Source organism: Lethenteron reissneri, chromosome 38 (genome assembly GCF_015708825.2).
Source record: "Lethenteron reissneri isolate LAM-NWPU_2019-01 chromosome 38, ASM1570882v1, whole genome shotgun sequence".
In the NCBI taxonomy this organism is placed as follows: domain Eukaryota; kingdom Metazoa; phylum Chordata; class Hyperoartia; order Petromyzontiformes; family Petromyzontidae; genus Lethenteron; species Lethenteron reissneri.
Window position 1 is genome coordinate 12,020,302 of NC_083816.1, and position 144,179 is coordinate 12,164,480.

The window sequence follows — 144,179 nt, forward strand, 5'->3', positions numbered from 1 at the left end:
CTTGCTACCCAAGGCGATGCTGCCACAATGGTGTAACGGTCACCACGCTGGACAATCCAGCGGTCATCGGGTTCGATCTCCCGGTACGGCAGTTGCAACAATGACGCAAGGTTTCCTAAATCCACCGTCCTCTGTCCACCCAGCAGTCTCACGTCTTCCAAGACGTCTGGTCAGTGTGGAAGAGTAGACCAGCTATCTGAGAGGGGCTCTCTCGATATGAGCTCGTGGAGGGCTCTTCTGCCCAACAGTTGTATTGAGTGAGCTACGTCTTCCCCATTACAGCAACGCTCCACTATATCTATTGCCAAGTGTGTATGTGGGTCAAACTTCTCTCGCACCGTACGGACCCAACCGCGCTAATCGGAGGTGCGGGGAAGGACCACAAACGAAACGTAACAAGCAGTTGTAAAGAGATTAAGTCATGAATTTACGTCCTCAAATCGTGTGTTTTATTATTGTGTGAGCTGATTGTGCTGTTTTCGTTACAACTGTAATGACAGTAGAGTCAGCCTGCAGTAAGAGTGGACTTGTGGCCACGGGAGGTAATGACAGGGGAGTCAGCCTGCAGTAAGAGTGGACTGGTGGCCACGGGAGGTAATGACAGGGGAGTCAGCCTGCAGTAAGATTGGACTAGTGGCCACGGGAGGTAATGACAGGGGAGTCAGCCTGCAGTAAGAGTGGACTGGTGGCCACGGGAGGTAATGACAGGGGAGTCAGCCTGCAGTAAGATTGGACTAGTGGCCACGGGAGGTAATGACAGGGGAGTCAGCCTGCAGTAAGAGTGGACTGGTGGCCACGGGAGGTAATGACAGGGGAGTCAGCCTGCAGTGCGAATGGACTGGTGGCTACGGGAATAATCGAGAGGAGGAGCGTGGCCAGGCGACGGAAGAGGACGGTAGAGTTTGCCGGCAGAACGAGCGGTCTAGAACCAGCGAGAATGTTCGGGAATGGGGGTATGGCCTCGTGACGTATATGAGGAGCTGTTGCAGTGAGGTTTCCGCCTGTCCGAGTGAACGCGTCTTCCAATAAAGAAACCATCTCAAGATAAGTGTGTCAAGTCGTCGTTACACAACGATGCAGCCACTCCTTGAATGTAAATAACTCGAGGCTATAGAATTATGGGCAAAACCATTTCTACCAAGCACGAGTCCAATGTCAATGTTGTTAAAACAGCCGGTGGGCGGTGGAACCACACACACACACAGAGGCTCAGAGCGCAGATGTGGCTGCGGCAGATTTAAGTCAGAACCTGCCAAACAGGAATAGCAATAAATGTTCCAGCCGCATTAAAGCCTCTGAACGCATTCACGACTTGGCAACATTCGCCAGCACAGAACATTTCAACTAGCTGACATTCGTTGAAGAATTTGTGATGGCACGTGCCTTCATGCTCCGGAGCCCTTAATAGACAAATACCAAAAGCAACCCAGGTGACTGAAGATTCCTGCGTGGCAGATTCAGAACCACATAGAAAGTCTCGAGAACCGCGCACCCCGCCGCTTTGCTCAGCCGGCAGCACAGTTCTGGGTTCAACGCAGCCGAGGCAATCGGCAGGTCCAACGCTCGGTGGGGTAAAGCGTGGCCACTCCCACGTATTTCAAGACGTTTGGCCAGTCGTGGAAGAGTAGGCCAAAACGCACTCTCTAGCGGAGGCCCTTCCGCCAGCGGTGGCGTGAGCACAGCAGTTGCAGGGGCTGCGCCAGAGACGGATCATCAAGATATTCAAATCGTCAAATAGGGCCGAACATTAAATAAATAAATAAACATTACATTGTCGGGATCGTTGGGGATGGAGGAGGGGGTGTGGGGGCCCACCACCACCGCGCCACCACCACCACTACCACCACCACCACTACCACCACCACCACTACCACCACCACCACCGCGCCACTACCGCCACCGCGCCACCACCACCACCACCGCGCCACCACCACCACCACCGCGCCACTACCGCCACCACCACTACCACCGCGCCACTACCGCGCCACTACCGCCACCACCACCACCACCGCGCCACCACCACCACCACCGCGCCACCACCACCACCACCACCGCGCCACCACCACCGCGCCACCACCACCACCACCGCGCCACCACCACCGCGCCACCACCACCACCGCGCCACTGATTCTCTCGTGCTCTCAAGCAAGAGCCGCGCCTACACTCAGAGCCTTCTGGTAATAATAAAGACAAAGATCCCCCGTGTAGTCTTAACAGACTGTTGGGGCAAGTGCTGTTAGCGAGTAGCACCTATCAAGGCCGGAACGGCACACGGGGGGGGGGGGGCAGCAACACGCCCGACCGCCTTTGTATCCCTAGTGGCGAGGTTAACACATCGCACCAGGTACTCATTTGAGGCTGAGTCGACCTAGGGGTGTGGCCCAGGATCGGTTCAGATAATCGTCACTGGTGTTGACCGTGAGCGGGAATCGAACTCGGCTCGCTGGGTTCGTAGTGCTAACCGCTCCACTAATAAACCCTCACACACAGACAGACACACACACAGACACACTGTCTCTACACACACACGCTGCCTCTACACACTCACACTGCCCATAGACACACACTCCTATACACACACACACTGCCTATATACACACACACACTGCCTACACACACTCACACTGCCTACACACTCACACTGCCTACACACACACACTGCCTACACACACACTGCCTACACACACTGCCTATACACACTCACACTGACTACACACACACCCTGCCTACACACACACTGCCTATACACACTCACACTGTCTACACACACACACTGCCTACACACACACACTGCCTACACACACACACACACTGACACACTGACTTTACACACACACACACTGCCTACACACACACACACACTGCCTACACACACACACACACTGCCTACACACACACTGACACACTGACTATACACACACACACTGCCTATACAGATGCAAGTGAATGCTGCCGGTGTGAATGGGACCGCTATCTCTGGCGCGCCCTGCGGCATGGCTGACAGAGATAACGCCGAGACAAACATGGCACTGTCTGTTTGCCTGTTGCTGGCAGAGTAGGCGGCTGCACAAAGCACGGCTGACAGAGGCACGGCACACTGCTCATTGGCCGTGATGTGTGAGAGGTCCCAATCGCGGGGGTTGTTCTCGTGTCGGCAACGCGCCGGTGGCGCAAGGGCGGGCAGGGCACGCGCGTGTCCATCGGGGGCGGCTGCTCTGGGCAGCGGTGCGCTGCAGACACCGCCACGCTCCTGCGCTTCGCTGGGTTTCAAGTTCCACTTTGTTGTCGTTGTTGTTGTCTTTGCGTAAGTGCTGTTTATTTGAATAAAAGTTGGTTGGCAAATCGCTTTATATTTTGTAAAAAAAAATAGACTTTTTTAGAATGCGCAGAATTTTTTTAAAAATAATAATATGGTTTTACCCTTTTATCTGGCACCAAAACTGACACCTTTATGCAAGGGATCATATTTGCAATAACCACAACAATTGCAGTCAAAAGGCAAACTGTCCTTGGAATTGATTGGTCCACACCCGAGACGGCTTTTCTTAGAGCCTAGTCTCACATGGTGTTGGACCAGATGACGCCAAAAGACGCCTTTTCCCTTGTATAAAGGTGTCAGTTTTTGTGCCAGATTAAAGGGTAAAAGCATATTACTATATCTTGCTACTGGCAAAGGAGGTCTCATAATTGTAAAAATAAGTTGAGCGACAGCGTCGCCCCGACGCGGCCAGTGACTGCTCACGACTCCATCCCCGGGCTGCAGAGAGGCACCATTCTGTCTGTGTCTGCTGTCAAGGCAGAGTCGCTGAACTTTACAAACGGTGCTGTCGGGTTCTTACAGGTGTTGTCGGGCATGATGTCCGACGTTTCGCTTCACGAGCTTCGCCATGGTTCCCGAGAGCTCTATATAGCACGGCCCCTTCAGGCTTACCGAAGAAGCTCCCCAGCACGTGGTGCGAAACGTCGGACGTTGTTCCGAGTCGACTCAGTGGGATCGTTTCTTCGACTTGTTAGGCCACCGACACAGCTGCCTCGTGGCTCTCCGCGAAGCGGCGTCTCGTTGTCAGCAATCCCAGGGCCTTGAGGGCTCGAGTCGTCATCCGCGCGACCCGGATTTCAATTCGCAAATCTTGTGATTGCGCGCCGCTCCTCTCTCTTGGCACGCGGTGCCAGCCGTGGAGGCCACACGTCGTGACACGTGGGAGACAACATTCGTACACACGGCACTTTAAAAACAAAAGGGGTGGGTGCTCTCGTGGGCACAGAGACATTCGCTGTCCTGTCCACACGATCGCACCGTGATGCTCTTTGGAATGAGATGATGGCGGTCAGCAGAATCGGTGCCCCGGTTTAGGAGTTTCGGTTGTTCATGCCCAAATTGAAACTTGTCGACGAGTGCATTCACACATTTTGCTAAACAGTCCCGTTCCGAAAGATTAAATTGCAATGTCGCCGTAATGGGGTCTAAATGATGAAATAGTCAGTTTCTCCATATCCAGAGTAGCTCCAGCAAAGATCACATTTCGATGTGTTCTGTGTTCATTCATCGTTTACTCATCAGTTGCAGTCCGCTGTCAATCCACTGCTGGACGAAGGCCTCCCTAAGCTGTGTCAGTCATTGGCGTTGTTTGACCATACTTCACCACGCTGGGCCTGTGCAGGTTGGTGAAGGCGAGCTCAGGATTGTTTCGCCAGTGAAGTTATCAGTGGCCGGGAAAAGTAACTGAAGGCCCCCCGGGCTCAAAGCGCAGTGCGCCAACCACTGCACGACCTCTCCCCCTGGAGTCGTTCATCGGCTCCAAGAGACCATCCATGTGCACGCACGATGGACAGTTTGCTACCCTCCACATTCAACACAGCCCGATCCTAAGCAGGAAATCAAATGACAATCTTCCGTTGGGTTTGATAAGCACACATTGGAACACGTTCTCTCTCATTAGAATTTGCACTTCAAATTCATCGCTGCGAAAACTAAACTAAACGCTGATGTTATTTTAGCAGGTAAGGCCCACTGAGCTATATCGTTATGTTTGAGAAGCCACTTGGCCACAAATGATAACCCGACGAAGTAGCTTGTCATGCGATAATTCACAGCAACTCGAACCACGTGATGTCGCTTCGAAATGCAGAGGGAAAACCCGGAGGAGACGGAGAAAAATCCACGCGACCACGGGAAGAACATGCAAACAAATATACAGCAGAAGGCATCGTCAAGATCGGGGTCGAACCCACGACCTCCTGCATACCAGGCGAGGTAGTTAACATTTCGCTATCGTGGCGCCCGAAAGACACCTTACCATTCCCATCATTGGTCACCTCGGAGTTGAATTAAGATAATAATAATAATGATGCCAATACACAGCAGCCCTTGTATGGTCAAACTCGCAGCACTGGACTGTGCACACGCTCGCTTTACGTTGCGCCTGGGTCCCACTGACACCAGCGTCCCGCAATTAACCCCTTCCGTTACGTCAACGATTTGGGGGGGGGCGGGGGGTGGAAATAGGGGGACATGGACGGGAATAAAGCTGGTAAGGGTCGCGTGGTGGGTTGATGACCGCTCGGTATTCAGGTATGTGGACCGGTGGTGGGTGGTGGTGGTGTTGTTGTGGTGGTGGTGGCGCGTTCCTCTGCTCGGGGCGTCAGGGGGTGTGCGTGCAGGCGTGAGCGCATCCCGGCCGCGTGATTGGCCCCTCGGCGGAGGAGGAGACGCGCCACTTGACGCGAGGCCGTGCTCTGACAGCCGCCTGAATGGGGAAGTCACCAATCGGCTGCCCTGTTTGTGTCCCAACGATGCCCCCCTTTGAACGACGGGCGCCACCCTCGGCTGGAGGACGTGGCACCACGGGGGGCGCGGGATGGGATGCGGCTGCGATGGAGCGAGATGCCCCCTGTGAGCTCGTGGCGAACTCTTGCCGTGTCGGCTCAGCGCTGCACGGATGGTTTCAGCCAGGGTCGGCCGGCCGGCAACCCCAACAACACATTTTTTTTCGTTTTTAGTCAAATATAAAAAAATATATATTTCAAGAGCCTCGTGCGAGCTCGGGAGGCGAAAGTTGCTGACTCGCGGTTTTAATAATTTTGGCGAAGCTTCAAAAAAATATTTAAAATGTTTTAGAAATACGTTATATTTGTTGTTTATGCCTGCTTCTTTATACACGTTAAAAAATCGACTCACATATTTAATACAAATATTTAAAATATCCTCCATTATCGCCAACTTGTAAAATCATGTTCAAAAAGTTAAAGTATGAGGTTTGTTGCACATATGTAAATGACTTTTCGTTATACGTTTAATCACCGAGCACACATTCAACCAACAGCTATTAAACATGCAATTGTCTAACATATGTAAATCTGCCACATTTTAAAAAAAAGGTTGTCGATAAGAGGCAATCACTGACGCCGCGCGTGCAACAGATGTCCGCGTGAGAGTCACCGCTCATCACACCGCGAGGCGCTCCCTCTCTGTGCTTTGTAATTAGCAGAGCAAATTCATAACATCGATGGACATTGACTTCAACATCACACACACAACACACACCCACACATCACACACACACATCACACACACATCACATTCACACAACACACTGGGAAGCCGCGTTGGGCAGTGGTGTAACAATCACAAACAGCAACACTCACACTCGTCACCGACACTGCCCTATAGACTAACACGTATATCATAGGCGACGTTTCAGGCAATGGGCCTCCATTCTGATCGCTGCTGCTATGAAGAAGGTCCATGACTCGACATGTTTCCTATCTCCATATATATAAAAAGCAAAGTTGTGATTATGTGTGTCAAAGATGTTTAGCGAACTTCCCGACATACAACAAAATTGAAATTTGCCATGTGGGTACTTTCCAGAATGTACACCATGCAAAAATTGTAAAAAAATACGCTTGTTTTTTTTTTGGGGGGGGGGGGGGAGCTCAAAAATGCATAGATTTTTCGCACGGAAAGTGAGCTTGTGACGTCAAATCTGTCACGTGACCCGCGCACGTGGAAGCGTAACGCATTTCAGTGTCGTGGTTAGCGCGCTGCGCTACGAACCCGGCGACCCGAGTTCGATTCCCGCTCACGGCCACCACCGGTGACGATTATTTTAACCGCTCCTGGGCCTCCCCAAGGTCGACTCAGCCTCAAACGAGTAACTGCTGTTTTTTTGAAGGGCGGTGTTATGGATAATAGTGTCTAGGTGTGTTGTATGTGCTTGTGCACCGCAGCCAATGTAGTATCACGAGTGGAAGTGTGGACGGCTGAACGCGTGAACAGCAACACCCTGAATGTGCGGGTAGTTTGTGTGTCCATTGTCAATAATCATCATCATCATTCGAGCTGTCAGCGAAATCAAACGAGGCCCCCCCCCCAACGCGAATGGAAAGACACACTTTGGAATCTTTAAAATCAAAACCCTCCCGGCAAAACCACAAAAAGCAATTTGGTCTCGAAGCGACAGCCAGGAAGAGAAAACGCAACGTGCCGGACAGCCCGCGGGGTGACTGGTCAAGAGGAGCTGAAAACTCGAAAGCAAAGGAAACTAAATAAAACACCGTGATACTAACTTTAGAGCATGATTAGCATGCACAACGGGATGCAAGGTGAAACATGCACGAGACTTCAAATCGACTGTGTTACGGAAAAAAAAAGCATAGGTTTTGCTTTTTCTGAAAATGAAACAGGTGTTAAGATCAGTTTAACACTGTCGGCTTTCGCGACCAATATCCATAAGAGGTTTTTTTGTGTTAGATCGCGTAAATACATAAGTGTGTCGTTAAACCCGCCACCACCCGAGACAAATCTGGCTTTCGCCTGATGAAGCTAGTTGTAATTACTGGCGAAACGTCGTACTCAGATTGTAAATGTTGTGGCTTGGCTCTCCAACACACCGGTTAGTGCTGTACTAGTGACGAATTAGCACATTCTGCTTACGTGACAACCCTTACGAGTTGGCTGTGTCGGGTGGTGGCGGGTTTTACGACACATTTATGCGATCTCACCAATAAAACCCTCTATTATGTTGGAGGCGAGCTCCAGCACCCGAACAAGCCCAGACGTCGTGTGCGATGAGCCCCCCCCCCACTCTGTGTTTGGGGGAGGGCGGCGAGGAGCCGTGCGGTGGCAGGCGGCGAACTGCGCGTCGCCACCGTCACGAGCAAGGCCGACGGGCAATGAAACCCTCGTTCATCCTCTGAACTGTACATCACAATTCATGGGCCCCAAAAAACAATGAAATGCCTATGTATGTGGCTTCACCGAAAGACCCAAAGAATATGAATTCCTGTAGTCACGAAAGCTTTAAGTCAAGATTTCGAATCAGCATATTTATTTATCCTGGAGAAATCCGATTAACTATGAAGCGATTTTCACAGATGTCCAGTACACCACCACACACACTGGTCACATTCGCCAAGACAAAAACAAATACACTTCAGCATTCAGTTGCATCTTTTAAGGGTTTTTTTTATTGTTTATGTACTGTTTTCACAAACGATTCTTTCGATACAAAAACACCCCAAAACACCCATCTACACGTCCGAGGTGGTGGCGTCACAGTCTAAAGTTGTTTATTCACAACCGCACAACCCAGCAGAGCCTCACTTTCTTTCTCACGTGGTGATGCCACTGGGAGTTTCAGCTGCTATCGGTATTAGGGGGCTTTAACAAAAGCACTTTAAACCCATGACCGCGAGGTTTTTTCTGTTTGCTTACATTTCCAAATGTCAAGGACCAGTACACGAAGCGCTTCTCAACACCAAAAGGGTGGCGGTTTAAATGAGGGTCACCAACACAGGCAATCGCCGTTGAGTATTCTCCACAATGTGACCTTTTATAACTGGACAAACGTGCTCTCACGCGAATCTGTTAAGGTTGACAAAAGTGCTCGCATTGGAGAAATGTTTCCTTCAACTCAAAAGGAGACTCGGCAAACGCAGAGGCCTGTCAATGATTTGAACTTTTAAGATGTTTAACGCACACACAAATACATCTGGAGACACTTTCTGTCCACGATTTGGCAAGAGAATGGTGTTGGTGGCCAATACAGGTTCATATTCTCCTGAAGTACGGCAACAAGAACGTGGAAATACATTCAGTCGTAATACGTGCGTGAAAATATACCCAACCACGTTCTCTTCAATGTGCCACGAAGTTTTCAATTCTCAGTGGAAGAAATGTTACGTTGCGAAATATCGCCTTCCTTTCAAATGCCAACCTTTGCAGCTACAGTTGCGATGTAAAATTATTCCGAGTTTAAAGAAAATGTTGAAGGACATTTAATCCATGAAACTACATGTATGTAGCCGTGTTCAAGGCAGTTGTATACAGCGACGTTGTTTTTTAGATACAGGAACCTCAAAACATGATGGCCCGTTCAGATGCACCCCACCGATACGTCTGCTTTTAAGTGTGACAACACGTTTGAAAAACATCGGTGCGCATGTTTTCACTCCCTCGAAATGACAAGGCCGTGCTGTTGAACGAAGACTAAACACGTTTGAAAAAAAGTTTGGCTACAGTCAAAGAAGAGGAGAAACTCATTCCTGCTATTGCAATTGTTTACAAAAAGATAAAGTAGTTAATTTGGGAAAACGCCGTGCTTCCCAGCAACACCACACGTCCTAAAAGTCCACGAGTTCACACACAAGCCCAGCGACTTGCGTCCATAGACACGCTACTTACAGAGCGACACGGACCGTATATGTACAAGAGGGGAAATAAATAACGGCCAATGGGTTCACTGCAGTTCAACCGATCATAAATAGGGCATGTTGGCAAGGGGGTGGAGACGGAGGGGGGAGAGATGGCTAATGTTGGAGTGAAAAGTGATGTCATAACACTCGTGCGGCCGTCTGGAACGCTCTTTATTCCGGTATTAGGAAGAGACTGGCACTACGCACTTTTAAATTTAAAACTATTTTCTTTACAACTGCTTTTTGCGTTTAGTTTGTTGTCCTTCCCTCGCACCGCCGATTTGCACTGTCGGCTACGTACGGTGCGAAAGAAGTTCAACATACATTAGGTACATGGTGAATTTGTCAATGTTCCTGTGTAGTGATCGTGTGAACAGCATGCCGAAACGTTAACGGACCGCACTTTCCCAAGTTTGCTTATAGATCCCGGTAGCTTATTCTACAAAACAGGTTTGTCAAACTGCCAATCGCTTGTACTTAACAAAGCAGTAATCACACGGAACTCCACTCCCTCATGGGCCCACACTTTTGATGCAGGTTTTTGTTACGGGATGTTTTGGTAAGCAGCCTTTTGTATTATATTAAAACAAATGTGTTTAAACTACATTAATACTAGGGAATGACAACCAATATCTGCATTTCATTAGGACATGCATTCACCCAAAGAAATAAAAATAATGTACATGTTTTAACTGGGTCAGCCTTTGAGTCCATGTTCCAGAGCAGATTGGATACCACCAAAGGTCGCAACAGTTTAGTCCTAACGATTAAGAGTCAATTACTTGATAACCAACGCATTCTAAAAATGGTTATCACGTTATTCACTGTTGTTGTCCACGTAAACAAAAACACGGAATTATGCCACCTCGGGTGGCACCGACGAGTGATGCGCCTGGTCCCAGCTTGTTGATCGTCATCTCAGGTGAGCCCTGGCGGCAAGCGGCAGGCCACGCGGCGGCGGCGGGGGCCGCGCGTCCACTCGGGCCGAGTCCCCGGCTCCAGCGGCGACGCCGCGTCCGGTCGACAATCGCCGGCAGAGACGACGTCGCGGAAGGCCGCACCGCCGCCGCCGACAAATCGCACCGCGCCCGAGACTCGACGAGATCCCAGCCCAATAAGTCGGTGTGTAGTACTTCACCACTACGGCTAGGCCTGTGTAGATGGCTCGAGAGGAACGTCCAATGGCAGGAGGAACTCTGGGAACACCACGATGCAGGAGGTTACGACTAGCCTAGGGATAATCTTACGGATGGGATGATGCGGTTTGCAAGGGAACCATCGCCCAGGTACGATATTAATCCGTAGCTCCACGCGAAGTCACTAACTTTGGCAATGCTGTAGTTGCAAGTAGATTTTTGCGCGTTATCGATGGACAACACAGTGAAATGGACGCTTACGCTAGTTATAATTTGAACAGACCGAGTTTGCTAAGGTAGTATAAAGATACTATGAAAAAAAACCGGTTTTATTTTCCAGATGTAGAACAATGCAGAGACGAATGTGCGTCTGCATTTAAACGCCCTAATTTTATGATTCAGCACCGTATTTTACAATATGTACAAACGATACCAACATGCACGTCGACCAGTGGCTATTTTACAATGTACTAACGATTGCTGAAGGTTGTGAGCCGACATTCAAACAGTACCAACTAAAGCACAAAAACAAAATGAGCTACAGTATATCAGAAAATAAAGACCGAGTTAATTACCAAAATCGTTAAGCGATATAGTCCGTAAGATTAGAGCTAAGATACGTCTTAAGTGTATATAGAAAAAGAGCTAAACGGTTTTGTTTGAAATAGCTTAGTTAAATACTGTCTAAGGCATAGCGTTTGGAGTTTATCTAGAATAGTCAAAGCACAATGAAACACTACAAGAGAACGACGTGAAAGCAGCAATTGTATACAAAAACAAAAAAAGCCGTCTTGAGTCTTGCAATTGTGAACCGGAACTATGGCAGCAGTAAAGTCACAGAACCTGGCCAACTGTTTGATAACCTGCAGCATTAAATCGCATTTCCGCCGACAGTTGTTCAAGTTTTTTTCCGCAGCGGGGAAACTCGACTTGACGCGGCCCAGTCGGGATGTCTTCGTGAATGTCCCCCCCGCCCGCCCCCCCCCCCACCCCCAGGCGAGGGGGTTTCCACTCCCGAAGTCGCGCCAAAAGGTCGGCACGGACGCTGGCCACAGCCTTGAAAAATTGGAAGACGATAGTGCACGGACCAAAAACATGTAATGCAGAGGTCGGCACATTTAGCGTTAAATACTCCTCCATCTGCACGTTGATACAAGTGCCTGTACGCCCCCACAGAGTATCGTTACAATTGTTATTGTTGTTGTTATTTAAAACATGGGGCGTGTAAGCCCCTTTCACGAAACGAAAAACAGAAAGGACTTGGTGTCTGTATGATAATGCAAGCCCTGCTAATATCAAAGTCGATAACACAAGGCTATCGTTTTCTTTATTAACTGGCAAAGCACGCCAGTTCACTACGTTTGCCTTCATTTACCAACCCACCTGCACCACATGATGAAATGAATACCGGCGAAACGAGAGTCGTGAGCTGAACAAACCTTTAAACGAGACACGATGACGAAAAAAACTAAAAAGAAAATAACTCAAATCCTAAAAGGTAATAAGTCACGGGAATAACCGCTAACACTGTGTTACTACTACGGGTAGCTCAGGATGCCACGTGTCGAGCTCTTCTTCTCTGCGGGTTTCCAGTCTCTCTAGGGTCACACTTGCAGCAGCATCGCCTCTTCCTCGCTTTTCAAAAGCATCGCCCGAGTCCAGAAAGGGCCGTACGGGCAAGCGGGTCGCTCAGGCCCTGCCCCATCACGGCGGCGGCGGCGAGTGAAACGGTCCCAACGGTGCGGGGTGGGGGGGGGTAGTGGGGGTCGTGCGTCACGCCCCCAAACACTCGCGCAGAAATCGCTCGCAGAGCGTGCGGTGGCGCCGCGTGTGCCATTGACCAAGACGGCCGTTGCCGTGGCGCGGGCGCGGTGGCGGGCGCGGTGGCGGGCGCGGTGGCGGTCGCTCCGCGTGGGGGGGGGGGGGGGGGGTTTGGGATCGCCGAGGTTGCCCGGCTGGCGGAGGGAGATTTTTCCGGCCGACGTCTTGCTCGGGGGGTCCGTCCCCGCTCGGTTTGGTCTCGGATGGCTCTGGGATGGCTCTGGGATGGCGATGCACGGCAGGGCGGCTGGGGAGGCGGCGGGGGTTCTGTTGCTGCGAGCGGAACGGGAGTTGCCCCCCGCCCCCTTCTCAGTGGGCACCCCTCGCCTGCTGCACCCAGTCGGAGATGATGAGCCCCATGCTGGCGAACATGAAGAAGATGCCGGACACCAGGAATATGAAGGCCTGCGGGACGAGTCAAAAGCGGGGCTGTTAGGAACGTGCGCACACGCGCACGCACACACGCACCGCCGAACGGCGAGTTCAAACGCGGAGGGCGATGTGACCACGTGTCGGGTTGTCATCTGCGCGCGGTTCGCTCGGTCATCGGCTTCGCTTACAGATTTTCGGACGGCGAGAATGCAAACGGCAAAAGGTAACGCGGGTAAATAAAGCGGCTACTCCAAATGTGCGTGAAGTGAAAATGTGGCTTTACTGGGAGATAATTGGTGGGTTTTTTCCTGCTCACAACGTTAACATTTTGTCGTATTTTTGCACCGGTCTTTGCACTCAACGTTTTGGCCTCACATTCTACCCCAGGCCTCGCGTTAAAAAATACTTTTTGTCTCAATGCACTCTTCGCCAATGTCCAACTATTATTATTTACTACTGCTACTACTACGGCGGGTGAGGCGATGGTGGACTGGATCATGCAGCTACATCAGTGGCGAGCAACATACCACTGACCAGGGTGGTGAAGTATGGTCAAACATGACCAAACGGTGTGGGGAGGCCTTCATCCGATAATGCATTGATAATTGGCCCTACTCTTTTTTATTTGTTACTAATTTACAATTAACACTTATGGTAACTCTGCAACTATAGCTCATTTTCAAATAATGCACATTCTTATTATGGCCTCGGTATACAAATTATCTACTGATTGCAAACCAGGTCACGGTGGTCCGAGTGTTCACTTTACCGCAGAGGTAGCAGCACACCGGCGGTATGGAACATAAGTACTCTTTATCACACTGGGGACTCGCAATTACAGAACACTGCCGACTAATCAGTACCCGCTCTGCCAGCAACTTGCAATGTTTAATAAACCGGCGTTTGCAAACCGTTACCGAAGGGAGTTGCCACGTACATTGCATGCGTCAAAAGGATTTAAATGAATATGAGCGTGCGTGCTCTGCTTAAACGAGACACAATAAACAAGACAGCTTCATGTCATGACGGTGGAGCCATTGCGGTTGAATTCGTGAAGAAAACACTGTTAGTTTCTTTTTGGGTGCAAAACTTACTCCGATCTTCTGCTTGGACTTGAATGGGTATTTCTTGACTATCTTGATGTAAAAGGCGGACGGGAGGATGAAAATGAGCATTGTAGCAGCAGAGGCCCCTGTAAAGAGAAAAAAAATCCCAGAAAAGCCCAACCATCAGCACGAGTCACGGAGCGAGCACTCTAAAAAACTGCAGCCGTTACGCACACGAGCGGAAATTATAGCCAGGGTTCGGTAGACTCTTCCATCCATTTACCGCAAGGACATCCTTTCTTGTTACAAATTATATCCCAATTGCGCATTACCTGCATCAGGGCACAGACAATGGTGGCGACAACGCAATTCGGAACACTTACATCAGGGCCACTGTGATGATGACACCCACTGAGTGGCTTTCGTGCGACATCCCTACAATGGGTCTCTGTTACCAGCACGACGACAGTGGACTTCCCAACGAGACTGACGAGTGGTTCCCACCCTAATGTTACATTCGCAATTTTACATCTGCCGAGCTGTACTAGACCGGATAAATCTAGAAACAAGTTTCCACGCGTTTTTTTTTGGCAAATTCAGTGATGTTGAAAGAAACGAGAACGTATTTTCAATCTTGAGTAGGCAACTGGGGTTTGAACACAGACTCTCAGTGGTGCCAACTCAAAACTTTACGCATCATCATCATCGTCATCCTCGTCGTCGTCACCATCATCTCTCCCTTCACTGCCACGCCTGTGGGGGCACCACCGATGCTGCTGCTGTCACCTCTCTCCACTTCTGCCAATCCCTTTGCTGTCTTTGCCAGGCCTGGTATCCGCTTATCGGTCCACGTTCTCACATTTGTCACCCGATTGCCCTGGGGTCACACCCTCTCCTTTCCACCGCCGTTTCGTGTCGCGTGTCCAACCCATCACAGTCTCCCTTTCCTCCACCGTTGTCCATGGTGGCGGTCAACGTTCTCCCATCAATTTTACGACCTCCGCTAAGAACCGATTTGTGCGTCTGGCGACCCCACAAGCCATTAATCATTCAACCGTCTCCAACGGACGCCGTTCATTAAAAAAACCTAATCTGCGGCCAAGTATTTGTCCGAAATATCGGGCGAGTCTCAGGGTCAGCGGCACACGACTGTAGAGACACGGCGGCGGCGTGTGCAGCGGTAGGCGCTGCGCATGCGGATGGGCAAGACGGTCGCGTCGAAATGAAAACGGCGACTCACCGATGAAGCCGAATATGTCACGGATCGTCGGCACGAAGATGACCAGGATGTTGACGAACACGAGCAGGCACAGAGCGATGGCCATGTGGCGGATCCAGTTGAACTGCTTGTTCTTGAAGAGCAACTCCTCCACGGACGAGCGGATCTAGAGGGAGAGGCGATCACAAAGACGCGTTCCGTCACTCCACCGTCGTCGCTACTGCTGCTACTGCTGCCACCGCTCTCAAGAACTTTGCTCAATTCCTCCCCCCATGTGGCAGATTCGGGTCACTCGGGGCGACCTCCCCCCCCCCACTCGGGCAGACCCCCACTCGGGTCACTCGGGTTGACACCCACTCAGACCGCTTCCACTCATCTACGCCGTGCTCAACTGCGTTGCGTAAAGGGCTGCATGCCGGTTCAATCCGTGCAACGTAAAGTGAGCAAGCATACTGGAGGCTTGCAATTCCTGAGATTAAAGGAATACTCTTGTTTCAACATGAATATATACAGACACAACAACAAATACCAAGAACGATAATGGGTTAGTACTCATTTCTAAATCTGAAACGAAGCACGATTGTGAATGGTCCAAAAGGATACAACTGAAAAGAATTTGCTTTTTCTCCACTCACAGTGGCTCCAGGTGTTTCTGTAGATTCACATTTCGCTTAGAATCTGGAAGGACGTGGCTCAAATCGCTCGCAATGAGAATCCTTGTCGTGTGGGCGCCGTTCACGACGCACGCGTTGCCAACTCGCAACGCGATACATTTGTTTCACCAATGGAAGCAACTTTGCTACGAAACGGATATTTGGCGTAATTTTTTAAAACGAATTATACATTCGAAAGTTAATATGTTAGAAGTGCACACTCCTGTCAAAGGCTACGCGACGAAAACTTTAAAGTACGTACATCACAACTCAATTCTTTACCAGAGTATCCAGCTGCAAACAATTTAAATAGCTCGGGCGTGCCACATGATAACCTCAAATCGCCATTCTTGCCATCGCCGCATCCAGTGCTGCCAATTTATTAACGCAGAACTGCATTCGCCTCCCCAGAAGCTTTGTGCAGGTTCGAACGATCGCATCAGTACACGTTTCTGCTACTTTGTTCTCAAAATAGAACGCCCGCCGTCTGCGATAGCACAACAACAACGCTGCTGCTGCCGCTGCTGCTGCCTTTCTAGCGAGGTCATCTCGGTGGAGGATTCCCGACCGCTGCGCACGACCCCACGGGATTGCAAAATTGCCTGCGGGGCCAATTTGCAAGGAAATGACCTGACGTTAGTATGCGCTAACGGCACCGTTCGCTCTCTTTTCGTGGAAAGTTTCTTCAAGGAGTGAAACTGTATTATGTCTTTGTGCCAGTTTATTTATTTTAATGAATGCGTTAATCAAACTGGCAGCCAACGAACAGAACGCGTTCTGAGGGTTACGTCTGCCGAGAAGATGGAATGATGAAATCAAGTCGAGCACAAGGCCTTGGGCGGATTACTGCAGCCCAGGATCGTGAGAGAATGGCAAAGACTTTGGGGGGGTCCTCATCCAGCAGTGAATAGATCGTGGCAATGAAGATATTAAAAATGTGTTGACCCGTCCAACAAATGGGCGGGGGTGTTGCGCTGCGTTGAGTGTGCGTAATAAACTGTACAGCAACAACATAGACTACACGACACTTACCACTGGGACCACCGTGAAAACAAGATTCCAGATAGAGCAGCGTGCCATTTTACACAACCCATTTATTATTCATGCCAAGCGTCTTCCTGTGGCAACAGCCGCTTCGGGTTTGGCGAGTGCTGTAAATCCAACCGCACCTTGACCCAACGCCTACGTAATTACCTTGGGTATTTCTCGACCGGATCCATCTTTACCTTCAACGGTTTTTAGGTTTTTTTTTTCCACACGAATACTCTTTCAGATGACAACACCCTTCTGACGTTTAATGAAAGAGAAAAAAAAAACTTAAAACAAAATCGCCAATCTTCTGAAGATGAAAACGTGCCGCTTTATTTCACAAGCTCTTCCCTGCTGGTTGTTTACGAGAGGAGCAGGGCCGCGACCCCCCCCTCCACTCCTCCCCTTGACGTCAACTTCTCCGTGACCCATGCCGACAAACCAACAACCCCAACACGGCACAGCATGGCCGGGGGGGGGGGGGGGGGGGCGCAGGCCCAGGCGGTCGCGAAACAAACAACATCCGTTGTTCCAGCACTCTGCGAGTAAACAAACAGCTCGACTCGTGGCCTGCTCTTCATGCTGTCACGTGACACTCGCGTCCTCCTCTACTCCCAGACCATATGGGCACCACGGTGGCTAGGAGATGTTAACTACCTCGCCTGGTCTCCAGGAGGTCGTGGTGGGGGTTCGATCCTGACCCTAACGCCTGCTGCTGTGTATTTGCAGTTTGCGTGTCTCTCTCCCCGTGGTCGCGTAAATTTTGCTCCGGGTCCTCCGGTGTTTTTTCCACATTTAGAATGACACCACGAGTTTTACGAGTATTTGGCTGCTATAAATGTCCACACGACGACAAGCCGCTTTGTTGAGCTATTATTTGGGACAGCCAGGTCGCTTCTGAAAAAGAGCTACATAGCTCAGTGGGCCGTACCTGGTCAAATACTAAAGAGTTTAGTTTTAGTTTTGGCACCGCGTACTAAAGCGGCTAAGTCAAACGAGCGAGTGAGTGCGCTTCGCTCGACACCGCCCGCAGCACGGCGCCCCGGTGACCGCCGTCTGCTTTGTGTTACCAAAACGGGCGGCGCGGAACGGGCGCTGGCAAAAAAAAAAAAAAAAAAAAAAAAAAAAAAAATCGGTGAAACTTGAAAGCGAGGGGGTTTCACTCTCGCTTGGCGCAATCAGAAGAAGACCGGCGCAGCTGGTGGTGGTGGTGGTGGGGTATTTTTTTACCAAGACGAGGGCAGAAGGGGGGGGGGGGGCCTGGGCCGCCAGCCACTGCCACCATCGCGTCCCCCAGTTTGACAGAGGAGCGCGGGGTTTTAAAGTCACGCTTTGCCGAGACGCCAAGCGGCCAGTAACAAGCGGCGCACTGCCCAAGGTGTCGTTGTTTTGAAATCAAATCTGTGGAGTGGTCACCGGAAGCCGAGAGTGCTCATTAGGAATCCGGGCCGAATGCGGGATCAAGATTTAGCTCCAGTGACTGGCACGAGCGTTTATTTACCTTTCAACCGGTGTTAACGCAGACAATTGGAGAAATGTACACATTAAAAAACGCAGTGCAATGTGGTACGCAACTCATTTAAAGGGGTTTGCGTCAGCAGGTAACAAGACGGACAAACAACGCCTCGCACTTGCCTCGACACATTGCTGCAGCGGCAACCTTTTCCCAGCTCGAGAAAGACCCCGATGCATGAGAAAACCACCGAGCTCCAGCGCAACGCCGCTCGGTCAGCCGCCCGGCATTCGCAGGCGCGCTGTGCACCACGAGGGGCGTTCGAAGGTAACCGGTGTTCAAGGGGCGCGGACGAGGAGGCCGTAGCGAGAGACGGAGAGAGAGAGAGAAGGCAGGAGGAGCTGTGGCGAGGGAGAGGTGCCGGGCCTCACCGGGAAGAGCACGATGGGCACGGTGAGGGTGACGGCCACGAGCACGGCGAGGCGCACGAGCATGATGAGCAGGTTGTAGGGGTCGCTGTGCAGGAAGGTGTGCAGCAGCTCGGGCTCCACGTTCTCTGCATGACGACCACAGCGGAGCACAACGGTCACCACCACCGCCGCCGTCAACATCATCGCCGCTGTCGTGAGACTCGCGACACCCGCACCCCAAGTAGCAAACCGTGCTAATCGGACGCGCGATTATAACGCCTTTAAGTGATGAGCATCCTTGACGGTTTGTGGGAGTAATGATGAAGGATGCGCATCGCTGATTAACGACGCGCCAAACTCTTGCAAGTCGGCGGGACAAACTGGTCCCCGTGACATCCTTTTGTGGTAAACATCCAAGAAAGTCCAGAAAAAAATATCTGATTTTGGGAAGTGGCATTTTGTATTAAAAATTTGAGCATGGTCGCTTTATTTTACATTTACAAGATAGTATTGGTGGACAATAATACCAATGAAACATATTAAGTCTGTGTTTTTATCCGGCCATTCATGCAAACACGTTCCATAAAGCACCAATTTGTAGTCAGACACAAACAAACGCAGAGCGCCCCGCAGGGTTTGTTCGCTTCGGCACTCACCGTAGAAAGTGAGGTATCCAAAGACGGCGGTGAGCAGGTACATGATGAACATGAAGAAGATGGAGATGTTGGACACTTGCTGCATGCGCGCACGCGTCGGCCTGAGGCGGAGAAGACACGCACGCAGGGTGAGCCACGCGGGGTGAGCCACGGGGGGCGAGCCACGCGGGGTGAGCCACGCGGGGTGAGCCACGGGGGGTGAGTCACGGGGGGTGAGTTACGGGGGGCGAGCCACGGGGGGCGAGACACGGGGGGCGAGCCACGGGGGGTGAGTTACGGGGGGTGAGCCACGGGGGGCGGGACACGGGGGGTGAGACACGGGGGGTGAGACACGGGGGGCGAGCCACGGGGGGTGAGTTACGGGGGGTGAGCCACGGGGGGCGAGACACGGGGGGTGAGTCACGGGGGGTGAGTTACGGGGGGTGAGCCACGGGGGGTGAGACACGGGGGGTGAGACACGGGGGGTGAGCCACGGGGGGTGAGCCACGGGGGTGAGACACGGGGGGCGAGCCACGCTTATACTGGAGGAATCCGATGAGCTACAAAGTGGCTCATCACGTGGGCACTCCCAGAAACCTCCCGTGTCACGTGACTCCGTTTAAAGGTGGCGGTGGGGGAACATCCACCAACTCAGCAGCGCGCGAGACGGCCAATCACTCGGTTCAAATAATTTAGAAGGGAGGCTGAGCCATGAGCGGGGGGGGGGGGGGGGGGGTGAGCCCCCTCCAGTCAACCAACCCCCGCGACGATAGCGGCGGATGAGACGCTGCCCAGGCGAGGAGCGGACAGCTACGAGGGACGGGGTGTGGCGGACGTGTGCACATTGACGTCGACAAATGCCTTCAATCAACCACCCACCTGTCGATCGGTCAATAATGAGGCTAAGACAGACAGCTGTGCAATGGGCAATGATGCCTTACGGCCCCGTTGTCAAAACCACATTAAGTCCACCGTCCCATTCTTTATGTAAACCAAAGCAGTGTCAAGATAAAGACACATTTATAATGAACAAACACACGTTTAACCAACGTCGCCGGCATGAACAGAAACCAAAGCTCGTATACGCCACGTAGTTTTACGTCAAATCTGAAAGCCATTCCAAGGAAGAATAAACACGTGGGACCGCCGTTCTCGTTCCGCGAACGGGGTCGAGCCGCGTGGCGCTTCATTCGCAGCGATGGGCAACGGCGGGGGCATTATGCGCGCTGACGACGCACCTCTTGAGCTCGGTGTAGATGGGCAGGACCTCGGGGTGGCACACGAACGCAAACGCCAGGATGGGCACTGCGTACGCCGTCTATAAAAAAAAAAGACGCACGAAACACCGGCGCAATAACGTTGGCGGTTTTAAACACGTAGCTCGGCATCCTGTCGGCTTGACAGAGCAGTTAAACAGTTCGCACAGGTACGTTGTAAAAGTCAACGGACTACTTGGATACATACAGGTTTCTCCCGCTGTGTGCGGTAGGAGGAGGAGAGGAGTTAAAACAAAAGGGCGCATGAAGCGAAACCGCACGAGGAGGCAGCTGCCTGCCTAGTCGCACACACAGTACACACACAGTACACACACCACACACAGTACACACACAACACACACACAGTACATACAGTACACACACACCACACACAGTACACACACAATACACAAACACCACACACAGTACACACACAGTACACACACAGTACACACACAGAGTACATAAACAACGTCCCACTGCATGTGGGGGAATTAAAATCGCATACAGACGATATTGTTAGGAAATAAGTTATCCGCATATGTACGCAAAATCACACAACCCAACCCTGCATTAAGCGAGGGGAACCTGGTATTGGTAAAGGTCAAAATAAAAGTAAATCAACTGCACGTTGACAATGAAATGAAGAAAATTACTAAATTGGTTCCCTTGTAAGACGGCAAGCCCAGTCTTCTGCCTCCTACAGATCTGAAGAAGAGCCACTGCACAGAACACTGTTGATATATTTTTACTTAGAAAAAGGCAATATTCGTTATTAAAGACAAGGATGTTGTTTCTATGTTCACGTTTCTATTACAATGCTAACGCATTGCGTGACATTTTATCGGTAATAAAACAAACCGAAAATGTCAGCTCTCCTTCTAAAAGTCAGCAAGCTTAAAGCAGGAAGCCTGATGGAAATAAATAAATAAATACATAAATAAATATAATACGGCCAAGTCAAACCTTCTCAATGTTCAAAACAAACACGGGGCGGCTCTCATTTCCGATGGCGTCACCGAGTTAGCCAGTGGTGGAAACTCCACATTCCCATGGCCCGACACAGCGGTAGACATACGCGCACACACCACACGCACACACACAAATACACACAAACACACACGCACACACACACACACACGCATACATGCACACGCATACGCATACACGCATACGCACGCACACACAAGGCCATGGCCCCAGCCGCACAGCTCTCATAGTGGAATGCAAATTGTAAATGTTGTAGTGCGTTTACTCTCCAACACACAACAGGTTAGTGCTGAACTAGTAACTAAATTGCAACTAATATTATACATCAGAGGTTTTTTGGGTGAAATCGCGTAAATATGTGTCGTTAAACTGCCACCACCCGACACAGCCAACTAGTGAGGTGTATCACGTAAACAGAACGTGGCAATCAATAACTAGTTCAGCACACCGGTGTGTTGGAGAATAAACCCATAACAAACACAAATCGCGTACGACATTTACATGATCTAACCCATAAAACCCTTACTGTGAGAACAGCATCGTTCGCGTGAAGCCCGCTACTACCACCACCACCACGGCGTGTTGAACTCACCTGCGAGTTGAACACAAAGTACTTGGCTGTGCAGGAGTCATCGAGCGTGCCGTTGAGGTCGCCGCTGCCGTGAACCTCGCCGTTGGTGTACAGCTTCTCCACGCCGTGCGCCGGACCGTGCAGCGTGCCGTTGAAGGTCACGTTCTCCGCCTCGTCCTCAAACGGGCACGGCAGCGTGAACTTCTTGTAGATGATCTGACGGAGCGCACGGAAGGGGGCGGGGAAACATTCTTACGTTTGGTCACGGTTGGCGCGATTGCGGCCGTGCGACCCAAACTGCGGACCGGGCAGTAAATCACCGTAGTCTGCGTTCCTTCAACGGAGGAGGAACAGCTGAACTATACAGACTCTCTCTGTCTCTCTCTCTGTGTATGTTGAAGTTCTTTCGCACCGTACGTAGCCGGCCGTGGTCGTCGAAGGTGCGGACCGCGACATTGGAATTTAGCTCCAGAATATTGCCATATGCAAGAATAGAATAGAAAATAATAATAATTCACTAAGTTTATTGTGGAAAAGTCTCACTGAGAAGAGAAGTATTCAGAGTTTTTTTTTTCCATGAGGTGTCTGCAATGGGTTGGCTGACCAATTCCTAATAAGGAGTGTTGTGAGATGTGGAAGGAAACGAGAGTTAAATATAGATAACAAGGGAATAACACTCAAGGCTACGCACAGGCGTATTCGAGAATACACCGCTGTAACGCAACATCTTGGTAAACTCACAGCCCGCACCTGCAACACTTCGGTATATCCAGGGGCAGTCCACGCGTGCGAGTACTGTTCAGCCTCAACTCCGCTTAGATTACGATGAGATCGAGTGCATTCGGGCGATTTGCACATCGTCGTCGGGCGTGGAATTACGAGCGTCAAACCCGGTGGAGCACGCCGGGCGACGCCTTCCAGTCGCAGCTGCCGCTGCTGCCGCCACTTTGCCGCGTTAAAATTCACGGGTACCGGGGCAACCGGCTCTGCGGTGGCTCACGTCCACAGGAGCGAGCGCGAGCTCGGCATCTTGGGTCAAAGCCCCCAAGGGTCATGGTTTTCCGTGACGGGGCCGTCGCAGCCAGCCGGCGAGCGACTATATCCGTCTCAGCCGAATCACCAAAAGGATATCCGCGTACCGAAATTGTCTTGCGTGTGTAAAGAGAGAGGATATTAAATATATATACGTGAATCCGGTGTAGATAGCTGCGAGGCCGGACTAACCGATGACAAATGAAGCCAGAGGCGCTCTTGACCAATGCGGCAACGTGCCGTGCGAGTTTAGATGCCTGATGAGAGTGCGTTTTTAAGTTGCTATTGTGTGCAGTGAATGAACGGAATGATTGGGGCCAATAACAGAAGGCACGATGAGATCTCTACGTTTGTTTTGTTTTCAAAGCATTTTCTACCACAGATGAACGAACTTGTCATTTATTTATTTTATTACTAAAATAAGAAAGGCATACATACCACTATTTGGAAGAACACCATGCAGGCCAAGGAGAAGGTGCTTGTGTATCCCAAGTAACCTGTGAATGAGAAAAAAAACATAATTACTTCACTAAAACATGGCATCAACGCTCATTTGACAGTTCAGTTTCACGCATGTTCATGTGCCGGTTACGTAAACCCTCAAAGATGTGTTCATGCACGATTTTGTTGAGATTCATAGCTTTGAACTCTGGCTAAACACAGCAGCAGCAGCAGCGGCTCACCGCATCAGCCCCTTGCTGGATTTTCCCCAGTACGGTGCCAAATATAAATGTGGCTTTCACATTTCCTGGCTCAACACGAACCGACTGCGGAAGCCAAATCACACGGGAGCGGTGGGGCGTCGTCATCACCGCTTTGCCAAAGCCAGGGTTCGTGCCCCGACCTGCCACGTGCGGTGGTCCCCGTTACCCCCCCCCCCCCGGCTCCGCACCGTTACCGGGTCACCTTCAGAAGGGCGCCGATGCGCCGGGCAGGCCCACCAACCGACGAAAAGAAAAAACGGCAACGCAAAAATCCTGGACTCACCGATGTTCTTCATGAGCGAGAGGGGGAGGATGATCGCGATGCTCACGAGGATGACCAAGTAGTTTCCATTCAGATACCAGGGACTGAGAACACAAGATTTCAATTGCGTTAGAACGAGAGACCGATCGGTAAATGCACGAGAGAAACGCTACTTTTGCGAGAGGAGGAGGCGGAGCAGCGATTGGAGTTTGGGTGCGGTGGGGGTATGGGTTGGGCTCTCGTTACAGAGCCCCCCCCCCGTCACCCCCGTGTGTTGGGGCTAACCCTCATACCATATACAAACAAGGCAGCCAGGCAGGCAGCAGATCCGGACGGTGCAAGAAATAGCTCATAACGCGAGTGCCTGTCCCCTGCGTGACGATCGCGGAGCGAGCGCGTGACCGCGGCCAGGTCAATATCAAGAGCACCGTTAATCATCACGACAGCTCTCAACGGAAGGCGCGATGAGGGTGGACACTATAAGCAAATGCACATGTGAATGCAATTTATTTATACTTAAAAGATTATTTCAGATGGTGATTATTATATAACACCGAGGGCTGCGAGTGCCGTGTATTCGACACGCACAAAGACAAACAGCATCCTCGTAGCTTCGCTCACGCAAAATTATTAATTAAAGTGGCTGTTAAAGTTGATACAGCAGGCGGGAGAGGGGCAGTCTCCAGCGCCAGGCATGGCTGCTGTTGTCTCTCTCCACTACCCGAGGTTTCAACACCACCAAAATTTTTTTTAGCCTCTATTAACCTTAGGGGGCAGGGCAAGGTCAGATTCAGAATCTAATTGTCAGTCGTGGTCTGCTTGGCCAGAGTTAAAGCCGTGTAATCTGGGATCTAACTGGGCGTGTGCTACCCACTAAGCCACCACGACAGCGAGGTGCACGCATGCACATCCACACAGAAACGCACCCAGACCAAAGACAAATGAGACGTTCAATCATGCTCCATATGGGGAAAACAATCAACACGGTATGAACAAAGCCAACTAACGTTTTAAAACAGAGCAGACCGCAGTGGAGTTTGTCTAGACGCCTTCATGGGGTGGTAAACCATGTCACAAATCACGTGTAAATCTAGCCACCACCAGTCCCCCATTACACCGTTACCGTACCCAAGTGCACTTGCAGAGTCTCGGCCATCACCGCTACCGCTCCGGGTCATTTACCCCGCGGTGGCAGCACCGCCTTGCGTCCCCCGGTGGCCAGGCGGCCAAGGCGGGGTCACGTCGCGTCGCGAGCGAGCGATCGCAAGCAGAATTCAATCGCCCCCCCCCCCACCACCGCGTCTCAGTTACAGATTCCCCGCATAGCGCACGGCTCACCGACGCACGCGGCTGCCAGGGCACGGTGGGGACGAGCCCGGTGCTTTTTACAAATTTATATTTTCCTTCCACCACTCTCCCTTCCCTAAGCGACAGGGCACCATCCTGGATAGAAGTCGAAGGGACTTGAGGCCAGCAGTGCGGACAGACCGTCAAGGCTTGCGCGGTCCCACGCCTGCGATCCAACAGGTTGGAGGATCGCGTACGTTTGCGAAACTAAAAAAACCCGCCGGGGCTGCCAGCACGTGGTGGGCTGAGCCCGGCGAAGTTGGTTTACTTCAACTTGCACCTTCCCATAGCAACCCACCAACAAGTCACAGGGCTTCGCTAGCGCGGAGCACAGACTGTCGCGCGTTTGTGTGGTCCCCGTGTGGGTGAAGGTTGGCGGATCGTGTCCGTCTCCCAAACTGGGGCTGCCCACAGGAGGCGGGGAGATGGCAGCGCAGCAAGTGGGTGTCACAAAATACGTCTCTGTGGATCTTTGAGTGCTGTTCCCTTTCTCTTTGTGTATCTTAGTTTGTACCAGCAATAAAACATCGTCACTTGAAACTAACCATGCCAAATATCCCAATGCAAGACCCTGCATTGGTAAAATAAATTACAGGGTAGTCCTCTACTTACGATGGAGAGGCGTTACGACGACCCCATCGTAAGTCGAAGATGGCCTAGCCTACCCACGAGTCTTAAAGAACGGTGATAATTTAGCAAAACAGAAGCAATTTACAGGACCGTACTGTATAAACTATATACTGTATGTATTTATTAATTACAATACTGTATTGCACAGTAAAATGTAAAGTAAAAAAAACAAGGTACATTCTTAGCCTACCTATATGAACTTTTAACACGCGCTAACACCGAGACAACTTAACTCTGTCGACCGCTGGTGAGAGTGAGAGGCATCACCACACAAGGCGGGAGATGCGTACAGTACATCCTGGCAGCGTCCCAACGTACAGTATCGTACCTCGTACGCTGCTGCGTTTGCTGCCGCGCGAAATTTAAAATATTTTACAATTTTGTCGTATGGCTATCGCCATCGTAAGATCTAAATATCGTAAGTCGGACCATCGTAACTCGGGGACTATCTGTACTACTATTATTATTAATTTCCAACATTGATTTCCTCAAAGTGGAACTAATTTCTTCGACCTGAGAATAGAGAGGTGTGGGGTTGGGCCGACTCCCAACCGGGTATTGAACTCATGCCCTCTGCTCTTACAAGTTGAGCATTCTCTCTGTGGCACTACAAGGTCAGACATTATTGTTACAACTTAATACTGCAATGCCAGAGAGCGAGGAACGGGTTTCTGGCCGCCCTATACTTGCGATGCTCAGACAGAGTTAGCCTCTCCACCTCGCTAAACGCCCGTGGCTGGAAGTGTTAAGCCTGCGGGATAAAACGGAATGCCAAAGCCAGGCTAGCGTTTCTGCTGCTGCTGCATCTGCTGCTGCTGCTGCCCGTGGATCGTGTTGCACTAAAGGGAGCTCAATCGTCGCGCCAGCAAGAAGAGATGTTTTCTACGGCTTGGCAAAGCTACCTGGGGAGAGTGAGAAGGGCCAGGTGACAGCCGACGCTATAAATGTGGAAAACCCAAATGTGAAGAGCAAGTTGGTAAATAATTATATGCATTCTAAGCGGACTCATCACTGTGATGTCGTGCACAATGGCACTAGAATGATACAACGCTCCAATTAAAACAACGTTTTATGGCTGTACATTACACACTAGATAGAAGCTGTGCCAACAATAAGATCCATCCAGGGAACATTTCAAATGTGATGGCCGTGCTTGGTGGAAGTTATCGGCGTTCAACCATTGAATGGAAATTCTCAATTATTGTCTCAACAAACATTCGCGAGACGAGCGTCTCATCGGGACGTCCGGGCTGCCGGCATCTCCCGCGTTGGGGCTTCCTTAGCAGCGGCGCTTGGCCGTGTCGCCAAACGGCACCTGGTGCCTGGGCTACGATAAACAAAAGCGGCGATTCTCTCTCTCCCAACGAATGGCCACCGCTGCCACCAGCGGCGCCGCGACATCATTGCCTTCTCGTGGCCTGCGCAGTCGCCTCCATTCGAGGAGGAGACAACAACCGGTTGAATGGCCAAGCGAATGTTCATTGCCGCAAATTATACGTCGTCTAAACCAAACCAAAGAAAGTGCTCTTCAAATATATTAACACCCAGATGAAAATAAAACACCGCTCAGGACGGCGCAGCTTTGTTGTACCAACCAATCTTGAAAGTCGGTGTTCATAAACTGACGCCAAATCAACTCGTCCATTGACCCACTAACCTACTCAATATACCCATGAACCTAGTCAATATACCAACTAAGCTAGGCAATCTACCCATCTATCTCGTGATAACCAGGAATGCAAGTGGTTGGTTAGTGCTTTGGCAGCAGCAACAGCAGCTAAACTATGGACAGTTGGTACAAGGAAAAGACACACAATGGAATTATCACAAGACAATTAACGTATATGCAAGTAAATGTTGCCCATCTGCAAGATGACATTAAACTACCAGCAATAAATTCCGCATCTGGTGTCAGGAATGCCATACTTATAAACGTGCACCTCTTAAGATAACACCATTGTGCGTGACATGGCGATCATTCTCTGTAAATAGCAATCGGGCAGAAACCGGAATTCAATTTAATTTTCTGTAAACCCATTTGGGTTCCGTGACATTGGCAGCACCATCCAAGACTGGGGGACTCACTTTCCAAGCCACCGAAAGCCAAGTCTCGGGCAAGTGCTATCCATCACACTTGCCCAACAAGTCACTGGGTTGTGAATGAATAGCATGCCCAAGGTGCAGACCTCACGGTGGAGTGTCCTCGGCTGATTAGCTCCCTGACACTCTCATTACGCGCGCACACTCACACAAGGTTTATATTCGAGTGGCCAATTTGTTTCTGGATTATTGAAAGTACAAAAAGTGTGCCCATTTATTACACTGTCGACGAACCACGGGTAAACTCGCTATGTAGTTAGCAGATTGCCATTTACCCAGAAAGCATTTAGAAGGGAAATATGTCAATGTGACTCTCCGTTTAAAGGAGCGTCACACTGTGGGGCAATCTGTTTCATTGGCGGCCCTATACTTGCCGTGGGAATGTGGAAAATTCCACATTCCCACGGCAAGAGCCAGTCCATAACTCTGAATTTTAACTCATCACATCACAAATACTATTTGTTTAACAAGGCAAGTCCTTTGCGGCAAACCCTCATTGAGTATACGCATGCTTAATCTACTGTACACATTTATTAGATGTCAATGGTCAAGATTAATGACGCAGTGGCAGTCAAGGGACGGAACGGGTCCGAGGGAACGTCCAACCGGGGAAACGGAGCGATAAAATCAGTTTGCATGATGACATCAGGTGGGTCGTTACATCGCAGGATCGAGAGAGATGACATGGGCTTGGGGAGGCCTTCATGCAGCAGTGGACGGACCATGATTGACGATGATGATCATGATGAATTGCTTCCGAATGTCGTCATAGCAACAAGACGGAACTCAAGACGGAACTCAAGACGGAACTTAAGACGGAACTCAAAGACGGTCACCGCATCGCGCGGCGCTCTCAGATGCACTTCTGGAGACGTCCGGAACGCTCTTCTTTCCGACACGAGGAAGCCACTGGAGCTATGCATTTATAAATCACCGAGATTTAAAACTCATTTCGTTACAACTGCTTTTTGTGTTTAGTTTGTCGTCCTTCCCCCGCACCTCCGATCAGCACGGTTAGTAGCTACGTGCGGTACGATGGAAGTTCAACGTACGTACGTACGAGCATACAAGGTGGACGTGTGAGCGAATGGGCCGCGGGCCCGTGGCAGCGAGACTTTCCGCTACTCGCTGGTACTCACTTGGCGTCCAGGACGGACTGGTCGCACAGCGCGCGAATCACCGCCGGGAGCTCGTACTTCACGATGAAGAGGTAGCTGGACATGGCTGCGCGGAAACAAGTCGGGGGGGGGGGGGCACGGCGACAATTCAACAAATGCTTCACGCGGCGCACAAGTGGGGCTTGAGCGTAACGTCTCTCGAGGCGCTTCAACGCAGGAGGAGATCTCCACAGGTGCACAACTTTTGCCTTGCCCCCAACACAACGCGCGAGAGGAGGGCGCAAGCGCCAGAGAATGAAACTCGGCCATCGAGTTGGGGCGTGAGGCACCGCATTTGCCGTTTAACGTACCCAATTATAAACGCGCGCATTAACATACTTAACAAAACAAACTATAGCGGAATAATAAAAATAACAGCAGCATTGCCCGTAGGCAAAAGGCCTTCACAAAATACGAACAAAGAAAATGGCAAAGATAAATGATATCGTGTGGCGGAAGGAATAATTCCATCACGTTGCTGGAAAAGGGCGCATCAATAATGAAATAGCACGCTGCAAAGGAGCTCTAATTTGCATCTTTAAAGCGAGGGGGTTCGACAAACGCGGGGGCTGTCGATGCACCGTGGAGATTACCAGTGGCCTGTTCGGGGAAATGCGAGGATTTCTGGAGGCTTTGCAAAATAGTAATTATAAAAATATATAACATTTATTTCAAATGTATAATACGACAGCAGAACAAGGGATGCCAAACACGAGATTTTATAATTCACTGCACGTTGCAAGGTTGGCTGAAGTAAGTTTGAAGGCAAACCACTTTGGTGCTTAAAAAAGAACAACAAATTTAACCCTAATCTACGTTTGGAGATTAAAAAAGGACATTAGGCGGATGCTATTTATAAACATTTGCATTGCATTTGTAGCCGTCCTAGAAATTGTACTTGCCCTCGCCATAGGAACGTGGAATTACCATCACGAGCAGAGAACTGCAAATCCGGCAACAAAGCACAACTTATTTGAACAGCAGCCTCACACACGCACGCACACGCACACGCGCACGCACACACACACGCGCGCACACACGCGCACGCGGCGGTGCCGAGTTGAATCTGAAACACCCAGCGTGGCTCCAAAGGGCCCCTTCACAACAACCAGGCCCCCACCCCCCCACCCACAAGGGGGGTGTAGCGATCACAGGGGTTCAGCAACAAACCTTGCTGCGCTCTCAAATGCTCGAGTGGGGTGGGCTTTAGGAAAAATACGAATATTTCCCTGAACGGAAGGCGGTAAAAAGAGCGGAAATGACAATGAGCTCACCTCCGACATTCTGCAAGGTGATAGCGCCGGCTGCAGACAGCTTTCCAGGAAGTTTGAAAGCAAGGAAGCCGAGCTGCTCGTACGACTTTGTGCCTAAAACAACAAAATAAATGGAGCAGTGGGTGACGTTTTTGCTCAAAGATTTGTCACCACCAAAACAAACTTCCTAATGACTGTATCTGGACATTGTTTTGAAGGAATGCATTTTTTAGATGTTGATATTTATTTATTTTGTATTTCTGTAGATTAAAACATTTTATTTTCTGAAAAGGACAGAGCAACGTAGAATGGTGGTGAGTGAATTGCACCGAGAAGCTTGTATCTCAACTGGTTCTGGACCACCCCTTGAACAACCAACACGGTCCACCATGGTGAAGGATCGTCAAACAACTGCCATGACCGCCAGGTATGTTCAACTTCTTTCGCACCATACGTAGAAAACCGTGCCAATTACAAAAGGACTGTACATTTTAAAAAGTAACAACAATGTAAAAATATACATCTAAATTACCTCTTGCTTGATCACTGACCAGTGCTTAATGTAAATTGCTGTAAGTCAATTGGCAAACGCTTGTGGTGAGGTGCAGTGTGGGTATCACCAGCGAGAACGGCTGTTACCAATGAGCACAGGACAAAATGAACTCATTAGACAGGGCGCCCCCCCCCCTCCCCCGTCTGTGTTCAGAGTTTCACAAGCACCCAAGTACAGCTGACTTCATTAAAATTCAGCCCTTGACAGAGATCTAGCAATCCAGCCATATGTTACAACACTGAGTAGAACATCGGTACCACTCCACACACACACACACAAACGTCACGTGTGCGTATCCTTCGACAAAGTTCGCGCCCACAATCAAACATGTGCATTCATACAAACAGAACGACTAGTTCCAACGCAGTGTCACGGTCACCACGGCGCAGCCACATAAAATAACAGATGTCACTGTTGCTGCCATTAGCCAAGCTAATGGGTCCCCCCTTAGTGAGGGAGTGGGGACTCCACGTATATGGCTGCTCGACGCACACTTTGCATCAGCGTCGCATTCGTGGCTGTACTGTACCGATGAATCCTTATGAGGCCGAAAGCAGCCTGTACCACTGCTGCTGTCAGGTCGGTCACATTTACCCATTCAGGCCTCCCTCGCTCAATGTCGGTTCTGTTTGTGCAATGTCGCGCTGTAAATGCGGCCAAACAATTTCTACCTAAAATTTGCTCTATGCGGTTTGAATTCACTCAACATGCGGATTTGTGGTCGGACATGGCACAGCGTTGTACTGTGTGTGTGTACTGTGTGTCCTGTGCATGTGCTGTGTGCGTGTGTACTGTGCGTGGTGTGTACCGTGTGTACCATGTGTGTGTACGGTGTGTACCATGTGTGTACTGTGTGTGTGTGTACTGTGTTGTGTGTGTACGGTGTGTGTGTACTGTGTGTGTGTGTACTGTGTGTGGTGTGTACTGTGTGTACCATGTGTGTGTACGGTGTGTCCTGTGTGTGTGCTGTGTGTGGTGTGTGCTGTGTGCGTATGTACTGTGTGTGGTGTGTACTGTGTGTACCATGTGTGTGTATGGTGTGTCCTGTGTGTGTGCTGTGTGTGGTGTGTACTGTGTGTACCATGTGTGTGTATGGTGTGTACCATGTGTGTGTACCGTGTGTGTGTACCGTGTGTGTGTGTACCGTGTGTGTGTGTACCGTGTGTGTGTGTACCGTGTGTGTGTGTACCGTGTGTGTGTGTACCGTGTGTGTGTGTACCATTTGTGTGTACCATGTATGGTGTGTACTGTGTGTGTACTGTGTGTGTGTACTGTGTGTACAGTGTGTGCGACTCGGCAGGCAGCTGTCTCGTGCAGTTTTTCTTTGCGAGCCACTTTTTTGAACGCATCCACGACTGCCGCATCTAGCAAGGGGAACCTGTATTTATTTTGATGGTGGCCTTGTATGTATGTATGTTGAACTTCTTCCACACCGTACGTAGCCAACCGTGCTAAGCAAGAGGACCACAATGCACTTCTTCAGGAAATGATGACACCCCCTCGGAAAGTGCACAAAGGCCGAGTGTTTTTTCCACATTTCTGCGTGTTGTTCGAAACTCAAGTACTGTTGCAACGTCGACAAAGAGTCTGGCGTCTGTGGTGTTTGCCACGAGCGCCGGCTTACCGGCAGTGTCCGACGTGACCAGCAAGAGATGCACCGAGTACAGCGACAGGACAGCCACGCCGAAGAGCAGAACTCTGCAACGAAGCGGCCGCATACTCGTAAGGCACAAGATCAAACAACGATCTTCAAAGCACTAAACGGCGAAATGACTCGACAGATATTTCACTTAAGCAAATAGTCATTCAGGTGATTTTATTGGTTACCGACAAACTAAAAGTGCACGGGTGTATCGGGAGGACAGGGAAAGCAAGAATGTGCAAATATTGCACTAAAGTTGAACTCTGAATGCCGGATCGAATATCCACATTTCAACAATTCTAGTACATAGGACATTGACAGCATAATCGGACCTGTACCTAGTGAACCATTCCATTTCCCCGAATTCCTTGACCACAATGCCTGCCCCTCCAAAGCAAAATAATCTTTCCGCATACATTGCGTCAACACGATTGTGCTTACCACAACCCGACACTCGGGTGGCCACACACCGTAAATAATTAACGATGACCACGAAGCCCACCGCGTCGACATTCTTTCTAAGCAAATGCCGCACAGCCCACTTTGCTCCCCGGCCGCCTTCTGATGCAACACTCGCACGGGTTTACGACAGCGGACGACTCTGCGGTCGCGCGCCACGTTCCCTCCCGTGGCCCCTCGTCGTCACAGGCATGCCCCCCCCACCCCCCCGTGACATAACGGTGCCCGACTGTGGGCTGTTGAGGGGGGCCCATCTAACTCGAGAAAGGATGAAGGTCTGGTCACGTGAATGTCGTCGACGCGCACCGCCGGGCTGCGCTAGGAGGCAGCTGCGATGTACGTGAACAAAAGATGCCGAACGGCGACGTGAACGCAACTCGCAACTCGCCCCGTGCCCTGCGTGCAAACAACCGACAACAACCGTCGACTGCCCCCATGCTCCTACAAGCAAATGGGTTGTTTGTTTGTACTGGGGATCCTCAGCCACCCGGGACATTTTCCACATATCCGTGATGACTACCCCCCCACACCGCGCTAACCAATGTGGTAAAGCATGCTCAAACATCCCCCCACGACCCCCACGGTGTGGGGGGGGGGGGGGCTCTTATCCAGCAGTGGGTTCACAAATGGCTACGCACGTCGTGTGTGAGACAGCCTCTCCACAGAAGACAACACACCCTGGCGGTGAGACCCACTCGGCCACTGCCAATGTGCGAGATTTGCGATCTCAAGGGCGATGATTTTTCCTGCCGTTCTGACCAACCCAGCTACGTCCCAGCCGTGTCGACGTTATTCACGTGGACGTAGTGAAAAGCGGCTGCCTCGGCAGGCAACATAAACCTGCAGGGCGTTTCTAACGATCCGTTCTCAGGACCTCTTCACAGGCCGCGGCTCGCGATGACCCCCACGCGAGGCTCCTGGCAGAGAGGCCGCGCTTGCTACAGTGGGTACATTATCGCATTACGCAGAATCTGACACGCCGCTTGTTTTCCCAAAAGCTGCTACGCCAATTTACACGCAATTTCTTCATCCGTGGAGGAGCGCCAATGTCCACAAGCTGTCGAATCACAGCGAACTGTTCATAAGTCGGGGTGGGGGGTGGAAGGAGGTGGCGGTGGGCGAGGAGTACGACAACTGTGGACCTCGCTAAACCGTGTCCCAATGGCTGCGTGGGAGACGTGCCCACCTACCACTAGCGAAAGATCAAAGAATCGCCAAACTGCGACTGCGGTGAAGACCAAACAGTTGAACGTCACCGGACGAATTGACCATCCGTGCAACACCGTGGCAGGCGTCGCTGCGATCCATAGAGCATCTAACCGCCTCCTTGGATCGGTGGAAGAGACTTGAGAATTCGACTGATAACACGTCTCAAGACTTTTTACTTTTCTCTCGTGCCACACACGAGAGAAGACGGCGGTGGGCGGGCGAGTTCCGTTTTCATCTCAAGTGGCAGTGCGGAGGCCCCTCTGTGTCTCACGAGTCGTGGGACGGAGCAAAACAAATAAAACTGCGGTGTCGGGTTGCTCGAATTTCGTCAATGAGATACAACACGCTGGGCAATAAGTCTTCCGCAAGGTTCGCTGACGCACGCGTGGGTCGTGCGTCAGCGACGGACGAGGCGAGTCGGATCGCTGTCACCCTCTCCGGGCTGGTTCTCTTCATTCGCAGCCTCTTGGTCAATCGCTTCCCCCCACCCATTTCCGCACACTGTACACAGGTGCCACAGACGTGGACTGTATTTACAAATGAACGCACAGTCCGCTCGCGTAAGTAAAACTTTTAATCCGAGCCGAGAGCACGTGCGCGATAACACGGACGCGGCGCATGTTTGCGCAAAAGATGACGGACCGGCCTTCGATGTAATGCTACAAAGCCACTCTTTGTATATTTTTGCAAATCGGTGTTGTCCATGTACGGGACGCGTCAAGTGTGGACTTGTGGGAGTTTTGGCACTTTTTACTCGGCAGCAGAGGGTACATATTGAGAACAAATTGGACTTTAGAAGAGATCTGTAACTTAATTTATAAATATGTTCGTGACACAAGAGAGGCGATGACTATCGTTTGATAAAATCGCTGATGGGATATTTTACGTCCACGCCGATTCCTTGCCTGTTTGACCATTCTCACAAAATTTAGGATGACGACTTTTGAGCGCAACCGATGAGCCCTGGATTCAGAGTTTGGCCCTGTATGAAGCACCGAGCCACAGGAACATGCTCCTGCTCCGCAGAGAGAGCACACCATCCCATATCTGTGATATCTTATCTCTTTCCCCACAGAGAGCTGTGCCAATGCCGCATGACAGCGGCTAGCCGGGTAACAAATTATCGCTCAGACTCGGTGGCGAGGAGCCATATTGATTGTGCCGACTTTCAGGCCCTCTTGAGTTACATAAAAAAAATTGCTGGCTTTTAATGCATAGCACTGCACAGAAAATGTGCTCGTTGCATTAATGACACTGACACCAGGTTGGGAGTTGAGTGGTGGTGCAGCGGTAGCCAGAGCCAAAAACCAACGCCGAGTGATATCTGAACCAGCCCTAGCCAACCCACTACACTGACAACGCACTGGCCATCGTGGTGAAGTATGGTCAAACCCCCACGACGACACGGCGTGCGGGGGGGGGGGAAGACTTATCCTGCAGTGAATTGACAAAGGGCTCTGAACCGCGATTATAAATTTGACTCTGCTGAGATGCAAGCGAAGGGCGCTGTCCTTCCAACCGGACCTACGATAAATACGCAAATGTTAACCTCGCTACAGTCATCCCTGACGCACATGCCCACCTTACAAGTTGTTTCATTGACAGTAAAAACCGCTATCATGGCAAAACATTCCACACGGTGGAGAGCTTAAAGCGTTAAGACATTGGCTGCAAAACGTTAAGACAAAGCATTAACGTTAAAATCTCTGTAGGATTGCATTCCTTTTTCGGATGTTTCTTTTTTTTCTTTGCGCATTTCAAATGCACTGGTGAACCGGCTGTTTCAATTAAACAAATCACACACTTTGAGGTGATGCCTCCGTGGCAAAACGACATGTGCCTGTCTTGATTCCCCCCCGGCTCACTCGCCACACCGAGAGAGAAGATGTGCAGCGTCACACGCCAACATCGCTGCACGCCAGTGCAAGCGGCGCGTCTCTCTCCGTCTCGTGGTGGCCCGAAGCATAAAGATTTCACGCGAGAACTCTGCATTGTTGTGGCGGGGCGGAAATTTACGAATGTGTCATAATCAAAGGTGACCTGGCGGCTTCTCAGATGTCAATGCCCGTGACAAATCGTACCGAGTCAGCATTGGGTTCAATTTCCATCCTCCCCTCCCTACCTGGTGGTATTTGTACAATTATCTATGATTGCTGCTCACTGAAACATATACACACCGTGAAAACATTTTCACAAGAAGGACTGCGCAGCTGCGGGCGTGTGTGGTTGTGTTGAGATAGACACTTGAAGGCCAACTGGTGAATAAACCTATGCAAATATGATATATCCACGTCAGTCAACCTGGTATGTTGGTATGTTAGTCTCGTGCTATTGTGTTTCAATCCAGGACTGATTTTAACTAAAGCTCACGCTCTATGCCGAATACTTACGCATACTTACGCATCTACGTTCAAAACTACATAGAACCTCTAAACGTCCAGCATTAAATACACAAACAACAAGACAAAGATCCCCCATGTAGCCTTAGCAGGCTGTTCGCGAGCGCCTATGAAGGTCGACACGGCACACGAGGGGGTGGGTGGCCAGCACCACGCGCGACCGCCTTTGTCTCCCCAGTGGCTATGTTTACACACATCAGGTACTCATTTGAGGCTAAGTTGACCTAGGGGAGGCTCAGATATTCGTGTTGGCCATGAGAGGGAACCGAACTCGAGTCGCCGGATTCATAGCGCAGCTCCCGCTCCCACAAACGCACACACACACGCACGCACACACGCACACACACGCGCGCGCACACACACACGCGCGTACACACGCGCGCGCACACGCACACACGCGCGCGCACACACGCATGCACGCACACACACACACACACACGCACGCACGCACGCACGCACGCACACACACACGCACACACGCACACACACACGCACGCACACACACACACACACACGCACACACACACGCACGCACACACACACACACGTTGTCCGCCGTGTGACTTTGAAGCGCATGGGGTGCCGCGAGCGACGTTCTACCGCGGCAGTACTCACATGAAGAGCAGGATGCCCGTGTTGGCCATGGCAAACGAGAGGCCCAGGATCCCGCTGCCCATGATGGCGTTGCTGAGGTTGAACACAGACATCCCAAAGGACTCTCTGCCCTCATGTTGCTGAAAACACAAAGAAGAGAAACGCTCAACGTTTGCAATGGGACAGCAGCCGGATGATCTTGCGTTTCGCCAGACGTGCCTGAACCTTGCACACTGGCGAGTGCCGTGGGAGTCGTCGCTCAGGTATCCAGAGAGAGCAGGCGCACTGCTCACTTGTTGTGCTGGCTTACAAACGCCAATCGCACTTGGCCAGAAGTGTACGCATATTAAACTGAAAGCAACAACTTCCGTAGAGGTTTGATAGGTGGTCGAATTTATATGCCTAATAATGGCTCGTAATGTAGAGTATACAGAGTTGTAAATGCTGTTCTCTGCATTTGAGCTGTCACAAGGCTTTATTTAAATATGGGTTTGTTTACTAAATTTTCAAATACAATTATATTTATAAACAGCCTTTTCCGTTTACAGCAGATAATGACTATCAAAGTCTTGACATCGATCAAATGATGGTGGAGGAACAGAACTTTGATGGTCTACAGAGAGATTCGTGACCAATGTGCATGCACCGAAGAGTGCCAATTTTACTTTCTGTGAAGCGTAATGTCAACTATAACTTTATGGCATCTTCATGAATCAAAGTTGGAACGATATGGAGTACAGTTCCACATTATGGACATGAAATAGTTGTTTAATCAAACATGCATAATTTAAAATAAAGGGCAGTACAGAAATATAGCGGAATGGGAGGCCCGACACATTCCATTTTCACGTTTCATTGTAGAACAGCCGAACAAACACACGGCTTCACGATGCAAAGACAACATTTTGCAAGCGCCAAAAAACCCCACGTTTGCTCGTACGCAAACATAGGAACTCGACACCACGGCTACCGAGGCTATGATAAACAGCAACACACACACAACTGTATTTGTTTTCTCTCTCAAGTTGGAATGCGTGACCATGCTCGACATCCCCTTAACGATGACGGCCACGGCGACGATGGCGGGCGGGTCAGAGAAGAGGATCTCGGAAAGACGAAACGTCGGGGGGTTCAGAAACGCGAGAGGTGAGGTCAAGCGCACCCTATTTCAGTGAGGCGCTTACAAGTTACAACGCCCGACAGGCCCGTACTTAACCCATGATTGATAATCAACACATGTCTGTTTACTGTAACACAGTTTATACGGCTTTTAAATTTACGGTGTGTATTGTCTAAACAGGTAAATGTGGGTAAGAATGTTGGAAACAAAAGACTTACATCATATTTCTTTACTCCACCATTGAGAAAGTTGGCACTTTCAGTTTCAAACTGTTCATCGTATTGACTGCGAAAAGAACGGACAGCAGAGGTGGCAATGAACTTTCCTCTCATACAAAGATGGGCAGTGCAACTCAAGGATTAAGCAAACATCCCCAACCCCATGGTAATGACACATCCAGCAATAACACGCAATCTCAGAGCTTTGTAAACACAGAAAATTAAACAATACAGCATCGATAACATTTACGAGTGGTATGTGTACCAGATGAGAGGTTGTATAATAAAAGGCACGCTGCTGTGTACGCTTCCCGAGTGTTAATAATTAAACGGGTGCGTGGCCACCAGGGGTAAATTACGGCTATTAGCACCGTCACGCACACACATCGTGATTCATGGAAACTGAATGTACACACCTGCTCAACATTTCAATTACTTATTTAACTCTTCTCCTAGCGGCAAGCCATTGCCTTTCTTTCAGTACCAAATTGTTTTAATATATAGCTTGAAACTTGGGTCATTTACATTGAAAAGCATCCTTCAATTGTTGCACAGGTGTTTGAACAAACACTGAAATTTTATAAAAGTTGTGACTCTGTGCTGAAATTAAACACGATGTTATTAATTTTGCTAACGGCATTCCCAGCAGCAGACAAATCAAGCCACTCGCTTCGTGATAACTCCATTAGCACGGTCACCTCTCTCCACAGCCAACCGATTCCATACATCATTTAATGTTGTATATTGGCCGTCTGATCATGATCAATATTCTTTTCTGTCAAGCGCTGCACACTTATAAATGAAATCTTTCCTCAATATCTAAATAATCTAATCATCTTTAATCACCGAGAATTGCATTGACTTCACTCAGAGATCATTGCCGGCTGGGTGCAATTTTAGACACGAGACCGACGGGTCCAATCTTGTCGCCAGCATCCCCACAAGGTTTCATCCCAATTACGACATCAGCGGTGTCGTAAGTCTCAGAATCCTCCAGAACTCTCGCCGCGCAGCACAGCATGCTCAAGAAGAGTCCACGGGAGGAGACGTCGCACAACTTTTAGTTTCTGAAATCTCTTCTTGGTTCTTTCGGTAAAGTCACGTAGAAGGGAAGTAATAAAATAATAAAAATAAAACATGATAAAATAATTCTCACGACGTTTCGGCCACAACGCAAGCAGCCGTCCTCAGGTTGAAGTGTCAGACGCTGTCTCCCCGACAGACCTGGTCTTCACCTGAGGACGTCTGCTTGCGTTGTGGCCGAAACGTCATGAGAATTATTTTATTATGTTTTATTTTTATTATTTTATTACTTCCCTTCTACGTGACTTTACCGAATGAACCAAGAAGATGAATCCCTGCAGTCACGAAAGCTTTAAATCGAAATTCTGAAATCTCATCGAGTGACACTCCTAGCCGCACTCGGCGTCGCACTCCCCCACGCGCGCTGCTCAACAGAGGAACGCCTGTCACAAGAGTCGAGCCCATGTATTCGTTTTAACTCTCAGAGCTGGAATTCGGCCAGATTAAGTGCAAAAACCAAATCTACGATGACATGCTGTTTTTTAATGCAATTATTAGTGACCGGAACGGAATTCGTCTAAATCACAGTTGGCTGACGGTGTGAAAATCGAAACCAGGCTCTCACCTTGCCAGTGCCATTACTTTTGACAAGGAATAAAAATCATGCAGACGCATGAACTCTGCAGCAATGTCCAACGTGTGTGTGTCTGCCTCTCACAAGTGTTTATAAGCACCATGGAAGCGGATGGGTAGCTGTTAGAGCACAACCCGTTGTCATATTTGCTTCGCAAGCTTTCTTCACACCTTTCCATCAATTGTGGCTGGCTTTCTATAAAGCAAAGTGCCTAAAAGCACCACAAGTTTAAATACAAATTCCATGTAAACTTAATCGTCTCGACAAAAGGTTATCGTGACCCCACATTTCAGAGATAAAAAAACACACACACTGTAGTAACCCGCTGTAGTCTGCGCCCCTTTTAACGGAGGAAAAGCAAAACTCCACAAACTCTCTCCTGCAGCCCTACCCGTGGTTAGCGGACCTCGACATTGGCATTCGAGCTCCCGAATGCATTGCTGCTGTACGCAAGAATAGAACAGATAGAGATCGACAGAGCCTTAGTTGGAGTGAGTGGCAGTGGAGCGGTGTTGGTGCGTCTCTCTCTCTCCGTCTACCTGATGGTCACTTTGTCTGCCTCGGAGGGCACCGGGTAGCCATCCTCTCCGCTGTCCCTGCTGTCATTGTCATTGACGAAGATGTCCGAGCGAAGTTCCAGCTGGTCCTTTGCCATGGCGATGGGAGGTCGATGTTGGAAACAGGCTGCGGGCGAATTTGGCGTTTGTGCTTTCAAAACGTTATCGTTTTATATGTTTTGGAGAGAAGACGCAATTTTCCAATTGAGTTAAGAAATGTCTTGTTATTTGAATGTCAACGTTTTGCCTGCTACACAGAGCATATAGTAAATGTCCTCGTCCTCCTCCTTCCTCGAAGATCCCGTGACCTGTTGACACACACAAAACAGCACACAAATTGCATTGTTAACAGTTGGTTAATGTAGCTCTATAGCAGCACATAGGCAGTCGTGCCAGTCTTAGCAGGTAGCCAACTGAAGTGCTCCTCACAGTACCAATCCACTGCAGATTTAACAACACTACCAACCTCAAACACATTTGTCAATAACACCGTGGCCTTAAAATAAATATATATAACCGGCGACGTTTCGGGCAATGACCCTTCTCCATGGACAGATGCAATGTAGCATGACGAACACAAGTCGTCGGCAAGAGTCCCGACTGCACCTCTGTGTGCGTGTGGCACGACTGACATTGACGACGATGTGCTGCTGGGATCCAACCTCAGCCGTGGAAAGGTTCAAGTCGGGAGCTGGGGGGGGGGGACGTCTCCCTGTGGCTGAACTTAGCATTTAGCCCTTTGCATGACAAAGTTAGGCTAATAAGAGTACTGTAGAACTTAATAACGATGATAGTGTGGGAGCTTGCGTTAATCCCATTGATCAAACAACATTCAAAACGTGTTGTAGATGTACAACGTGCGATACTATATACCAAGATCACACCCCAACACAAGTAACGTTTAAAGCAGCATGTACAGCACTGCCTACAACCAAACTACACCCAACTACAGTAATTCAAAGACATTAAACAAGAGGTTAGAAGCTTAATTTCGTAAAGTGAAGTACATGACAATTCCTCGCGATAACCTCGATCGTGCACGCGTGTGGTGAATGAAACACATCACATACAAGTCAACACACACAGCGCTTCGTTCTCTACCTACACACACAGCAGGTTCACGTAGTTGTGCCATTGCAGGCACGAATGGTCCAGAGCTAAGGGATATTCACCTTACCTCGTTAGTTCTGGAGCTGTTCGCCAAATGTAGTAAACCAGTGAACAGCAGTTATTACGTAAGTCCGATGGATATAAAACAATCAAATAAATGAATAAACAGCTTCGTACTTAAGTGGAAACCAAAACAATATATATAAATCAAACCTCACTATAACTGAAACCGAACAAACGTTGCTTTATTATTTTGTGCCGCAGCAAATATTTGCAAATGTTCAATTTTACGCCTTTAAAGACTCTCCTCTTTGCGTTTCTGTGCAAACTTTTGCAACGCACGGGCGAACAACAGAGAATGAACACGCCGACTGGTATTTATGTAGCGTTGGCAGCCCCGCCCCCACACTCAGCCCGCCCCCACACCCCAAGCCCCGCCCCCAACACGCCCAAGCCCCGCCCCCAACACTAAGCCCCGCCCCCACATACCAAGCCCCGCCCCCACATACCAAGCCCCGCCCAGCCCCGCCCCCAACACGCCCAAGCCCCGCCCCCAACACGCCCAAGCCCCGCCCCCAACACGCCCAAGCCCCGCCCCCAACACGCCCAAGCCCCGCCCCCACACACAAAGACCTGCCCCCAACACGCCCAGCCCCGCCCCCAACACGCCCGAGCCACGCCCCCAAACACCAAGCCCTGCCCCCAACAGCCCAGCCCCGCCCCCAACACGCCCAGCCCCGCCCCCAACACGCCCAAGCCCCGCCCCCAACACGCCCAAGCTCCGCCCCCAACACGCCCAAGCCCCGCCCCCACACACAAAGACCTGCCCCCAACACGCCCGAGCCACGCCCCCAAACACCAAGCCCCGCCCCCAACAGCCCAGCCCCGCCCCCAACACGCCAAGCCCCGCCCTCATCTAGACCCGCCCCCAACACGTCCAGCCCCGCTTTGGGGCCATCCATTCAGTACATTCGCATGGCGGGGGGAGGGGTTAACTCTTAGGGAGGGGAGGGGTTAAACCAAACGCGGACCGCTTTTATGGGGGGGGAGTGGGGGGCTACTGACAATGTACGCAGAGGAAACGGGGGGGGGGGGGTGAAGCCTCGACAACAATGTGTCTACAGCGGCCTGTTCAACTGGGTTAGATCGTCCGGCGGTGAACTGTCTGTTTGCTTCAACACGTAAATAGTATTAATATTATTACGTTATTAACACGTTAATACTATTATTACGTTATTAACACGTTAATGTTATTATTACGTTATTAAGACGTTAATAATATTATTACGTATTTTAACACGTTATTAATGTTATTACGTTATTTAACAGGTTAATATTATTAACGAGCTTGTGTCTAATGTCCTCATGCACAAGCGCAGTGTCTGTGTGCGCCTGTCTCTCCACACGCACGCTCAAAGTACTTCTTACATAACCTCGTTGGCCCAATGGCCTGCTGGGGAGTGTACACGAGTTCAGCAGCATTCATTCCGGACGAGAAACAACAACAAACATCCACTTTTGTTTGACACGCAAGTCAGGATTATTTGCATCAGCAGTGTCAGCCTTGCTTTCGTTAATGTTGGTGACCTGCCAGACGTTACAGGCGAGGTAAGATCGGTCTGTCGGCACGAGCTCGTCGAGTAGAGACATATTCACACACAACAAACACTCTCCCACGCTCTCTCACCAAACCATCATCAGCCACGGACAAGACAGCCACATGGCGGCCTCCCCAATCCATCACCACCTCTCACTATGCTGCCATAGATCCACACCTAGCACCTTATGCGCTCATTTAGTCGCTCCGTCTCATTGAAAGGCGTACTATTGGACCACTCTCCACCAATTAGCACCTCCGAGTAGTACGTTTGGCTACGTACTTAAAGCTTTCGTGACTGCAGGAATTCATATTCTTTGGGTCTTTCGGTAAAGTTACTACGTGACTTTTACCGATAGACACAAAGAATATAAATACTCTAATTTATTACACTTGTTTATTGAGTATTTACATGCCTACCCTACCCACTACGATGCCCTGGGGGTGTGTTGGCATTCGTAGCATTGATGTATGTGGATCCAGTCATTTATCTACATAATATCATGTCCGTGCCACAAAATCCTGAATTTACATCACCCAGCGACATGATTCAATCACTCCCTCCGGGGGGTCGTGCAGTGGTGCAGTGGCTTTGGTAAAAAAAAAAACGTAACCTGAATTTGATTTCAAAACAGCAGTGTATTGAAAACGGGACTGTAAACTCTTCTCAGAATTCAAAATCACGAATGTGTACTACTACATGATACTGCACACTTTATCATAATACATTCTATCTTAATGGGTATATATGTTGCATGTAACAAGGAAACGCGATGGCGGTTCTTGATGTGCACCCTTGATTCCCATGGTGGGTGAATGCACCACGGGCATGCGGGGTTTGGTCTGACACAAGCGGGTACGACGGGAAGTTACATAACTCAGTGCGCGAGAAACGACAACAAAGGAAAGATGCTTAGCATACTTTCGTGGCTCTCATTTGAGTTGCTAAAATGGTTGGAAATATGTATATACCTCTAGACACCGTACGTCGTTGCACCCCAGATGCATGCCAGATAAACAAACATTGGCTGGGCACAACACTTCAGACCTGTATATGCAGTATAATAAACACATCCCTTATCAACGAGAAGTGCATTCATTTACTAAAGATTCTGCAGTAAAATGTCGAATTCATTCCGCACGCTGGTTGACTGCGAAATGTTTGAACAATGACTCACACGATGAGTGAGAATTTGAAACGATAATTTATATATTTATTATGCAAATGCTATCCATTGGTTTTGCACTAAATACATATGCAGGCTCTGCATCCTATATCCTATTATGTTTCCACCTCCCATGTACAAGTATATCTCCTGTATTTTACTTCTATAAATATAGTTCTTTGGTCACAAAAAAATCTTGCAGAATAGCACACTCGTACAGCTAATAATAAGGGTGGAATGTCTTATCGATCATCATCACCTATACAAATACAATAAAATGCAATGAGGAAATATATTTTAAAAATACGCCAGCATTCTCAAAATACATCAAGTGGACAACTATCACGATATAGACGTAGAGGTGATGTGTGTCCTTCACAATTGAATAAGCTAAACAAGCATCTCCAGAAGCACACACACACACGCACATACAAAGAGAAACGCAAACACACTGAGAGGTTGCATCATCACCCGCTTAGGGAGTGCCGTGTCCCCACGCTGCCCTACAGAGGTCAGACTTCACTCGACTGCCCTGGTGGCCAGGAGCAGCCACACGGTCGTGCCTTGGGGCAGCCTCACTTCGAGGTAGCAGATTGTAGACACAACACGACTCAAACTTGGTGCGCAAATGCAACACTGACCGGCTCATTTCAGTAGCAAACCACTCGCAGTTTTAAGAACAGATTTCACACAGCTCTTTGGTTCAGCAATTGCTCCTTGCTGTGGTTGTCCCACCTGATGACGAACGCTTGATTTAATTTATTTTATTTTCTACCCACGTAACTTTACCGAAAGAACCAAAGAGTATGGATCCCTGCAGTCACGAAAACTTCTAATCTAGATTAGATTTCACACACAAAACCACGTATTTGTACGTCACATTCATTGCAATTTTAATTGTATATTTGGCAATCTTTGTATTTCTGGGTTTTCTGTCGTTATTTTTTTAAAAATAGAATGCAAGTAGAGTTACATTTAATGGGAAGTGTTTACATCACGTTTGGCAAGGTTCCTCAATGGAAACATACTTTGCAGGACCCTCCTGAAAAAGTGTTATGCCAATCGGTGACGAAGCTTCCCTTGGTAAGCGTAGGGATTATAACATTTGACAGCGTTTAGTTTATCTTCAGTGCACACGATAGGATTACAAACAGGCGAATGTGAACAGTGGCGGCCATTCATGAGGCTTCCTCCAATGGAGGCAAAGGTAACACGGACAAATGAAACGGCGCCAAACTACGCAATGTAGATGTTACAAAGTGCACAGTATTACAGGATCGTGACTGCAAGTAAGGCGACGGACTAGCCCCTTGCTTGGTAGGCACGGAGCCCACAGACCCCACACACCCCACCACCACCACCTCCTGTGAAGCAACAGCACCGATTTAGAGCGGATGCTCCCACTTGCACTGCGTTCTTTTGTCGGGGCAATAAAGGGGCACAGCAGCGGCCTTGGCCACTTGCCTGCTGCACAGTTAGACACTGCTGCTGCATATTGTTAGACACTGCTGCTGCATATTGTTAGACACTGCTGCTGCACATTGCTATACATTGTTGCTGCACATGTACTTGTCAGTTACTCGACTTAAACCAGATATCCACCCCACTCGCTCTCACACCAACAACAGCCTCTTTCCCAATGTCCCCTCCACACCCCGCTTGAATCAATGTATTGTGTCATTAGCCCAAGAATCTATTTTGATCGACGGAGAGATGCACTGTGACACGCCAACTATAGCCGATGCTTCGTCACGCCAATTTGCATAGCGCTCCGCTGGGGTGCTCATCACAACGCCATTCGTCACCGTTCGTCACCACGCTGGGCCAATCGGCAGGTGAGAGGTCTGCTCGTTTCACACGTGGATAGGTCTCCTCGCTGTCAACGGCGGCGGCTACCCTTGTGGTATTCCCGCACGTGGAGGGCCGTGATCTCAGGTCGACCACTAAAGGTGGGTCAGCGATGACCGCTGGGTTAGCCCGCCGTGTCACGCGCTGCCAAGGAGCAGAATAACAACGCCCCACGTTATCTCCTTTTTGTCAAAGCGCCCAAATATTAATAAATATATAAATCTGCAGGGTCTTGTTTTTCACACAATGTCAACATGCACCATCACCAGCTGCCCTCTGCAAACCGACGTTATATTTTCCAATATCATGTACATGCTGACAAACAATACGTATTCCATCGCCAGGTATTGCCCTTGCAAAAGTTTGGCTAAGTAGTATATTCATCTTGCGACAGGCACGAATCACTTCCGCAAGCATTCAATGTTAATTTTCGTACATTCATGTGCAACGTTATTTGTAACCAAACTTTCAAATGTGTTGCATTCGGTGACATGCCTCGAGCTCTGCTTTGATGGAAATCGAAATAATAAATGAGCCATCTTGTCTCATTCGCCTGGCGCCCAACAGCAAGCGGTGCAGTGCAGAAAGCGGGTTGCTGGCCAATTTGTGTGGCCGCTGAGTGCTGCCTCGTCATTTGCGTGGGGTTGTTTTTCTTCCAGCAACTCCGGTTTCCTCACAAACTTTAAAACAAACCTAAAGAATGTCGTCCAACATTTCACTGCCCCCATAGGGAGCCGGGACACCTCAGCGAGAGACCATTCTGAGTAAAATAATTATTCTAATTCAGTATAAAACCTTTGGGCCATGACAATTTCACACACAGACCTCCTCTGAATATTGCATTAAAAAACACACACAACTGTTTACACCTAATACAAGTTTTAATTGACGTTCGCCTTCTATTCCATCTGGCACCACTCCATTTGGCAAGGGAATCCTATGCCAGCCTTTTCAATTCACCAGGGCTTAACGGAATGTTCAGATGCCTTTGTAATTAGTGCAACTTCGCACGTAAACAACGAGCACTAATTGTATGGCACGAAAAAAGTTCGCCCGACGGGCAATGCACCTGTTCACAGCAGTTCCGACCGCAGGGGGGGAACTGCACCTCCTGAAAATTATGGGAGCCACAATAATTGCAACCGTAATCACCCTACAAGAGGCACTCTCCGCCACCACCACCCTCCCCCCCTGTATTGTGTGTGCGATCTAGAATGTGGTGCGTGTGCGTGTGTTTGATAAAAGTTCTGCAATTGCATTAGCATCGGACGCACGTTTTGTGTGAGCCTTAATTTTCAAAGCGTATTATAATCCAGAGCATACGGTACACGGTGTGTCCCTCACATGAAAAGCCTACTCTGACCCTCTGTCCACAAACATGTATTGCAACAATGTTTGTCCTTTCTCAAACCCAGGGTTGTTTGTCCTGTACATATGACAAAAACACACACGCGCACAAACCCAGAGACAAGAAACGAGACCCGTTACAATAACACCGATATTTACCACGCAATTTAAACAGATTACAGAGTTGCTAAACATTGTTGTTGTTTGAGTAGCAATTCAGCAAAAAACACGAAATCCAGCAAACAGCCATTCAGTAAAAATATGTTTTTGGAAAGATGGTGTCCCACATCATGTGATACTGGGTGGTCTTGGTTTCAAAATAAAACGCACATGTTGAAAATTGCTAACACGCGTACCGCGAGATGCGACACACTGCAATTTAATATTCAACAGCTCAAAGCAGCGTTCGTTGTTTTCTGTAAAAAGTAGCTTTGCTTTGTAGTTATGCTTCGGGCCAGAGACGAGATATCCAGCTCGGTTTGAATGTTTAAAATTAAACTAATTGCATTTTTGTTTCCATTTTTTATGTTACGACTTTGTTGTTTGATTGTGATTAGATTTTTGCTTCAAAAAATGTGATTTTCACAAAGTATTCATCACGACTAACCTGATCGATCGCTGCCTGAGAATGTAACACAAAGCAGACAAAGTAATCTGAAATCACAAACAAGACCACAAGCGTGCCTTTAGCAACGGCACTCTCTTTTAGATTACACGACATCTCACGCATGACGGTGCACTTCTAAATGAGACGTAATACACGTCCACAGACCACTCGTATAATCGCCAATGGTGATCATCATTGTCATCATCGTCGTCATCGTCGTCAGCCAGGACTAATCCACTGCTGGAAGAAAGCCCTCCACAGTCCGTCACCAACGTCCCGATTATAATCGTGGGGGCAACGACTTGACCTTCAAGGCATAGGTTTCGCCAAGGCAGTAACTAAATATATATATCTGGAGCGTTTGTATTGATCTCAACACAATCACCGAAAATAGTATACGTTTTGTTTATTTATTTGATCTGAAATGTGAATTCAGACTTGCTTCAGTTGTACCCAGTTACATACATCGAAGGAGACATGGGCACACATCGTCTGCTGTCTCGTGCTACAGAATATGAGTGATGCTGCCCAGGATGTTCTGTGCTTTGCCACTGTTGGTAGTGTGGGAGGGGGGGGGGTCTTGTGATGGTGGAATACAACTTTGTTCTATCATCCATGCCGGCAGAAGCGATTTGCACACACACGCACACACCAAAAAACAAAACAGCAGCGCTGTACTACAAGACATGCAAAGGTTTCAACGACGAAGACACGACAGCCATAATCTCTCTCTCTTCCCCAGCTTATGTTTAATCTGCACTCGCTTTTACAAACACAAGAATGCTGACAACGCGAAATACATGTCGAGATTTCAAGCGGCTTGTTATTACAAAATATTATTACAAAACTGTGTGGGCTCTAGTCGAAGATTGACTTTGGTAGCATGCCATGAATAAATACAATGTATCTCTCTATCCATGACACGGAAGTTAGGTGAGGGTGATATTGCATATTTTGTATCCTTTTTACAATCGTCCATGTCGCACTTTCGAATGCAACATCGTACCCTCACGGACGCCACAAGCGATCACTCCTAAGCACATTTACCCAAACAACTGCAGGACCCCTCCAGCCGATTTGACCTCAAAATCCGTGGAAAATTTCAACTGCAATGATCTAAGCAGGAAATGTAATGTGGGTTAGCTCTGAAAAAAGTAGGTTACGATCGGTGAGATAAATACGCGAATAAATAAAATAACGATGGCAAAGTGTATTTGCGATTGGATCAGCGGTGACCAACTGGACGCGCTCGACTCGACAGCTGTAGTTTTCCACCGTCCGCTCGAGTGAAGCATTCACGGCCTTTTAATTTCACAATTAATCACCCGGCAAGAGTAGCACATTCACTCACGTCAGGTTTCCAGTTTGTTCTTACGCAAGCACTCAGCCGGCTTCTGGTAAGGAGATGTAGGTAGGAGCGGTGAGGGGTGGGGGCCTGGGTCTCGTGGGAGGCAGTAAATGGGGCTAAAAACAGCGGAACGGAGAGGTGAGAGAGGGTAGATAGGTGAGAGAGGTGAGAGAGGGGAGAGAGGTGAGAGAGGTGAGAGAGGGGAGAGAGGGGAGAGAGCGGGGAGAGAGGGGAGAGAGCGGGGAGAGAGGGAGGAGAGAGGTGAGAGAGGGGAGATAGGTGAGAGAGGGAGGAGAGAGGTGAGAGAGGGGAGATAGGTGAGAGAGGTGAGAGAGGGGGGAGAGAGGGGAGAGAGCGGGGAGAGAGGTGAGAGAGGTGAGAGAGGTGAGAGAGGTGAGAGAGGTGAGAGAGGTGAGAGAGGGGGGAGAGAGGTGAGAGAGCGGGGAGAGAGGGGAGAGAGGGAGGAGAGAGGTGAGAGAGGTGAGAGGGAGGTGAGAGAGCGGGGAGCGCGGGGAGAGAGGTGACACGAGCGTGGTGGTGTCGTCACTGGCAGCCAGCAATCAGTGGCCGCCTGGCTCTGGGGTCAGAGGGCTGAGCCGCCACTGCTGGGACACTGGGTTGGATTCTGGCTTCCAGCCGCCTGTGATGAAACCAAATTGTCAAGCGTAGCGATTTTATGGTCTCACCCGGTCACACCGGTGACTGCAGACGAAGCCATCGTGCCAGTATTCAATTAATCTTCTGCACTTAATTTGGCTTATCCCAACTCTGAGAATGAAACCATTTCAGTTCGATTGACGTGCAAGAGTCGCTCTTGTTCAGGGCATCATAAAAAGTGTGGCCAACCAAAAAATGGGCAAAGAAGACGTTGATTGAAGGTGACTCCAGATGCAGTTCGGCGACACCATCTTCCGATATTGTTCTTCGACGCAGCGTGATGCACTGCTAGCTGCAGACTTTTGAACAGAAACGTCTTCGCCTCGTAGCATTACGGCAAAAGCGTGCAATTCTAAACGGGGACCTAATTGTAAATCTGGGTGTCCGTGGCCACGGTGGCGTCGCACGGCCCCCCGGCGCGCCCTTGGGTCGCACCGCTCGTTGTTCGGCACGGCGTCCGACGTTTTGCCCCTCGTGCCGGGAGCTCCTTCAGGAACTAGTGCCAGTTCCTGAAGACTGCAGCACGTGGCACATCCAGAAAATACGTTTGGGAGCTATTTTTGCGTTTTTTTTTTTTATCAAACTGGGAAAGAAATGAGCCTTCAAATTCGTCCTACGGTCACCGCGGCGGGTGAGTGTTTGCATAAACCCAAAGAAAGCACGGAGCCGTGTGGACAGCTTGCTGGCACGGAGGGCGGCTGCAAGCTAAGCAACTTGCCTGTTTTCTAAATAAGCATTGCAGATTCCCCCCGCCTCTTCAGATACAGGCGTAAGACCTTCTCGTGTGCCTCTGCCCAAACCCAAATTGAATTGTGCTCCAGTGTTCCAAACAGCGAAAGAACTGCGTAGTGGCACCGTGAAACACACACACACTCTAGAGTATTTAATGAATGAAAACAAAAACCCTCCGTTTACCAAGTAATGTATTGTCATTGGTCAGAGTTGAAGGGAAACTAGATCTGCACAGTAATTATAGCACGGATAGTTGTGATCAAACGGGCCTTGATGTAAGAGGGTCCAATGTGTTTTTGAGTAATCACTGACGAGGCTGAAGCCCTGCAGGGAAAGTAAAAGTTTGAATTTCCAAAACTGCTCGGCAGCAGCTGAACCCTGCACACAGCAACGTGGCCTCGTCCGCAACGCGGCCACACGCAGCTGCTTCTTCGGAGTCAGTGCTCTGATTGAAGGCCGAGAGCTTCCCTGCACGCCATGCACCTCTTTGTGCGTTGTGAAATCAACAGCCCTGCAGCGTACACATTATTTTTACAGGCGGGAAACTGCTTTTCTTTAACTGCAAAATCATCGCAGAGTAGTGATGCCCAACACTTTCCTTGTCGTGCTGCCCACTACCAGCCCCTATGAGCTGTCGGCTTACTGCTACCAGCGCTATCGACTGTCCGTACACTGCTACCAGACCTATCACATCACCTCTGCGTGTACCCCGATCGGGCTATCACCTGTCCGCGTACCCCCACAGGTCTGTCAACTCTCCGTGCAAATGTCACAAACGGGATGGAGCACAATGAGAGACATGGATTACAAGAGGCGCCCAAGCGCATGTACACAGCTAAGCGTGTCCGGCGTCAGAATTCACACGTGCAATTCTAACGCTGTACACGCTATTCCAGCGCGAGACTGTGAATTGAAGAGTGGGGCATGCTTGGAGATGTTGAGAGCAGAGGAAAGCGCGTGTGGGAAGGTGGCAGTTAGTCAGTGCGAGATGTCCAACACCTTCACGGCTGCAATTGCTGCTAAAAAAAGAAGCACTGCAATGAGGCATTAATAACGAGAAAGAGTGAGCCAGATGGGCTACGAATATAATGTTCTTGGCCGAGTTGAAAAACAAACCACGATCGAACAACACGTTATCCTCAACCGGATTCATGATTCATGACCGACAAAAGTATGCAATTGTTAAAGCAAACAACACCGAAGGGTGTCGTGGTGTCGGTGTGAAGCCCTTTATGGAACACGCAATTTTATTGTCAGATTTAATCACCGTAAGAGTAATTTATTTGCCAATGGTGAGCCTCCGCGTGGCTAGGCATCTCTGTCGTTCTCTGGTCTCACTCTATGCAATAGATATCATGTTTAAGGATTGCAGAGCTCTAAATAGCTATTACTAGAGCCGAGCTTAGATAAATTAAGCGTGTTACAGAAAAGGATTTTGAGAGAAGGCCAATACTAACGTGGACACATTTTTAAACATTCACATCTTTATTTTATATCAAAATAATAAATAAAGCCAGATATCTCGTTCAGGCTCGAGTTAAACAACTGTAAGAATGCTGTTTATTTACCCTGGCATTCTTTCATGAGTCTCAAGGCTTTATTCAGGAGGATTCTGCATTGGAATGTTTGGCCTATGTCGTTCATTTTTGTTTGGCTCATGGAAAGAAGTCGGAGTACTCACAAAAAACCGCACGCATACGAGGAGATAACAGTCAAAGCTCTGCACAGATGGATTCAATAATCTATTGCTGTACGTCCATGTTTTCGCCACCTTGGCAGCAAAAGCCTACAACACCTGGCACTAGGTAGTCTTCCACCCAAGTACTAACCAGGCTCAGATCTGCTTAGCTTTCAAACTCTGAGGAGATGGGACACATTCACGATGATTTGGTCATACGTAGCCATTGCGTTGAGCATGCTAATGTGTGTGGCGCTGTGTAAAATTGCCATTTTATGTAAATATTTGAAAGTAAAAAAAAATCTTTTTACCAATTTTAATAAAATTGTACTATCAAATGCTTTTACTCTGACTGCACAGATCATTGATCTGTGGGCCAATTCCTGTGGTCTGCAGAAGGAGATAACACAGAACTACATCTGAGATCTCTTCAAGTGGCCTCTTATCATCCACACTGGGAGAGGGGTGGAGAGCTGCAATGTCTCCTATACCCTGCTATAGAGATGTTGACCCCGTGGCTATCAAACCGAGACTCGTAATTTTCAGAGTGACAATTTTTCCTCATTAAGTTAACAACCAAAATATGAATGACTGCTAGGGGTGGGGGGGGGGGGCATTCGGATCTTAATACCATTCACTTGCTATAATTAAGAATCCGGAATAATCATGGATGGCTGGAATCTGGTAGTGAACCCTGCAAGTGAGTGAACCTGTAAAGTAAGTGAACCCTGCAAGTAAGTGAACCCTGGAAGTGAACCCTGGAAGTAAGTGAACCCTGGCAGTGAACCCTGGCAGTGAACCCTGGCAGTGAACCCTGGCAGTGAACCCTGGCAGTGAACCCTGGCAGTGAAACCTGGAAGTGAACCCTGGATCTCAGCAGTGCCGACTCAAGCGATCGGACCTCCTGGAAGGCAGCCACCTGGCCACATCATGGCCAACATTTTTGCCAAAATCACTACAAATTTAAACAGCTTCCAATTAAAACTCAATTACATTATAAAAAAAACAAATTAATCACGAGGTAGTCATGTATCATTAAAATCGCATTAGTGTATTAAGTTGTGTTCGTACAAAGGTGCTAATACAATGCGCATTGCAATTAAATCATGGGTCTCTTCTGCGGAACAGGAGGCTATAATAAATCGAAGGAGCTGTCACCCGAGGTTCAAACCAGAAAGGGTGAATGCACCACTTTTATTTTAGGCTCTTGCACGGGGTGGCATAGACTGGGGCGGGACATCCACGTAAGTGGTGAGGACACAGATGGGGGGAAGGGGCACAGGCGAAGGCCCAGCCAGGGAGGAGCGGCTGCACGGTGACCCACGGCATCTGGTGCGCGTCTCCCGCAACCCCACTGGTCCGGCCGTCCCGTTCTACCCCTCGCAATTTACGCCAGGGCAGCTTTAATAACAACGGCCTCGCCGCCCGTAGCCCATCGCTGGCGACGCTGCGTCAAACAGACGCCGCGTCGCGATCCTCACCAGCGCCAAGCCCGGCGGGCTATTTATAGACGCCACGTGACGGGGGCCACGGGATGAGGCCGTACGCACGAAGCGGGTCGGCTGGCCGTGAAGGTACAAGACGCGGCGGGGTGTGCGCTCGCCGCGGCCTCTCGGCAGCGTGGAGGGCGGACGCCGTGCGGTGGGGCTGGCTCACGGGGCTCCGCTGTAACGTTCCATGCCCCGTCACGGACTGATGATCCCGTGTTGGAGTGAGGTGGGGGGGAGAGCTCCAGTTACAGCGATGGTGCTTGCCTCCTGCTTCAGCCCTCCCTTGATGTTAATCAAACGCAAGGCGCATTATCAGGTTCACGCACCGTTCCCCTAATAGGAACATCTTGTGTGTGTTGACGTGGGGACTGGAAGATATCTTTGACATGGTTTCCCTGGTCGGTGAGGTTTATTGTATTTGTGTCATTGGAAAAAAAATTTAATCGCCTGGAAGATCTCACGGAAATATTGAATTGACCACTTGGAGGGGATCGTTGTCGTGAATAATCTCTTCGCGTGTTCCATGAGCCACATCATAATAATAATAATCCGAGGGCGAACTCGGGTTGCCAGCACAGCGCTGCTGCGTTTCCACAGATTTGGTCAATGTGACTTGGTCGCCATTTCGAACCAGAGTCAGAAAAATGAGGGTGGCATCAAAACTCACGCTCGACATGCAAGAAGGTGGCGAGGATGTCCGCTAATATTGCGATCATGCGCCGATTCTTCGGTTCAAAGCGAGTCTTATGATCACGAAAACAGGTGGAATCGTGCGCGAGCATCAATGACTGCCAATCCCGATGTGTTGACGCTGACCCCTGTTGCCACCAGAGGCTGCTGCATTCACCGTGACCTTGACGTAGAATAGATTACTGAATCAAATCGTGACATTGATTCGTGGCAATTCATCGAAACACGCGGTGGAGGGGGCGGCGGGGTGGAGTGGGGTCGTAGTTAAATGGTTAATTCACACGTGAGGATTTCAGCCCATTATCAACGTCAAAGGTGAGTGGAGTCAGGGTGAGTGGAAAAACTCGCGCGTGCGGTCTGCTCTGTTATTGTATCACCGCCCACCTCGTAAAGCGTCACTCGCGGAGTCCAGGTGAACGCGGCGGTGTTGTCACAAAGCTACCTGGAGCGGCCACCTCGAGCTGCGGGTGGTAACGCTAACCGTGCGGACAGCGCCGTCTCCCCTCCAACGCTCGACGCTACTCGCTAAGATCGTCTTGTCGCTCGGAATTAAGTTGGTGGCCCAAAATGACCTGCAAGTATAGACCACATGTCCGACATGAATCCTTCATTCAGGAACAACAATAAAAAAGTGTCCAGGTCTACCCCAGCTGTGCGATACAATCCAGCAGTCCAGACTGGATTTAGACACGAATGTGAGCCGGCCTCAGACTGACGGTGCAGAGGAACAATGTACGTAGATATGATGATAAAAATGGGTTGGTATTTGTGGAGGGTATGGTGGGTGTCACGTTGGCGAGATTTATGCCTATATCCAAGGCAGTACTCACATTTATTTTCTCGAGTCGAGTTTGTCATGGGGGGAACGGTTGTGTGTAGATGTATACTGTTGAGTATTTTATGATTTACACAATGAATGGGAAACCGTTGTAATCATTTGTACGAAGCTTGCGTGAAATCTCTACGTCAACAAAAATTCAAAGCAATAACTACAGCTTCTCATCTGTGGTTTATGCAACAAGAATTGCACATCTTGAAATGATCAGAAAACAAACCGAACACTGAAAAAAAAATAAACCCAAATAAATTATTTTCTTTCCTTTTTATTTGACTCAATTTGACACATCTACATGAACAGGAGGGTTTCCCTTGGCAGTTAAATGTATTCATTTGCAACGTGTCCAAGTAATTCAGTGTCACGCCAGGTCCCCCGTGCCAGTGCTCACGACGTTGACACACACTTTGTCCACATTGAATGTCCAAAGCATCGGACACGGCTTGAGTCACGTGCGTGAAAGCTTGTCGTGAGTGACCGTGGGTCAACATTCGTCGCACGTGCGCAGGACTAAAGCGCCCCAAGACGCGTGAGCGTAATTCACGGACGAAGACCCACTTAGTATCAATTTCATTCCTTTAATGTTATTGTGTGAACAGGAAGTTCCGATACAACAATAAAAAAGTCCTGTAACTCTGCCAAGGCCACTAAGCCTGTCTGCCGCCATATAACAGTAATCATTAAATAAAGGCAATGTAAAATGACTTATCAATCATGCCAGGAACAAAGTAGTAAACTACCACTATCACGAAAATTATTTATTACCACAATGTAAAATAAACCCGTAACAATCGCAGCATTAACCAATGACAACGTTTACATGCCATGCGAATGGTCATAAATGTGGACGTTCGTTTGGCCGGTGAAGATAATGAAGCTATATTGCGCTTGCAAGGCAACCTGGGTAATTGAAGAGTGGTGGGTAATTCAATCTGTTGTGACAGATACCACGAGGTTGTAGCCCCTTTAACCCCTGGATTATGGTGCCTGTTACTAAAATGGAACCGTCGGAGATAAGAGACTTGTATCTCACTTCTGTGAATGCGCACGTACCCAATCTAATAGCGGCAACGAAGAGTTCATTTTTCTCACACCGATCGGCGAAAATTCCACGCGCCTCGAACTGTTCTCCACCCCACTCTCCTCCCCCGCTGCGATTTCATGAAAAGTCACGATTCGGATTTGCGATTCGAGCTTCAATTACATTTCGCCCCCGTTGCTACCCTCTCTGTCGGGATATTTTTTGTTTGCACAATTTTGTTTGCTCCATGGGCCCGAACGTAACGTGAGCAAAAACATTTTCGGTAATTTTCAAGATTTGTTGTAATTTGTACGATTCCGATCACGTCTAAGATTTTGAAACGCCTACATTCTGCCAAAACCTTCCTTTACTCAACTGGATTTTATCTTGACATACACTTGGCCACATCATAAGAATCCATGGATACAGTTATTGTTTACAAATGTTGAACGCTCAAAGCCGATTGCAATCATCAGATCATTCTGCACGATGTTTGAGAATTTATGTCTCACCGCAGACGGTGCAAGGATCAGCGGATCATGACAAGCAGATGATGATGATGATTTCTTTGAAGGAAATGCTGCAATATGTGCAGCCACATTCAATGCTGTGCTCAATTTTAGGGAAGTGAATTCATGGACATCACACTTTTTGAGAAGACTTACAGTAACTAAAAAGCCTCCCCGTTTTTAAACATTTTCACCCACTGAGTATTTACCCACTGAGTATTGCCGATTAGTTAATGTAATAGTGTCCTGATAATCGCCATCTTGTTATTGTAGAATATGTGCCAAAACGATTGAGGCATTGTTTATTCAACGCTAAGCACAGTTCAGTGACCGCAGCAGTGACCACAGCAGCTACCTCACGGTGACATCGGACACGACGCACGGTGGAATGGCCTTGGAGAGGACGGCTCACGACAGCGACGGAGTGGCGACAGGGACCAGGCAGACCCCCGGGTGAGCGGGGCGCATTCCAGGGAGAAGAAGAAGCAGATGACGAAGAGGAGTAGAAGATGTCAAGACACGGATTTTCATTTTGAAGCGACGCGATTGTTGATCTGCTGCTCGTCAGCGTGGACGTCTGAAAGAGAACCTCGGTCGACACGGGAGGAGGCTGTGCTCAACACCGTGCGTCACTGCTGCCACTTCTTGAGACCCAGCCGCGAGGAACTCTGGTGGGAAGAGTGCGTCGATCAGCAGTCACAGCCCTCCACCAAATGGGCCTTGTAAGCCAATCAAACGCATTGTCGGGGCTTCATCTCACGGCATCGATCGATTGGCTTACGGAAACTCTCGTGGGGAAGAATCAGCGTCATGATTATCAGCAGCCATGATCTATCCACCGCTGGATGAAGACTTCCCAGAATCAATCGCCATCTCTCTCAGACCCCCGATGCCACAGTCCATTGAATCTTTTTGCACAGGGGCCCATCTCAATATCTTCATCTCCGCAGTGCGCATCCTCGTGGGGGCATATGTCTAATTTATCAGTTTTTCCTTACATTTATGCAGGCTTTGAACACACTACGTTATTATAGGCCATTCTCTATCCACGGCTGGATGACGCCCTCCCACGTCGCCACCAAATCTCACAATCCATCTTGCTCCTGCACACGAGCTGATATTGTTACTCCATCTCCACAGTGGTCATCCTCTCGCGAGCGTGAAAAATTGTGTTTGCTCTCCGATCAATGTGTTCCTCTGTGTCTCTCAATGGAACTCTGAGCATGCCTCTTCGTGGCACTTTACAGCGTTTGTTCGACGTTCTTTGTGAGTCCGTGTTTCTTTATCAAATGTCATAGCAGCTAATATGAACCGATTGAGTACTTTCCTTTTTAACCAAATTGGTATAAGAAGTGAACAGGTCTTTAATTGGTCAAATTTGCCACCCTTTACGAACGGTTAGTTGACTAATTTAAATGTTAACGACCGGTATACATCGTAAACCAAATACACACACACATCGGCGTTACCGTCTTGAAATCTTACGGAGCAGATCACGAGGCCGTGAGCGTGAGCCCAGAGACTCGGGGCGATGCGGGAGCTCGCTACGAATCCCGCTGCCTGGCAGTGCGGTGCAGTCACACCGACGACGGAGAGCACACAAACATAATCAACACGGAGGGGGGCATCAATGTAGCGTCGATATCGCCAAAAACCTGCAGGTTGCAGGGTCAAGTGAAGAGAGAAATAAATAGCCAGAAAGAGCTCCATCGTTTACGATGTGCGTACATGGCGTGCGGCAATTTTCATTTACGTTTTGTGTCCTGTGCTATTACAATCTCGCACGCTTGTGTTGTGAGGGCACCTTAGTCTAGATCTGTGTGTGTTCGCGCGTGTGTGTGTGCGTGTGTGTGTGCGTGTGTGTGTGCGTGTGCGCGTGTGTGTGCGTGTTTGTGTGCGCGCGTGTGTGCGCGTGTGTGCGCGTGTGTGTGCGTGTGCGTGCGCGTGTGCGTGTGCGTGTGTGTGTGCGTGTGTGTGTGCGTGTGCGTGTGTGTGCGTGTGTGCGTGTGTGCGTGTGTGTGTGCGTGTGCGTGTGTGAGTGCGCGTGTGCGTGTGCGCGTGTGCGTGTGTGTGTGTGCGTGTGTGTGTGTGCGTGCGTGTGTGTGCGTGCGTGTGTGCGTGTGTGTGTGCGTGTGTGTGCGTGTGCGTGTGTGCGTGTGTGTGCGTGTGTGTGTGCGTGTGTGTGTGCGTGTGTGAGTGTGTGTGTGCGTGTGTGTGTGTGCGTGCGTGTGTGTGTGCGTGTGTGTGTGTGTGTGCGTGTGTGTGTGCGTGCGTGTGTGTGTGTGCGTGTGTGTGCGTGTGTGCGTGTGTGTGCGTGTGTGTGTGCGTGTGTGTGTGCGTGTGTGTGTGTGCGTGTGTGCGTGTGTGCGTGTGTGCGCGTGTGTGCGTGTGTGCGGGTTATATAGATGGGGAGCGGGAGCGTAACGGTCAGCGCGCTGCGCGAGTTCAATTCCTGCTCACGGTCAACACCAGTGACGATTATCTGAACCGGTCCTGGGCCTCCCCTAGGACGACTCAGCCTTAAATGAGTACCTGGTGCGGTGTGTAAACATCGCCAATGGGGAGACAAAGGCGGCCGGGCGTGGTGGTGCCGTTCTGGCCTTCATAGGTGCTCGCTAACAGCACTTGCCCCAACAGTCTGTTACAGGCTATACGGGGAGTCTTTGCCTTTTTTTATGACATACATGGTAAGATCAATAACCCAAGAACATATATATTTTAAACTAAGCCACGTCTATCGCAAAGCCAAGTGTCAGTTAAAATCCCCAATCTGTTCCCGCTAAACTAATGGTTGTACCTGAAATTATATTTATCTGGCCCTTTTTCAGTCCACTGCTGGATGCAAGCCTCCTGGCGCCTTGTGGGCCATGGTGGATGTTTGACCATACTTCACCAGGCTATTCAGTGCGGGCTGGTGGAGGGAGGGCGCGACCAATCGATTCAGATACCACTCGCCACTGATCTTAGACGCGGCCGGGAATCGAACTCGGGTCACCGGGTTCAGAGCAGAGTGCACTAACCGCCGCACCGCCACCCCGCCCAGACCCACATCGATACGCGTCGCCTCCACCATTCGGTGATTTAACACAGCAATAAACCAACCTGTACATTCGGGTACATTAGAGAAACTTTAATGTATATTGGCAGAAAATTTGCACTTCAGGAATGCTTCTGACAGTGGTAAATAAACCTGATTTCGGAATAATCGCACGCATACGAAATGCGGTTGTCGCATAAATAAAGACGCAGCATGGACACAGAGAGCGCTACACACGTGTGTTAATATATGTAATGCATATATGTACACACACGTGTGTTTTAAATCGACCGCGGTTAAAACGCAGATCGACGGTGCACAGCGGTGAGCGTTGGCCGCCTCGCGGTTGCACATTAGACCTCCGCTCTAATGATGACCCCCCCCCTTCCAAGCCGAGCAGCGACGCAGTTGGGGCTCATCAGAGCAGCCCTCGACACGGCCAGCTCCGTCTCTCACGGGCACGCTCCTGGCCAACCCCGGAACGATGGCTCGAGCCGCCCCCGGCGATCCGAACGACCCCGGCGAAAGCGGCACGCACGCCGGGCGAGCGAGCAGAGCCGCGGCGGCCTTCCTCCTGGGACGTGCGAGGCGGCCCAGGGGGCCGCGGCTGCGGCGACTTAACGACGACGACGGCGGCGGCGGCGCGGGGGGGCCAAGAGCCGGGGCGGACGAGACGGCGGCGCGTGCCGAGTTCGATAAGCGAGGAGGCGAGAGAGATAAATGGGGCGCGGGAATGCGGGTTAAGGGCCCTCTGTGACCACCGCCCACGCGTCGATGTGGAGAGGTCGGGAGGGTTCAGTGGGCTGCGCGTGTCGCGTGGACCCGCAAGCCCTCCGCGGGCCTCCGTGTAACAACGGCCTGCGTTGACGGGGACACCCGATCACCAAGCTCCCTCTCCGCCCCCCCTCCTCCGCTACGAATGAATGGAACGTGCAGGCAGTGGGGTTTTTTTTGTAAGCGATCCTCCTCCTCCTTCTTCTGTCGGAAAAGTACCGGGAGGTGGGGGGGGGCCCTCAGAGGGCAAAGGGGACGCGGGTAGGTTGGGAGGGCGGCACAGGGGACCGTAGATGCCTCGTGATATCTATCAAGCTAGAGTGAGAAAAGTGCCGCAATTAAAGATAATCTAGATAAACGGAACCGTACCGAGGTATAAAGTGATGAAGGTCGATGCCAAATCCGTCATCCGTTCTCGATCGTGCGGATTAGGTTCCACACTCAGCTGCGGTTTTTAAAACTCGACGCGAGTCAAAAGGCCAGTGCAGGGTCAGTTAATGCGGAGGACCCGGCTGTAAAATTAGCTCCTTTACGGGAACATCTCGCAGCGGTGACGACAACACGCGCAGCAGCACGTGGTCCACAGCCCCCTTTGCGTTTGTGTTTACAAAGCCAGAGCTGTCGCCAGGCAAAGGCCACGCTTGTTTATTTACTTTTTGCTTCACGTTCACGTGCATCGCGTTATCAGCATTCCAGAGGCCCGTCAATGCATGGCGGCTGGCGACTCACGACCAACGCGCGTGCGTCACGTTGGGAGATTTTGTCACCGTCTTTAAATGGGGCCTCTGTTTTTTCTTTTCCAAGGGACAACTTGGCCCCTGCCGTGGCCCAAGCACAAAGTCCCACAAAGTGGCACACACAGACCGATGGGGGGTGGGTAAAACGGCGCTAACTGCGGTGTCAGTTCAGGTTGCGCTCTGCTGGGATGGAGCCAGACGCTGGGGCACAACTTGTACGGCACCACCCCCCCTCTCTCTCTCACTCGCTGCCAGAAAAAACACCCACCCCCCCCCCCCCCCGTGCCACAATTTTCTCTCCGTTTTGTAAAACTCGCGGACGTTTGTTGCAGGACTTGCACACACTGCACACAGTTCACGGCCACGGCGAGCTCAACAGGCGGCCCTCTGTGTCCCTCTGCGTGCTCGGCACTCCGAGTTGGCGGCTTTGTGACGCGCTCGCCGGAGACGCGGCGTCGCGGACGAGCCGCGCTGGTGTCCGCGGCTCCTCGCACGGCTCCGCCTCTCACGGCTCCGCGAGCGCCGCGTGGCGCTGCCGTGACAACCGCTGCTCATCACGCAGCGCTGCCAGGCTGCGACGTCTCGCGAGCGCACGGCGGGCCAGGCACGCGGTGCGCCCACCTTGGGTTCTCCCACGGTGACGTTTGTCCGGCGCTGATGTTTACACACTGCACCTGGTACTCATCAAAACAAATACGTTTACCGAGGTGAGGCCCGGGGCAGGTGCGGGTATACCACTTGCTACTCGAGTAATGTTGTTATCCATGACCAGGAATCCACCTCAGGTCACCATTGTTCCTGCACCGCGTGCCTCCCTTCACAGAGACGAAGACCATCGTTATGCAGCCAAAGCAGAGTGTCGGCCTTCAGAGGCGCTCGCTCACAGCACTTGAACAGTCGACGCAGCGATTACCCCGTACACAAAGATCCCCCGTATAGCCATAACAGGCTGTTGGGGCAAGTGCTGTTAGCGTGCTGCTATGAAGGCCGGCACGGCACACGAAGGGGTGGGTGGCCAGCACCACGGCCGATACCTCCCCAGTGCTGTTGTTTCCACACATTGCGCCAGGTACTCGTTTAAGGCTGAGTCGACCTAGGGTCGGTACCAGTTCCAGTCGTTGTGTTAGCAATGGACTCGCTGGGGTCATAGGGTAGTGCGCTAACCATTACGCTAACCGCAATGACACTCACACACATGTAAATGGTGTGTGTGTAAATGCACATTTACTGCAATAAAATTAAGCACAGAAGCAAAAACAAGCCTTAGAATTAAAGCTGTTCAATTGTGCGGAATGGGCACTTCGTTTTGCCGATACCATTTATATTCTGCATAACGGCCCGTCACTGATACCGCATCGTCAAGCTTGTTTTTAAATGCGTATCGTAAAAAAAAAAAACCTCTACCATTGAAATAACCCCCCAAAAATACTTAATGAAGTGTGTTCCTCTTTTCTTTCATAATTCACAAACTGTCTCGGTGTGCTTGCCCTCACTGGGGTTTCTCAACTCGCGTGGCCGGCGCGAGGTTTTAGTTTATGACGATGGAGCCAGGCCAACGGGAACAGCGGGAACGATGCGAACAGTGGGAACGGTGAGAACGGTGAGAACGGCGGGAAGCGAGCAGGCGGGAGGGACCGAGCAGCGGCACCGCGGCTGGGTGGCGGGGCGCATCGACCCGTCGCCAGTGCACCAACACCCTGGCTTTGAGCCACGACTGCGCATTCCACTCGGGCTGTACCTCTGCAACTCTGTAGCCTGCAAGTCTGCCCGTCTCGTCTGGCCATACGCACGATCCCTCCTCTCCCTCCTGTCTGCCTGCATCCGACTACGCGGTGCGTGCGTCGTCTTCCTCCGGTGCGTGTGCGTCTGTGGGTGACGTTGGCCACCCCAGCCTCTTGTGTGCCGGTCCCCCCCCCCCCTTCATAGGTGCCGCTCTCTAACAGCACTTGCCGCAACAGCCTGTTAAAGGCTATAAGGGAATCTTTGTCTTTGTAAAGGTCTGGCTGTAAGAGTGTACGCACAATCTCTTTCCACCCTGTGCTTCTCTGTGCGTGTGCGTATGTACCTGGCTATATGAATGTACACATGTTCTATGTCCCTTTGTGCGTGTCTGTACGTGTGTCTGCATGACTGCCTGTACAGCCTTCCCTCTGTCCTGTCTCCGTCTGGGTGTGTCGTCTGTCTGCATCCTCTTGATCTCCCTCCTGTCTGTTGACAATGCCCGTGCATGTGTCTGTCTGCATGTATGCACGTGAGCGTCTTTTCTAGAATCAACTTCAACAAAAATGTTTTCCCGCCTATGGAGTTGAGCAGCAACATGATGCTCTTGTGGGCATGGCCACACAAAACCGTTTTTTCTGCATTAAAAAACATTAAACAAAGTACGCACACATTTCACACGAATATATCTTCGTACACAATAAAATATATATGTATCTGTCTGTAATAAGTGCCAATTGCAAAAAAAAAGGTAGGAGGCAGAATACTAAATATGGGGTCAATTTGAGCTTTCATTCGTGCTGAACATCTGCAAGATTTGATGAATACAGCAGACGCAATCGATTAATTGCTGTAGCGGGGGGAATGCCGTCCAATTCTTTTGTACGCAGGGGGGAAAAAGAAAGCGGGTCTGGGTTTCTAGGCTTTTGGCAGAAGGACAACCAAGCATCGACGTTTGATACACCGCATTTCGGAAGTGGCTCACAATACACGCCTCGCTGAGATGCATTTAGATTCCAAACAAGGGATTGGCGCTGAAAAAATATTGTTTGATCATTTCGAATAAGCTTACGGAGCCAGTAAACAGTTTGTTCAAGTTCCACCCACTACAATAAAACTCTAAACTAACAATAGTCTAGACGAGAGCCGGACAACTCTGAGCTCCAAGTCTGGATATTGCTATGAAAGGGTAAGAATTAGTGGGATTAAGCGCAAAAAACGGGCGGTTTTTGATGTTGCGCCAATCATATCTGGAGTGTTTTTTCAACCCAGACGGTCCGGAATTCTGGAGCAGCTGGGCTTGTTGCACCGCTCCGCACGGATTTAGAGGCGGGTGGCCAGAGGACAGCGCATGACGGTGGCTACCCCCCCCCCCCCCCCGCTCTTCTGCCGTCCCCACGCCTTTGTTCCGATTGCTGAGCGAGCGTCGAGGTGGGTCAGACGGCGGCGCGCGGCGCGTGACTCCCCGTTGTGGGAGGGTAATCGCGCTGTGGGAGCAAGACCTGCGGAGCCGGGAGATCAATGGCGGCGCAGAACAAACGCACGAAGCCGACGGTTATAAATCACCCGCGGCGCTAATGCCCACTACCACCACCGGCACCACCACCACCACCGGCACCACCACCACCACCACCGGCACCACCGCCACCACGACCGCCACCCACCGCCACCACCGCCACCACCGCCGCCGCCACCGCCACCGCCACCACCACCGCCGCCGGCACCGCGTAGGGCTTCGCGGTTCTGCCGCATGAGCCCTGCGACGGGCTCGCGAGCTGCGACGCGCGTCGTTCGAAGCTCCCCGGCACGCGGAGCGCAACGTTGTCGAAGGGCGTCGTGCCCGGCACCACGCGGCCACGGCCAGAAAACACATCGGGGCGGTGGGGGGGGGGGATCTTGCAGCGGCGGACGAGAATCCCAACAACCACAACAACAACACTACCACAACAACCACAACAACAACAACACTTTCACTCCAAGCACACCGTGACCAGACCCTGGGTATGTTGCCAAGAATCGCAAGGCAACGCTGTTACGTAAAATTTAAATTTAAATTTCATATAATCGTGACCAGCTTTCCAAGTATACCTTCTACGAATAAATGCGGCTATGTTTGGATCGTTGAGACATCTGCTGAATGTTTTATCCGACAGCGCCTGAATAGAGACATTACGTTCAGTCTCGCTCTGTAACGCCTCTGTGTATCAAATCCCGTTTGCTGAAAAGATTGTGCAGAATTCTTTAAAGCACTAAACTCAATTTTACATGTATACGTCGTTGCTGTCCGTAGAGTAGAGTGAGCGTTCTTAGTCACCATTCTGAAGCAACAACAATGGGCGTGCAAAAGGTGTAAAACACGATACTGGAGAGCAGGCGATGAGCTCCGACTGTGACAGTAACGATCCTCGCTGCGGTCTGAGACGTGAGGAGGAGTGGGGAGGAGGAGGGGTATGAGGGGGGAGGAGGAGGGGAGGCGAAGGGGGAGGGGGAGGAGAAGGAGGGGGAGGAGGAGGGGGAGGTTTCTGGCGGCAGAACCAAACTTTATCCCTAACCAACCCCAGCTTCATATTTATTTAAAACAAATTAGGCAGGTTTCTGTTCTGAAACTTCGACTTCGGGTTGTATAGTGCAGTGGAGTACAAGCACACACACACACGGCAAAAACTCTGTCAATCATACGTCCCGAAAAGGGAAATAAATATATAATGACGACGTTTCAGCCAAGAGCTTTTGTGCGATAGAGAAGGACCACTGCCCACATTGCCACCAGAAAGAGAGCGACGAGGAAGGGCCAAATACATATTGAGGAGCTTACTTGCACCTACACCGAGTGTTTTTCCGGTGCATCTTGCTCTTAAATTAGTTCGTTTTTTTTATTTGCGTTGAGTTTCGTTTACGACATTTAAACACCTCGTCTGTCAGTTGTCCAATATTCCTTAGTGGCTGTGCACTCGTTCGCTGCAATGTCGCCGACGTTGGCGCCTTCCTTCAGTTGCTGCTGCTACGCTCACGCACCACGGACCTCCCTTGCGAAAGACGTGTCGCCAGGTAACTGGCTAAGTGGGATCATCCGTGTGTAGAGGAGTAAAATGGGACGTGACGTCAGGTGTGCCGTTCAGTGCGATGACGTCACGTCTCCCAGGGTACTTAAGGGAGACCCCGTGACGTAAGCGGGGTCACTGTGGGAACGGGTAGAGTAAGCAGGGTGAAGAGGGAACCAGGGGTAGAGAGAGGGATCGAGTAGTGAGTCTGGGGAGAAGCCGGTGGTAGCCGTAGAGGTGCTTCTCTCTCCGGTCGGTGGAGTCGGCAGAGTCCACGATCCGACACGAGAGAGAGAGACCGGAGCTAGCAGGCAGGGACCAGGACTGAGTGTAGGATATTACCATATTAATAAAAAGTATACGGCCCTTGCCCCACCATCTTCTCCAACCATTATATAAACGGAGTGGTAGCTCCTGCAATCTCTCATTTACTTGATACAGCTGTCGTGGCTGTGACGGTACCACCTGAAGACGGAAGCTTGTGTTGCCTCCGAAACGTCGTGATTTTTATTTTATTTTACTTTTTTATGTTATTACCTACGTGACTTTACCGAAAAAACCTAAGAATATGAATCATTGCAGTCACGAAAGCTTTAAAAATAGAGTGAGTGTAGGAGCCCTAGCCCCTGGGAGTTGTGTACCCTGCTGTGTGTGTTTGTGAAGTCTTTAATAAACCCTCGGCGAAAGCCCTTAACTTACCTTCAGTCCCCGAGCGCGTCCGTGGGAGCTTCTCTACACGTGTAAGAAATAAATAAAAAACTCAAACTCATTGCTGTGCTCTTGCTTACAGTAGTGTATTTATATATATTCATATTTCGTCCCTTCAGGCCAGTGTTAATGACGAATGTGTTGATTTTTTTCCTGCCATTTGTGCAATTTTGATGAATAAGCACGAATATGTGCCCCCACCCGCGAGGAGACAGACGGCCGATTCACGGCAGCGTACCTGATCAGAGCGCGGGGCCCAAGGCCGCGTCACTTGGGGTGATGCTCTCCCTTCGGGACGCTGCAGGGAGATGGGAAAGGGAACGTGAACTCAAGGCGGAGAACTGTGGCCGCTTTGTGCGGGGAACACGCGCGCGCAACGTGAGCCTTTTCATTCTGGAGCAATTCGGCAATTGCAACGGCAATGCACGTTGCAGGAACGAAGTGCAAACACGAAGGCGCGCGGTCATCGTGACCTTGTGGTTTTATGGGTTACATAAAACAAAAGTCAACTCTCCTCAAGGCTCTCGGGGGGTTCGGACACACACGGCTGACATTCTTCGAAGCGGAAAGGGCATTTAAGAAAGCCTCAACGGCACACGACGGAAGCTCTAAGTCCACCGCGTTGCCTCGCACCTTTTCAAAACATTCAAATGTGATCACGCGCGAGTCCGGGCCACTCAAGCAGGGACGAGCACAAAACAGAACACGCCCGTGCGGTGCAACGCAAAGCATCGCCAATCTGATTGGAGCACAGTAAAATGTGTTACTGGTAGGAACCTCCTGGTTACACCAGCCCACAGGGGATTATTGTGTCCGTCCGTCCGTCGTGCATCCAAAAATGGGAGGGGTGGGGCTGGGTGGATAGGGGAGGGTGGGGAGGGGCTGGGTGGGGAGGGTGGGGAGGGGCTGGGTGGGGACGGGAGGGTGCGAGGGGAGGGGCTGGTCACCCCGTGGTGCCCTTATAAAACTCAACGTTTAACCTACTCACGCCGGCTTGTGCCCGCCCTCACAGTCGGGCATATTTGCGGAATACACCACGCCGCCGTTGACCCTGGCCATTGACCGAGCAACCCAACGTTCCTACCAGCTCCCTCCGCAAGAATGTGTTAAAAAAAATGTTTAGGCAATTCGTGACATATATATAACGGCCGCTCAGCAATTTACTGCAGAGTGAAGACCGCCCATGTCGTGCGAATCCCGAGGGCTGTTTGACCATACTTCACCACGCTGGTTCGTGTGGTTTGGTAGAGGGGAAGGTTCATGGGTGTTGCCCATGACGTGGGTCGAGATGGATAAATGTCTACACAACTGGATATGTCAAATACATTGATTATGATGGAATGACAATTAGTGAAGGCGAGTGAGAGACCATTGTAAACAGAAAGATAAGTTAAAAACAACACATGTGTAAAACTTAATATGTCTGAGAGCTTCATATAACCTCGGATGTGAGGTGAAAACCGCTTTAAACAGCACGGCAAAATACGCATGCGGATAAAATATATAGAGTGCGGCGGTTACACCGCCCACGGTGTAACAGGCCCCGTGTGGAACGAGGTGCCGGGAGAGTGCACGACGTTACGGACGACGTTCTACGCCAATGTCCATCGAGACGTTCATTCCAACGAGCGGTGAATGTGTAAAGCGCACAAGTTGAACATAAAATAAGACTCGCAATATTTAAGTTAAAGAAGATGAACGTCCTCAGATTTTGGTGAGGCTGCTGCGATGGCACTGGTGCACAAGCCGAATAACAACTAAAACCTAACACGAAGTCTATGATAGGTGACGTTTCGGGCAACGACCCTCCTTCACGGCACATTGAGAGGCCATAGAAGTTGAGACTGGACTGTTAAACATGTGGGGGAGGGGGAATCAACCTGTAGGCTGGCATAAATATAAATTAGGCTTTTAAGAATTATTGAGGAAAAAACCCTCATAAAAACTGAGTAAAAAAAACCCATTGACTTAAGGGAAGAGTTTGGAAGTTGATGAAATCCTAAAAAAATATAAGAGTAAGATTGAAATGGTATGGACGCCCAAAAAGGATGAAAAACGGAGAGGCCCCAAAAGCGAATTGAGAAGAAACACGTCAGGACAGCCACAGGGGCCGTCCAGAAGCACGCAGAGTGGCAACTTGAAGAAGCACGTGGAAGAGAGAGGCGAGGTGAAGGCTGAAGAGGAGGAAGAGGAGAGAGACGGGAGGGAGAGGCTACCGTGGGCAGGAAGCGGAGTACATTAAGCGACCTGGCGACACACCACGACCGACGATGACCAATGTTCCACCCTCCATTTTAAAACATGCAGTCCTCCGTGGTGGAATAAAAAAAAATCTGTATTGCCCATCAGTTTATGGACAATAAAGCACACGACTGTCAAATATTATCTTAAAATAATAGCTACCAACTATCAGACTGCTTATAAAAAAATATAAATATATAATACAATTAAAACTTACAAGATTATGCCCACGAATTTTTGTAAAAACGGACAGGACTTTCCCACACACTTCTTGGAAAAAAGACTTGGGGGATGTTAAATCATTAATCGCAATGGTTGCCAACATGTAAGCACACTTTGTTCCTTAAGCCGCACATCAAATCATATGCTCTTGCAGAAGTATGAAGCGCTTTGAAATGACATGGTCGAGTGTGGGGCGGGAAGCGTCATTTAAAATCCCCAGCAAAAATCCGCGCAGATTTTGTAGCTCCGCAGGAATACCGCACAGCACGGCTGACACTTCCGTGTGAATTGGCGAATTTCCCATCTGTCCAGACGCGAACATCCAGGGGTGGGAGGCCGGGAGGCCGGGAGGCCGGGAGGGTGGCAGCGCTTCGCCACTCAACCGCAACTCGCGACCCCCACGAGCGCTGCAGCGGCGCACTCCTCGCGTAAGCGGCAAAGGTGCGGGCCCTGAAATTTCCCGCTCACGCCGCTGCTCCTCATGGAAGGGCCCTCCAACTATAGAATCAGAAATATTTATTTATACATAGATGTCCAGTCGGGGGTGCTCTATAGATCTCCCCTCGAGAGTTTGTTTTGTCCGACTCTTCCACGGTGCACAGATGTCTTGGCGTGGGTGCTCCACAATGACAGAAAGCTACGCTGACCAGCGGGGAGAAGTATGGCCAATCTCACCTGATCAAGATGGACTGGGGGTGGGGGGGGGGAGCTTCATCCAGCAATGAATTGACGAAAGGGGCTGAATTTAGTCAATGTTATTTCATCTAGAAACCTTGCAGACACAACGTGAACATAAGCTTTGTTAAGCTTCTTTAAAAAATAATAACTTAATCTATTTGGCTGGCCATGAACTTGGTTCACTCGCCCCACCCCCCACCAGTGCAGGGTTTTTCTGGTCCACGTCCAACCCGGACCTCCTCCTGCCCGTCCCCCTCCTCTCTCGGTGTCTGTGTGCTGGCACCCTGACCTCTCCTCCGTGTCCGTGAGAGGCCACGTGGCTTCCTCGCTCACAGCAGCAGCAGCAATAAGCCTCTGTGTGCTGACACTCCGGCCAAATAGAAAGACTTGCCCCCCAATTACCAAGCGACTCGATTATTGTCCCACGTTATGAACGCTTGCCAAGGGACAAACGCTCCCTCTTCCAACCGAGCTGAGCACGTATGTGCATCCAACTTATTTCTCGCCATACGTGGCCGACCGTGCAAATCGGAGGTGCGTGGGGAAGGGCAAGAAACTAAACACAAAAAGCAGTTCCAAAGAAATGCGTTTTCAATCTCGATTCTTTAAAAGTGCATAGCTCCAGTGGATCCATAGTACCGGAAGGAAGAGCGTTCCAGATGGCTGCAGAAGGTGCATCTGAAAGCGTGGTTTGCCAGAAGCCGCTGCTGCGAGGATGACCCAAATTCGCCTGATGGTTGATGCTCCTTGACAAGCTCAGCAAGGTATTGTGGTTCATTTGTGGCAAGCACCTTAAGTGTGATGAGTGCGACCTGATAACGTATTCGTCCGGCAAACAATAATCGAATGCAGCTCAGCGAGCACCGGACGAAGTCTACGGAATGGGGCTCGCAGACTCGGTGCGGAGGACTCGGAGACGCCGCGTCGACCGTGCAACCAGAAACCTCCACATTCCATAGCTGCAGTTGGGGGCATTTCCACGTTTTACAATGCACGTTTCAGACGCTTTAAAGATGTGGGTAATCGTTCGTGTAATCGTGAAGTGGCTTTTTTATACTCGGGAATACGTCAACCAATTTGCACTGTAATTAAGATGGAAATAATGACCACCTTTCTGGATGATGGACAAAGGTGCAGGAAATACCCTATCGTTGGACGCACTCGATGACATTGCTTCTTCCTCCGTGCCGAGATTAAGATGGCGAATTCAGCGATGTGCATGTTGCCATACCATTGACTTCATACCGTGAATATCACTATTTTCGAAAACGCGAGATACATAATTACCTTTAAAAATAACACCCCATCATTATTAGGATAATTTAGAGTTTTTCTTTGGTATTTTGACTTGTGAGGTTGCCCAAATTGTAGAACTGCCGAAGGCAGGAGCACATTGTTCAACGAAAAGAGCAGGGAGTTTCAAATAAAACTGCATTACGTTCTTCGCTCTGATGATGACGACGCATTCGTATGTCGTAGGTTTTTGTTGCTGCCATGTCACTCAAATGAGTCAGCACTCCCCCTCTCCCGCACCTCTCCCGCACCTCTCCCGCACCTCTCCCGCACCTCTCCCGCACCTCTCCCGCACCTCTCCCGCACCTCTCCCGCACCTCTCCCGCACCTCTCCGCACCTCTCCTCTCCCGCACCTCTCCCGCACCTCTCCCGCACCTCTCCCGCATCTCCCGCACCCTCCCGCACCTCTCCCGCCCTCTCCCGCCCTCTCCGCACCTCTCCCGCACCTCTCCCGCACCTCTCCCGCACCTCTCCCGCACCTCTCCCGCACCTCTCCCGCACCTCTCCCGCACCTCTCCCGCACCTCTCCCGCACCTCTCCCGCCCCTCTCCCGCACCTCTCCCGCACCTCTCCCGCACCTCTCCCGCACCTCTCCCGCACCTCTCCCGCACCTCTCCCGCACCTCTCCCGCACCTCTCCCGCACCTCTCCCGCACCTCTCCCGCACCTCTCCCGCACCTCTCCCGCACCTCTCCCGCCCCTCTCCCGCCCCTCTCCCGCACCTCTCCCGCACCTCTCCCGCACCTCTCCCGCACCTCTCCGCACCTCTCCCGCACCTCTCCCGCACCTCTCCCGCACCTCTCCCGCACCTCTCCCGCACCTCTCCCGCACCTCTCCCGCACCTCTCCCGCACCTCTCCGCACCTCTCCCGCACCTCATCCCCCACCTCTCCCGCACTCTCCTCCCAGCACCTCTCCCGCACCTCTCCCGCACCTCTCCCGCACCTCTCCCGCACCTCTCCCGCACCTCTCCCGCACCTCTCACCGCACCTCTCCCGCACCTCTCCCGCACCTCTCCCGCACCTCTCCCGCACCTCTCCCGCACCTCTCCCGCACCTCTCCCGCACACTCTCCCGCCACCTCTCCGCACCTCTCCCGCACCTCTCCCGCACCTCCCGCACCTCTCCCGCCCTATCCCGCACCTCTCCCGCACCTCTCCCGCACCTCTCCCGCACCTCTCCCGCACCTCTCCCGCACCTCTCCCGCACCTCTCCCGCACCTCTCCCGCACCTCTCCCGCACCTCTCCCGCACCTCTCCCGCACCTCTCCCGCACCTCTCCCGCACCTCTCCCGCACCTCTCCCACACCTCTCCCAGCAGGGCTTCAAGAGGCGGCGACGCCTCGGGGTGACTCCTTCATCCAGCAGTGGATCGGTCATGGCCGACTAACATCCTATTTTTGACCGAGTGTCACTAATGCCTGCTTTGCAAGATTCCAGATTTTACCCATAAACCAAATCAGTTGGCACTACTGCCCATGTGACAACTCGAATTGATTGGCTCTGTCGGGTGCTGGATGGTTATCGTTAACCAAGTGACATAGCGACACGATTCAAGTCCTTCCAGACAACTCACCTCTTTAAACCACCCTATACACCACACTCGTTCTGGTCACTGACCCTGCAGGTTCTATTTCCTTCCTGCTTTCCATACATGGCGGATGAAATGCGCGTTAGAAATGTTAATAAGAAACATTATTACTATTTAACCCCAAAGAAAGTAATTACGAATGAGAGTTATGGTGTTTTGCAATGGTTCTTCAACGGCTTCCACTGTTAGTAGCCCTGCCGTACAGAGCCCAGCCTGAGCCCATCACACATACGCACACACTGATACTTACAACTGCACAAGGATTAAAATGATGAAAGAGTGAGGGAGAGACACACCGCTTCATCACATTTAATCGAGGATCCCTTTCGGGAAGGGTCCAAGCTCAAAACATTGGCACCAGCAAGGGTAACCGTTACCTATTACGTGCTCCGTGTCTTTCAAGAACGTGGTACAATCTATCCTTGTTGTTGTTGTTGTCATTGCAACTACCACTGCTTGGTAGCTGAGCATGCCGTTCACGAGCTGCTGAATACGAGACGATCATTGAGAATGTGTTCATATCAAGTGATCAGATGGGTGCTGCCTTTAAAACATTCAATTCCAGCCCCCACCCTCAACCCCACCATTTGTATTCAATGTATATATTTATTTTATTCAGCAACGTTTTAACACACAGCACCAGTTGATGTGGGCAGGGCAGCACATTGTCAATCCACTGACGGGCAAAGGCCTCCCCACACCGTGCGGGTAGCGGGGGTTATTCGACCATACTTCACCACGCTGGCGAGCGCGGGTTAAAAGTGGGGGGATATGGACGTGGGAGCACAGAAGTGCAGTCCAACAGTGTACTACTGTGCTGCTCTCTGCTGCCCGCAATGTCGCGTCGCAGCCGCCGATTGCGTCTGCTTTGTGGATGTTGGTGCCGACTTGACAAAGACATTTCTGTTTGGAACTCGGTGCAGAAAAGAGTCAAAGAAGAACTTCAGTAGTAGGGCCTCTCCATCCACACTTGGGGCACAATTTGTCTTCGCTCTGCGAGTGTTCGTCACACACGGCCAGAAAACCACTCTTTACTTCCACGAGCTGGGATTTGTTAACCAAAGGGGACAAACGATTAAAAACTATCATCTATTTTATTTTTGAGCAGGTAAGGCCCCACTGAGCGACTTGGGCTACCACAACGTGGCTTATCATCGTCACGTGGAAACTATTAGCAGCAGCAGCAGGAAAATACTAAAAAAAATGTTTTTTTGAGTCGGCAATGGTGACCGGGTTGGGACGAAATGTGCGTGGGTTTGTAGGTCAACCTTGTTAACCCGACTCGGATGTTGACAATAATGGCCTCCATCAATCCTCAACCCTTTAAGCCAGGGATTCGCAACCTTTACTGCAGCCTTGCACCCCTTTGGTTCTCAATCGTAAAAAGGTGTACATAATGTTAATATGTTATGTGAAACAAAGTAGTTATGCTTACATGCCCGTGCTTAATTTGTGTTTCGATGATTTACCTTCTAAAAATATTTTGGCCACGTTTCTTACCCCCAGCAAGGGCATCTCGCCCCCCCAGGGGGTGCAGGGTGCCCCCAGGTTAAGAAGATCCACTGCTTGAAGCCGTTCCTTCTGCAAGCATCATGCAGTCTCTCCTCCTCTTCTAAGACCCGGGGCATTAAACAAGAATTAGAGTTGCCCGAGATGCCGAGTGACAGGCTGCAAGCAGCAGTGCTCTTCAAGGTGGAATGGCCAAAGAGTTCCATTAATTGAGAAAGGTTTCGATACGATTGACCGCATGAAAATAATATACTGATGTTAAAATTAGTGCGATTGGAATGACTAGAATTAGAAAAAGCAGCCTAAATTTTTTTTATTGAAGAACAACACAAACAAGACAGTATAAATTAACAAGACATAACACAGAATTATTTTCGTCAATTTCATTGTGATCCTGAATTGCGACGATATTTTTGCATCGCTGCCGAAGTGAATCGTTACATGCCAAGTAAAAACGTAAAACAGAGACTATGTTAATGAATCACCCATGATGGTGTTATTGTTCGTCACAGGATGTAACCCCTCTTAGCTGAGTTGCATGGCGTTAGTATTGTGCACATGCGCAAGTCCACGGTAAGGGAATTACAGCATCATAAACATTTAACAGCATCACCGGGGCTTTAATTTATTCTCACTATTCATACACACCAGGCTGATGCAACACCCAATTAATCGCTGTGCTAAATATTCCGCCAATTTTCTTGTAATTCTGCTACCGTGAAATAGCCCAATGATGAAAAATACTGCAACATCAGAGGCCTTTGTGAATCCACAACTGGATGAACGCCTGTTCATGCTGCATCAGTCAAGGGGGTCGTCTGACCGTACTTCACCATGCCGGTAAGTGCTGGTTGGTGGAGGGAAAGGCACGTAGAACCGGATAAGGCGTAGAGCGCCACTGATGTTAACCATAAGTGGGGAATTTAATTTATGTCACAAGGTCCACAATACAACGGTTTAACCACTGCACCATTGCTCCTTCCCTCCATACGCTTAATTAAATATAGCGGAAGTGCAAATCTAAACAAGAATGATTTTTTTTTATGTTTTTGTCCGAGCGTCCTTCCTACCGCGCCATCTCAAGAGAGCTTTACACGCGATGAGTGACTTACAGCTCATCTCAAACGTGAGAAAGGAGCACCCCCAATGGCAGCTGTCCCTGTGCAGCACATGGTGACTCAGCACCTGGCCTGACAACGGGCATCAGTCAGGCTGTGATTGCTGTGATTGCTGCGATTGCTGTAATTGCCGTGATTGCTATGATTGTTATGCGCAATGCCAATTGATTCACTCTCGGATTTTTTTTATTTAAATGCCACGGAGTCCACGTAAATTTAGACCGTGACACTGGCCCACAATAGCCTTCTCGTAACGAAATGATGCCAGGGGATGCTTAAGCTCCACCGCAGAAGCAGATGGTGCAAATTCTTCCGGTCAATACACCGCAGTGATAACCACGGTGGCCTGCCGGATTCGAACCTCTGCAGTGATACCGCTGCGCCGTGTCGCCACCATCACAGCTGCGCCTTCCTCTCGGTGCGCACGGGAAGTGGGCAGGATGAGGCCTGCGAGAGACTCTTCCTCTCCGGCCGCCTGCTTCCTTGTCGGGGAGGGCAGCCATGGCTGGGGTGGGGGGCAGGTGGGGCAGCCATGGCTGGGGTGGGGGGCAGGTGGGGGGGGGGGCAGCCATGGCTGGGGTGGGGGGAAGTTGGGGGGGGGGCGGTGGGGGGGGGCAGCCATGGCTGGGGTGGGGGGCAGGTGGGGGGCGCTGCAAGACGGCAGAGCGAGCGTAGCCCGGCACCGCTCCACGCTGCGCTCATCATCTTCTCTCGGTCGTCGTGTTACACAAACCCTACACTGCCGGGCCCCGGGGGGACGGCTAAATAGGGAGCCGCGATTTCCAAAACGGGGCGGCCGGGAGTAATCGACACTCGTGACTCGCAACGGAGCTATGGGGGGGGGGGGGGGGGCTCTTTCATCGTCGCAGAGACAGGCGCCAGCACGTGGAGAGGAGTGCGGTCACTCTGAGACTTGCGCTCGCCCACACAGTCGCCTCCACGGCGCTTGGTGCCTTGCCGCGGAAGTGGCCAATGCCACGGAGTCCACGCAGAGCCACCGGACCGAGCGGCTGCGGCCACGGAGTGACGAGCGGGTGGAAGTGTGGCTCTTCCCACCGCGGACCTTCACTGTCAGCCCCCCCTCCTCACAAGCCACAGCCAAGCGACCCTGCCGCGGCACCGCTGCGCAAGTTCACGTGGTGGTGCTGCACAGCATTCCAATGTGTCTGTCACCCGCTCGTACCACCTGTTGTTCGGCGCGATGTCCGACGTTTCGCGCCGCTTGCTGGGTGCTTCTTGTCGAGCGGCTTAATTCAGTTTCTGAAGAAGCTCTCATCACGTGGAGCAACAGCTCGGGGCACGGTGCCGCATGATACGCCAGTGATGCTACCCCGCGGTCGGGAACGCCCAGGTTCACAGAGGAGCGTGCTAACCACTGCACCACTGCTCCCCGACTCTCGGTCACAACACATTTGTGCGATGAAGCTGCCGATGGAGGTTGCTCATATACGATTGGACGTAAGTTCTGGTTACCCAGCCAGTAACGTTTGTTCTTGAGCAATAAAAGTAATTACGTAAGGAGTAATGTTACAGCAAGAGAGCATGTACCTCCGTCATCTTGCCTAGAAGAGCAAAGGCCCTCTCTAGGAGCAGATAGGCCCCACGCAGGAAACAGACTCACCCCTTCATCAATGTGGAATTTCTATTTAACTACTCAAGTGACACAGTGCGTGATGCCTTCTTTCTATGTCATTCTATTGACCCATCATATGAAGCCAATTGCTCTGTAATGTCATTTTTTTTTACCAGTCAGGAGGCTCAGCGGTGGAGCGAGTGGAAGGCTTACGAGTTCAATTCCTGGTTGGAAGTTGACTCAGCCCATCGTCCCTTTGGGGAGGGGGGTAATAAATTAATAATTAATAATAAAATAATAAGCACCGCTTTGCTGTTGTCCCATGGTGGGACTCGTCCTCTGCGAAAGGAATGTGGAATTTCCACCAACGGGCTCAGGGCTGCCAACGGGAGGTGAGCACCAATGCCTCAATGCTCACGTGAGCAGAAGTCACTCCTGAGTTTTGTTTTAGTCGATGTCCTTGCAGTGCAACGAAGACAAAGATCCCCATATAGACTTCACACATTTTGGGGCCAAGTTGTCAGCGAGCACCATTTGTACCTTGACACCGTCCGGTGAGCTTCGAAGAGCCTCGACCATATTCTGGAAGTCTCAATGAATACTGCCCATGCAGACGGTGGGAGCAATCTTTAGCTTTTGTTTGGTTTCACAAAGGATTTCAAAGTCAGCCAGTATATGACCTTCTGGAGGTAGTTTCTCCCTACGTGTGTTTTGAATTTTAGTTGTCAAGTGCCGGCACTCTACAGTATTAGCGGGGACCATGCGCCATTGTAAGCTACAGCTTCAAAGCACTCCGAACATTAAAGCCAGTATCTTAATTTAAATATCATACATAACATGATCTCCCTTTGGTGTTACGCATTGTGTACTGCAGGACTGAAATTATCTAGCATTGGCAACATTAATGGGCGGCCTTGTGCTGTGTTACAGCAGAACCTCCTTCATGCCACATCGCGGCAGACGACACAATCAATCTATCGAATCAAATAATGAGTGCACTTGGTATCCGCGCCACGCTATCGGCGCAAGGCCGTCGCGAAGGGCGCTGCGTTTGACGATGAGCAGCAGAGTCGTGTCAGTAGCCGCACACCTGGGCAGAGTGGGGCAAGGTTGCTGTGTGGCCTGAGACAATTTGTTAACTTTGAGAGAAATATTATTTTTCGATTTAAAGCTTTCGTGACTGCAGGGATTCGTCTTCTTGGTTCTTTCGGTAAAGTCACGCAGAAGGGAAAAAAACATAAAAAAATAATTCTCACGACGTTTTGGTCACAACGCAAGCAACCGTCCTCAGGTGAAGAACAGGTCTGTCGGAAAGACAGCGTCTGAATGAACTAATTCATTAGTTCTGAATGAACTAATTCATTCAGACACTGTCTTTCTGACAGACCTGTTCTTCACCTGAGGACGGCTGCTTGCGTTGTGGCCGAAACGTCGTGAGAATAATTTTATTATGTTTTATTTTTATTATTTTATTATTTCCCTTCTACGTGACTTTACCGAAAGAACCAAGAAGAGAAATGTTATTATTTAGACCCCAGACTGTCTGCACACGCCACTGCCTCTCGTTTTGTTGTTCGAACAACGTCACGCGATCTTTAACGTCCACTGCGAATGATGCGGAGTGTGTATTCTTTTCCGCTCAGTACGCTCACAACACTAACCAGGGCAGCCGCCGGGATCGAAACCGCAAAACCTCCGCAACCAGCGGCGTACGCAACACCGCTCGGCCGTGTCACCATCCCGACCTCTGGCGTCACTTCAACGGCCCATTCGTAAATCATTTGATATGCCTATAAATGTTATTGCTCACAGCTGGGAAGGCCAAGCGAAGTGGAGAACCACATGTGTGCTGGCGGTGTTCGTGTGCTGCCCTAGGTGGGTGCCCTAAGATTATCAACTCCTTATTTAAGAACCGGATTTGAATTCAGTAACCCAAGATACTCAGCAGTGCTGGGTCAGGGTCTCAGACGCGGGGTCCATCCCAAACCTTCTAGTCCCCCCCCTCCCCCCATGATTCAAATCAAGATTGATGCTCCATTTTTTGCAGTCGCTTTGTATTGTTTTATACATTTCCCGTTTTACTTACAAAGGTTAGTTCGCGAAAATGAGCCTGAATGTCAAATTTGCATATCATGAGCGTGTGATTTGAATAAATCATTATTGGTTCTTACCCAGGCAGTTCGATGCACGAGTCGCGAGGCTTCGGGATCGATACTAATTGATGGACCTATTGCATCCTTATACCCCTAATTCCCCTGATCCAGCAGCATGTTGACAAAGGGCCGTAGATTATTGTTTGTATTCATTTCATTAACAGATGACAGCATGGTCACAAACGCTATGGCCATGCTGTCAGCTATTTTTAAAAATGATTTAACAAATATAAACATTGCTCAATATGGCAATGATGATGATGATGATACGTGTCACAGCGACGTTCTCGTGATAACGGAGGCGGCTTGGTCGGTCAGAGAGAACCCTTCAGAGTCCATTACAAATATCATCACACACTACGCTTCGTTACTGTCCTTGACACGAGGTAAACAACGTGGGCGTGGATTCACCAATTCGTAAATAACAGTCAGACGACAGCAACAGGCAATGCATATGTAACAATGTATATGTAACAATGTAACAGTGTGTGCAGCTCACATGATCCATGATCCCAAGTTATAAGGAAACTAAGCTATTTTGTCCCATATAAAAAATGTGGGGTTCGTCAAAGCTTATGGCCAGGAAAATTGGCATTTCCACGACCATTCCAAGACAATATCCATCCCTGTTTCCAAAAAGACAAAAACAGCTGCAGCTGCTGCTGCTAAACGTAAAAAAAAAATCCTAAATCTGCTCAACACATCCGAGACGCCGGCATCGCGTCTGTGCCTTTCTGACGAGCTAAACGCCAAATGGAACTCGCCTGAATGAAGAACGTGATTAAACAATAACTGCACAGTTATTCATACAACGCAGCAAGTAACCATCGCTGTATAAGCCACTCAATTCACCACACAGTACAAACTACGACCATTCTATTCATCGTTATCCGTTTTGTCCAACCACCGTTTCAGAAATATTTTCAGAAAAACCTCGTGGGCCCGGTCGGTGCCTCGTTGCCGACACAATTAAAACACAATTAGCATCGTGGACAGGCGAATTGCTGCTGTGGGCACGTGACCCGTTGGCGACGCTGTGACGTCACCGCTGTGCCAACATGCCCCCCCCCCCTTATAAGGCGTTGCCGCCCGTGACAGCACGCGGCCCCCACCACTCGCTCGCTCGCTCGCGTTCACGGCAATTGCCTCGCACGCAGATCTCACGCAACGATTAAAATATAAACGTACGACGAAGGTGTCTCCAGTGCATACTAATCATATCGTTTTAGTTCGTGTAAAGAAGGAAACATAAAAATGTAAACATTTAGTAACGAACAAAAAAAAATTGTGATAAGAAAAAGACGCCGTGCATGTGTCGTCTTAAAGAGTGTGTGCATCGTCAACAAATGACACTCGGGATGTGTGCTGCGTGCTGTGTGCTGCGTGCTGTGTGCTGCGTGCTGTGTGCTTCGTGCTGTGTGCTGCGTGCTGTGTGCTTCGTGCTGTGTGCTTCGTGCTGTGTGCTGCGTGTTGTGTGCTGCGTGCGAGTCGGACAGAGCTCAGGGCAGTCACGCACGAACATCTCAAAATGCCGGTACATTGTCTCGCGCTGTTATTCCCTCCATCCCTCGCCATGAACAACAGCGCCGACAAGCACACGCGCCACACCCTTTGCGACATGGCAGGAGTCACATACCTTGCTGGTCCCTGGGTTGTCACAACACAGATGATGATGGTCGTGGTGGTGGTGGTGAATCAGTCAATGGTGCTTCCGGCTTGTAAATGTAAATTCCCCCAATGAAACTGCCCTAATCTGCGTTAATGTTTAGCCCTTAAGCCACACCCGCACACTACACCCAGCACTGGGTCTAACCCGCTCGCTCGAGTGATCAAAGACAAGAGGAGATAAGAGAGATGAGAGAGAGAGACACGACTGGTATAGGTGGGTAGACGGAATGGTCGGAGGGCTGTTCGTATTTAAGCTGAAAGCCGCGAGATGTCCTCTGGAGGGAATGCAAGAGGGTTGGTCCGTTTTTATAATCTGCTCGCTTGTCTCGGGCTCCCCGCGCTCTGCCGAGTGGAAATTTCCACCATGTGCGCAGCAGCAGCAGCAGCCACCACCACGCCAAATCCAGCCCACCACCACACCCCCTCACACGCCCTCCGTCACGCTCTCCCTCACTCTTTCTCCCTCTCCCCCTGTGTGTGTGCACCACCAATAGTCGTCGTCACGTGTCGTAGCCTCGCTGCCCATCGGATGAATGATCGTGGGCGGGAGCGGTGGCGCAGTGGTTAGCGCACTGCGCGACGCGGAATACCGCGCGACGGATCCGTGGGGCGGTCACGGCTCACGGTGGACGCTCGCGACATCATCCACCATCAGTGGCCTGGCGCGGGGTATCCGAACCCGTTCCAGGCCTCTCCCGGCAATCCCCCTCCCTAGGTCAACTCAACCTTAAATATGAATGGCTGTGATTGGGGCGGTGTGTAAAACAGAAGCATTGGGGAGACAAAGGCGGGTGTGCGTGCTGCTGGCCTTCAGGAGGGACTCGCGAACAGCAATTGCCCAAAAAGTGTAATATGTTAATTAGTATGTCGTACATTAATTCTAGATTTGAAGCTTTCGTGACTGCAAGGATTCATATTCTAAGGTTTTTTTCGGTAAAGTCACGTAGGTCATTTACTTGATACAGCAAGCGTGCTGTGACGGTTCCACCTGAAGACGGAAGCTTGTGTTGCCTCCGAAACGTCGTGATTTTTATTTATATTTTATTTTACTTTCATTAATTTTATTTTTTACCTACGTGACTTTACCGAAAAAACCTTAAAATATGTCGTACATTGCCAGTAATTAAACAAATACGCTCAATGGCTTTATTGATGAACGTTAATCAAACGTTAAGGGTCAACCGTGGCAACACACATGCCGCGATAAGCTATAGGAGGGAACTTTGGCTTTGTAGACGGTTCCACATTAGGGTCGTGCTTTGGGAGGGGAGAGTTCGGGGGGTATGGTGGCCTGCGGTGGTGGGGGCGGGGTAGTGGTGCTAGGGGTGGGGGCAGGGTGGTGGTGGTGGTGGTGGGGGCAGGGTAGTGGTGGTGGTGTTGGGGGCAGGGTAGGTGGTGCTAGGGGTGGGGGCTGGGTGGTGGTGGTGGTGGGGGCAGGGTAGTGGTGGTGGTGGTGGGGGCAGGGTAGTGGTGCTATGGGTGGGGGTAGTGGTAGTGGTGGGGGTGGGGGTGGTGGGGGCAGGGTAGGTGGTGCTAGGGGTGGGGGCAGGGTAGGTGGTGGTGGGGGGTGTAACATCCACACCCCTCATCCACCCACACCCACCCAGTCGTGGTCGTGAACCAAATCGGGCCACGTGTGGCAGGGCAGAGATGCATGGCGACGAATTGGGAAGACCTTCAGCCAGCAGTGGATAGATCACGGCCTATGGTGGTGATGATGGTGATGATCACGGCGTAATTGCTCGTGGAATATTTCCCGGTACCCTCATGGTATGGTTGTTATTGTTAGTAGTGTGTGTGTGTCATCAGCGTTGTCATTACCCGGTAGTCCCACAATCCCATCACGACATCTCGCCACCGTGACTCATGCCTGTGTCAGTGCACTGACATTACACAGAAGACGCTTTTATCTTTTGACGTTTTGCCTTCCCCCCCCCGCCAATTACATTCCAGCTGGGGTTCAGGGTCATGCCGTGACTCGAAGGTAATTTCTATTCCGAACTCTAACCGATAGCGGTGATTGACAAAAAAAACACATTTGACCACAGAAAAGTAACCGATTGCAAGTTTGAACCGATTATAACACACGAATGGTCCCAGCTCTAATCAAATGTCAAACCAAACATTTGCATTTCGATTTAAAGCTTTCGTGACTGCAGGGATTCATCTTCTTGGTTCTTTCGGTAAAGTCACGTAGAAGGGAAGTAATAAAATAATAAAAATAAAACATAATAAAACAATTCTCACGACGTTTCGGCCACAACGCAAGCAGCCGTCCTCAGGTGAAAACCAGGTCCGTCGAGGCGACAGAGTCTGAATGACTGCTGTTTCATTCAGACTCTGTCGCCTCGACGGACCTGGTTTTCACCTGAGGACGGCTGCTTGCGTTGTGGCCGAAACGTCGTGAGAATTGTTTTATTATGTTTTATTTTTATTATTTTATTACTTCCCTTCTACGTGACTTTACCGAAAGAACCAAGAAGACAAACATTTGCACTTTGGAAAAGGAGATAATCCGAATTGAGCGTCTCAGTGTGACGTCACATGTATCACGTGACGTGAAACACGTGCGGTCGTCACGATTCAGGGATGAGATGGTGGACTTTCCCTTCCGTGTGGAGGGGGGGGGGCGCTTTCTTTCGAACCCGCGTCCTCACTCGCGCTGCCCCCCTCAGTGCTGCGACCTCCTCGTGTCACGGTGGGTGGAGTTGGGACGTGAAAAGCGTCCAGTGTTCACGCCGTGCCTGTGGCGGAGCCAACACGATTCCCATCAAGTCAATGTCCCGCCACCGTTACGCTTTGCATGCGACACGCACATCCGGCATGCCGTCACGTGTCGGTGTGTCCCCCCTCTTCAGGCCTCTTCACCTTCACCGGCCACGCGCCCTCGCCAAGCCTCTCGCACGACCACGCGTGCCGTCCTGAGAGCCGAGCTCCGAGCTATGTCAACATCGCAGCGCCGAGTAACAGGCGCAATGGCAGACACAGGCAAAGCACGTGACGCGGCTCTGCATCGGCGAGAGGCAAAGTCAACCTGGTCGGGATGATTGAAAGCCCCTCTCGTCCTGTCAACCAATCGCCGCCTGTGGGAGTTACCCGTCCCTGGCACTCAGACGCGCGCACACACACCGAGCTCCAGCCATGCAGGGGGGTCATGCAGCCTCAGTCCCCCCTCTCATCGCACCACGGGTCAACTCTCCCTGTTAAGCAACGACGCCCATTTGCATATAAAGCCGCAAATCGCGGCAGTGGTGTTGAGGTGTTCGGGCACTCCGTGTGTACTCCCGGCTAACATCAGTGGCGAGCCGAAGGTGGAACCTCCTCCCACCGCCGCAGCGGTGGCTGCATATGCTCCGAAATCAGCCACCCGAGTTCGAATCCCAGCAAATGCCTAATAACATTGGTGGCTGAAAGAGACGTCGTTTTTTCGACGAGTGCACTTGAGTATTTCACTGCAGTTGCGTGCGGTGCCGCGGTGGTGGTTTGTCGCACTGCACTGCAACCCGGAGACCCGAGTTCGACTCCCAGCCACAGGGCTGACATCAGAGGCAAGAGGGGCACCCGGGACACCGTTCTGGGCCACCCGGCGACCTTCAGCGACGTCACGCCGATGAACCACACGGGCGAAGTATGGTCAACTCACCGCCGTGACCGAGGAGGCCTTCTACCAGCAGCGGATGGACAGAGGACACTCAATTCACAGAATAACGAATTTAAAAGGCACCGTATGGTTTGTGAACACTTTTTTATCGGACATCTGTTGGCCTCCAAGCCTTGGAGAGATCGATGTTTTCCGAGCAACACGAGACACTTGGACCGCTCTTCTCATGTCACAAGACCTCCCTGTCAGCTCTACAATTGCCAAAGTGTGCAGCAGCCAAAACACACACCCCGAGAGCCATCTCACACGTGAAGGTGCGCCTCCTATCGTGCTGCACGTACACAGTGTTACATGGCACACGCAGGTAATATAACTGTACACGATTCGAATAATGCTTAACAAAAACACTTTTTTAAAGATGATAACTATAGTTCTGCATTATTATACGGCCAATTGTCGCATCTATTGCTTGAAGGTTTCCACACATAGCGTATGGTGTGTATTTGTCTACCGTACTTCACGAGCATGGCCAGTGCGTGTTGAAGGGGGTGGTGGGGCGAGGGCAGGGTTCAGACCGCACTCCCCGCTAATTGTAGCCGTGCCCGGGAATTCAACTTGAGTCTGCTGGGTTCATAGCGGACTGTGCTTAGCTCTGCTTAGAACGTACAGTGCACACACGTCACAGTTGCTCGGCCCTCACCTGAAGGCATGTTCCTCAACATGACCATCACCTAAGAGTACCAACGATATTGCAACAGACACGACCACATTTCTCGAGCTGGGCAAGGTGACAAACACCTCGGGGTGGAGCGGTCACACAGAGGCTCTAGCCCAGCGCTGTGAACTCACTTACCCATCACGAGGCTCACATCGATGGTGAGTGACTATCTTAGCCGAGGCTGGCTCTGCATTGACCAACGCGGTCAAGTGAGGTCTAACAAACCCCTTGGCAGAGGCACGGCATGGGGTTGCCTTCACTTATTGTTTACAAAAGGGATGTCGTCATTTGTATTATAATATATATAGGAACTTGGGCAAAAAGAAACAATGGGATTCCAAAGTTGAGCAGTACGCGGAAAGGAGTTGAACAGAAGGGGACCTCGTACGGAAAGTCACGTCCGGTGCGACAGAATTCCAGAGCGGGCACAAGACAAAAGACAAAACTGTCCGTGTCCCCATGTGCCTCGCCCAGCGAGGTGGATTCTTGTGCAGAGCGAGTTGAGTATGAAACAATAAGAACGGGCGTTACCCTTGCAGGCAATACAACGGGTGTTACGATGTGCCATCACCAAATAGACACCGTTTGCAAGGAGTCAAGTCTGCATTAACCGCAAGCATTTGTGGTTAATGCAGACACGTTTGTTTGCATGTTCACCATAAGTACGTGTCGTTAATGCAGACGTGATTCCTTACTAAACGGTATCTATTCGGTGTTTGAACATCTTAACACCTGTTTTATTGCCAGAAAGGGTAACACCTAGTCTTATTTCTATTCTTATTTTTTCATACTTTGATACTGCCAAAAAGGTCCCAGTTTGTCGCGAGTTGATTATTCGCGTCTGGGTCTGGACCTTCTTCCACGTGGTCTCATCTCGCGTGTCAAGAAAGGCGAGTGCAGACATGCGTGTCTGATCAAAACTCATGTAAGCCGGGAGGGTTAGGGGCGTTTACGACGTCGCATGTTGACTACGATGATGAGCCAAACATGTCTGTGTGTCCCGCGCGTGACGTCACTCCACGTCGGCCAGCCCCCCTCATTAATAATCATGAACAGGTGACGTCCTCCCCATGAACCCCCCTCCCCCTCATTAATAATCATGAGCGGGTGACGTCACTCCACATCGAACAGCCCCCCTCATTAATAATCATGAAGAGGTGACGTCTTCCAAATGGACACCCCCGCTATTAATATTAATTAGCGGGTGACGTCACTCCACATGGGGGGGGGCGAGGCGCCTCCTTCCCTCTCCTCGGCGTCAACTCACAACCCTCACTACAAAGGCAGAAAGAACCCTCACGTCACGTGGTCTCCGTCACGCTGTTGAGACATTGAAGTAAAAAGGACGTCGTGATGTTCTTTGGTTCTTTTGGTAAAGTCACGTAGATAGAAAAAGAATAAAGTGAACAAACCCCCCCCCCCCCCCCCCCCCACTAATGTAGACTGTAGCCTGGCTCCCAACCTGACTGAGCGCACCGACAGTCCACCAGCTTAGAAACCAGGCTGCAGTCGACATTGTGGACTGCCAGTACACTCACCAAGTTTAATGGCCGGGCTGCAGTACACATTGTAGATTGCCGGTGCACTCACTCCGATTGAGAGCCAGGCTACAGTCTAAATTCGTGTTTTTTTTTTATGATTTTAATTTTTTGCTCACTTTATTTTTTTCTATCTACGTGACTTTACCAAAAGAACCCAAGAATATTAATTCCTGCAGTCACTAAAGTTTTAAGTTAAAATTGGACGTCATGATGAACACGGATTATAACCTTAAAATGAAATTAGTCTGTGTCACCGCGGCCTTACAAATTGCACACGAATTGATGCAATGAATATCACGTCTCGGGCTGCTTTTCGCTTGTAGGTTTCACATTTACTGAAATACACCCATCCTTGGACGGGCAAAAGGCGAGTACTGAATATTCATAGACAAAGGCCCCCCGTGTAGCCTTAACAGACTGTAGGGGCAAGTGCTGTTAGCGGGCACCGATAAAGGCCGGAACGGTACACGTGGGGTGGGTGGCCAGCACCACGCCCGGTCCACCTTTGTCTCCCCAGTGGCGATGTTTGCACACCGCACCAGGTACTAATTTGAGGCTAAGCCGACCTAGGGGAGGCCCATTACCGGTTCAGATAATCGTCACTGGTGTTGGCCGTGAGCGGGAATCAAACCCGGGTCGCCGGGTTCATGGCGCAGCGCGCTAACCACTACACCACCGCTCCCCACGAATATACAGACATCGTAGACATACACACACACACGCACGTGCACGTGTGAAGTTGCAGTGAATGGGCTGTGGAGTTCAGCGAGATCTTGGCTAAACACGCGTGTTGTTACCTGGGCACTCACCTCGCGAAGGGGACTCGACCTGACGGACGTGTTCCGTACGGGCCACACGCGCCCACAGTCTCTCGTCTTAACAAGCGCTCACTAACAACGCTCACTAACAATGCTCACTAACAATGCCCACTAACACAATGCCCACTAACAATTCTCACTAACAATGCTCACTAACAATGCCCACTAACAATGCCCACTAACAACGCTCACTAACAATGCTCACTAACAACGCCCACTAACAATTCTCACTAACGATGCTCACTAACAATGCTCACTAACAATGCCCACTAACAACGCTCTCTCGCCAAACGTGTTTCAGCCTGAGGAGCCGATCTTGTCTGAGTTCATTAACAAAAACAGACGCGAAGGTGAATCGTATTTAAAATGCTGAACATCGATCAATAGCCGTCGCCTCCCGGTGCTTTACATAAATAGCCGCGAGCACGCCACCGTCGCAATGACCGCGGCATCGGTGTGAGCGTTTGAAGAACGTGGCCTTTTCAAAAGTTACTCGCTGGGCTTTCTTTCGCTGCTCACCGTGTCGCCAATGACCAGGGTCGTCAAGTGGGGGTGCGGGGCCCCGGGGCCAATCCGTGTTGACATTCTGACACCATGTGACGTCGAAGCATGGGGGGCCCCCAAAGTGCGGGGCCCCGGGCGGCCACACCGATTGGCCGTGTACCCCGGGGACGGCTCTGCCGATGACACGTTCCCAGTGATGCCTCCGTGCCCTGGTTCCACAAACGCGTGCCCTGGTTCCACAAACGCGTGCCCTGGTTCCACAAACGCGTGCCCTGGTTCCACAACCCAAACACCCATCAGACAGCTTCACCCACACTCTGGATGTCAGTGTTATTTGGTACGATTAGCACGGTTGGCTACGTACGGTGCGAAAGAAGTTCAACATGCATACACCACGAAAAAATGACAAACCAAAGCCACTGAAGTTCTCGTCATAGGGAGAATGGAGATTCATTTTGGTGCCTTTTCATGCTATTAATTAATGTTACAACCCCCATTTTAACTATATATACATTCCATGCCCTGTCGACAGTCCTGCGTGTTAACCTGCAGCACAACGCGACTCATCTGGAATGTACCCCATATGGTTGGGTCTCCTCAAGTCTCTCTGCTAAGCATGGCTGGATGGGCGACCACCTCGCATAGAATTTGTCTTAGGTGGCTACGGGACTGGATCGTGAGTACTCCGCTCAAAAGTCTACACGCCTCGCCTTCACCAGCCCACACTGACCAGTGTGGTGAAGTATGGTCAAATAACCCACGTGACCCACACAGCATTGGGGAGGCCCTCACCCCCCAGTGAACTGACGGAAGTATGTGCACCATGTCCACGTGCGCTGCCAGAGGTTGGAGCGAGGGTCAATGTGCGACCCGCGGGCTCTCGCGGAATCCACGGCTGAAGCAGTCGCAGCCGGTGGGCAGCGTGAGCCAGCGACGGGGGCGTTGGGAGGCAGTGAGGAGCAGCTGGCAGGATTGGACAGCGAGCTGGGAGGACACGACGGTCAAAGCTGGACAATGGTATTGGCCAGAGCTCAGCCCTGGCCAGTTGCAACTTACACGAAGCCCTAATCATAGCCATACTAACTATTACAACAATCTTCTTGGTTCTTTCGGTAAAGTCACGTAGAAGGGAAATAATAAAATAATACAAATAAAACATAATAAAATAGAGAATTATTTTATTATGTTTTATTTTAATTATTTTATTATTTTCCTTCTACGTGACTTTACCGAAAGAACCAAGAAGATGAATCCCTGCAGTCACGAAAGCTTTAAATCGAAATTTATTACAATGATATAAAAAAACTGGATAGGCTCAATATCACTAGTTGCATTGGGTATAAGGAGATTATTGAATGTATTATACAGTATAACTATCCAACAATGCCCCTATCGAACAGGTTTGTTGTAATATATAAGCAATTGGCTGTACAATAAATATTGATGAACACGGGAGGACATTGACGATTGTGATTCTTGAGTGCCATTGGATAAGCCGCTGGCGGCCCCACGAGTGATGGCGTGCCTGGCACTCGGGAGGCAATGGGAGGTTGGGGAAATTTGTTTTAGATAAAAAAAAAAATTACTGGAAATTTGGGCCAACAAAATGCTAATCCACTTCTGGATGAATGTCTCCTCATACTGTGTCATGGGGAGTTTGGCCATACTTCACCACACCGGTCAGCATACGTTGCTGTAGACAAGACTCGGGTATTACGAAGCACTGCTGTTCGTCATGCCTGAGCAATCAGACTCGGATCGAGGGGTTCACTGCACGGGACATGAACGCACCACCGCTCCACACCCATAAACCCACATTTAGAAATGTCCCACGCCTGAGATATACCTATAACCTTAATAAACCCATCCAAATGTAAGCATGTGCTTGGCCCATTTGCAAAGTATTTTTTTTTAAACTAATGACCTCTTACCTTGTTAAAATAAATTAAATTGGTTGACAGACAGCAGATATTGTTTTTTTAATTATTTTTTCCTCCAATTTATTTATTAAGTTCCGGGAAAAATAGAACGCTGTCTCATTAGACTCGTCAATTGTTTTCCCTTTATGATAAACGGGTTAATTAATTCGGCACCTATCGATTGATTCATTGATTCGGCACGCATCGATCGATGAGGCACAGATGAGCATGTCTTACCAGGACGCTGCTTGGACGTCTCACTTTCTCGGCAGACATTGTCCGCTTGCTCGCACGACGGCGAGGTTGTGTTGTTGTTGTTGTCAGTGTTGTTGTCAGTGTTGTTGTCAGAGTTGTTGTCAGAGTTGTTGTCAGTGTTGTCATTGTTGTTGTCAGTGTTGTTGTCAGAGTTGTTGTCAGAGTTGTTGTCAGTGTTGTTGTCAGTGTTGTTGTCAGAGTTGTCATTGTTGTTGTCAGTGTTGTTGTCAGTGTTGTTGTCATTGTTGTTGTCAGTGTTGGCATTGTTGTTGTCAGTATTGTTGTCAGAGTTGTTGTAAGTGTTGTTGCCAGTGTTGTTGTCAGTGTTGTTGTCAGTGTTGTTGTCAAGTGTTGTTGTCAGTGTTGTTGTCAGTGTTGTTGTCAGTGTTGTTGTCAGAGTTGTTGTCAGTGTTGTTGTCATTGTTGTTGTCAGTGTTGTTGTCATCAGTGTTGTCCCCAACCGCAATGCAGCATCTCTAGAAGCGAGGTGGCACTGCGATGGGCACTCCCTGCGAAGCGCCAGCTCCGAGCGGTAACGCGCGCACCGCGGTACACAAAGACAAAGATCCCCCGTGTAGCCTTAACAGACTATAGGAGCAAGTGCTGTTAGCGAGCACCTATGAAGGCCGGCACGGCACACGAGGGGATGGGTGGCCAGCACCACGCCCGGTCGCCTTTGTCTCCCCAATGACGATGTTTACTACACACCGCACCAGGTACTCATTTGAGGCTAAGTCGACCTAGAGGAGGCCCAGGACCGGTTCACATAATCGTCACCGGTGTTGGCCGCGAGCGGGAATCGATCTCGGGTCGCCGGGTTCGTAGCGCAATGCGCTGACCGCTACACCGCCTCTCCCCACTGTGGTCGGCCCCACACCACCACCCCCACCACCACAACCACCGCCACCACCACACCACCACCACCACACCACCACCACCCCCACCACCACAACCACCGCCACCACCACACCACCACCGCCCTTCTCCTCCTGGCACAGAAACGCGCACCGCACACCACGCCATCATGGGATTGGCGACGTTAAAAGTGGGCCCCCACAGCCCCTCCCCCCCACCCTTTGGGGGATCAATCGGCCATGTAGAGAGTGACAGGATACAACGGAAAGTTGTGCAAAATGTAAAAGAAAACGCGACGCGTGTCCGCGCGTTATGCAACGCGAGGGATGCGCGAGCCAGACGCAGTCCATCTTTGCCGGTCACAAACTTGGCCGCGCTCATTCCGCACTGCCGCTACTCCGCGCCCGCACCCCAGGGTGCTATAACCGCCCGTTATGAGGCCACTCTGGACGCTGCCACGGCGGTGTAAGGGTCAGCACAATGCCGAGGTCGCGGTTCGACTCGTTTTGATTTCCCGGCGTGGCGGTTGTTAAATTCGGAATGTTTCTGGATCAGCAACACCCCCTGCCGCTTCTGTCTGCCCAGCAGTCTAAATCGGCGTGTCCCGTGTGGTGGGGTGAGGTGTGGCTACATTTTGACAACTTCCACCACTTCCGAGACGCTTTGGCCAGGGTGGAAGAGTAGGCCAAAATCCTCTCCAGAAGAGTCCAGGCTCCCCTCTGGCAGCAGCGGCGTGAGTCAGAATTTACAGGGCTGCAACTTTACCTTCTATTTAGCCGTTCCGAGTTTGATTGATGAAGGTCACCGAAGATTAGATGCAAATATAGTTACCGGGAACAAAAATCACATTGCATGGATAATGATATTGCATTTACAATATGATGAGAATATGGCCTTGCATTGATAACAATATCCCCTTGCATCTACTGCAAGCAATGCCTTTTCAAAACGTGTTCCCAACTCAAAGTCAAACATCTAAAAGTCCACGTGCCGATATTGTCCATTGAGCATTGGCTGGTGCTCCAAAGGTGTAAATCCCACGATCTTACGACATGAATCTGGCAGGCAGGTCGCGTGGGTACTCCCACAATGCCTTGCAGACGGCTCTCTGGAGCAACCTCCAGTGGAGGCGCTTCTGCCAGCAGTGGCATCAGTCAGCAATTTCAGGGTTGCTCCTTTACTTTTTCACCAACGTATCACCTGACCAGGTGATAACATTATCACCAGGTGGTGCGGCCTCACCACGTGGTCTAGCCTCACCACGTGGTCTAGCCACACCAGGTGGTGCGGCCTCACCACGTGGTCTAGCCTCACCACGTGGTCTAGCCACACCAGGTGGTGCGGCCTCACCAGGTGACGCTCAACACAATGGACACGGATGGACAATGCAGAGTGCAGTGACGCGTGCCAGGTATGTAAAGTCATGCTCGGGGAAGTCTTCAGCTCCACACACTGCGCTCTGCCCTGCCATCACCGCCATCCACAGGCATCACTCCACTGCTCGGCTGCCCCACGCTGCGACCGCCTCGCTCTCGATCCCGAGATCCGTCCAGTTCGCGTTTGCCAACTGGGCGGTGGACATTTGCGTCCGTGTTTGTTGATATCGGTCGGCTTGGAAACACGAAGCAGTGATGCGAATTTTAAACCCGCACGCAAATTGCTGCCCATCCTCTGGCCAAGACTGGACAGGGACATATGACGGTGGTAAACGCCTCGCCACAAACGCTCGTGCACCACGAGCGTGTTCTCGCCTCTACATTCATTTGATTTTGACGCAGGGAGGAGGGCGTTGGTCGGCGGTGGCTGGCAGGGATTCAAGGCGGGGGCCGTCGGCGCTTACAACTCGGCAGCGCTGAGAGGAAAATCACCACAACGACCTCGAGCGCGTCTTCAAAATTAAGTGACGAACCGTATTTCGTGTGACCCGCGCTGTCGGGAATTGCTCATGTGAACCCGTAAAGATGGGGAGAGGATTGAAGCGTGTTTATAAAACTGGCACAAATAACAACAAAAATCAACACATCAATACCACCGCCCTAATATATATAATGTATAATAAGCAATGTTTTATGTCAATTGCCTTTTGTTATAGCTATGAAGAAGAGCCAATAACCAACATTCTGCCTATTATAAATATGATTCGTTTGAGGGCAACATTGATCGAGGTGTTTATTTTCGTGTGATTTGCGCAAAGGGTTGTCTTGCTTCCGTCCCTTGCAATTCTCCGCTTGGAGCAATGCAGCGCAGAACTGATCACGTCGACAGCAACACCGCAGGGTGGACGCCACAGATCCACCAACATGCAACGTACACATGGACTCAGCCTCAAATGAGTACCTGGTGCGGTGTGTAAACAGCACCACTGGGGAGAAAAGGCGGTCGGGCGTGGTGCTGGCCACACACCCCCTCGTGTGCCGCGCCGGCATTTATAGGTGCTCCTCGCTAACAGCACTTGCCCCTACAGTCTGTGACAGGCTATACGGGGGACTTTGTCTTGTGTAATATGTATGCATTACAGTATATTGTGCATGGAAATACAATTGACTGTAGATAAAATATAGGTGTGGCCAATTGAACGGTAACAACATTACAAACACAATGCAAGCGAGTTATGAGACGGGTGGTTGTATGTATTGCACCGGCATGCTGTGTAAGTATGCTTAGAAACTGTAAATAAAAAAAGCCTAACTTATGCTTATCTCGTATTTTAGCCACTGTCAGCTTCTGTGCCCATGCTGCCATTCCGCTCCCGTGCACGTGGCCGTGCGTGCCAACAGCTGACAGTGCGAGTCGTGCACTTTACCTGCAAGCACCAACATAATTAAAATGCCTTGTGGCCTACACTATGGCTGATGATGATGATGATCACGTGCATACGCCCAGCTGCACGTCTGTGTGGATGCCACTTGGGGAGAAAACCGGACGCAAGTTTCCCAGCGTCCCCCGCCTCCGTCCACCCAGCAGCTTCACAGCCTCGTTTCAGTCCGTGCCGACCCCTGGGGTCAACTATGGCTGCGTCCGGAGTGGACGAAACACCCTCGCGAAGTTCGCTGGAGGCCCTTCCGCCAGCAGTGGAGCGAGCAAGGCAGGACCGCACTGGTGCCTCCTTGCCGCGTGCTACCCGCTACGACCAGACCACTCCTGTGGACGACGCCTCATGCAGAAGATGGGACGCACGCTCAGAGGGCACGCAGAGAGACGCACGCTTGGGGTCACGCTCAGAGGAAGACGGCGAAGGAACGCGCGGATTCGGTAACGCACACGAAGTTAAACACCCTGCGTAATCTTGACTTGAGAAAAGTGCGCGTTAGGGCAGGGCACAATGACTGAAGCGATGATGGGCGATGGTGGTGGTGGAGATTAACGGCGAGTGGCAGCCAACGAAGAGAGGAACGCGCCCCAGCGTGAGCGTGTGAGCACGCCCTTGCCCACTGGTGCTTGCGATGCTTTAGCCCAGATAAAGGCCTTCTCACCTACACACTGGATGTTACACAATCGTGTAATTTTCCCTACACCACGAGCACCTGTTATGTTTGAGATATAAACAAACAGTTCTCCACGTGGATGACACACACGGCACGTGGCACTCAAGATGAGTCACTCTGCACCTTGCTAAGCCGTAGCACACGAGCTCAGCAGCATTCTCTCGTGTTAACATATTGCTCGGTTGAGAAAGTATATAAAGCCGCCGCAGCTTTAGTAACCACTGACTTCATATTATAATAAAAGACAAACGTTACGTGGGCTTTTCCAGGACACGTCGGTGGACAGGACGATGAGGCGGGTGACAGAGTGGCAGCAAAAGGAGGAAACGCGCCCAGGGGTCGACTGCTGCGGAGATGGAGCGATGAAATTGGAGCAAAGAGATCAGTTCATGCGTAAGAGTGAGAAGTATGGGACGCAAAACTGAGTTGGTGGCGGGGTAGGAAGGCCTTCATCCAGCAGTGGATAGACAATGGCTGGCAATGATGATGACTTAATCTCTGCAAAAAAAAAATCTGCAAAGATTTACACCGGCAAGTGCGGCAGGAGCGTGTGCCGAGTCACTGCGTCGTGAAAGTACCACTCAGCTCGTGGCAACAGCGTTGTTTGAATGCTCGCTCCGTTTCCTGTCGGCCCAATGTGCGTGTAAAGGGACACATCGCCACCGCGCGGACACGTGGGTTACACTGCATTGGGTTGAGCACGTGGTAGCAGGCTTTCGCGACCAATATCATCCATAATACAGGTTTTTTTATTTGAGTTACATCGCGTAAATATATAAATGTGTCGTTAAACCCGCCACCACCCGGCACAGCCAATTTGTAAGGTTTGTCACGTTAACAGATCGTGCCATCTCGTTACTAGTACAGCACATCGGTGTGTTGGAGAGCAAATCCACAACAATCTTGATTTGAAGCTTGCGTGACTGCAGGAATCCATACTCTTTAGTTCTTTCTACCTACGTGATTTTACCGAAAGAGCAAAAAAAAATCCACAACATTTATAATAAACTGCATTGATGCAGACCTCGGCCAGCCTGTCCACGTGTTTACTCCTGAATTGTATTATATGACAGGGAAGGCGCTTATTGATATTTCTTCTCTCTCGCATGGAAGGCGTTGTGACAAGTTCAAGAAGCTGCGGTCCTTTTACAATTGGCGATGAAGCCGGAGGGTTTGGCCACACGTTTAAACGGCTCGGCATGCTCATTATTGTCTTTAAAAAATAATAAATTCCAGCCTTTCTCAATCCACCAATGGATTAAGGCATCCCCATGGCAATGTCGGTGGGTGGGGGGGGGGGTTTCACCGTCCTTGGAGAATGTGTGTGGAGGGCAGGGCCGGTTCTCATATGTCTCGCCACCAATGCTAGCGGTGGCCATGAATTGAACTCAGGTGAGCGGGGTTCATAGGGCAGCGGGCCAACTACTACTGTGTTCAGCGCGCCACTCCTCTTGCGGGTTTCTTGTAATGATGGGCAAAATATCCTGGGTGTGCCGGTAAACTGCATCTCTTGATTATATCATTAAAATTATCCCTGACGCCCCAGGGGTAGTGCATTTGCCATTTGTTGTTAAGGTTTGTATTTCTTTTGATGCCGAATATTTATTTACGCTGAAGGAGCAGCTCTTTTTCACAGATGTCCAGTCGAGGCCGGTCAGAACGTTACAACACAACAACACAACGACACGACGACACGACAGGGGTGCAAAGCATAGGAAGGTAAACAAATCACTGAAACAGGTAAGGCCCACTGAGCTATTAGCTTCGTTTTCAGAAGAGACCTGGTTAATACTGCGGCTGTGTGAACCACAGAAAACACATTGTCTGCTTCACAGTAGATGTTTGTATTCTTTAATATCTCTACGGAACACACCAGGTTCCGAACCGGCCGAAATTGCTGCAACCACGTGGTAGCTTTAACACGTTACACTGACAGTGCATATCATTTAAGACGTTACACTGACAGTGCATATCATTATCAGAGTTGTTTCTTTTTGTTTGCATTTTGACTGCTTGTGTTGTGGTTATTGCAAACATGATGCCTTGTATAAAGGTGTCAGTTTTTGTACCAGTTGAAAGGGTAAAAACATATCACGACGTTACACTGAGGTCAGTTTCGAACGCCAGCTCAAAAACAGGAGCAGCATTAATTGAAGGACCTTAAGATTCAACTGTGACATCTTTACAAACCGTTGCTTACGTGCCGTACGGAAGAATATCTCTTTCAAATAGAGGGCCGTGCGTGCTGGCGTATTGGTTCAATTTTTACTGAATTGTGGGAGTTGCCACAGCGACGTCGCCCCTGCTGGGAGACGATGTTCTCGCCATTGCTGTGCTCAGCAGGTGCCGCAACGGGAGATCTGCCGCGAGAAGTCCTCCTCCTTTGTGTGGGTGCTCGGGCTCATCGCACGTGCTGGCACAATGCGGAGAGGGGCCGTGGGATCAAAGAGGATGGGCGGAGCTTGAGCCGTGGATCTTCCCTTTGGCTAGAGAAGATCAATGATGGTTTGCAGCAAATACCAAAATGTAGCAAGGCAAGATAACGTCGCATTTGTTTGTCCTCACAATTATGTTCCAGAAGCAAGCGTGGGGCCATCCCGTTGAGAATTGTCAACGGTCGTCAACTTGTGGAATTTGCCACACCCCTCAAGTAACTTGACAGGCTCTCACATGTCCTAGTTGAGAGTTTATCGTCCTACTTACTACTACGAGACGGGCACATTGCTTGACACTTGAAAGTGACACTCACACTTTCATTACTTCAGAGTGGTGCAACAGTAAGAAGTATGAGTATGCAGGTGCTGTGTTGTCAGAGGGACCTACATACTCCATAATGGGACATGCAGAACCTTTACAGAGTAAATTAACTTGCGGTTTGAACAGGCTGCAGCAATACTGGCTGGTTCAGCAGTTCCACTGCTGGATTGTATGTTTTCCGCCAGAGGACGACCGCTTGTGTTGCGATCGAAACGTCGTGATTTATTTTGTCTACCTACGTTACTTTACCGAAAGAACCAAAGAGTATGGATTCCTGCAGTCACGAAAGCTTCAAATCAAGATTGAAGCAATACTACGTAGACTATTAAACTGTGGTAGTAAAATCAACTGTGGATGTGTGAACATATATACTTTAACAATGTTTTTTATGTATTTAACACCGCTTTCAAATCTTGCATTGCTGTTTCTCTGGTAATGATCTTGTGAGGTAACCTGTCCGCTAAAGCTAGACAAATAAATCAGCGAGCACGTACCTGCGATTTACATGGGACCACAGAAGTACAGTGACATTCCGATTTATCTCTGGATTGAAAGCATGCAAGCAAGCAGCAACTAAAGCCTCTAATGGGACGAGCCACAATGGACGTGTCTCTCTGATATGAAATTTAATGAAGGCTTTCCATGGGATTCTGGCAGTAGCCGGATCAAGATCCAACTCTACTTGCAGAATATTAAAATAAGGACTTTGTTAAAGTTCCTGCACGTGCTGTGTGATAAAAAGGCACCAGTTGTGTTTTTTATTCTCCCAATTACATGTCCAATAATGCCATCATACTTATTGTTAACTGAACATACCACCAGATGCTTTGACTGTACTCTATATTAGTGATCAGAATATATGTAGCCAATGCTGAGAGCGTAATTGCTTGTAAACAATCGTTTATCAAGTTTAAAGATGAATTACCAATCCATAAATTTGACAATTGAACAGAAAATGGTTACATCACGATCATGAATGCATCACACTGATAACAATCAAGCGGCTTCCTAACAAAACTACACACCAAATTGTAGAATGTAAGATGTTTGACATAGCCAATATTAGGATGAAAGTACGGAATGCATTGTCTTGGACACTGTATAAACTGTACACACATATCCACATTTTGCTCAATTCCGAAGCAGAATGTCCTGTTAATAACGAAAACATTTAAATTTAGTTTCTAGACACTTTCCCCAAATACTTATATATAAACCGTAAACTAAGTGTGCAAGTTGTCAAAGTTCTGCCCCAACTGCCCTCCACACATTGTATACTTTTCGCTGAGGAAGTTGTGATTTTTGCGGAATTCAGCGAGACGTGTTCACGCCCCACAGAACTTGTACATTCAGCAGGATCTGCGCTGTTTGGTTAGCAGAGACGTTCCCACACCCAAGCCGAGAGCTCTTCTGGGCCCACAAGCCAAACGCACACACTCTAGTGCAGGGGTCGGCAACCAAAATAACAAGAAGAGCCATTTCTTTCCAATTCGGTACAAAATTCAGTATTTCAAGAGCCGCAATGCATCTGAGTACATACTGTACATACGTACATATCGTCAAGAAGCAGCCCGTAAAGAGCCGCATGCGGCTCCGGAGCCGTAGGTTGCCGACCCCTGCTCTAGTGCCTCTCGGTGCATTACTTTTTGTGCCCAAGTTAAAACCACCGGTTGTCCTCAAAACTACGTCTAGGGGATGCAGCTGTGCTGTCTCCTAAAAGTACAATCACGTTCAGAGATCGTGTCCCACATTAAGTGCAACACTGAAGCATGGATGAAAAGCAAACCCAAATTACACTCCCCCCCCCCACTTCAGTAGACGTGACTCACACAACGGCCAAAAATGTTATAGAAAGGGTACGTTTCCAATCACTGCTAATTATTTTATCTTTTGACAAACTCTGTTTATGCAATGAAAGGTATGACACAAATAAAATAAACCCATTCAGAAGACAAACAAGAATCAATTGTTTTCGGGTACAATTTAAAGTATTGCTGCGAACATACACACCATTTTACGCTAAACAGCTGATACAGCTGCACGTACCGTCGCGACCTCTCCGATCCGCTGGCTTACCTCTGCTCCACGTGCCCAGAACTCGCCCTCTGCACCTGTGGGGGCCGAGCCCTGTGCATGCGCTGGGCCAAGATCACGGAACGCCCTCCCGCCAGTGGTGACCCAGGCGAGCTCACTCGCCCTGCCGAGGTCTTCTCTAAACACTCCGCTGTCTCGCCTGCCCTACACTTCCCGTGGACTCTTCCGAAGTTCGTGCGTGGCGCACTGAGGGCCCTAGATTAATTATAAACGTAAATTATGATTATTAAGCTGCCTATGTAACGATTACCACCACTTATCGGGGCACCTCGGTGGCGACGTCTCCCTTGGAATGCAGGAGAACCTGAGTTCCATCCCAACCGTGGCCATGCCTCGATCTTTGGAGTTCACATGTTCTCTCTCCAAGGCCGTAATTATAATATATTGGGGGGGGGGGGGGGGCAATGCTTAATTACCAGAATTACAGAGAAAGAAATGGTTATGTAAAGTATAAACGTTAAGATCATTGTTACATGCCAGTCAAAAGGTGTTTGGTAATTTTCCCCATGGCAATGCTTAATTTTATCTCAAGTCGTAAGCAGGTTCTCTTCCTAACAGGAAGCTCTTTCATGCGCAGCAGAGCGCCGTCTCTCGAGGGTACTGCGAATCGGGATGACCGCCCCGGGCCCCGCGCTTTGGGGGGGGGGAGCCACGTTTCGACGTCACGGTGGTGTCAGATGCAACTCCCCGTTTTTGTTTCCAGAAAAAAGGGGAAAACCTATTCTCATATAATCTACGTCTACCTTATTTGTGGAGCTTTCTACCAAGGTCTTAATAAAATTAGATACGTTGTAAATAACCATGTCATTCAATAGATTGCCACCGTGCCTCCAAATATTGCAATTCTGAATGTAACTTGAACAAAGTCTCAAAAAGCAAGCAGCCTCAGGTTCTCAAGTTTCATTGGCTATCATCAGCAGATTTAATTGTTTTATCCAACAATACAAGGAATTGCATGGAAAAGTACACCAGTAATTTACTTGACACATCATTTACAACATCTGGAGAACACCGGACCGATTTAATTCCAAGTCGTGTTTCTAAACTAACCCCCTGCATGACCACAATCATAATATACACACCATTTTTACCGACGTATTTTAGTTTAAATGACTCTGGTTAAACTTTGTCAGATGCTTTTATGGCATATTGTTTATAGACAATCACATGATTTACAAATAATAACCCAAACGCAAAATCTAAACTCCACTTATCTCTCCCATGACTGACAATGGCTTTAAATTGCACCCCACCATTGAAGTCTTCCTTCACCAAAAATGCAACGTGTATATCTTGACCAAAGCTCACCAGCAGAGGTGAGGATGATCACAATGGCTTGATGCTAATAATCTGTTGTTGATAGAATCGCCCTTCACGTCTGGGCATCTCAAACCACAGTACAAATAGCGAGGCTTTGCCTTACAATTGGCATTACAATACATGCATTCCACTGCTTCCCACGAAGCAACATTTACTAGCCACTCGATTTGCAGACGAGTTCATTATTGAGTAGGACTATCCAAACGTTAACCTAAAAAAGACTTGGCATGTATGCCAACGATAACTGCATGTCACTTTTGAATAAATTGAGTGAGGCAACTCCTGAACAACAATCCACTGTGTGCGCGTCTTCCCTTGAGGTGTCTGCTGAAAACAGAGCTGTTGCTCGATCTGCAACCTCAAGACTCAAAAAACACGAATCTCGACTCTTACCCTCGGTATTAATTACACAGCATGTATCCAAACGTTTCAGGTGCACTCCCAACCAATTTGTTTAAGTTGTGTTCCATAGCACAGCTGTGTACTTAAGGCACTCCACCTTGAGACTACCTGAATTGACGTGGCCATCATTAAGACAAGGCATGTGGGGATCAAACTGGGGTCCTCTTAGCCATACCTATAAGGTAGCGGTAACAACTGTGGTATGTCATTTGTCCAGCATCTAAACGATGCCAAATAACGAGTATTACTGACAACTGTGGATGTGTCTTACAAATAAAGATCACATTATCATCAACAGAGCACATCAATGGTCACAAACACTGAGAATGTGTCCGCATGAACAGGTCCACAAAACTCATCTCTTCTCTGGACAGCTTGCTCAGATTTTTATTTTGTTGTTGTAATTGTGCAACATCGAGGAATCAACAAAAATAAAGTTAACATTTTAATCAAACCTCTCACAAGTTTGTTTTTTCTTACATGCCATTTATTTACCTTGAGTGCCTGAATTTCTATATGATGAGAATAAAATAAATCTGTGGAAATTGAAAAGAACTTGAGTCGGTATTTTACACAGCCAGTTTGACCAAGCAGCTCCACATACAACCTTTGGAGGCAAAGGCTGTTCACATTCGGCGTTGTTTAGTTTGTTGTCCTTCCCCCCGCACCTCCTTAAGCAAGGTTGGCTAAGTACGTATGATGCGAAAGAAGTTCCACATACGTATATACAGTACATGAGTGGGTAAGTGCTTGCTACTAACAATACAGAAACAGTGTGTGTGCACAAGCCTGTGCATGACTGGAATTTGTACAAAGATCAACATTCGTTCACATATTAGTTTCTCACTTGAGGTCAACAATAATGCAGGTCCTTATATCTCATCCACCTGTACATGAGGATATTACACTTACAGCATAAACCTTTCTTTTTTATAAAGTGACTTCTAACAACATACCTCACCATGTACTACAACGGTCATGTCTAGGATTCAATTTTAATTGCAAGGAATTGCAATGTCTACGCTACAGATAACTTTATGATTTCCAACCATGGTTCATTAATGTGTGAATTCTGCACAAATCATTAAATAAAAAGTTAACCTGTCAAAATAAGATAAATAAATTAAACACAAAAATGGAATTCCAGCATCACCACACATTTGCTAAATACCCCCTTAACAGATGTTTGTCTACATCATCATGCTGAGAGATGTTAACCAAACCCTCCAAAGCTAAAAGAACCACAACCAAATATAGAAGCATGCTCTGTATTAATTATTGCTCAATGAAAACCCCAACCTTTGCATAAGTGCAGACAAGCAGAACACGGATTCCCATTCAGTGCGAGGACTGTTTGTTCCAATGTACACCACAACGTACAGCTGGCAACTTCCGCCAAGACACGTCCGTCGATCTTCTACGACCTGGCAGACACCAAAGTAAAATTCACTCGTGTGTAGTTTCATTGTCTCGCAGATTGTGGAACTCGCTCTGTTTTTAAGGTCACCGTGCCAGCCAGGCTGCAGCAACAACCCGTCAAGTTGGGCTTGGAGCTTGGTCCGTGGTGCCAGTGCTGCTGACCGGGGCAACGGCGTCGCTCTGCGGGGCAGATGACGCGACCGAGGTTGGAGCGTAGAGCGGAGCGGCGCTTTCCCTGCTGTCGCCCACCTCTTTAGGGCCACCGACCCCAACCTCTTCCGCTTCGTCCATCGCCGGCCACGCCGTCTGCTCCTCCGACTGCCTCAGCCTCTCGTTGAGAGCCTTGAGAGCAAGCTGCCTGCAAAGCGCACAAACAACGCAACGACCGTTCAACCGCGGCACTCGTTATTACACGACTGGACTTATAAAGCAAGGAACAGGGACAATTTCTGTGGCGTAATCGTTCACACGATGGACTGACTATCCAGAGGTTACGAGTTCGATTTACTGGCAAGGCAGTTGAAATGGGCAAGTTTATTAAATCCCCCTGCCTTTATCAATCCGGCAGTAATTATGAGTACACATGTTAGTCTATCAGCAGGCCATGTGATGAGGTAAAGCGTGGGTACTATTACCTCTTCAAAGATGTCTGGCCCATGCGAAAAAGTAAGTCAAAATACCCTACGTTTTACTAAGAATTGTTTTTCAAAACTACGAGGAAAACGTTGTTTTTTAATATAAATGTACTCCCCCAAGCATCATTTACTCATATCCAGACAATTTAATACCAAGAATAGGGTAATAGCTCTATTGTAAAGAACGAACCAAGTGTTGAAAAAGAGATGACATCACAGCCTAATTGCACGTTACATTTAAACATGCCAGTGTCCCTCTGATGAAACGAGCGAGCGGTGAAACTCGTCCACGCTGGTGGCCCCGAGTCAGCAGCGGGGAAGTCCACATGACCATGCCGATGTCCACACTTCCACAAGGTGACCACTGCTGATTGCCCACAATGAGGAACTCATTTTATCAACAACGGAGGAATTATGAGGCAAGGTGACCCACGATCAGATTTTATATAAGACTCACATTTTTTTCATGTAAAGTCAAGCATTCTATAAACATTAAGACCTGGCCGGATCCGGTGGCCAGTGTCTATTCGTATTTGTACTCCCAAAGAAACTAATTTGTTCCCGTCAGAGAACATGTTCCCACCTATTTAACTGTAACCTCTGAGGAATCACTAATTGATTCTACCAACTCACATTTTAGGCGTTAAGAGTAAGTCTGGATTAATTACGACCCAGTAAAGGTCAAAAAAGGTTTATTTGGGGTAACATAATCAGAGCAACACGGATGAAATGATAAAAGATGTAGACTGAAAGCTGGGCTACTGTTTGGCAAAACAAGTTTTTTTTAAATGTATATTTTAGTTTAACATGTTTGGATAGAGACCTATATGCAAAGAAATATTATTTAAAATTTTAAAGAGGATACATATAATTGGAAAGGGAAATAAAATGCCTAAATATTGGTTCCAAACATAAACAAATCCTTGGGTGGAGTACAAATATTAAGCACCGGGGTTGCTAAACGTCTCATCCCAGGTCTCTAGAACAGCGATCACCTCCTCCTCTCAGCATCCTGGGCGTCAATGCCGGGCAGGCTGATGGTGACGGAGGACGGCGCTTCCACCGTGTAGCGCTTGCCGGCGCCGCGGCAAACGCCCACGTGGACCAGCGCCCGCAGCAGCGCTCCGGCCGCCGCATCCACGGCCCCTTGCGCCACCGGTGGGAAGAACGAGGCGAAGGCGAAGTGCTCCGACGGGTCTCCCCGCGCCGGCGCGGCCCCCGCGGCCCCCGGGTGCCGCTGGTAGAAACGCAGATAAAGCCATCCCGCGATGCCGCCGTACGCGAACGCCAGCGGCACGCGGCCCTCCGCCACGTTCAGCAGGCGCAGCGCGACCAGCAGCGCCAGCGAGGCGGAGGGAAGGTGGCGGGCGCGGAGGGGCACGGGCCAGCGCGCCAGCACGGCCTCGCCCTGCGTCTGCTTGAGCGCCACCAGCACGGCGGCGGAGAAACCCGCCATGCCGTGCACGCGCAGCCAGAACAGGTAGTAGGTGTCGAAGGAGGAGGCGACGTAGACGAACAGGTAGGTGATGCTGCACAGAATGCCGGACGCCACGGTCGACACGCCGAAGTACAGCAGCAGCTCGAGCGCACCCCACAATGGCTCCAGCAGCCGCCCGGCCGCCGCCACCGTGACGAGGCTGGCCGCCAGCTCGATGGCGCGCACCTCCACAAAGGGGTGCGTCACCAGCGTCCAGACCCAGAAGTTCGGAGGCGCCAGGTAGCCCGACGACACGCCCAGCGCAAACGGCGTGTCGGCCACGAACGACAGTGCGTAGAAGGCGAGCAGGAGGGCGCAGGCGGCGCGCACGGGCACGCTGGCGCCGCTCAGGGCGGCGAGCAGGCGGTGCCGCGCCGCTGGGAGCGAGCGGTGAAGCATTGTGCGTGGAGGCTCTCGCCGAGACGACCTGCGAGGCACGCAAAGTCAAATAAACCTCACGCGTGGTTACAGAGCGTCACGGTAATTAGCAGGCTTTTAGTCAATCCACCGCTGGACGAAGGCCTCCCGTTTAGCATTGCCACCTGATGAAATTGGGACGTATCATGGGAAGTATATCTGAGATCCCAGAAGATGAGAGAACTACATGCAGATGGTGTATTATGTAACTGATAGAAACAAGACTTGTGTTCTGGGAAGATCTCCGGACACAAACCTCAAAATGAGGACGTTCTGTGAAAACCAGAACAGATGGCAACCCTGTCCACAGTGTCGGTCGGAGGGATTATTTAACCATAATTCACCACGCTGGTCAGTTGAGGTTGGGTCAGACATTGTTGTTAATCGTGGCCAGGAGTGGAACTCAAACGGCTGGGGGTTTCACAGTGCAGGAACCATTTCACCGCTCTACCTTATGACACGTTGTGGCTAAATTCTTAACCGGTGAACTTCCTTGTGGCGAGGGCAGGTAAACGGCCGCGTGGATTTCTCGGCCACAACGATAATGACGTCATATTTGCTGTTGCAAGCAAATTCGTGCAGGAGGGCAAACTTGCTCCACTGGTAAAGCCCAGTGCGGCTGTATTCTCCGTATGACATGTTCTGGACTCACCTCAAACTCGTGCCCGATTCAATTGAGTCATACAAATCTTATGTGGAGAACGGTAAGGGCAATCCGAGTGAGGTTTTGCCTCATGTTGGTCTAAAACTGGAGATGATCACGCTCAATAATAATGGGCTAATTATATTCCAACCCCAGCCTTAAATACAGGTCAAATGGCCATGTTCCTCCATTGCTTGCAGTGTTTGGCGATGTGATTGTAAAGCAGAACCCAAACGCCTCGCGCGGCCTGCTTGCTTGCAGTACAAGCTCTGCCATGCTGTAACATGTTTGTGTTTCATGTGGACTCCATCTGCCTGATTAGTGCGGAAGTGCTTTACTTGAACATTACAAACACCAAGGGTTCACGTTTAAATTATTTTACAACCTGATCAATAAACTGTGCTTTAAGATCACTTGTGTACAGTGGTATACAGTGGTATACAGCACTACGCGCATGGCAACATTCGCCAGCACTTTGCTCCAAATATAATTTCCGATGAGTTCACTCATTCGTTGTCAAAGGTCACCATTGTGGTTAATCCGATACTTTTGAAAAATAAACAGTTTAAAGTAATTGTTAATGTAGGTCTCCTATTCCCACACCCAGCCACTACTGGGTTCCCAACTCTTGTTTACGTTCCACTTGTCACACAAATGGTGAGTGATTGCTAACGCGGTCACCTGCAGGACTTACCCTCACCCACACCCGCTTACTGCCATTAGGACCGAAGTGATTATAACAGGAACTGTTAGCTACAGGCCTAAATACACAGTAGTCACGACGATTGTATACCCCAGAGTACACATCAAGACATTATTCAGGTTTCCCTTACTGCATTAATAGTCCATACCTGTCAACCCACACGATTTAGCCGTATTCCTGTAAAGGGCAATTGAGTTTAAAAGTTAATTTGTTTGTGTTTCTCCCTTGTGATGCTGGAACTTTGCAGGATGAACTTTGAGGTTCAAGGGGGCACGGGGTGACCAGTGCGGTCTGAAGTGGTTCTGCAGTCAGCCGGCGTCCCCTTGCTACAATCTCAGCGTCTCCTTCCGGGCAACAGCTCGCGAAGTCCACCCACGATCACTCCGACGACACCAGCAATCACCGCGATAGGCCGACACTACGTACAGTATGCACTGTACGCCGAACTTCCTTCGCACCGTACGTAGCCGGCCGTGCGGCGCGGGGGAAGAACAACAAACTCGAGTTCTGTTCACGCCACCGCCCCCCCCCCCTACTACTCGTGACCACCGTGACCACCGCTAGACCCTCACGACTCAAGCAGCAGCAGCAGCCGCCACGACCCCGGTGCCTGACCCCCCTCCCCGCGGCTCCCATCGCCATCACCGCGCGACCGCGAAGCAGCTCCTCTCACTTCAGAGCCCCGCGCCTCTCCTCCTCCTCCTCCCCCGCGCTCAGCAGCAGAGCGCCCGCGGCGGCGAGCGAGAGGCGCCAGGGGCTTGCGGGGCTGCCGCGGCCGAGTCGCCGTCGTCGTCGCCGCGGGGAGCGGAGTGAGTGAGGGGAGCGGAGTGAGGGTAGCGGGGAGGAGAGGGAGCGGAGTGAGTGAGGGTAGCGGGGAGAGGAGTGAGGGTAGCGGAGTGAGGGTAGCGGAGTGAGGGTAGCGGAGTGAGGGTAGCGGGGAGGAGAGGGAGCGGAGTGAGTGAGGGTAGCGGGGAGAGGAGTGAGGGTAGCGGAGTGAGGGTAGCGGAGTGAGGGTAGCGGGGAGGAGAGGGAGCGGAGTGAGTGAGGGTAGCGGGGAGAGGAGTGAGGGTAGCGGAGTGAGGGTAGCGGAGTGAGGGTAGCGGGGAGGAGAGGGAGCGGAGTGAGTGAGGGTAGCGGGGAGAGCGGCCGAGTCGAGGCTCTGGCGGACGAGGGCCGCGGTGACGTCGCCCCTTCACCCGACGGGGGCCGAGGAGGCGCGAAGCAGCAGCAAACGACACAAAAAACGCGATTTGTAATTGGAAGTGAGTTGAACGTGGAGGCAGCAGTCCCGCCGCCCACTGGCCGTGTCTGTCCCTGCACGCCGGTGTGACGTCACTGTGACGTCACCGTGATTTGGGCGATTTTACTTTTCACAACCCATCAGCCATGCGCAGCATGAATCGACGTTAACGCAAAGTATTACATTGCCTCCAGCACACATCTAAAATCGGCGTGACACGAAATAACCAAGGGATAGGGGACGACGGTCAAGACTAATAACGGAGTGGTAACCTGTGAGTGGTAACCAAGGAGTGGTAACCAGGGAGTCGTAACTAGGAGTGGTAACCAGGGAGTGGTAACCAAGGAGTCGTCACCATGGAGTCGTAACCAAGGAGTGGTAACCTGGGAGTGGTAACCAAGGAGTCATCACTAGGGAGTGGTAACCAAGGAGTAGTAACTAAGGAGTGGTAACCAAGGAGTGGTAACCAAGGAGTCGTCACTAGGGAGTGGTAACCAAGGAGTGGTAACCAGGGAGTGGTAACCAAGGAGTGGTAACTAGGGAGTGGTAACCAGGGAGTGGTAACCAAGGAGTCGTCACTAGGGAGTGGTAACCAAGGAGTAGTAACTAAGGAGTGGTAACCAAGGAGTGGTAACCTGGGAGTGGTAACCAAGGAGTGGAATGCGTCTGAGAGGACAGCTGCCGATGAGATGGAGCCACCAATGATGATGAATTCACACGGATCTTGCCAAGAGGCCCTGCATTTGCTCATGGCAACCACAATTCCAAGCCAGTGATTCTTTTGGCTCAGACGAGCAGAGGCGGTGTTCAGCTCCCGCTTACAGCCCTGAGCCAGTGGTGGAAATTCCACGTTCTCATGGCGGGGGTGATTCTGACCATAGCATAAACCTTCCAGATTCGTACTCATAATATCGACCCCGGAGGAACGGTTGGCTGAGTCACCCCCCAACCAAGACGTGAACTCGTAACCTGCCGCTTGGAGTGCACTGAGCCACCACTTGCCGGATGAAACATTCACTGACACAAGCGTGGTGAAGTATGGTCAGAAACTCCCATGACTGACAGGGCATGGGGAGCAGGCTTTATCCAGCAATGGATTGACACATGGCTGTCAACTACAGTGCGGTAGAAAATAGATTAAATCACCCCTTTTGCCCACTTCAGAAATTGCTTCTTGCTGTGGTTGTCCCACCTGATGACGGACGCTTGTGTTGCGCCCGAAACGTCGTGATTTATTTTATTTTACACCTACGTGACTTTACCGAAAGAACCAAAGAGTACGGTGTTATTCGTATCAGTATTGTATAAGGGCGTTCTGGAAACTACAATGTTAAATGCCCTACAAATAATGCACATTCTAGTCTCTGATTATCAATCGCGAAGCACAGGACCCAAGGGGCAAAACGCTAAGCTGCCAGTAACAAACAGCACCACTGATGCCGACATAGACAAGGAAGTTAATAGTGAAGGATACACCCCTTGAATTGAGCGAGGTTTCAGTTTTCAGTTTCATGTATTCGGTATAACCCTGTGAGCCATGCGGCTCTTGACTCGAGTGCAACCGCAACAAACAAAAACATGAACAAGGAACATCTTAAAGTGGCTACGCGCAACAGAAAAATCCAGGAAAAAACAGCAAAAGTCTTCCACAAAAAGCACCGTATATCAACACTGTGTGCAAAAATCCCAGTGGGATGCAAGTCAAACAATAACAACCACAAGACAATTTATATTAAAGTTATCAGTCGAACTCTGTACTACAACAAACAAACATGGCTAAACCAAAGTTTTCGAGATCACCAAAATAAATCTATTAAAACAATGTAACAGTGATCATAGGAACTGTGATTCTAATTTAACAATAAACGATCTACGTGACGTGTAAGCACGTGGCGACGTAGAGACTGCGGGAGGGGAATTGCAGTGGAGCAAAAGGGGTCTATAACACTCGCAGCCGCCAGGTGGAGGCACGCGACTTCGTGAAAACAGCAGAAACACAAAGTCGTGGCCTTTGAAATGAAATGCCCAGGCACGCGCAGCTGTAGTAGGAGTACTGCATTTGGGAGGGGTTAAATGAGTTACATAACCTAAGGGCAATCGTTTCCAAACTTTTTAAAATTGTAATCAGTCCGCAGTAATTATACTGCAAGTTGCATTTGTTTGAAGTGTTTTTTCCTCTCTACCGGACTGCATTGCTTAATTTGCAAATGCAGCCCCTGCAGCCACAATGTGGGTCTTGTTTCATCACACGCCTCCTTGATGTAGTATTGCGCCCTGGTGTAAGCACCACACAGGCTTTGATTCATTTGATCATCAACGGTGGTGCAGTGGTTAGCAGCACTGCGCTATGAATCATGTCACCTGATCACGTATATATTTACGCGATCTAATCCAAAAAGACCTTTATTTTAGCCTGTCACCTGAGTTCGATTCCCAGCCATCGCTAAAGTCAGTATTATTACCCCTTTTGCATCGTACAATTCGATGACCAAGGTATTTAATGTTGTGTGTATGCATTCAATAAAGAGGTATGCTATATGTTTTGTAGCTGATCCCACTTATTTGATATTCACAGTTAAACTATCTGGTCCAGGAACCTTCTGTTTTCACCCTGCGAAGGGCATAGCTAAATTATTCAAGTGTCGCGTCTGGAACTTCCTCCTCTTCAGCTGACGAATGGTGTGATTCCTGTGATATTTGGGATTTCAAAATATATATTTAGTGAAGAAGCTGCATGCAATGTATTCACTAATTTTAAGATTTTACTTTTATCAAGTGTGATGGGCCCATGTTTCTCTCCAAGGGTTACCATTTTTGAATTACCAATATATAATCATCCTTTATTTTACTGCTTTCGTGCTCTCATTACTCGCTCTAAAATGTTCAATAAAGTGTTTGTTGTATTCTCAGATAGCTTTCCTTATTATTTTCCTTATCGCTTTACACAATTTTGTGTGTTCCACCTTCAGTTTTACATCCGTCTTTTTTTACATTTTTCCTCTACTCTTAGAATTAAAATTAATAATAATTTTACTTTTTACCTACGTGACTTTACCGAAAAAACCTAAGAGTATGAATCCTTGCAGTCACGAAAGTTTCAAATCTAGAATGTCTCCTCTAATGTGTTATATAATTTGTTCTCTATTCGCGTTCTCAACATCCCCACCTCTGACAATTTACTAGCCATTACTCTGCCAGTTTATGTCATATTTCAAGTGGTGACATCCATGTAATACTTTGCTCTTCTGTAACTGTGAACCTATTGCTCAGGAGTCAGTCTAAAATAAAAAAGCTGCTGACCTACATTTGTATGTTAATCAGATTGGAGTTCTCAGCCAGCAAAGACATGACAATAATGAATACCTCTTTCAAAGAGAAGGAATCTCGGATATTGATGTGGAGAAGCCCAGATGGTGAATTTAGAAACACGTGTGACTTGATTCTAACTGACAAGCCCCAGATTATCAGACACGCCTCCATCCTCGAAACATTCAACACAACTCAAGCCAATCATTACAACCCGAGTATGATTATGCAAAATAAATACATTTAAACTTTTAATTCTAGTTTGCAGAGTCGAGTGGGTGGGTGAGTGGTGGTTCACACGGAAATAAATACACACAGCTTGCCTGAGGTGAGGTCTTTCAGGGGATGCTTGTTTAGGTCCTCGGCCGCCGCATAATCTCCGTGTTGACTTTTGACCGTGCAATTTTAAGACAGTATCTTTGCTTTTATCAAGCTGGGTTAAAAAGTGATCGGGCTCCGAACAAAGGAACAACAAAAAGCCATGGAGACAGGAGACCATACAACTCTCCATCACAGAGCCACGCGTTTACACGGCCAGCCTCGAAAAGTGGCGTCATTATCACAAACAGCTCGAAGTGAAGGTAAATTGTTCCAAAACGTTTTTCATTCTCAGGTTCAATACATAAGATAAAACGGACAAATTCCGAATTTTTTTTCATAGAAAGTTTGAGCAATGAATATAAAGGTGCACACAGTCAATCGGTCAGCAGATCGTGGGTGGTGAGGCAAATGGTGGGGTTTTCCACCCCTTCCAAGACGTCTGACCAGCATTGAAGCGCATGGCCAAACACCTTTATAAAGCCCTCTCTCGTGGAGGTCCTTCCACTAGCAGTGGCGCCAGCAATACACGTCAGGGCAGCACCTTTACCAACAGTGGAGCTCGCATTCAAGACAGATCTGTGTGTTGTTTAGACAACGCACATGCCCGGAGGACCAGCCTGCCATCCTCTCACATTTCATAGTCTCGTGAGGTCTCACTTTTACACATATATATACTAAAGAGACCAATCATTGTGCTAATTCATCATGAACCAGCACATCAATTTGATACATGAATTGTCCCAGGCTGTTACAACCATTACATTTCTAATGCATAATTAAAATAAGGCTGTAAATTGCTCCAACGCGCCCGGTTATCAATGATGTTTCCTTTACTACGTTACATTATTTTTTTTTCTTCTAATTTTGGATCACGCTGCCTTTGTGGATGTACAAACTACATGTTGCGCATACGTACACATCCAACCTGTACGACCAACACACTTGAAGTTATTATATTTCCTCTAAAATAAGTGCACACTGAGACCTCATATCAATAAGTGACCCCACCAAGAACAGGTCTACCCCATTGCAACCAGTTGAGTCCCTTAAGTGATTAGGGTTAAAGTAACATTTCGGGTTGAGGTTAAGGGTCAGGGTTCGAGGGTTATGAAACTGCCTTGTTGTGATCCAATCATGAATGGGTTGATCGGATCGTTTTAGCCAGTGTAATGCAAAAAAAATGTAAGGCCCCACATGGACAAATGTGGAAAAACCAAACACTCTATTTAATACACAGTACGTGTGAACATCCAGCATAACCCTTGCCTATGACAGGCAGAGCGTAGCAGGCAGTGACGAGGTGTGATGGCATCAACGACTTTGATCAAGGTGACATCTTGATCTTGATGACCACATCACCCAGAAATGCACCTAATCACGACAGAGTTCTGCACTGATGCACAACAGCAGTGCAAAAAACAATCCACGGTCTTACGGTATCTCTATGCTCCCACATCTATACTCCCTGCCTTCACCAATCCACACTGACCGGCATGGCGAAGTATGGGTAAACAACCCCCTGACGGAGGCAACATCATGACGGTTGTGGATAGTAAGTGGGCTTGGGCGCAGTACGTTGGGTTGATGGTTCCTGGGTGAGATTGGCAAAGGAAAGGCGGCCACAGGAAGAGACGTGTCCAAGGGGACGGCCACCACGGAGATGGAGTGGTGGGATCAGCTCGTGTGCGGCAGCGAAGTGGAGTGTGACACCGCGGAGTACTCCGCGGCGAATCCCGAAGTCTGAACCCAGCAGTGGGTTCAACATGGCTGCTGATGTTGACGCTACGTTGTGGTGGTGGAGTGGTGGCGCTCTGGTTAGCACACCGCACTGTGAACCTCATTTTCTTGATTTGGTCTCCCGGCCCGGCCAACGTGAATGTGATTCATGGCCATGGCTAACAACATTCTTAGTTTCGCGATATCTCAACCGATTCTGGTTCCCCCTTCACCAATCCGTACTGACCAGAGTGGTGAAGTATGGTCAAACAACCCCCATTACTGACACAGCATGGGGGGGGGGGGGCTTCATCCAGTCTTGGCTTTGGAAAGGGCTGCACATTTGTTTTATTATTATTACTGCTGCTATATTTTTGCTGACGCCTAACATTAATTATTGCATTTGCAGTATAATTAAGTATAATTATGAAAACAAGTCATAATTACTTTCGTATCTTACTTATCTATTTTACCTATCCTGCCATTCCAGCGTACACGTTTTTCTAACTTACAAATGATGCGTGTAACGCTGGTGAAAACACAATGATCTTGTTTGATTTCTGACCAAAAAATAACTTTGAAAAAAACAGATGCAGTTTTTATTTTCGTGCTATCAGAAGACAAAATAGTCATGTGAATTGTGTTTTATTATGAGCTATGAAAATAGGTCATTATTTACCACACTCCAATGTCTTGGGATACAATTATAACAGCATTCAATAATTACATTTTACATTTTTTTACGTGTACAATTCATACATAGATTGGAGGTACCGCCATTGTTTGAGATGAGGATATTAAATATCAGAACCATTTTAATTTAAAATATAAACAAAGTTTCCCTGCATTCAAATAAGCCTTGCACCGTTATTATCACTATAAGTAATTGCTAATTTAAAAAGGAGCATACGAATAATGAAGCAGATCCTTTTGAATGCTGTCTCCAACTTTATTCACATTTTACTGCCAATTCACTCTGAATATGGCCCACTGCACCAAGCGTATTTTAGGTATGATGGGATTGTTTTCAAATAGAAAAATAAATTATCAGCTCGTGCAAAAGCGTTAGGTGGATTGCTAAATGTCGGGACCGCGAGAGGTTTTGACGGCTCAGGGAGGCCTTCAATAAGCAGTCGATTGAACATGGCTGATGATGAAGATGATGTTTGCAAATGACAATGGCGATATATGATTTGCAGGCTGTGGCTCTTCCACCACTGCCAAAGGAGTCTCTGTCATGTCAATGAAAGAAAATAATATTCTGAAGTTTAAGTTTATGTTGCTTAACCAGATGAGAACTCAAGAGGCCAGGATGAGTCATGTTCAAGAGTGAGGGCAAAAATATGAAAGAAACTTAAAAGTATGGAGTAAAATTGTAGATGCAATTACTTTCAGATGGTATATCCATCTAGAAACTCAGCCACAGACATTTTAGCCATTTGAATATAAAACAATGCATTACTGCACTATCAGTTGAGTGACCTGAGTTTAACTCCTGGCAACGACTAACATCAGTTGCATGTAATATCTGAACTGGTCTTGCCCTCCCCTCTTCGCGAACTCAAACACACATACGAGCGTGGTGAAGTATAGCAAAACAACCCTTATGACTGCATGCCATGGCGAGGCTGTCATCCGACTGTGAATTGGCAAAGGATTGTAACTTTGGCTGCTGTACTTTGGGCCGAGCGAAATTTTCCGGCTCACAGTTCGATGGCTAACAAGGCCTCCCCTAAGCTCTTGCACCCGTGATCTCACACAGCTACCGTGATCTCACACGGCTACCGTGATCTCACACGGCTACCGTGATCTCACACAGCTACCGTGATCTCACACAGCTACCGTGATCTCACACAGCTACCGTGATCTCACACAGCTACCGTGATCTCACACAGCTACCGTGATCTCACACAGCTACCGTGATCTCACACAGCTACCTCCCAAACAAAGAAACTCAGCAGGTGCTCTTGCAGTTTGAGACACGTGTGTCTGGAAAATGAATTTTTGCGCTCGTGCTCACATCACGATTTCATGAGTGGTCCTGGGCACAAGACACACTGCGGATTTTTGAACGAGGAGAGAAAACATTGGTGTGAGTGGTGCTCCCTCGACGGAACATGCAGTTCGTTTTAGGCAGAATCCCCTCACAGCTGGCAGGTAATAAGTTGATTTTAAAACATGTAGATGTGTATTTGATTGCATTAGGAGTAATGGTTACACTGTGTAACGCTTTTTTTTTGTTCGTGGGCAGTGTTATTTCATAATTGCTTATACCTCAAAAGTACAGACATTTCTATTATTCCCCACAAACTTTGCTTTTGTGACCATGACAGTGATATTTTTAAATTGACCTATTTTCCAGAATATTCCAGATAGATTCAGTGCTGAGTAAACTTGGAGTAACTTCTAGAACATTCTAGAACTTTCCAGTAATATAAATAGTAGGAAAATACAGGGGCCTTATGCCCATCAGTTCAGTTTAGTTACAGCTGCTTAAGTGAATACATATCTGCATTTTTCTGAGATGGCATCAAGAGGCTGCAAGCATCCGGCAGACGCATTTTGCTATGTCTGCGGCCAATTTATCAAAACAAGAGCGAAAAAGTGCCCTGTGGAAGCATCTGCTAAGATGTGTGAGGCCTACAAGGCATATGTCGGCATGCCTGTCGGGAATCAAGACAAACCTTGGGCACCTCATTTCACCTGCGAGCACTGCAAAAAAACTCTGGAAGGTAAGGTGGACAATTGTTGCTTGCTCAGGTGGAATCGTCACAGTACGATAGCTGAAGACGAAAGCTTGTGTTGCCTCCGAAACGTCGTGATTTTTATTTTATTTTACTTTTATTAATTTAATTTTTTTTTACCTACGTGACTTTACCGAAAAAACCTAAGAATATGATTCCTAAGCGTCACCCCTCATCAGTGGTTGCACCCATTTCTCCTGCTGGGTGGCCAAGGGCAGTGTGAGTTGCCACGCCGGGAGGTCGCACCGCTGACCGCGGAATTGCAAGACGTTTGTCTTTAATGAAGGGAATAATTTAAAGTGAACAGTTGTTCATGATTTATTTTTCATAAACAAGAAATGCACGCGCATTGGTATGCATACAAAAACTGCCATGGAACAAGTCATGGAAAATTCTGTGTTGCTTTTAATTATTCACTCCCCTTAAGAGCCAAGGGATTGTGATGATTTAGGGTCACGATTGGAGTCAATAATCCAGTGCCTCGAGCGATTACGCGAACCCCTGGAATACAGCGTATACAACACTAAACACACACTAAACACACTATGAGATCTCTTTTACCAGTGGCAAAATATAGTAGTAGGTTTTTACCCTTTTAAACTTGTACAAAACTGACACCTTTATTCAAGGCATCATGTTTGCAATAACCACAACACAAGTAGTCAAAAAAGCAAACAAAAAGAAACAACTCTGATAATGATAATAATATGCACTGTCCTTGAAGTTGATTGGTCCACACCCGAGACGGCTTTCTTTAGAGCCTAGTCCCCATTGGCGTTGGACCAGATGACACCAGAAGGCGTACAACTCAAACACAATGCAATATCAGAGTATTGAGAGCTCGGGGTAAGCATTTACTTTTTTTTTTACTACTTGTGTTGTGGTTATTGCAAACATGATGCCTTGAATAAAGGTGTCAGTTTTGTACCAGTTTAAAAGAGTAAAAACCTACTACTAAACACGCTCTTTGATGCATGTTCCATGCACTGTGTGGGTACACGCACCGCTCCAAAGACATCTTGGCCAGCATGGAAGAGTCGCCTCAAATGCCCTTTCGAGGGCCTCTCTCGAGCCAACAGTGGCATGAGCTCACAATTACAGAGCTGCACCGTCACTTGTTTTAATTCACTCATCAATCGATACATCAATATGCCCCATATATTAACACGAAACTCGACTTGGCATCAGGATTTCATAAATTGTGTGTAAGACGATCGTGCTCTTAAAAGTTACGTTCAAGGTTAAGGCTATCAAAAAATATATATTGCAAACGCCTGAAAAGTTCCCCACTGAGATAATTGTAAAGATAGTTCCCTTGCGATCAATAATCTACCTTCTGAGACGCACTCGAAATGCCTCGGGGATTGTTCCGGGTGGAAACGGTAAAAATTAATACAGCATTAGTCATCGTAGGTGCCTCTCGTTTCCCACTCATTTTCATTCCCATTATGCCAGTGTCCGTTTCAAAGTGGGGCTCCATTCCATTAGAGGAGCCCCCCAAATCGCAGCAGGGGGCCCCGCTGGAAGGCAGCGGTAACAAAAAACGACAATATCCAAAACCATCTCGTTCAGCGGTCGCTCACCGCTCCTCCTCGTCTTCACCGGCAGCCGTGCACACAAAGTGCAGCCTCAGCAGCTGGCAAGTTCGAGACTGAACGATTCCACCTCCAGGAGAGAGCAACTCGCAATTTTGTAAGACTTGGAGAAATTGCTGTCAGTGCTACTGACAAATGCATCGTTTGGCAAAAGCTTTGCCCACATAAGTCTGACCCCAGAGGCTGTAACCCCATTGACTTTACTTGTTGTACCTGTCGCAATGCATCTTTTACAACTGTCGCGGTTACATTTGCAAATGTGTGGATGCACCCACAAATGTGGGAATAAAACAAGTAAAAAATAACCTAAAATGACTGCAATGCCATGAATAGGTTGCCTTCTCTACGATCAGCACGCTTGGCTACATACGGTGCGAAAAAGTTCAACATACATACATATAAAATATTTAAAAAATGTTATATCAAATAATGATCAGGACAATTTAACGCCCTTTTTTTGATTGACTGCTGGATCGAGGCCTCTCCAGGCTCCCTCCGCCACGTGCTTTGTTCGTCACCACGCTGGTTCGAGAGGGCTGCCCAAGTGGAGGCCCAGGAGCTGATGAGATCTCACTCGCCACTGATGTCACAAGTCAAACTCGGACAGTCAGGTTCAGAGCACCACTACCCCCCCCCCCCTCATAATGTCATATACTATCATCATATAATGTCACGTAATATCATTCATAATAAACGTTTTTGGGTTAGATCGCGTTATTTATAAATGTGTTGTGACCCTCCACCACCCGACACGGCCAATCAGTGGAGGGTGACGGCACATTTATAAATAACGCGTGAGTGACAATCGTTTATTATGAATAATATTGGTCGCGAAAGCCTACGTGTTAAACATATAACATCAAGTTCTAAATTGAAAACTCATTAATTTAGGACTGATTGTTGAGTTTAGTTTGTTGTCCTCCAATTATCACAGTTACGGAAGGAGTTCAATATACATACATTGGCATTGGCATTGTCGTTGCAACAAATATTTAATGCCGAGCCAGGACTTTTTGTCAGTGGCTCGATTTGTATTTACAGAGACACGAGCCTCAGCGGTAAGCGTCGAGAAGAGTCTCAGCGCTGCTTGTTTATACTTGTTGTCGATTCAACTCACAGCTTTTGCACTCTCCCACAACCCCGAGGAATTGAGGCCAGTATCCCAGAGGGATTATTCTGACAGCAGCCTCTGGAGTATATAATGCGTATACAATCTCTGTGAATATTAACATTTAATGTTCGTATCATTCTTCTTTGACAGCTTTAAGCATTTTAGTTGAATGCTGCAAAGTGATTGGGAGTATGAGAATGTGAAAAATAATAGTTGTACTCATATCCATAAAACAATAAATTGCTTAAAAACACATGTCCCCTGACAGAATGTGCTTTGGATTGTTTTTTTGCATCTTGTATGTGGTGATGACACGCAATATATTCTTTACTTAGAACGTCTGAAAACCAGAAATGTTAGTGGGCAGTGTTGGCATAATCATAACATTATGGGCATCGTAACAACACATATATCTCACGCATGCTAATAATTATGATCAAGAGTGAATGATTATACTGCATACGCAACAACAAAAACGAACTGCTGGAGGAAGGCCGCCCCTTGCCGCCGCAATGCCTCCTCGCGGCCCTGCGATGCCACGATCCATCTCGCAGCGTGAGCTCACCCAAAGTGCTGCTCCATCTCCACGGCAGTGGTGCACTCCCAGCCACGCGCTCGCCGTCGGCTGCCAGTCTATCACCAGCCTCGTCCATTGAACACGTTTCCTGAGCGTAGCAATATAACTGAAAAAATATAACTGATAGATTAACAAAGAAACTAGATTGTCTTTACTCACCACATTTCCAACGCATGATACACATCAACGATAACCATGCTCTCTGGCGTCACAGGGCGGTTGCCTTCTTATTGACAGAGCTCATCGTTGGAGTTGGACAGGGTTGGCTGAAACTTACTCGAAATGAGCACGCAATGGATGGAGAAAGGGAAGTAACTTGTGGGTGGACTGCTCATGTTGGCCGTATGGGGGCTTACAGGGAGTTAAAGAGAATAAAAGACAAAAATAAACTTTGTATTATTAGGAATTGACCAAACAGGTTTTCTTACGTAAAAAATAACACATGTATATAAGAAACATTGTATACAAAGATGGGAAATTTTCTGATGGTGCGAAAAAAATCATGAACACAGGTTACATTAAATTAATTACACAATGTAAATGATTTTAAAAATCAAACATCCAAAATTTCCCCTATCATTCCGAAAATGTGAATTCACGTTTAAAAAAAAATCTGAGACTCATAACTTATAGATTTTATCCCCATTTTTATCTAGACGCATGTACGTATATTATATTCTAAAATACACACCACACACTGCATGTACAAGTAGCGATGCAGAAGGTGAACAAACACAGCACACAGTTGTAACAGAGCATGACTTAGAGAGCCTTTAAGCCTTTCAATATGAATCCGTGTCCACAGGTATCATCTGTGAAGAGGGCCGCTGGGTAAACCGTAAAAATAGACTGCAGTCAATTCAGATGAACGCTCACTGATGAATGTCCTGGCACTCTAATTGCCGTGCGCCCTGCCCCTGAGGTTGCCAGACTTGTGTGGGGGTCACGGCGAAGCTGCCTCATCTGAGATAAATAGAAAAGCCAGCGTGGATGGCAGAATATATCTCACAATGTCGGAAGAGGGAAAAGTGCATAGAAATTGAATTAACTTACCAATGTTACAATGACAGTGATATCATGAAATCATACAGCAGTGGATAGAGAATGTGTGATGATGATGATGGCGAGGAGAATGTGCCTATCTTTGTGATATTGCATGATTATTTAGTGCGAGTTGCTGTGCCTCGGCTGTTAATGTGCATGAAAAAAATAAATTAGAAATGTTAACAGAATCTATCCACATGTGTTTGAGCACCGCCATAATGTAATGCACCGGCCTCCAACAATCATCACGACCTCATTCCGCTGCCTTTATCGCCCTCGCTGCTGCTACACTGCGAAGAATTGTCGAGAATTCTCTGCAAAAGCTTCAAATTCCCAGCCTCCCAAAATCTGCAAGCTGACGGAATTGGGAATAACTTTGAGAAAGCACAGACTCTGTCAGGGGTCGGGAACCTTTTTGACTGGGAGAGCCATAAAAGCCAAATATTTCTAAATATATTTCATTGAGAGCCATATAGTATTTTTAACGTATAATAAATTAAATATGTCTTACTTTTAATGCGACTTCTGGTGCTGCGTGGTTTTGCTGATGGCCTTGTAGTTTGGTTCGTACGTGGTGAGGTTGAGCTTCATGCAGGCGTTGAGGCCCCGTGACCCGTGAAATTTATCTTCAAAACTAATTTCTGTTTACTTTAAAACGACACAGTATTATTAAGCAATATCACAAGTATTTTAAAATCAGTTCCAAACTGATTTTTTTATTATTATTTTTTTCAACTCCAAATTGCCTGGGAGCCATATGCCGTCACCGGAAGAGCCATATATGGCTCGCGAGCCGTAGGTTCCCGACCGCTGGACTATGTTCTAGATTAGAGGTTTTCGTGACTGCAAGGACTCATACCCATACTATGTTACGGTAAAATCAACACAAGAACCGCCGGGGAAAGTCCGTGAGAAGAAGAATGCCTCACGACACCAGAAGGGAGGAAAACTCCACGGGAGCAGATGGTCGTCAGTGATGTACGATCGTGCCACTGGAAACGAGAGGACTTAAATATCTCGGGAAGACTTCCAACTTTTGTCACAAAAAGCAACTCCTTAAGTCCCAACAGTGTAGAGTGGGAACTTCAACTATTTACCCTTTCTCTCTTTGCTCTGAAGAATGGCCATTGTCCAATATCTCAGCCTACCATATATATATCATTCTGTTATACGGCGATGTAAATTATGAATGTGGAGATTGTTGTGTTGATTCATTCTGCCTCACCACCGGGTGCATTCTCTGCGGGAGGCGCGCATTTGGCCGGCACGAAGCTGTCGGCCCGGTGGGGATCTGAAGCCAGCAGCAGCAGCAGCAGCAGCAGCAGCAGCAGCAGCAGCAGCAGCAGCAGCAGCAGCAGCAGCAGCAGCAGCAGCAGCAGCAGCAGCAGCAGCAGCAGCAGCAGCAGCAGCAGCAGCAGCAGCAGCAGCAGCAGCAGCAGCAGCAGCAGCAGCAGCAGCAGCAGCAGCAGCAGCAGCAGCAGCCTCACACTGGTAGCCTCCTCCTGCCGGTCCATCAAACAACACAACCTCACGCTAAAATCATCATCTAGCAAATCGTTGGGAAACCAGAGATGGCATGCGATTGCTTTGTTTGTCCCGACAAGCCCCGTGCTCATTGCAAATCAATTCAGTTCCAGTTTCAATTTCTAATTGCCAAAGCAAAGGCCATTTCTACAGCCCAGAACATCCATCATGCAGAACCTGCTTCTTTCCATCGCATGACACGCAGCGTGGACTTTTTTTCTTCTTCTTCTCCTAACAAACGCTTCCAACCCTTAACCCTTCCGCACGTGGAGTACAGTGTCACACGCATCCCTCAAGGACACCTTGACAAAATGTGCTCAGGCATCGTTTAAAATCAACACGGCCACCCCCCCCCCCGGGTTACGCGCGCGTGCCGATTCATTAAGTCATCTTCACTTGGCGAACGCCGAAGTCGTTTCTCTCGCTCGTGCCATCCAGCGCGAGCCTGGCAGCCAAGACGCGAACGCTGAGCCGCCGCTTGTTGAGACGTCGTTTCCAGGGCCCAGATGATGCCGCTACTGCTGGCGCTGTGCTGTGTGACGGACAGCAACGCAATCCAGAGGTTCCAGGTTCGATTCCATCTCCCGGCGTGGTGGTTGAAGCTTGCTGCGACTTTCTTAAATCCGCCCTCCTCTGTCCACCCCCGACTATGCACGGCACATCGCGTGTGGTGGGGTGAATTGTGGGTACCGCCATCTCGCGATTCAAAGACCTCAATAAGCCTCTCTCGCTCTGCGCCAGTGCTCCTGCCCACGCCTGCAGAGTGGTTGACCTCTTGTCTGTTACATCAAATACATTTCAAACCTTCACCCTCCACAGGTGAGCAAGGCTAAATTAAGTCAAACACCAAATTGATTACACAGTGGGGGGCTGCTGTGTGTGTGCACAACCATCGGTGACTGGGCTCAGACCACCAAACCAAGTGGCCCCGCGTGAAAGCCCTGCTTCCATCTGAGACGACGGCGGCTTACTGGGATTCTAATCCAGAGGCGGCGCTGGCTCCACGCGCTCACACACCGAGGAGCGTTCACCCCCGGAGCCAAATGGCCAGTGCCTCGCCTGCAGTAAATAAGAATTGTTCTCATAATCTAAAGCCGTGAATGGATCTGATACTGGATTAAAACCTTCCCATCCCGCATCTGGCCATAGGGGATGTTTAACCATACTTCACCACGCTGGCCAGTGCCATTTGGGGGGGGAGAGAAAGAATTGCTTCCAATATTGCTCCCCACTGATGGCAGCTGTGTGGCTGGCAATGGAACCCCCCCCCCCCGGTTGCCGGCTTCATAGTGCAGCGCGCCAGCCACTGCACTCCGACTGCACAAACCACTCCAGCCAACGCTCGCAGGCGCCCCTGGTTTAATCTCCGAGAGCTGCTGCAATTTTAATCCAGTTTCAGCGGCGCTGGCTAACTGCTCTAACGTGGACAAAGCATTCGCCTCCGGAGGCGAAAGGCCACATTGCCTGCGGTAAATACAGAAAGAGAGAGCGAGCCAGCGCCGAGCCCGTACGCTGACCCAGAACGGGTCGCTTTGGGTCTCAGCCTGCGCACCATGAAGCCCTGCGTGGCCCCGTTCCTAAAACAGGCTCTGCGTGGCCGAGAAGCAGCGGTCAGCAGAAGCCTCGTTACACGCGGCGATGCAACGTGGAGTTTATCTCTCGAAAACACACGCAAAACGCAACAACAACAATCAGGGGCAACTGTTGCAGAACGATGTGTGTGTGTGCGTGGTGTAATATCGGGTTTGCGTCACTGCTGTTACTGGTCCATTGCTTCGCGAAGCGTTGGACAATGGCCTCTTGGCTGCCAGGAAGCCAGCGAGGATGCTCCTGGAATGTTCTCCATCCGGTAGCTGCCCCCAAAACCTCGCAACGCCCTCGTCATGGTGCATCCGTCAGGTACGGCGTTCAGTTTGTTGTCCTTCCCCGGCACCTCCAATTATCACGGTTGGCTACGTACGGTGCGAACGACGTTCAACATACATGCATACATAAAGCACCGTGTATGAATGATTTTTATCGGAAGAGAAAAGAAAATTAAATGTCATGGCTAATTTACTGCAATCAACTTTCTTGCCTCGCTTCTGAGAGCCAATGGAATTCTTAAACAGTCTTAAATCAATCTCACAAGACCCAGTAGATCTGAAGTTGCTTCCCTCACTCAATTATCCTAAAACATGTCAGAGCAAATCCATGGCTACTCCCAGCAGTAACGATGCGATGATATCCCCGACTGGGCACTGTGTGCACGGATGGAAAGGAAGGCATGTATTTGTATTTGCATTGGCAATCATCGGTGTAGATGTTGTATAGGATCATAAGCATGGTGGACAATTCGTGTATATATTGTACCGAGTGTCCGTACAGGCTTCGTCCGATATTACAGGGTAAAAGGCAGAGGTGCAGCCCGGCAATTGCTCGCTCATGCTTCAGTGAGCCACTCTTCCCCAGCTACTCATTCCGTTCCGTGTTTAAAGCTTGTTTCACGTTCACAGTTTCGTGATGCCCCCCGCCCCCCCAGTAAGGCCCTCTCTGTAAACAAGGTCACAACTCCAGGGGTTGGTGGACAGTGAGGCGAGCCAACAGGAGGAGTGACGAGACTCGGTAGCAAATCCATTTCCACGGAGAGTCTAGGGTGGCCGCATTGGGGCAGGCGAGCGGCCGTTGTTGGGCCGGAGTGAAATTCCAGCTGCATGTTGCGGGATACTCCTCTCGTCTCATCGAAAATAAACCCAACACCCCCAGCGTCCACACCACAGACAGGGCCTCGGGGCAAGGTCTCGAATAAACTATAAGACTATATAACTATAAACTATTTTATTTATTTTTATTTTACCAGGTAAGGCCCAATGAGGTGTGTAGCTCTTTTCATGAAGTGACCTGGCCACAAATGACAGCTCAAAGCAGCGGTTTATCATCATGTTGAAATGTATAGCAGCCAAATGCTCTAAAGCGCATGTTTACTAATGTGGAGGGGGGGGGGAACCGGAGGACCCGGAGAAAAAATCCCAGCCATCACTAGAAGAGAGACACGCAAACTTCAAATATACGCGGGCGTCAGGGTCGGGATTGAACCCACGACCTCCTGTATATCAGGCGAGAAAGATAAGATATAGCCACCGCGAATAGATTATCCACTAACCAGGTGCTTCTTCTGAAAGGCAGAGTTCTGGCCATGTAATAAGCTGGCTTAACCTGGGTCATGGACCAGACACACACTTCAAATGTCTCTGTATTCTCTCTCCGTTTCAGCAAACGCTGACTTCTCCTAACCCCCCAGCAGTCTCCGCACAATGGAAGGCGTCTCTCTCTCATGCTGCTTGCAGGTCTGGAAGAGCGTTCCCTTGTTTCCTGTTTATACTCAAAAATCTCAACCAACGTTTCAATCCCGAGCCACACATCTTCTCCATTTATCGTGAAATATTATCTTAAAACGTAACTGTGCCTGCCTTATTATAAAAATGCATAAACTGCAAATAGAAACACGTACTGCCATGAATAAATCCACGACTGCAAGTGCGATGAAGAAGGGCTACTATATATGTAGATATGTTTCCTGTTAAGGCTGCGGTGTTGTTGACGAATTTGAGTTGTGTTGTTTTGCCGATGCCGGATGAAAGCCTCTCACTGCACCATGATGACACCGCTGCCAGCCGAATCAGCGGACATTAATCCGCCTCCTCCAAGCAAACGCTTCATTCTACTACATCACGTGTACTGCCCTTGCTATTTTTAGATCAGAATGTTAGTAAAAAAAATGCGTACCGAAAGCGTGACAAGCAATCATAATAAAACTGGCGTTTTGTTCATATCGGTCAAATCAGAAGTTCAATATGTTTTTATATTGCACAACTCCTCAATGACATTCTGTAAAATGGACATCATAATGGCGATGGCTGACTTAACATAAATCGTTCCGTGAATGTGTCGGGCGTAATTTATGCCATCAAGATATCATAAATATTTATTTAGTGACGTTGAGATATTCAGCGATAGGACAGCAAAGTTATTTTTTTCAACACTCATTTCCATTTTAATACAGTACGCAAGCATGGCAAAGCCATCCATAAGTTTTACGGGCGAGAGAACCCAACCGTTCTGACATGGAGCCAACGATTCTCGACATCAACGTAACTTTGCGTTTTATTTGTCTGCAAATATTCAAAGCGAATTTCCTATTCAACGACTCGCGCAAGGGCTGAGCCGGATTTACGTATAGATAAAGCGAGCTTTAAACCATCACGCAGACTCTTATTCAATATGCGTCTCGGTATTTTGGCAAATTCCGTGAAGGCTTACGCGGGTACGTGTTTGTCACAGAGCGAGGGTGGCGCGAGAATGGAGAGAGTTACAACTGAAATACATGCATGGATTATTTCAGGCCCTCTCCTATTGCAACGGTTGGCTACGTATGGTGCAAAATAAGTTCTACATACGTACAGATCCGCGAACGCAATTGGTTAATATATTCATTAAATTGTTTATTCATGCGGAGGCAAGAAGGCCTTGGGTTTGACTTTCAACTCGTGGGTCTTTCTGCGTGGAGTGTTAATGTTCTGTCTCTCTGTTCAGCATGGCGTTTCCCCGGTTTCCTCCCATAGATACAACTAAAAAACAATAAACCGTACAACGTTACTGTCGCTGGCCAAAACATCGCAATGGTGAGTAGCACCCCACAGCATTGGCCACCCTGCCAATGCCATGGTCCCACTCAAAGCCAGTAGCAGCGAGGGTCTCAACATTGAAGGTGAACATGAATTTACTGTAGGCATCAATAAGAAGTCTAAATTTGTCTATAAAGCCCGGAGTGAAACTTTACCACGGCAGTTGGCTCCGTTATTAACCTCACCGGAATGGCCTCCTAACTTCAGTTGTACCTCAGCAATTTGTATGTCGCTGTCTGAAAGTCAATTCTAAATTTGGAACATTTTCCATCACGTATAACATCTCTCAAACGGGAAGCTTTAACGTGACTCCATTACAGTTATCATCTGTTCCGCTATATGCAGATTTCACTGCTCCATTAATACGCATGCAAAAGTTAAGTTATTCTGGGATTTGAATAGCACAGCCATTTTGTCAATCGACTGCCGGATGAGGGCCTCACTCCGCTGTGTGGGTCACGGGGCGACCATACTTCACCATGCTGTGAGCTGGTGATGGTGGAGAGCGCGGATGCGAACAATCATGGATGTTGCCGCACTGTCCATGGCTGCCCCTAGCCCCGGCAGCTACCTGCAGCAGCCGAATGTGGTATTTTTAGTTATTTGTTTACCTTTTCCATACTTTGCACTCCTATCGTTTTTTTTATATTGTTTGTTGTTGTTACTTTCTGACCCCTGCCCGACTGGACATATGTGAACAAGGGCTTTTTAGCTCATCGGATTTTTTTGCACGGTAAATTAACATTCAGATTCTGAGATTGGGCACATTGTGAGTGATTCGCTGATGTGCCTATTATCGCACACTGCGCTATGAACTGGAGTGGACGTGTGGTCGTCAGCGCACCGTGCTACAATCGTGCTGCCCTGAGCAAAATCCCTGCGCACACACGCTGGATCTGAATTCAGATTCACACGCTGGTGTGTGAATCTGAATTGGGCCTCTGCTAGGCTTCCCCAACACTAAAACGACCACCAAGTGCTGTGGGTGGACATCGGCACTGGGGAGACAAAGGTGGCTGGCTGTTGTGCTTGCCACATCATCCCCTCGTGCGCTGTGTCAGCTGTAATAGGGGCCCATCGACAACGCTTGTTCTCACTGTGAACGGGCTAAATAGCAGACGACTTTGTGTCTTTGCATGTTGACTGGTGGGAGCGCTGGTCTGTGGACTATGCTACGAACCCAGCGACCTGGATTCCAGTCACGGAGAGCGTCAGTGGCGAGGGATATCTGAACAAATCCTGTGCGCCCACATTTCACCAAGTCACACTCATCTACGTGATGGATTACAGTCAAACAACCCCCTCCATTTCCATGGGCTAGGAGAGACCTCATCCAGCAGAGTATTGACAAAGGGCTATATATTACTATGTTGATAAAAATTACGATATGAAATATAATTTATCAATCTTAAGCCCACATATTTAATTAACTGATATATATTTATATAATCTTGACATTTCATTTCCAGCTATTATGTAATTTTATGTTCAAGCCTTCATTGGCTGGGTACAAAAATTTCAATTCAACCTTTCCAGACAAATAAACCATTGGAGCTTCCAAGTGCGACTGGAATTACCGCTCGTCTGATTGCAGCTACAATTACGCACGCCCGTCATTCCGTATCGCTTCTGATTTCAGATTCGCGTTGAGGTTATTTGCGAGTTTATTTATTTATATTAACCCCGTGGGCTTGGAGCGCCGCGGGGCCCTCTCCCTCCTCTCGTGTCCTCAGCATCACCTCTCGTGGAAGAAACAAAATCCCGCATCTTCACAAAGGGGCTCATTTATCACTTGATACTGTTTACATTTCACTTTCACCATCGTCAACAAAGCACGTGGTGTTTGTAGAGTTGGCCGTGCACGCGTTTGCTCAAACTAAATCATATTTACAGATAATCATTTCTTTTTTTGCCGACAAAACAAATCACAATGATTCTGTCCGATGCCAAAAGGAAGCTAAGCAGGTTAACTAAAGGTTCGGCGAGTAATTGGATGGGCGACTGCCACGGCAGACCACGTGTTACTGCCTCGGGCCACGTGGTGGCCAGGAGGATGACAGCACAGCAGTGGACTCTTCAATCGATCTGCGTGGAACTTCATCGCCACGCACTCGTGTCTGTGTGTGTGTGGGGGGGGGGGTTATGTCCAGACAACTCTGGTCGGCGATCGGTCTGTCAATGTAACAATTGCTGTTGACTCGCCACCAATTGTAGCACTTTTATTGTGTGGTGCTTATTTTATTTTACTGACATCAGAGAAATGAAGGGACTGGGCTGACCTCCACTGCGATTTGCACTTGTGACACATATCAGGGTCTTTATTCCTAGCAGTAGCCATATCAAATTGTGTCATTCAAATAGCAACACTTTCCCTCAAGAATACCTAAGAATGCTGTAAACATTCCTAACATCACTACGACTGCTACGATTGATAAGAAATAAAGTAAAATGGCATCACTATCATCAGCCATGGTAAATCGAATGAAATCAGCAGCTGCACACGAGTTGACTTAATTACTCAATCTCCGCGGCGCTTAATGTTGTTATTATTATAAATAACAATGTACACAATATTATTATAAATAACAATGTGCACAGTGGACAATTCACTACATCTCACTGTTGCCTTCGTTGCGCAATGTCCACCACACGTACAGGAGATGCAGGTCGGGAGAAACCCCCGCACAGACCAGCTGGCGGCATCACTCACATCGCCAGCGGCGGTCTCGCCAGGGGCAATCTGCGTGCGTGTGGCCAGGACGCACCGTTAGGGCTCTGGGCGAAGATAGAAACCCCCCCTCCCCCTCCTCGAATGAACATTCGAGACAAAACGCAGGTGCCTCTCTGCCCAATGAACCAAGGGGCAATGCTTATCATCGACAGTGACTATGAACGAGTGGTGTAAATTCCACATTACAATGGAAAGAGTCAGGATTTCCATGGGATGGTAGGCTAGCCATGAACACAATCACAGAATGCAGGTGGTAATTTTTTGTTTGTTACAAATAGTGGGACGTGACAAGCACGTGCACGCGATTTTATGAATGTGAGTCATACTACTATTATATAATCATAATAATAGTTATTTTAAATGACAGCGCTTTGTCAGTAGACTGCTGCATGAAGGTCCATTTGTGTCTTGTCGGTCCATCGGGAGGTCGTTGAGCAAATTGGACCGCACTGGGGCGGTGCAGGTTGGTGAAGTGGTTCAGGTACCACCTGCCCTGGTCGGGAATTGAACTCACGTCTCCGGGTTCATAGTGATACTCATGAACACAATCAATACGTGTGTACATTTTTAGCAAAGGAAATAACGGTCACAGAATGACGGCTACAAGTCGTATAAATGAGACTATGATAAGCATATATAGATATTATAAATGTATGCAGTACTATGCATTAATAATTACAATTTACAGCCCTTTGTCGCTCCCTCACTGGGTGGGTTACCACACTTCGCTCTGAACCCGGCAACCACAGATTGATTATATACAGCACCATATACAGATATTTTTCTATTAATGCATAAGTAATTTCGCAGACATACATTTTACAAGACTTTGGATTTCGAAAAACCGCATGAGCCCATCACAAAATGTGAATTTCTGACAGCGCCAAGCCGATATTCTTGGAATCGCGAGAGCGTTCCATGCTCTTTGACGACGTGAAATTGGAAATTTACCAGCACCTGGGGGGTGAATTTACGATGTGTTTCATAAATTGCATGCAGCCCCTTCTTCCTCTCGCCCGCACCTAAACAGCTCCTCTTAAATCCACTCCCACACCCCTCCCCACTCCGTCACCACCTCCACAGGGACTGACGCGAGGCTAATGGAGACTCGGACTCGACACACGGTTAGAGTTTCCATTTAGCGGTAAGCGAATATACGCGGCACGGGCAAGTATAGATTTCCAGAATAAAATGACTTGGTCAAAGGTTCAAGAGTTTGCTCGTACTCTTATACCAGTGGCCAGTGGTCACAGTGTCAATAATTTAAACCAGGAAAGCTTTGGATGAGCGTTTGCCTTCACATGGGAGTGAGTCTCCCACATTTCGGCGACATAGATGATTTGGCTGCTAGACATTTCCACGTGATGACGATGATGAGCCACTTCGTTAAGCGACCATTTGTGGCAGCCAGGTCGCTTTTGAAAAAGAAGCTCATAGTTTCGTGAGTTTTACCTGGTAAAATGAAAAATTGTTTAGTTTTATATTTGTAGTGGTTGCTTTACTTTATTCTACTTTGCACTCCTCTTTGTTGTTGTCACGTTCTGACTCGCCGCTACTGGACATCTGTGAAAACGAACTTTATAGCTCATCGGATTCCTCCACTATAAATACAGATTCTGATTCTGAGATACCTTGCATGGCAGTGGCGGACTAACACGAGTGCTCTGCCCCGGTGATCATCTACACAAGCACTAGCCAGGCTATGTCCAGATTAAATGCATAATTTTCTATTAGCAATGTTAACATACGGGTTTTATCATAGTGTATTGACTGGTACTCAAAGCCCTCTATACACAAATAAATTATGTTTAAACTAAAACGTTTACACTTTTTATCTTACTAGGTAAGGCCCACTGAGCCACAAGTGACAGCTCAACGAAGTGGCCCATCAGCATCATCATCGTCATCACGTGGGGATGTAGAGCAGCAGCCAAACATTATCATCGTCATCACGTGGGGATGTAGAACAGCAGCCAAACATTATCATCGTCATCACGTGGAGATGTAGAGCAGCAGCCAAACATTATCATCGTCATCACGTGGGGATGTAGAGCAGCAGCCAAACATCATCATCGTCATCACGTGGGGATGTAGAGCAGCAGCCAAACACTCTAAACGCGCCATGTTGATTCTCAATGTGGAGTGAAAAAAACCGGCGGACCGGGAGACAAATCCACGCGACCACGGGGAGAGAGAGGGATATGTGAAAACTCCCTCTGCACAACAGGCGCCAGGGTCTGGATCGAGCCCACCACCTCCTGTCCACCAGGCGAGGTCGTTAACATCTCCTCGCTCCACCCATCCCATTCCCCTGTTCACCCCGCAGCGCCACGCGCCACACCGGCCCTTCTCGAGCCACGCCGAGGGAGAGACGTGGGGTGGTTTCCCCGTCCCCTCCTCGCCAGTGCGAGTGTCGGCGACTCCATCATTGGATGCAGTTGAACGTCATACCCGAGACGATCGATGTATCTACCTTGTTAATTATTGCCCGATATCTCTGCTGCAACTGAACTTGCAGATAAACCCCGTCGGTGACCCACAGCTTACCGACTAACATCCTAATAAACCCGAGGTCATAAAAAAACCAGTCACATTTAATTGGTCGCAGCATTCGCAAGCGATCCCGTAATTCTACTGGCAGCGCGTAATTTATATGCGGTACTGTATCTTGTTTAACTGCTCCTAATCGCATTATAGAGAGAGACCTTTAACATCCATCGCGTTCATTAATGTCACTCACGCCGCCTCTCGCTGTCACCTTGTGCCGTGAGCAAAGCTTCGGGCTGCCTTTAAAAGCCGCGAGAATTCCACATCAACGTCACGCCGGCCACAGTGTCAGCGGTCGCACGTGATGACCCTCCCCGCCACGTGTTCCCAGCGCGTTTGAACGTAAATAACAACACCTCGCGTGCACGCAGCGTGCACCGCACGGACACTGTGAACGTACGGAGCGTGGGGGGGGGGGGCACCGCGCTGGGGGAACATTGCCACTGCTACGTGAGGAACATTGAGTTGGAGCGATGCCCTTAGTCACACGTAGCGATTTTATACTCTTAGGTTGTGTTTTTTTCGGTAAAGTCACGTAGGTAAAAAAATTAATTAAATTAATAAAAAGTAATAGTAGAAATAAAATAAAATAATAAATCACGAAGTTTCTGAGACAACACAAGTCTCCGTCATCAGGTGGGACCGTCAAAGCTAGATTTGCTGTATCAAGTGAGGCAAAAGATTTCAAGATACAAGTTCTTAAATACAAGTTAAGGGGGAGGAGGGGGGGAGCAGCTTATCTGAGTGTGGTAGCCAATGAATGGAACGTATTGGGGGGGGGGGGCGGCGCTAAAAGAGAACAACAGGTCACATGCTAAAGGTGCACATGGTGCTAGAAGAGAACGACAATGCACATGTTGTTGTTTTACCCAGTGTTGGTGGCCATCCAAATACAAAACAGGAGAGTGCTGCTAAACGCTGGGGATGTTAAGACTCGGTAAAGTAGAATAGTACCTGTCCAAAAATGTGTAGTTACTTTTTTTTTTACGCGGCGGAGGAGAGACTTGTCTTGAGAGTCAGAAGCACAACAGCAGAGGAGAGGTAATTTCTGACATTAGGAGCTGCAGAAGAAAAGAGCCCCCCCCCCCCCCACCGTCCCATCATCATCCAACTCATGCATTGAATGAAAAGCCTTTTGATGTGACTCGGGTTACCTGCCACACTGCATTGAAGTTGCAGGAACGACCGGGAAGGGAACAAAACAATGACGCTGCCTGCATGCGGTGGATAAGGTAGCTGGCTACAATGGGCAGTAATTTACGATTTCAGGAAGAAAGCACTCATACACAGCGCAGCAAGCCTCTCCTCGCATTGTGTAAATTCTCCAATTTCCTCGCGAGCTCTACTTGAGGCTCATCGGCGGGAGCTGAAATAAAAGAAATGCAGTCCCACGCCAAGCGGGGCAATTTCATTGTCTGTGCGTGTGATGAAGAGCCGCAGACGTCACAATTACATCCCCCGAGTTTCCTCTTTTGAAATTAATGGGAGAAAAATTACGTGAGTGCGTTATGACCTTCGTGGTGTTGAAGTTTATCTTTTTTATATTCTATGTAGAAGAATAAAATGAATACCCGGTCATTCTCAATCCACCGATGGATGAAGCCCCCCCCCCCCTCCCCCTGCAGCGTCAGTCACGACTTTTTCATTACCTACCATATTTACCATATCTACCATATTTACCATATCTACCATATTTGCGACTTGGTCAAGCGGATGGAAAGTGACGGCCAGATATGACTGCACTTACCGCTGATGTGAGCCATGGCCGGGAATCAAACTCGGGTCATTGGGTACAGAGTGCAGCGCCATCGTCACTGCACCACCACTCCACACGTTTGCCGTTGTATAATTGCAGTTTTTTCATGAGCTCAATTTTCTTCAATATCATGATGGTAAAAAGTTACGCAAAAAATAATTTTACTAACATGCAATAATCAAACGTTATGCAATCATTTTCACTGTGACACATTTTTGTGCGTGTTGGTGAACGTATTGGTATATCGGGGTGCTATTATGAGTGTTATTTATTAGAATTCAGAATTTACATCCCTTTGTAAAAGCACTGCTTGATGAAGGCGTATACCCGACACGATGTCAGTTACGGGGGGGTGGGGTCGGGGAGGAAATGTGACCATACTTCATCGCACTGGTCAGCGTGGACTTGCGAAGGGAGAGATTGGGTCGGACTGCTTCAGACATTACTTGCAACCGATGAGAGTCGTGGCCAGGAATTGAACTCAGGTCACCAGATTCTTGTACAGCGTGCAAGCCACTGCACCGAGTATAGCTACGTATAATAATAATAAATTCCACTTATTTCATGAGATTACTCCAGAACTCACGAGACGGCCCTCTCGAAGGCGCTCAGGTTGTAGCCTGTCGCTTTTACTGCAGTGAGTCGCATTCTCGCGCCTGTCTAGCCACCGCCTTCGTACAGCGAGAACGCACGGTGCCGTGCGTGCATACGAACGAGACGCAATCACTCTCCAACACTGGGGGCTCCCCCAATTATAAAGCGCGCCAGTTCAAATCCCAGCCAGGGTCATCCCGGTGCCTTTATCGCACACTGAGCGTGGGACAGCGGGCGGCAGGAGTGGTGCTGCAGACGGCGGACACACTCCGGTACCCTGAGAGGTCTCCTCCGTCAAAATACAAAGAGAGATCATTGCCGTCTGCGGGCTCCTACCTGCTCGAGTAAATCATAATTAGCGAGATTGTTCATTCGCATGCACATTACACGTAAACATGTGACGTTTCAACTCTGGCTCCTTCCGACGCGTGTGTTGAGTTGCACGGCGTGCCGCGTGCCGCGTGCCGCGTGCCGCGTGCCGCATGCCGCGTGCCGCGTGCCGTTCTGCATGATGTCCGACGTTTTGCTCCGCTTTGCTGGGAGCTTATTCAGGAACTGAATTGAGCCGCTCCTGGAGCATGTGGCTCATGGCACGTGGAGTGAAACGTCGGACATCGTTCCGAACAACACGCGGTACGCCCCGGAGGGGCTACACGGCACAACGGAGACAACCTGCGCAGATCTGTCAACGACGAACGGCAGTTTACTAAGACCGCGCTTCCACAGCGTGGCCGTGATGGCCGTGTTGATTGAACTTGATGCGTGCCACATTGTGGCAATTACTTTGCATGCTGACAATAGCTCCCCCCCTTAGTGCTGACAATGCCCTTGTTTAATGGCGTCCTTCAAGGCAAGCGTGGATATTTACCTTAGCCGTGCTCAAAGTACAATAACTCTGTGTTCGGTTTGAATGGTCCGTGTTGGAGCAGACATTAGCATATCTAAAAAAAAACTAGCTCCCCCAAGTCCAGCCAGACGCGTAAAATGTGAAATGTTAACGGGACAACGTACACACTTATCAGCCGCACAATTCACGGCGTTGTCCTGGCCAATTAAATTGCTAAACACATTCCCTTGCAAAAGCTTTATCAGTTATGGCAGGGGAAGATTACGCGTTTTCCGCAATGATTTAAATGTCACCGGCTGTGGTGCAGAGCGGAGCCCCGCTCCCCCGAGTGTGGCCAGCGATGTCACGGGCACCGCACCGATCCAGCACATTGCACGCCGCTTTGCGCGCAACCCACACGCGCAGCTTGAAGGTTGAACACTCGTTGTTTTAGAACGCGGGGTTGTTTTTTTTGGTTAGTTTGTTGTCCTTCTCCCGCACCTCCGATTAGCACGGTTGGCTACGTACGGCGCAAACGAAGTTCAACATACATACACAGTGAACAGGCGTTGGGCAGGTATGGATTATCCTCGTCCTTACGTACGTAAATGTTGAAACGTAACATTCTGCGTTTTGTCAACCCGTTGATCCACAGATGAAGGCCTATCCTCCACCGTGTGGGTCAGGGGGGTTGTCTGACCATACTTCACCACGATGGTCAGTGCGGTTTAGCGGTGACGGGCCTATGATTGGCTCAACGATCATTCGCCATGGATGTTGTCCGTCGCTGGGTTTAAAGCGTGAGCCACTGCACCACCATTCTACTGTACTTGTTTACATTGTAAGCCAGTTCACTGCATTCTCCTGTTCATTTTATTTCAAACATTGCCACGGATCAAGTGATTCATCATCATCATCATCATCCTAATTAGCCATGGTTAATCCACTTCTGCATGAAGGCCTCCGTGATGCATTGACACAAATTAACTCGCAAGTAGTTGACGTGAAATTAAAGTGGGACAGGCTTCTGGCCAACGAGTTATCACTCACCACCGATGTTCTCTGTGGCCGACGCCCTGGGTTTACAATGCAATTGCCAAAACCACTGCTTCACTCTTCCTCATATACAGACAAAAAAAACAATATCCCCTGTATAGCCTCACCAGATTATTTTGAGGCAAGTGCTGTTAGCGAAGGCCAGAACAGCACACGAGGGGGTGAGTGGCCAGCACCACGACCAGCCACCTTTGTCTCCCTAGTGGCGATGTTTACACACCGCACCAGGTATTCATTTGAGGCTAAGTCTACCTAGGGAAGGCCCAGGACCGGTCCACACACTTGTCACTGTTATTGGTCATGAGCGGGAATCGAACTCGGGTCGCCAGGTTCGTGGCGCTGCGGATTAGCCGCCACTCCACCGCTCACATACGGACACACACGAAATGAAAATGCTGTGTATCTATTTCTCATCTCTAAAACTTTACGGAGGAAATAGGCAGCCTAGTATATGCCTGTTATTAAACATCCTGGGCGAAAACAAACTTTGGAGCATCATGAATCTCATCCGGATTATCTCAAAGTCCTGTACCCTCCACTTTGCAAAGCTCCACTGAGTCTCAATACTCACTTTGAGGAGGCTCCTACATAAGATAAGATAAGCATCTTAAGCAGTAGAGGATTTCTTATTGAGGATGTGCCTGTGTGGGAGGAAACCAGTTTGCTGGAGAAATGGATACGCATATCTATCTCAAATATGACACGCACGCAAATGCAGTTGGTTCAAAGCTTACTTTACATCCTGCCATCTATGCTCGCGGTGTACAAGTACAGGCTTGCACGCACCGGCAAAGCCCAGCCGCTGAACATTTGATATGCAACTAAAAAGCACGTGTTCACGATCCAAGACAGCGGACCAATGTGACGACACGGAGCAGCCCCGGGGGACACCGCGTGACACCGCGTGACACCGCGTGACGCCGCGTGACGCGGCGTGACGCCGCGTGACACCGCGTGACACCGCGTGACACCGCGTGACACCGCGTGACGCCGCGTGACGCCGCGTGACGCGGCGTGACACCGCGTGACGCGGCGTGGACACCGCGTGACACCGCGTGACACCGCGTGACACCGAGCTCCGACACCGCGTGACGCGGCGTGACACAGCGTGACGCCGCGCTGAGCGCGTGACGCAGGCGTGACGCGGCGTGACACCGCGTGACGCGGCGTGACAACGCGTGACACCGCGTGACACCGCGTGACGCCGCGTGACGCCGCGTGACGCGGCGTGACACCGCCGTGACGCTGCCTGTGCACCGCGTGACGCCGCGTGACCACCGCGTGACACGCGTGACGCGGAGGACGCCGCGGACGCGGCGTGACGCTTGCGTGACGCGGGTGACACCGCGTGACACCGCGTGACACCGCTGACGCGGCGTGACACCGCTTGACACCGCGTTGACGCCGCGTGACGCGGCGTGACACCGCGTGACACCGGGTGACACCGCGTGACGCGGCGTGACACCGCGTGACACCACGTGACGCGGCGTGACACCGCGTGACACCGCGTGACGCGGCGTGACACCGCGTGACGCGGCGAGGGGTCGCGAGCCCCACGGCGCCCCTCGCCTCCTCCCGCTCGTCCGCGCCTCGCGCCTCGCCGAGACGCGTCTCCCTGCGGACGCGCGCACGGCCGCCGCGACGAGGGCCGTGGGACGGGGCAGCAGCTGGGAGGCAATGCGACGACGAGGAGGTGGACGAGGAGGAGGTGGTGGAGGAGGAGGTGGAGGAGGAGGTGGAGGAGGAAGTGAAGCAGGAGGTAGACGAGGAGGTGGAGGAGGTGGAAGAGGAGGTGGACAAGGAGGTGGCGGAACGCTGTCGATGCTTGCGATTTACGTTCTCGGGTGAAGGCCGCCTCGTGATGATGGAATCACCACGTGATGATGGAATCACCACGTGATGATGGAATCACCACGTGATGATGGCATCACGTTGCCGCCTGCTCGGCTCCTCACGCACGGGCAAGGTTCGCCAACAGCTTTGGGGGGGGGGGGGGGGGACCTGAATATGATGAGACTGCGAGTCGGCTGCCGGTGTGTAATTGTGAAATGGGAGGTTTGGCGCCCTCGTTCACAAGTCGACTTGCCGCCTCTCCGCGTTGTGCCCAGGGCGTCGTCTCTATCAGGCAGCCTTCCCTGGGACATCTCTTAGGTCGTCTTACCCGGAATCTTTACAAGTCTCTGGTTTTTATTAATTTCACAAAGAGACACCACACAGTTCGTCCCAGTTCTCCTATCTTGAGAAATTATTCGTCTTCTTTCCATGATATGTCCGGGGATTTCTGTGTGCCTCAGATCATCCAATTTCACTACTCGTTCGTAAAAATGTAATTCCACGAGAAAAAAAAGCCGAAATGTAATTCCAAGTTAATCACATCCGTTGTAACTTTTATATTCATTCACATGTTTTATTAAGAACAGGATCACATAGAAATGTAGAGTAAGAGAAATGCAGAGTCTATTAACCAGTTTAATTTCATCACGAGCACTGACAGATATAAATGGTCCTCAACTGAAGTGAGGTGACCTAGGACCTGTTTTGGAAATCACTCGCCACTTATAATCATCATCATCATAATCATCATAATAGTTTAGTGCCTTTGGAATTCGCGCCATTAGTCTTGTAGCGCAGGGCTATCGCGAGGGTGCTATGTGTCACAGATGGCTTTCGTCTGTCATTCTGGGGCGACTCTACTCTCTATAATGCGATTTTGCAGGTGATTTTTAAAATATTTTTCTAATTTGAACCGTGGCCTTCTTTTTTTTAATGACATCAAGAGATGTGTACAATCTACTGCGAAGTAGACGGCACATCTTTTTACGGTTAACACGCGCGTACTATTAACCAGGGTGGCCCACTGGATTATATATGCAAGTGGCAAAAAAGTTGCGAATGAGATACTGATGGCCCACGCTGCCACAAACTCGCTGATGTTAGCCGTGGCCAGAATTCGAACTCAGGTCACCGGGTTCATGGCTCAGTTGCTCTCTTTGGCACTTCAAGGCTTGCCAGGTGGTCAAGGCTTGCCTGTGGGTGTTACCCTGCACTGCTACTGCCGGCTCTGACAAGCCGCCACATGGAGTTGGTGCACACGCTGGCAGGCAAGAGTGGCTCAGCGTGGAGACGTCTGCAATGTAAATGTGATCATTAGTGCGAGACGCGCAGCCCTGCGCTTGCTCTCTCACGCTACGGCTGGCCGAAGGGCCTCCACTAGAGATAGCGCTTGAGGATGTTTGGTCTACTCTTCCACGTCGACCGTGATATAAGAGGTGGGTGTAAGCACACTCTATCCCATCACACGTGACCTGCCTATCGACGAGCTGTGGTGCACACAGTTATACTGCTGGGCAGAGAGCGGCAGGATTTTTTAAGAAACTTGCACAGATGCATCAATCGTCGTGCCGAAAGCTGGAATCGAACCGATGCCCTCTGGATTGCAACTCCAGCGTGTTTCTCATCACACCACAGAACCTCCATAAATATTATAACAGCAATCTTAAATAGTGATGTATTCACCTGACGGAATACTAGTTTCTCAATGACTCAATATGAGTCATATTGTTTAAATTAGTTTTTGCTAATGTTCGTAACGTGTTGTGACTTGTTGGTATTTGTTTCTCGTTATAATAACAACAACAACAACACCACCACCTTACATTCGTTATAATAACAACAACAACACCACCACCTTACATTCGTTATAATAACAACAACAACACCACCACCACCTTCCATTCGTTATAATAACAACAACAACACCACCACCACCACCTTCCATTCGTTATAATAACAACAACAACACCACCACCACCACCTTCCATTCGTTATAATAACAACAACAACACCACCACCACCACCACCTTCCATTCGTTATAATAACAACAACAACACCACCACCACCACCTTCCATTCGCTCTGTCCATCCTTCTGTTTGTTCGTAACGGGAGTCACAAGACCTCTCGTGCAGGTGGTCCAAAATGAACGCGGTTGTGGTGTGACGTTGTGCTGTGCCTGTGTTGGGCCTGTGGTGTGACGTGTTGTGCCTGTGTTGTGTTGTGCCTGTGGTGTGACGTGTTGTGCCTGTGGTGTGACGTGTTGTGCCTGTGGTGTGACGTGTTGTGCCTGTTGTGTGACGTATTGTGTCGTGTTGTGCCTGTGGTGTGACGTGTTGTGTTGTGCCTGTGGTGTGACGTGTTGTGCCTGTGGTGTGTTGTGCCTGTGGTGTGACGTGTTGTGCCTGTGGTGTGACGTATTGTGCCTGTGTTGTGCCTGTTCTGTTGTGCCTGTGGTGTGACGTGTTGTGCCTGTGGTGTGACGTGTTGTGCCTGTGTTGTGTTGTGCCTGTGTTGTGACGTGTTGTGTTGTGTTGTGCCTGTTCTGTTGTGCCTGTTGTGTTGTGTTGTGGTGTGTTGTGTTGTGGTGTGTTGTGTTGTGTTGTGGTGTGTTGTGTTATGTTGTGGTGTGTTGTGTTGTGTTGTGGTGTGTTGTGTTGTGGTGTGTTGTGTTGTGTTGTGGTGTGTTCTGTTGTGCCTGTTGTGTTGTGTTGTGGTGTGTTGTGTTGTGTTGTGGTGTGTTGTGTTGTGTTGTGGTGTGTTGTGTTGTGTTGTGGTGTGTTGTGTTGTGCCTGTTCTGTTGTGTTGTGTTGTGCCTGTTGTGTTGTGGTGTGTTGTGTTGTGCCTGTTCTGTTGTGTTGTGTTGTGCCTGTTGTGTTGTGGTGTGTTGTGTTGTGACGTGTTGTGTTGCTGCTGGGAGCCTTGGCTTGTCCACAACTCGCCGAACTGATCACGTGCTTGCCCAAAACTTGTAGACACAAACCAGAGCAAAAAGGGGCCACTGCAATATCAGTGTAGCTTCTGCACCACAAATAAAACATTACTGAGGATAGAGGCATGTTGGACATCGTTGCATAATCCACATGTATATACGTTATTTGTTTTGTTTAATTTTTACATTCGAAATGTCCTGTTTTTGCCACAATTATTTAATCCATGTGTCCGTAGAAAAGTAAACTCCTGGTCTCAGTGGGCTCTTACATATCCAGATCTACTCCTGTTTTAATTATTCTACTACTTGGGATTCTTGTTGTTTGTTTGTAATCGGTATTTTTCTTCTAGAATAAATAAAAACCCACAAGTAATATTAATCACACAGAAAATGCACAGCCACGCAGATCATTCACTAAATACACTGTATGTTATATCTCACGGGATTATCGAGGTAAAATATTTAGACAGATGTACTTTTTTAAAACCAAATCTTGTCTTATTATAAAATTGAATGCGAAACTCCCCAATCCGCCCATTGCCGTTCTCAACAAACCTTCACAACTTCGTGACGTTGAGCGCGCTTGAAATGTTGAGATATTTTAAATAAAGTGCATGCAGGACATTCAGTAATAAGTTATTGACCCATTTTTCCAAAAGTTTTTGGCCAGTGCACTTTGTCTTGCTATTTGTAGCGCCTGATGGAGTATCTTCTTGCCATCCTTTAGTTATTCAGATTCACCCTGCAGCTGATAGCCGGGGGACCGCTCCTGGCGCGGATGCGTACATCGCGCAAGTCGCCGTTGGCAGTGACAGCGAGGGTACGGCGGCGGCGGTGGTGGTGGTGGTTGGCACGCACCACCGATCTCGCCTCTCGTTTAAATCAACGCAGCAGAGTGCCCCCCCCCCTCCCTGCAGCACTCCTCCGGACATCGTATCCCAGTGCTGACGCGCCAAAAATTCCGCGGTGTGGGGAGCGGTGGCGCAGCGGTTGGCGTGCCGCCGCTGCGATTCTTCGCCAAGCGTGGCAGTGGAAAGTGGTGTAATGAACCTGTCCTGGGCCAAAACATATCAGGTTAGATCGCCTAAGTAAACCCGGGGGTTTTATATTTTCTAAATCTATGAGAGGGACTGAAAGTCCCCAACGTCGTTATGCTTTGCATCGCAAGCGTTCTCCTGTCCAGTGCGGGAAAACTCACGGCCCGATAAACACTGCAAGTCACGCAGATTAATCGGCCCATCGCCAAACAGAGATCAGAAATAGGGAGATGAGATTTGCATGTTTTACATTTTAATTATTCTAGTCTTTCTTTCTCCGTTCTCTCCCACCAGTCATCGCCGGTGTTAATTCTGTTTTGGGAATTTTGTAGCGAAAGTATTTGGCAACCTTTCTCATTTTAGTCGACGATGGCTGCGAGTACGCGAGCATCACGGAGCGTGCCGATGAGCGTGACTTGCGACAATGAAGCCGAAATGAACGAGTCAGAAGGCAGACGCAGATAGAGACCACGTGGTAATGTGTGTAGAGACTGCAGTGCACCGGGCAAGTCCAAACGTGGTGATTGGCTATACATGTGTAGTGACTGAATTGGCACTCTGTTTATGAACACGCACCAATGGGTTAACACTTCCGAATAATCCGTCTATAGTCGACTACGGTTCCCAGCCAGGACAGCGGGTAGACCGGCTCTGACTGGCGCCGCCGAGACGGCGAAGACGGAGATGGCGGTGAGGACTCCGGCAGCAGCAGCACGACGGGACCCCCCCCCCACTCCACACGACAGCCCCGAGCTCCCCTCCCGGGGCCCCTCTTATACCGTCAGCGTGGCCTGGCCCCCGGCCACGCCCCCTTTCTAGAACCTACCCGCGGGTTCCTGGTGTGTCCCTTCCGTGACCTTTCCCCTCGATCCCCCTCTGGTGTGTCACGTGGCCTGCTGCTGCCAGGACTGCTGCAAGCTGCAGATCCCCTTCCCCGTCAGCAGGCAGCGCTGTGCTGCCACGTAGCTAATTCTATGTCACTACACATGTGCACGATATGGAAACATACAACGAGTTCAATGATTGCCTGATATGACAATATTGGGGGTGACAAGGTGGACTAACTGTCCAATTTTTTCCAATTATGAAACTTATCTACTAACCACCTAATTAGATAAAACCACTTCGCAGCATTACCTCCTACTGGCAGACTTTACCCATCTGTGAAACACAGGGTATTTGTGATAGCTTTATGCTTTAAGAATGGCACGACTTCCAAATGCACTAATTACAGGAAAACCTTGCACACCGCGGCTTTGTCCAACGCGTGTTTTGGCTCTACACGGTTTACCTTCACGTACAGCCCTGGTCACAAAAGCAAAGTTTGTGGGGAATAATCGCCATGTTCTATACTTTTGAGGCATAAGCAATTAGAAAAGAACACTTAGTACCCAGGAACAAGAATCGCGTTACACAACACTCACCGTGTACCGCACATCATCTAGCCGTGCACTCGCAGAGGACGTGAGTCGTATGGCGACTCATCGCGAACGTTCAGGCGACAGTGGCAGGAACGAGCGCCGGGGCGTTCTGTGGACACGAGCTGAGGCAAGGCAGGAAGAGAAGTGAATGCGGGAGGCCTTTACCCA

At 49.4% G+C, this 144,179-nt stretch overlaps 2 protein-coding genes across 4 annotated transcripts; both read right to left on the bottom strand.

Annotated features, from left to right (window-relative positions):
- Nucleotides 1-8,446: 8,446 nt before the first annotated feature.
- Nucleotides 8,447-82,222, bottom strand: LOC133351688 (sodium-coupled neutral amino acid symporter 2-like). Of its 3 annotated transcripts, XM_061567093.1 has the most exons (17): nucleotides 81,843-82,222; nucleotides 68,070-68,129; nucleotides 41,163-41,488; nucleotides 38,967-39,033; nucleotides 37,650-37,768; nucleotides 32,950-33,023; nucleotides 30,794-30,886; nucleotides 29,502-29,586; nucleotides 24,307-24,389; nucleotides 23,758-23,816; nucleotides 22,309-22,503; nucleotides 20,709-20,788; nucleotides 19,492-19,592; nucleotides 18,857-18,981; nucleotides 15,312-15,456; nucleotides 14,120-14,217; nucleotides 8,447-13,058 (listed from the first exon to the last, which is right to left on the bottom strand). In XM_061567093.1, exons 3-17 carry the CDS (start codon nucleotides 41,276-41,278, stop codon nucleotides 12,963-12,965), a joined length of 1,536 nt encoding a protein of 511 aa, XP_061423077.1. In that variant the 5' UTR covers nucleotides 41,279-41,488; nucleotides 68,070-68,129; nucleotides 81,843-82,222; the 3' UTR covers nucleotides 8,447-12,962. The 3 variants fall into 3 exon arrangements, with proteins under 3 accessions (XP_061423077.1, XP_061423076.1, XP_061423075.1); XM_061567092.1 differs by lacking the exon at nucleotides 68,070-68,129; XM_061567091.1 differs by lacking the exons at nucleotides 68,070-68,129; nucleotides 81,843-82,222 and adding an exon at nucleotides 42,358-42,630.
- A 19,097-nt stretch (nucleotides 82,223-101,319) lies between these two features.
- Nucleotides 101,320-108,373, bottom strand: LOC133351656 (transmembrane protein 115-like). Its single transcript, XM_061567026.1, has 3 exons — nucleotides 108,111-108,373; nucleotides 105,193-106,101; nucleotides 101,320-103,920 (listed from the first exon to the last, which is right to left on the bottom strand). The coding sequence occupies exons 2-3, from the start codon at nucleotides 106,071-106,073 to the stop codon at nucleotides 103,680-103,682; spliced, it is 1,122 nt and encodes a 373-aa protein (XP_061423010.1). The 5' UTR covers nucleotides 106,074-106,101; nucleotides 108,111-108,373; the 3' UTR covers nucleotides 101,320-103,679.
- Between the last annotated feature and the right edge of the window lie 35,806 nt (nucleotides 108,374-144,179).

Bases quoted from the DNA above. Each gene is read 5' to 3' on its own strand.
- LOC133351656 (XM_061567026.1), bottom strand. From the start codon at position 106,073: ATGCTTCACCGCTCGCTCCCAGCGGCGCGGCACCGCCTGCTCGCCGCC. The intron at 103,921-105,192 runs GTGATCGCTGTT...TGCGCTTTGCAG, and splicing joins CAGGATGCTGAGAGGAGGAG to GCAGCTTGCTCTCAAGGCTC.
- LOC133351688 (XM_061567092.1), bottom strand. From the start codon at position 41,278: ATGGCAAAGGACCAGCTGGAACTTCGCTCGGACATCTTCGTCAATGAC. The intron at 39,034-41,162 runs GTAGACGGAGAG...TTCTTTTCGCAG, and splicing joins GCAGACAAAGTGACCATCAG to TCAATACGATGAACAGTTTG. The intron at 23,817-24,306 runs GTGAGTCCAGGA...TCTCATTCACAG, and splicing joins CTCGCTCATGAAGAACATCG to GTTACTTGGGATACACAAGC.